The sequence below is a fragment of the Saccostrea echinata genome, unplaced genomic scaffold, assembly GCF_033153115.1.
Source record: "Saccostrea echinata isolate AGI-Se365-2 ecotype Australia unplaced genomic scaffold, CSIRO_AGI_Sech_v1 ptg000056l, whole genome shotgun sequence".
NCBI classification, from domain to species: Eukaryota; Metazoa; Mollusca; class Bivalvia; order Ostreida; family Ostreidae; genus Saccostrea; species Saccostrea echinata.
This window is the reverse complement of record NW_026889805.1, coordinates 8,637,385-8,756,161: the sequence shown is the minus strand read 5'-3', so window position 1 is coordinate 8,756,161 and position 118,777 is coordinate 8,637,385. Positions and strand designations below refer to the sequence as shown.

The 118,777-nt window shown below is 34.1% G+C and overlaps 8 protein-coding genes across 10 annotated transcripts; 4 read left to right on the top strand and 4 right to left on the bottom strand.

Moving 5' to 3' along the window:
* Window positions 1-6,242: 6,242 nt before the first annotated feature.
* On the bottom strand, window positions 6,243-7,526 carry LOC133173114 (temptin-like). Its single transcript, XM_061308045.1, has 3 exons — window positions 7,087-7,526; window positions 6,537-6,750; window positions 6,243-6,401 (listed from the first exon to the last, which is right to left on the bottom strand). Exons 1-3 carry the CDS (start codon window positions 7,261-7,263, stop codon window positions 6,340-6,342), a joined length of 453 nt encoding a protein of 150 aa, XP_061164029.1. The 5' UTR covers window positions 7,264-7,526; the 3' UTR covers window positions 6,243-6,339.
* Window positions 7,527-20,065: 12,539 nt separating this feature from the next.
* On the top strand, window positions 20,066-51,709 carry LOC133173326 (cubilin-like). Its single transcript, XM_061308317.1, has 16 exons — window positions 20,066-20,102; window positions 20,229-20,252; window positions 20,367-20,567; window positions 23,191-23,292; window positions 24,562-24,674; window positions 34,321-34,421; window positions 42,969-43,081; window positions 44,211-44,309; window positions 45,202-45,364; window positions 45,637-45,722; window positions 45,859-46,037; window positions 46,141-46,321; window positions 46,499-46,670; window positions 46,848-46,990; window positions 47,130-47,261; window positions 48,869-51,709. The coding sequence occupies exons 1-16, from the start codon at window positions 20,066-20,068 to the stop codon at window positions 49,012-49,014; spliced, it is 1,992 nt and encodes a 663-aa protein (XP_061164301.1). The 3' UTR covers window positions 49,015-51,709.
* Window positions 20,886-21,992, top strand: LOC133173468 (dynein heavy chain-like). Its single transcript, XM_061308453.1, has 4 exons — window positions 20,886-21,440; window positions 21,547-21,608; window positions 21,694-21,835; window positions 21,900-21,992. The coding sequence occupies exons 1-4, from the start codon at window positions 20,886-20,888 to the stop codon at window positions 21,990-21,992; spliced, it is 852 nt and encodes a 283-aa protein (XP_061164437.1).
* LOC133173429 (uncharacterized) lies at window positions 25,214-33,697 on the bottom strand. The gene is made up of 2 exons (XM_061308413.1): window positions 33,288-33,697; window positions 25,214-26,070 (listed from the first exon to the last, which is right to left on the bottom strand). Exons 1-2 carry the CDS (start codon window positions 33,436-33,438, stop codon window positions 25,682-25,684), a joined length of 540 nt encoding a protein of 179 aa, XP_061164397.1. The 5' UTR covers window positions 33,439-33,697; the 3' UTR covers window positions 25,214-25,681.
* Window positions 51,710-53,332: 1,623 nt separating the features above from the next.
* On the bottom strand, window positions 53,333-57,119 carry LOC133173323 (uncharacterized). Its single transcript, XM_061308312.1, has 8 exons — window positions 57,049-57,119; window positions 56,800-56,910; window positions 56,604-56,714; window positions 56,307-56,492; window positions 55,973-56,143; window positions 55,690-55,878; window positions 55,434-55,553; window positions 53,333-53,524 (listed from the first exon to the last, which is right to left on the bottom strand). The coding sequence occupies exons 1-8, from the start codon at window positions 57,091-57,093 to the stop codon at window positions 53,426-53,428; spliced, it is 1,032 nt and encodes a 343-aa protein (XP_061164296.1). The 5' UTR covers window positions 57,094-57,119; the 3' UTR covers window positions 53,333-53,425.
* Window positions 57,120-66,192: 9,073 nt separating this feature from the next.
* LOC133172938 (ATP-binding cassette sub-family C member 5-like) lies at window positions 66,193-89,736 on the top strand. Its single transcript, XM_061307792.1, has 31 exons — window positions 66,193-66,413; window positions 69,225-69,347; window positions 69,658-69,822; window positions 71,012-71,159; window positions 71,248-71,395; window positions 71,511-71,596; window positions 71,683-71,856; window positions 71,945-72,007; window positions 72,088-72,172; window positions 72,248-72,396; window positions 72,546-72,653; window positions 73,214-73,361; window positions 73,471-73,541; window positions 73,875-73,946; window positions 74,224-74,348; window positions 74,442-74,514; window positions 74,774-74,977; window positions 75,078-75,228; window positions 75,786-75,926; window positions 76,307-76,488; window positions 76,576-76,800; window positions 76,976-77,105; window positions 78,043-78,325; window positions 78,422-78,608; window positions 78,902-78,988; window positions 79,107-79,290; window positions 79,520-79,679; window positions 80,239-80,317; window positions 80,406-80,519; window positions 80,604-80,768; window positions 89,571-89,736. The coding sequence occupies exons 1-31, from the start codon at window positions 66,292-66,294 to the stop codon at window positions 89,667-89,669; spliced, it is 4,251 nt and encodes a 1,416-aa protein (XP_061163776.1). The 5' UTR covers window positions 66,193-66,291; the 3' UTR covers window positions 89,670-89,736.
* Window positions 89,737-90,520: 784 nt separating this feature from the next.
* On the top strand, window positions 90,521-93,107 carry LOC133173196 (E3 ubiquitin-protein ligase TRIM71-like). Its single transcript, XM_061308150.1, has 2 exons — window positions 90,521-90,638; window positions 90,796-93,107. The coding sequence occupies exon 2, from the start codon at window positions 90,852-90,854 to the stop codon at window positions 92,970-92,972; it is 2,121 nt and encodes a 706-aa protein (XP_061164134.1). The 5' UTR covers window positions 90,521-90,638; window positions 90,796-90,851; the 3' UTR covers window positions 92,973-93,107.
* A 6,614-nt stretch (window positions 93,108-99,721) lies between these two features.
* Window positions 99,722-111,741, bottom strand: LOC133173105 (uncharacterized). 3 transcript variants are annotated; one of them, XM_061308035.1, is made up of 6 exons: window positions 111,496-111,569; window positions 111,227-111,356; window positions 109,623-109,775; window positions 107,841-107,964; window positions 107,117-107,269; window positions 99,722-99,947 (listed from the first exon to the last, which is right to left on the bottom strand). In XM_061308035.1, the coding sequence occupies exons 2-6, from the start codon at window positions 111,337-111,339 to the stop codon at window positions 99,759-99,761; spliced, it is 732 nt and encodes a 243-aa protein (XP_061164019.1). In that variant the 5' UTR covers window positions 111,340-111,356; window positions 111,496-111,569; the 3' UTR covers window positions 99,722-99,758. The 3 variants fall into 3 exon arrangements, with proteins under 3 accessions (XP_061164019.1, XP_061164017.1, XP_061164018.1); XM_061308033.1 differs by having other exon boundaries at window positions 111,227-111,741; XM_061308034.1 differs by having other exon boundaries at window positions 107,191-107,269; window positions 111,227-111,741.
* Window positions 111,742-118,777: the final 7,036 nt, after the last annotated feature.

Below are 118,777 nucleotides of genomic sequence, written 5' to 3'. Positions count from 1 at the left end.
TCCGTTTTCAGTTGACCGGAAGTGATAAAAGAATTAGAAAGGCTACATATACGGTACCTATCCTGGATCCAAAACTTCATAAAATTCCTTACAAACAAAGATGTATATTGCTGGGTCCAGTAAATGTTCAACCAAGCGCCTATCCTTACTCCTCACCAAAATATTAACTGCTGTGAAGGAGAAACTTCAAAAGTATCGTTCTACAACATGTAAATCAAATGTGGATTCTAAAAAACTCCAAAGAACTTTTGGAAAGTTTAAAATCTCAAAACTTTTATTGCATCAAAACGAATGACTTTTCAAAGCTTTATACAACCATTCCTCTCTATAAATTATAGAAATTTTGTTTATTTCTTAAATCATAGACAACTGGTCACCTGAGTATATTAAACGATTTAAAGGATCCATAGAGCATAAAATAAACTGATGGATGAAGCTTTGTTGCCCAAAGCAAGAGAAATAGGATGATCAGGATCAACGAAATAATTAGTTTAGTATTTAGTAACAACTCATAAATGAATTTCTAATCTATCCCCCATTTATCATGATCACCATACAGACTATTAACGAGTTATTATTGAGAGGTTATGAAATGGGGTTTAAAGTAGTACAGAAGCACATTGGCCTTTCTTGGTCTTTGAAGAACAATTAATAAGACAAGTTTTTTCTGTCTCATGTTTATTTATCTATTATAAGTCTACCCGATCATTAAAACTATAAAAGTACTTTTTGTATTATACAATAAAAAATCTTGCATAATTCACATTCTATTAACCTTTCAAATAAATTATTTTTAGTGATTAATTATCAAAAGTGAATGGCAAAGGGGAATAACTTCTCTCAGTAGAATACAGATTAATAGAGCCCTGGTTAGGACCAGAACATTTGCCCAAATAGTCCAGATGTTCAAAAATCTGGTAAAAATACCTTTTTTGTTACTTTACTCTGTTTGTCTGCGATATGCCCAGGAACAGAGAAGATTTTCACAGAAATAATGCATTTTCACTACAGATTCAACACAGCCCTACCCTAACACCAGAACCCATGACCCAGGGTCATGAAATTCACAAATTGGGAAGCGGTACCATCATCATCATAACTATGCACTTAGTTGAAGATTTTCAAAGAATTAACGCATTTCCAATATATTATCAATAGAGCGCCCCCCCCCCCCCCCCGAAAAACAATAGAACCCCTGACCCTGGGATCACAAGTTTTAAAAATTTTGTAAGAAGCTCTCGCTCATCATTACAATGTACTTAGTTAGCCTGTATAAAACCTAGGAGCAGAGAAGAAGATTTTCAAAGAATTAATGCATTTTCACTATATAATCAATAGAAGCATCCTTGCTCATCATATCTATGTACTTAGTTAGACTTTTTAATGCCCAGGAGCAGAGAAGAAGATTTTCAAAGAATTAATGCATTTTCACTATATAATCAATAAACCTCCCTTTCACCAGAACCCCTAACCCAGGGGCCATGAAATTTACAATTTTGGAAGAGGCACCCTTGCTCATTATAACTAAGTACCTAGTTAGTCTGTTTGATACCCAGAAGCAGAGAAGATTTTCAAAGAATTAATGCATTTTCACTATATAATCAATAGAGCCCCGCCCTAACACCAGAACCCCTGACCCAGGAGCCATAAATTTCACAATTTTTGAAGAGGCAACCTTGCTCATTATAACCATTTACTTACTTAGTCTGTTTAATACCCAGGAGCAGAGAAGAAGATTTTGAAACAAATAATGCACTTTCACTGTATGATCTATATAGCCCTGCCTTAGCACCAGCACCCCTGAACCTGACCCACGGGCCATGAATTCACAATTTTGATGGTTTTAGCCCACCCCTCAGGCCCGGGGGGGGGGGGGGGCAGGGACCATGAAATTCACAAATTTTGTTCCCCTTCCCTCATATACACTGTATGCTAAAACTGGTTCAGCAGTTCCAGAGGAGAAGCTGGAAATGTTCAAAAGTTAATGGACGACGCACGACGACTGACGAAAACAGATAACAATAGGTCACCTGAGTGACTCGGGTGACCTAAAAATGGATCTTGTAAAGAACGAGGGCGAATTTGATTGGCATTCGGCAGGAATATGGGCGTACTTTAAAAGTGAATATGTATCAGATTCCTGTGAAATAGGAACGGGAAATATTTTCCAGATATTGTCTTTTAATTTGAAAAAAAAATATTGAAATATGACTATATGAGTCATTAGGTATAAAATTTTACATTTTAAAAAATGTCTATCTCTGGGTCTTCTCTCAATGATTTTAAAACATTATTTGTGTACATTTTAATTCAAAGAAACGAGCAAACATTTGTAAAAAAAAAAAAAATGGAAAGAAGACCCAGGGACCATACAAAATGAACTTTTTCCAAAAAAAAAAATATCATTGTGTAAATGCGGTGCTTCATTGACGTTTTTAAATCCATATTGTTTGTGTAGCGATAATAGCTCAGTAGTACATCAGTACAAAGCACTCAGGAATCGAGAACTTTTTGGTTTGATCCTCGCATGAAGCGTTAATTATTTTTTATACAATCCAGTCGTTTGTCACTTTGATTTTATATGCTGATCAATTAAAATTTTAAAATAGATAAATTTTTGTTAAGTTGCCGAGAGCGAGAGCAATTCTTCCAATCTACTGAAACTTTAATATACATGCAATTGCATTTATATATTACCTGTAATCTTATAGGTGTTTGTTACAAGGTATTTCAAAGTAAATGTAACTTTTTTTTTTAAGTGCGTAGCTTTCTAAAAGCTGTCCAGCTGTGGTCAGCCGACCAAATCGTGGATATTTAAACTATAAAGGTTTCGTACGCAAGATTCATGCAGATTACATGCCAAATACGCCCATCTTCTTTTCGTCAAAAACTTCTACAAGAGAAGAAAACTCTTGTGACTTTCAACCCAACATTTAGATACATCGACGAAGTTTTATCAAGTTTACTTTTATTTAAATCTTGACTCGAATTATCCCAGTGATTGATTCTGTTGTTTTACGTCCCTTTCGAGAATTTTTCACTCAAATACGACAATTCCACAAACTCTACGGTCGTTATAATGACCTTGTCTGTACAAATAACCTATTGTTGGGTCGTATTTTATCTGACATGTTTCATACCAATTGTAGGGTCATTGTTTTTATACTTAAACTGACTAAGGAATGATCAATAGATAGGGCTCACGACGGTTTGGACTGGTCGACAGGGGATGCTTACTCCTCCTAGACACCTGATCCCCTACTGTATTTATGAGATTGATCGGGGGGGGGGGGGGGGGGAGGAGGAGGAGGGTTCAGGATTTGGACAAACTTGAATTTACACTACCTGAGGATGCTTCTATGTAAATATGGCTAATCATTGGCTTTGCTTTTCTTGATAAGAAAATTTTTAAAGATATTTTTTTCCGACATATTCCTATGTATTCCTTTGACTGCCTATTGTAGCCCTGGAGGTCATGATTTGAACAAACTCGAATCTACACTACCTGAGGATACTTCCATAATATTAGGATTAACCATGGTTTTGCTGTTCTTGAGAAGATGATTTTTAACGATTTTCCCTATGTTTAACTTGGTTGCCTATTGTGGCCCCGCCCTAACCCCCGGGGCCATGATTTGTACAAACTTCAATCTACACTACATAATGAAGCTTTCATATACTAGTACGTTTCATCTTTCCTGGTGGTTCTTGAGAAGAAGATTTTTAAAATGCCATTAATTTTTCACTAATTCTAATATCTTATTATCTCCCCTTGAATGAGGTGTGGCCCTTCATTTGAATAAATTGAATTCCCTTTATTCGAGTATGTTTTGTGACAAGTTTGGTTGGAGTTGACCCAGTGGTTCTTGAGAAGAAGTCGAAATTGTAAAAAGTTTACAGACAACAGAAGGACGCCGGACACCCTTTGATCAGAAAAGCTCATAAAGCACATGTATACCTTTTATGAAGTACATGTAAATAATATACTATATGAATAAAGTACTTAAATATAGCATTGTTTGCAGCGCATTTTAACTTTCTGTAACTGTATAATTATTGCAATAGAAATAAATGAATTGTTTCGATAATTAAAGCTTTATTTCAAATAATTGAAAGTTCAACTCTTTGAAATAATGGCCTAAAACAATTTGTAACAATATACAAGACATTGACTTTGACCCTTTCTCCTCAGAATCAATTTGGACCATGTTTTCATTATAGACGATATTGAAGTTAATCTGTTATTATCGGCCGCAGGAGCGGCCGATGTATTCGTGGTTGTGTTTGAAAATGAAACGTTATAATTTTTAAATAGTTCTATACAACAGGTATAGCTTTTTCAAAAAGCTTTGCCGTCTTGAGCAACAACTTTTTACAGTAAACTGACATACAGCTATCAGGCCGTATTATTCTAGAGTACTGTAGTTACTAGTAGTACACGGCTCTATATATCCTCAAAAGCTTTTTTACAGACATTAGCTTTACCATATAAACAAAGGGAAAAAAGAATAAACACAAATTTCAATGTTTGCATGCAAAAAAAAAAAAAATAAAAAAATAAAAATAACAAAACAAAACAAAACAAAAAAAATTCTGTTAACCATGCAAATATAGAAAAATTAAATAATAGTTGCTATTGGATGTATTCGAAATTTGAAGTTTATCTGTTGAGATCATTCTTAATTACCTGCACAAAAAAAAGAAGAAAAAAAAAGGAGTCTTAATGTGCTTATGCAAATTGTTTATCAAATCTGAGGTCAACATGCAACATATCACCATGATCATTTTAAAATGCCGTATCTTAATTTAATATCAATTTAAAATATTTAAAAATGATAGTAATGATATGTCACCATGACCTAAAAGTTTCCATGTCAAAGGCCAGGGGTTGTGTCAACTCCAATGACAGTTTTAAAGACATTGTATTTTGTTTGGATTCAAAGATAATAAATAGAAGACATTTTAAATCTTTGTTACTGATTTGTAAACTATACGATTTACAAACTTAAGTCATTAAAAGGTTTTATTAAGAGCTTTTATATTTTAGCTTTAATATAGAGATAAATATTTAACATTTGTTCATCCTACAATAATTTTGTAAACTATATCAACTTTGTAAAACTTCGTTCTCATAAGTTCTGTGAATTTGACGTGATATCCCTGTCTCGTGCATTATAAAAGTTCCTTTCTGTCCAACATTCCTAGAATTAGATAATGAGATCTTCCTTTTTGATTAAGTTTGCTAAATTAGGTATGTATTTAAGAGATGTATATAAAAACAAACTACAAGATAATTAACAGACTTCTTCACAGGGCATTTGTTAGGGAAATAAAAGTTTTAGTGTCTTGGAAACAGTTAACAGAGGGACACTGCAACGCATCAAGTAACGAATAACACGAGAAACATAGGTAATTTTGTTTTATGTCCGACACACGATTACAACAAAGGCTACACTTAGCCACCTGTCTCTTTATTGGTTCGACCAAGTCGAACTTTTTTGTACGATTTTGGAAGTCGATATTAGAACCACTTTTTGATATCTTTGATTCTGTAACAAAAATCAAAACAGACGTTTCAGTTAGAACACTACAATTTTTATTAGCAGAAATTCAAAAGTCACATGATTAAAATGATAGTTTCATCAATCAAATCAGCATGTTTGTATCATGAAAATGACTCCATGGAAAACATAAATAATCTGTCATGCATATTGTTTTACTTCTTTATTTTAGCAAAGACTCTATAATACGTGTCTGTGGTTTACCTCATTTACAGGAAAAGTGAAAAATGCACGTGGAAAGGAGAGCAATTAATGCGTCAGAAAACAAAAGAAACATTAGCCGGAAAGTCGTCACCCTTGTCGTATTCCAGTGGGGGTGTAATCAACATTTATAATTATTATTAGGCCTAAGAATATCAATTATTTTTTGTAACGATAATCACGACACACGGATACAATAAAAATACCATGTATATACCTATTTGGCACATTTAGTCGCTAATGTACAGAATGACTTTTACATACACGTATTACATTCTGGCGAGCATTAAATGCCAGCGACTGTCCCGTCTATATCAGTGACAATTCACAAGCTTTTCCTATAAATAATATTCTATTTGTTCTCAAAACAAAGGTAAAGAAAACACTCGGTAGGCTGTCGTCACTTTAGATAGATAATCATTCGGTTATCTATTGGATTTTATGCACCAATTCATTTAACATCAAATATTAAATAACTACTAACACGGTACCCTGTTTTATATATACATGCATGTACAACCATTACATAAAGGATCAGTCTGTTCTTTCTCCTCCTAAACCACGTGGTAATAACACGTTAACATCCACAATTAGGAGGGGGTTGACACGTAGAAAATTGTCCTCTTTGATCACAGATACCTGTAAGATGATAATAGGTTCGGTTTAAATGAATAAAACTAAACCAAAATATACCTGTTTTATATATAAGTATCCTAATTGATTAATATGTATGTCATGTCAATGGGTTACTGCATAGATTGAACATGACCGCACCTGGATGACTGGAGGGGTTTCTAAGAATTCCTCTCAATCGAAGGAAGGAGAGGACTCGAGGATTCATGTTATACTGGGAGAGAAAGCTACAGAGAGTCTGGAGGGTGTATCTGTTGGTGACCAGACCCAGTTCCTGACCATTCCGAACACCGTCCCCGTCAGAATCGGCCAGACACAGCTGTTCAGTAAACATATGACCACTGCTGGCAAAGTCCTAACAGAAGAAAATATCGTGTACACTCGTACGATGGGAAAAAAATAATTAATGAAAATAACTTCATAGAATTTAATTTTTTTTTTAAATTGAAGGTATCGTTATTTTTAAACTGTGTAATTTATTTTTTTTTTCAGAAATGAAATGTTTATGTGATTGCACTTCTTTCTAAGAAGCTCGATTTCTGCTAAAATTAGTGATCTTCATACCTAGATACTGCATTTTTAGTTGCTCACTTACAATTGAATTATTTTTGGTATATAATTTATTGAATATAAACTATAGCACTCAAAGAAGACGAATTCAAAATACAAAGCATATAAACAATTCACTTACTCTTCCAAAGCCATTAAGCTGTGTTGAAGATGAACTCATATGTCCAACCCGACCCCACATACTTCCCGGGCAACATGGGTTGGGTACCGCGTGTCCATTCAAAATACGATCCCTATATTGTGGTAATGCGTTGGCCACTGTTACAAGTAGAAATCCAAAAACAGCTGTTAGTATCATGTTGTCTGATGAGAACCTTAGGGTAGAATAACGCTTAGCTGAAGGGACAGCTTACTAAAAATACTGCCAAATTCGCAGGCGCTGATTCGTCCGTGTAAATTGGTGACGATTTCCCTACCTTACCTGGTTATGCGCAACCTCGCCTGTCATCAGAAGGTAATGGACGTCATCTGGTAATCAACAAAACTCCCCGTTTTTTGGTAAATGAGGCTTTGGCCAAAATAAATGCATGTAATAATTTCTAGCAGAGTATACATATGGCATTGTGGATATAAATTGCACATTTGTCGTATCAATTATATGTATTAGTTCATAAAAATGTAGTTTGTTATTGTTTTTTTTTTCTTCGAAAAAATCTTATTCGTAGATTAAATTAAAAAGACATTGATTAGAAAAAAATATAGATACTGATTTTTACATCATGGTGTTTCAGTTTTATTTTCCTTGTAACATACCAGATTAATGTGGTGACTTTATCTATTACATGTATGTACATGTTGAACAATCAAAAATGGTGAAGTCTGTAACATCAATAAACTGTTAAAAAACTGTTACAAAGACTAACTATTAATTACATGTATGTAGTTATGCTTGTGAGATCAATAAATGTATATGTGCAGAAATATGAATAAACAATCAAATAATATATATATATTTCATTATACTCAAGTATTACCATAAATTGCTAACGCTTCAAAACTACATGATATAAAGATATGCAAACACATGCCGTAAGTACAGGAGTTACGAAGGAATCGTTATGTCGCATCAAGATTACATTAGGTCTAGGTTAGTAATATAATATCATGACGTAACATATATACATGTAATTGATCTTAAACTTATTGAACTCTGAACTCTTATACTAAATGTAACTATTGAAGACTTTGAATTATAAAAAGAAATTCACTAATATATATAGTGATATATATATATATATATATATATATATATATATATATATATATATATATATATATATATATATATATATATATATATATATATATATATATATAGATAGATAGATAGATAGATAGATAGATAGATATATATATATATATATATATATATATATATATATATATATATATATATATATATATATATATATATATATATATATATATATATATATATATTGTACATATGTACATCTTTCTGATTGGCAGAGTTCCAACATTGTAGAAAAAAATACTACGTTATATTCATTCACATGACCTTCCAGGTGAATATAAGAATTTGTTATACCTTTAAAAATTGTTTCCTATATAATTCTTTGCTAAAAAAAAAAGTGCGTTTAAAAAAAAAGAGCGTTTTGTCAACCCCTCGAACCAAACTGTTTGCCTTCGGCCTAACGGCCTCAGGCAAACAGTTTGGTTCTTGGGTCCGACAAAACGCATGTTGCCCTCGAACCCAGTCAATAAATGTATATTATTTTTTCTACATTGGAGTAAAAGTAGATTGAGAGAAGCAGTTATGAAAAGTTATTTCATCTGCACCGACTTTCATTCTGCAGTCCCTCGAGTTTAATTTAATGAATATATTGTATTCCTCCGGTGGCTAAATCATCGTATTGACCTCAAAAACACCAATTTAGCGCTTTGCGTACCTCGGATCATTCTTCGAATGGACTCTAATAAACACGTGACGATAACTGCGGGAAAAATTCTACAATTATATAACGCATTCATGAGTAATGTCCAAAAAATGTCACTTGACTGTAAAACAGTATGTGAACTGTTCGACTTTCTTGTTTTTCGAAAATGAACTATAGTCATCTGTATGGAGCGGAAGTATGGGGTTACGTGTGCTTCGTTCTGATTTGCTGGGACAAAAAATCAATATCTTCCTTGTTTGTTTGTTTATTTATTTATTTATTTTTTGTTTTTTACAAAATAATATGAAATAAAATATAGGCACATATTAATTATGTTGTTCTACAATATGATTAGTACGATGTTTCTTGAAAACAGGAGCATGCACGTGCTCTGCAAATTCATTGGATGGAAATTTAAATGACCATAACTTTCTTAATTTTCATTAAAACGACAAAATTTGGAATATAGATAAGTACAATATTTTCCTACATAATAAAATTATCAAAACTGAATGCAAGGGCATTTATACGTGTGTGCTGAATTCTGATTGGCTAATTGTTTAATGACCCTAACTTTCTCTCAATCCGAATGAAAGAGTTTAAAAACACTAAGGTTTATATTATTATACACTATGAGAAAATATATGTGAGATATCTAAAGACTAATTTTAATCCTCTCTCTGGAATCTTATCGGCTTAAGTTGTAATTGGCTATAACTTTTTTTTTTTACTTTTCAATGAAAAGTTTTGTGTATTGTATAATTTTCCATTTGTATTTTATAAATTTCCATTTGTATTGTATAATTTTACAACACAAATAGAAAAGTATACAATAAAAATGGAAAACTTTACAATACAAATGGAATATTATACAATTCAAATTGAAAATATACAGTACAAATGAAAAATTGTACAATACAAATAAAAATTATACAATTCAAATTAAAATTATACAATACAAACGGAAATTTATACAATACAAATGGAAAATTATAGAATACAAATAAAAAAAAAACAATACAATTGAAAAATTACTGAATACAAATAAAAATTTTACAATGCAAATGAAAAATTATAGAATACAAATGGAAAAGATCGAATCTTGCAACGTTTGACTTGCCATACCTTTGTTCTCTAGGAATACCATTCCATCTCCCAGTTTCAATAGGCAGTTTAAATTTTTTTGATCTAAATCTGCATAGCAAAGTTGAAAATTGCAAGATAACAAGATATTTTTCTGGTTCAGGTATTTCTTTAAATTCGATAATTAATAGTCTTAGATGAATTATAACCATTACTTTTCCAGTTTTGAATAGTTTGGTCTGTAAGTAAATTTATCCATCGTTCGATAAAAATAGAGTTTTGCCCAAAAAGTTATCATTCTCACATTAATATTAACGATAAGTGGAAATTGACTTAGTTCCCAGTAAATCATAAAGTTGGTGTCTCTGAGTATCTGGTTTAATATTGTTTCGGTACAATAAAACAGTTATTTTATATATATAAAAATCATAATTTTTGTCTTATCAATATTGACTTTTAACTGTCATTTTATACAATACCGTATTCGTAAAAACAATTCAACATATATTGAAATGACTCAGGGTTTTCAGCAAATGTGATAATGTAGCATTGTCGTCAGCATATAACAGAGCAAAAAGTATATACATGAAGTTCATTCTCAATCATTTCAGATAGTTTCTCCAGGCCAGTTATACTATTGATGAGGAATGATTCTTATTCATTTTGATAGAGAACAGAATAGGGGATAAATTCTCACCCTGTCTTACACCAAGTTGACAAGAAAAGGCTTAGAACACCATTTACTTTTTAATTCTGCCTTGATATACATTTTTTGATAATTTTTTCTAACATTTTCCATTCATATTTCATGCAGTGCGTCTATCATTTCCCATGCGACCATTTAAAATAAAAAGATCTGCATGTTTGCAAAAATCAAGTAAAAGTTTGCCGAAATTATTCATAACTAGATCTTTAGATGTTCTCTGAAGTGGAATATGTAGTAATTCTAATACATACAAACTTTCAGGTATAAAATCTGAATAAATGTCACAGTTTGTTGTGTAATCTAGGTCTATCCCAGTTCTTGCATTAAAATCACCAATTAGACAAACGTATACTTATTAGAAAAACGAACATATTTCTCTCTCTCTCTCATCGAATGCATCACGAGATACTTATTTAGAATTTTTTGGTGGTATGTAGATAGCATCTAAAAGCAATTTTTCATTCATTTTGTTATTAAGTATGAATTTTAACCACAAGTATTTACTGGAGAAATCAATAATTTATAATAAATTAACGAATGTTCTTTTTACAAAAACAATACCACCTGATTTAAGCGAGATAACTCGCAACGATAAAGAATAAAGAAAGTTTAGATTAATACTGGTCTTTTCATTCTCAGAAGGCTCTCTGAAAATCTTTCTCCATCAAGAAACACCATGGATGAACCATTTAGCACACACGCTTTGCTTTTGCATAAGAGTAAAGAGATTTAGCATCTGCTCCTGACTAGCTGCAAATATGCTTATAAAATAGGAATAATTATTGCATATACGTAAGTACGTTTATACAGCAAGATATATGCTGACATGGGTATTATATACGTGATGGATATTTAAGGATAGAGAATTAGGTCCTATTAGGGATGGAAATCCTTAAGTCCGGCAGAAAAGTCTTGTAAATGAACGAAAATGTATATTTTGTCCATCAAACGAAATAGAAGACGGATTTCATTTTGTTTCAATCTGTAATTTTTATACTAAGTTAAGAAAAAAATATATTAATTTTTTTTTCGTAAGACTTTGTATGTTAAAACTTATTGAACTGCTTAAGGAGGCTGGGGGGTCAACAAATTAACCATCAGATATAACTTAATTTTTAGGTATGATATCTTAAGCTGTCAACTTTCATTTGGCAAAGAAAAATTTCATAAATTTTAGTTTTAAAATTTGATCATTTTTGTATATCTTTATATGGAACTCTTGTTCTAAAGGAGATCAATATAGTCTGAAAATGGCCACAACCCCAAGCCTTCTTAATTCATGTTTTAGGAAAAGAGAAAACTTTACCTTTAAACAAGATTAACAATATTCCTGTATGAGTTTTTTTAAATTATTTTTTTAAATTTATTAATTTATTTTTTTGTTATAAAGCAACTCTCCAAAACCTGTTGATCAATGTTAAGAAGTATTTTTAATACTTTTATGGTAATGTACCGTATATAGCGGCTATCTTTAGCAGGTGTAAAATTTGGCGTTTTGCTTGGTCAAAGGTATGCCAGTAATTTTGGCGGATTTTTTTTTTGGCGGCCACAGGTCCGCTTTGTAAAAAAAAAAAAAAAAGAGGAAGTTCATCTAAATGATTTTTCAGTACTTTTCATAAACGTTTGAATACCGATTAAGCAAGAGTTTGAGTAAAAACCAACACAACATGAAAGATACATTGTTTAACAAAAGACTGATCAAAGTTATTTTTCTTGTATTCAGTACTTAGACCTATAAGGGTGCAAATTCAGCGATTATAATTTTAGCGGGTTGCTTAAAAACCGCTTAAATAAGCCAAAGTTAGCACCCCGCCAAAAATTCCCGCTATACTGTATGTTATTTATACGCCAATAAAGATACTACTGCTAGTAATTGTAGAATCCTAAAAATTATTTTCTTTCTCTGATCACTCTCGACATTAAGTTTACTCCAACTATTTATATAGTGACACTTAAGGGTTTATCTACAACTAGTCCACCGTTTCATCGGAAAAAAGTGTAATATCAAATAATATTTGTGTAAACGTCTCTGTGTGGTCTCAAGATAAAGTTATACTACTTTCAATTTTTTTTTCTGTTGAATATGGGAAGTATCCTATACAAGAGAAATGAATGTAAATTCTCATTTGATGAAAATTACGAGGAATGTTCTTAATTGAATCTATCTTGGAACAACATAAGTCAATTTGGCAGAAACGAATTCTCGACTGTTACTAAGCAATGCAGCAACATACCGATATTATAAAACTAAGGTAGAAAGGAAATATATATAGACTTTATAAGTAAATAAATCTATTAACTAATCGTTACTTTATTGGAAGGAAATAAATTTTGCATGTGTATATAAATATTTGTCTATAATGGGAGAAAAACAGCCCGAGAATATTTTTTTAAAGTAAATTAATTATTTTTTTCTCAAGGACGAAAAATGATATTCAGGAAGTCCTTTTTAATAATAATAATAATAAAATAATAATAATTTTATAGGGCTTCCATGTGAATTTTCCTGCTGAAATTTTTATCAAAAAAAATTATGAATTATAAAGTAATTTGCGTTTTGAAAAATTGTTGAAATTATTTGAATTCCTTGTCACATTCATTATGGTTCTAATGGAATTAACAATATCTTATCTTTTCAGCACCTCTTGATACATTTCATGGTATAAATATTGATATTGTATGTGGTGCTGAAAACACATTTTAAATGTCAGTTTTGTGTCCTTTTACAGTGAAGGAAATGTGAACAGTTTTCCTTCTTTTTTTCTACATGGAAAAAAATATCACAAGTTTCATTAGGTAGCAGAAAGTGAAACCTTTAATCCCTGATATTAATTATGAAATGTCTCTATCCTTAATGATGGATGATCTTGTCCTATTACGTGCGCACCTGCAGTCTGATACTGATGGCACATCGTATATAGGTGGCGGAATCTATCGAGGTTTGCATATCGACTCCACATTGAAACTACCTACTCGTATATTACATTTACGAAAATATTTAATTCCCTTCATAAATTTTACCTTTCCGCAAAATGAACCCTACTATGCAGAATGTTTTCCGTTACCTGTGCATACTTGTGTATGAGATTTTTTTAAAATCCCGATCCCAACTCAATGGAAATTATTTACTTAGTAAGTTTTATCGATATAAAAATTCAACCCAGTTATATGACTGCATGTCGAAGATATCATAGCGGAAATCGTGGCCATAACTAGGGCCAAAGCAAGGGATCTGGAGGCTTCCTTGAGGCCCCCAGTGGGTAAAGGGCGAAGCCCCTGTAAACTCCTGAAGTTTAGGTGTTTTAAGATAGCAATTGTCTGACGATACGTTCGTCGAATATCTGATTTTGTATCTCTTTGAAACATACCAAAAATATTTAAAGTTATTATTGTCTTGTGAATTCTAAACTATTTTCAAAATGTCTTCAAAAATATAAAGACCAAAAATTAAAAATTGTGATATCAGCAATTCAAGTGATATCCAATAGCAATATACATGTAAAGGAAATACCATCCTCGAGTAACTTGCGTAAATGCCTGGTAATGTATACCTCAGTTTTTGTTGTGAGGAAACTTGATGAAGTAAGAATATTTCAATCACGAGTTCTTAGGGGGGGGGGGGGGTTATATATTAATATACATGTACTGCAAAACATAATTCACCCTGAAATACTGTTTTACAGATTTGCTGCAAGCATTTTCCATATAGCTTTATATTATCTGCTCGTAGTTTGAAATCAGGAACCTGATTTTCCTGAGCGATTATCAAAACCCTTAATTCCGTACAAAACAAGAAACCTATCATCATTTTCTCGAATGTTTATGATCAAGATTTGTGCCTCGATCGTCTTGTGCGTTAACAAGTTTACAATTCTCTGCTTGGAGAAGAATATTTAGATGCCTATTATAGCCAAGGAACTGACGAAGAACAACTGAAACAATGAATTCAAATCGCAGTCAGCTTGCTTTGATATGAAGACGCGTTCAGTTGCAGCCTAACAACTTGACTCTAAAGCGTTCAATACAGTCTGAGGCCTGTTCAACAGAGCGAGCGCTCGCGAACATTTCTTTTGAAGGGATAAGAAATTTTGGCGAGCGCTCGCGAACGTTCGCTCTGTTGAACAGGCCTCAGACTGATGAGTAGTTTTGGAGACAGCGTATCGACCTCAGCCGTCCACCTGGTTTCTGTGATGTTTGGCATACATTGCTGGCACTTCAAACAATACAACTTTGCATTTTATGTCCCCGTAATCAGAGATTCGGGGGCATGTAGTTTTTGCTCTGTCCGTCCGTCTGTTTGTCTGTCTGTTTGTCCGCAGAAACTTTAATCTTGCCCATAACTTTTGATTGGTTGGAGGTAGGAATTTCACATTTCACATGTGTATTTCTTGTGACAAGACCTTCTTGGGTACCTTGACATTGGAGTTTGACCCACTTTTGCAAATTTTTATCAAACTCTAACCTTGGCTAAATATTTAGTGCTAGGGCTGTTAAATTTCACGAGTGTATTCCTAGTGACAAAAAGTTTCCTTAGGTACCAACAATTATGACCTATTGATTTTGAACTTAGCGATTGACCTTCTTTCGAAAATCTTTAACCTTGATCATAAATTTTGAATGGTTGGTGCTATGGCTTTCATATTTCAAAGATATATTGTATTCCTTGTGACTTATTTCCCAGTTTACTTATTTTATTAAATTTATTTTGCGTATGCATATTTATAATAAGACTGTAGGATTTTTTTTTTTTGGGGGGGGGGGGGGAGTACATAGATCATGTCCGTCCGAAATCGATCACTATACCAATTTCGATCAATCCAGCATGCCAAAGAGATTTTAATTGTATTCTAACACGGGGATCGATTGGGAAAATAAAGAAATAGACAAATTCTGAGTTTTTATATTTAAAAAAATCGTCTTCTTAAAAATGATATTGAAAAATAACACTATGGTTAAAGCTTTATTTAAGAAATAATTCCAGTGTCGAAGGTATTGTTGGATAATATACCCCAATAGTTGAGTTTTTGTCGGGAAATAAATACCGAAACCATGATTAGTGATATCAATGTGCAAAACATTATCAAGCTTTGTAGATTCAAGTTTTGACCCCCGTAATTGTGACCCATGGGCCTCTATCATACTTCCATAGGGATATAATTTACACATCTTAGATAGAATCAACTGATCCACATGAAAATGGTTCATGAAAATATGCATAAGGGAGTTTATTGAAAATAATTTAACCAAATGCAGATATTGCGACGTCGTATGGGCGTTTTGTGTTTTGACGGCAAGCGGTAAAGCTAGTAATCCCCACTCTCTCGTATTAATTTTTTTCGTCGATATTTCAGGCACATAAACTATGTTGAACTAAATTCACAAAATTACAAATTATCCAAAAAAATTACGAATTGATGGAATCTATGGACTAAATTGAGCATTTCGATGTAACGGTATCCCTCTTAGATTTCTGCATTTATAATTTAGAATTAGATTTTACCGTTTTTGGACAGATAACCATGATAACATTCATATGGCAAATCTCTGATGATTCCGTCACCCTCATCAAACAATCTGCCGAGGTGTGCCAAGTAAGATAACATTATCATACGTAGCATTGTTTATATATATATATATATATATATATATATATATATATATATATATATATATATATATATATATATATATATATATATAGGATGGAATCATCTTTGTAAACAAAACGTACTACGGAAGACTTGCAATCGCATCACTCACATGCAAAATTTACTTTATACCGGTAAGTGACTTATTTCATAAAGTTTTCAGAATAATGTCCGATTTACGTTAACTCACTTTTTAAAATATCCTTGGAGTCGTATTACCAGTAAAAAGCTTGCAACATAAAAGTCTGCATAGACTGAAGATTCATTGATGTTAACTTACGCAATCGTGATTTGGAAATGGAGACCAAGTCAATTTTATTTTGAGTTTAATGCAAACGATGACGGAATTTGTCAAAATCTGAAATAAAACTGACTGTCGAAATATGGGCACACAAGGATACATAATATTGTTGATATAATTGTGCATATATATGTGAATATATTTCAACGTAGATAATGTGTCTGGCAAGTTTGAAGCGATTCTGTTCGAATATTAATAGTGAACCGAGAGAGTCGGGAGTCGGCAGTACTAGGTTTACCGCCTGCCCTCTTTGACTCCGAAAGCGAAAACAGGATTCAACAGTACGTTGAGGTACTGCATGAAAGAAATTTTTTGCTTAATAGTCATTGTCATACCAGGCATTATGTATTGTCTTGTTCATTATTCTCGATTTATATGATTTATGTTCGAGGTCAGTCCACAAAGTGATGTTGTAAGTAAGCGAGAGAGACTTAAACGCGAGGGGACCGTCCGAAATATCTGATTTTCCAGGCTTGTTGATATTTGACGTACCAGTCATCGTATAAAAATATGACCAATTAAGAATTGTTTATATCGCTTACAAATTTACCGTTGTAATGTCTTAACTATAAATTTAAAGATCGATGTCAACTCTAAGACTTAACATACAAAATGGTTTTGTAAATATTTACCGATATATATATGCAGTTACAGTTTTTTGATATGAACATAATGTAATGTTGAAAAACGTATTCCCCTGCAAATCTTAATGTTGCTTCATTTATTTACAAATTTCAGGATGAAATTTTCAGCCGTAAAGGCTATTCCGACTAGATTGTAATAAATGTTAAAAAAGTTTTTTATCCTATATAAAAAGAAATCAAACCACTTCTCGCAAAGAAATGCATGGATCTTCTTTCTTACAGAATTATAGCATGTCACTAAAAATAGAATAACTTCTGTAACGATTTTGTTTTAAATATCACGCACAGAATGCAGATATCAAAAAAGAACTGAAACACTTATCTGAAAGTGACCACGGAACCTAATATCATCGATTCTAGTTGCGAGTCAGCTATTTAAGATGATTACATTTTCGACATAACAAAATGAATTAGACAAAAATAGTTGTCTCTCTTAAAAAATTAACTTCCGTAACGGTAATTAAGGAAAGTTTTTGCATTAAAGGTATAAAGATTTTTATTATTTTGGGAGCGAAATGCTTCATACTTTTATTTAATATCCTAAAACAAACTTTTTAACTGTTGCCGAGAATTTTAACTTTATTTATCGCTGGGAATTAACTTCCGTAACGATATTTTTCCCGAAATTTTAATTTAATTAATTTCGGATTCATTCGAGACTTCATGAATCATACTTTAGCGTTCTATACTGAACATCAGATATGAAAAAAAATTGGTCAAAATCAGATTTATTTAAAAAATAATAAGACTTGTTCAAGCATTAACTTCCGTAACATTACCTTAAAATCAATGGTATATTAAAAATTGTTGTAAAAAGTTAACGATACTAGATTTGTGGACAATTCTTTTTTTTCATGTTCACTGATATGTCCTTTAGAGAATTATGATGTTCATTTTGCTATTTGAAACAATTATTTTTTTTCATGTTTTATACCCTGAATTGTAGCAGGAAAACAATTGCATAAAAGCCTGGAAAACTTCAGATATTTGGGACTATGTGAGGGGTTGCTTTGGCATATCGTATATACTCAGGGGTGATCATGTCTTTTACTCATCACCTATGGGCAAACTTGCCCACGGTTGATAAGTAAAAGACGAGATCACCCATGGGTATCTGACGATGGCTTCAGCAGGACAAATATATACAGAGTATGCTATATTGTAGTGTAACAGTGCGTCTGACCAAACGTGGATTTGACTACTAACAAGAATTTCTTGCCCAAGTCTGGCATTCCTCCAACATCAGAAGCTGTCATTTATTGTAATAAAATCAAATCAAATAAGGATGTATTTTGTATATTATTCGTCGCAATCATGTTTTCTAGCATATTTCTCAGCTAGCCAGATCTCCTTGATCGGAATTTAAAGGTTTAAGAGGGTATAGACAATTTCCATCATTTCATGTTTACCTTCAAGGTCCTAGAATGACATTTAACGGAAAACTTACTTTTGATTTTCATGGAACAAACAAATGTACTGTGAAATATATTTATTTGTACCCCAATAGGACTTTTAGAATGTTTCCATGCATTTTTATTTATTCTGTTGGTAAAATGATTTTAAGAACTTCCCAATTGGCTTATAAAAATAATACTAACTTATAAAAAGTCTTAAATACAGTGGCAGATATATGGGGGAAGGCTGTTGCCACCCCTCCCCCCTCCCAAAAAAAAATTTTGAAGAAAAAAAGAAAGGGAAAGAAAGAAGAATTTAGAATACTTAAGTTTTTGATATGTAATGAAGAAAGTCTTGATAAAACTTATCCTCTAATACTTGTTTTGTCTACTTTCATTTTGAGTCTTTGTTGTCATTCAATTAAGATTTTTACATCTCCCCCCCCCCCCCCCCAATCTTGAATACTTGGATCTGCCTCGGGACTGTGTGCCTTGCAAAAATATGTGTGTCATCAAAAGTACACATGCCGAGAATGTAAGTAGAAATTTATGGGAGGTCAAATATTTTATATCATCTATAAAAGAAGATTATAATCTATAAAAGAAAATTATTTTAAAAAAACACAGGTGTGTAAATTTTCTCAGCATATTTTAGCATGACCCCAATGTGGATGTTGGAATGCCAATTTTTATGCCCTGCCTTGAATATGGTCAGGGCATATATAATATTTGTCATGTTGGTCTTCTGCCTTTAACTCTGTCCTTTTGTCCTTCCATCACACTTGCATTTAGCTCAGTTTCAAAGAAACTATTCAAGATATTATTGCTGATTGATAATACATATTGGTGAGATTTTTTTTACCTTAACCTTTCCTTTAACCTTGAACTCACTTTTCTTAAATGTGTTTAGCTCAGTTTCAAAGAAATTCAGATTTCAGATATTTTTATCAAACTACATATGCTAATACATTTTGGTGAAAGCTATTTATAAGCATCAATGTTTTTTGACCTTGACCTTTCCTTTGAGCTTGATCTCACCTTTCTGAAATTTGTATTTAGCTCAGTTTTTAAGACACTTGCAAGAAATTTGTATCGAACATTATATGCTGATAGATATTGATTTAGTTCTGCTCATTATTTTCTAATGTGACAGGTAATGATTTAAACTAGGTTGAGATATTTTCAGTACGACCATGAAACATGACCTAAACCTTGACCTTAACCTTGAAATTGAAGAATTTTCATGACTTTCTGTCTCAGTTTATTTTAATAAGTGGACGATTTAGGATTGATCACAAGAATGATGATTTTATTCTATTGATATGATTAAATTGTACATATATATTCAAACTTGACGTGATATCTACCTGGTCTATACAAATAAGTTCCTTTAAAATACTGAGCCAAATATTTTTTTTTCCAGAGCATGAAAGAGAAACCCATATTGTTTGTGTCTCTGTTAGGTAAGACAATGGCATCTTAACTATTCTAATTAACATTTTCATATGTTCAATCACCAGTATCTGGTCTAAGTAGCTATGTTTAACTCCAGTTGCAGTCATGTTCATTCCACTGATTTTTTTTTTCAGTGGGTCTTCTCCAGTCAGTGTCAGGTTTGTGAAATTTAGATATTTTAGGTAGAAAGTAAAAATGAGAATTTGACAACTTGGAAAAAAATGTAACTTTTGAAATTTGTTATTATACCTCTACAAATTGATCTTTTAAAGGTTGTAACAAGACTGTGAACCTGACAAATGAAGCAATAGTCACAACTCTAAATGAGAGCTGTTCTTGGACAATCAAATCCCCAAACTTGACGACCATTGTCCTGAAAGTGACCACTCTTCACCTCACTGATCCCAGAGATAGTGTACTGGTTCTGAGTGAAGCAGCACTCCTAGCATCTTATACAATATTGGATAAAAGTGGTAAGAACACTCAAATAAACAAATGTAACAAATGCCACTCATAGCATCTTACAAAGTATTGAATAAAAGTGGTAAGAATATGTACTCTGTGTCCTACACAATGTTGAGTAAAATAAGTAAAATCAGAACTCATCGCATCCAACATAAGAGTGTGTATAAGTGTCAAGAACAGCACTCATAGCATCCTACACAGTAATCCTCGCATCCTACACACTACTTATAGCATCCTACACAGTATTCCTCGCATCCTACACAGCACTCCTCACATCCTACACAGCACTCCTCACATCCTACACAGTACTCATCGCATCCTACACAATGGTTGGTATAAGTGTCAAGAACAGCACTCATAGCATCCTACACAGTACTCATCACATCCTAAATACCGGTAGTACTCATCCAATCTTACACATAGTGGGAAAAAGTGGTGAGAACAACACACAAAGCATCCTTAACAGCCCTCATCACATCCTACACAGTACTCATCACATCCTACACAGTACTCATAGCATCCTACACAGCACTCCATCTTACACAGTGCTCATCACATCCTACACAGCACATATCACATCTTACACAGTACTCCTTACATCCTACACAGTACTCCTCACATCCCACACAGTACTCCTCACATCCTACACAGTACTCCTCACATCCTACACAGCACTCCTCACATCCAACACAGCACTTCTAACATCCTACACAGTACTCATCCCATCCTACATAGTACTCCTCACATCCTACACAGTACTCATCACATCCTACACAACACTTATCACATCCAACACAGTACTCCTCACATCCTACACAGCACTCCTCACATCCTACACAGCACTCCTCACATCCTACACAGCACTCCTCACATCCTACACAGTACTCATCCCATCCTACATAGTACTCCTCACATCCTACACAGTACTCATCACATCCTACACAACACTTATCACATCCTATACAGTACTCCTAGCATCCTATACAGCACTCATCACATCCTACACAGTACTCATCGCATCCTACACAGTACTCATTACATCCTACACAGTACTCCTAGCATCCTATACAGCACTCATCACATCCTACACAGTACTCATCACATCCTACACAGTACTCATCCCATCCTACACAGCACTCATCCCATCCTACACAGTAGTCATCACATCCTACACAGCACTCCTTACATCCTACACAGTACTCATCACATCCTACACAATACTCATCACATCCTACACAGCACTCATAGCATCCTACACAGCACTCCATCTTACACAGTGCTCATCACATCCTACACAGCACATATCACATCTTACACAGTACTCCTTACATCCTACACAGTACTCCTCACATCCCACACAGTACTCCTCACATCCTACACAGTACTCCTCACATCCTACACAGCACTCCTCACATCCAACACAGCACTCCTAACATCCTACACAGTACTCATCCCATCCTACATAGTACTCCTCACATCCTACACAGTACTCATCACATCCTACACAACACTTAACACATCCTACACAGTACTCCTCACATCCTACACAGCACTCCTCACATCCTACACAGCACTCCTCACATCCTACACAGTACTCCTCCCATCCTACATAGTACTCCTCACATCCTACACAGTACTCATCACATCCTACACAACACTTATCACATCCTACACAGTACTCCTAGCATCCTATACAGCACTCATCACATCCTACACAGTACTCATCGCATCCTACACAGTACTCATTACATCCTACACAGTACTCCTAGCATCTTATACAGCACTCATCACATCCTACACAGTACTCATCACATCCTACACAGTACTCATCCCATCCTACACAGCACTCATCCCATCCTACACAGTAGTCATCACATCCTACACAGCACTCCTTACATCCTACACAGTACTCATCACATCCTACACAGTACTCATCACATCCTACACAGCACTCATCCCATCCTACACAGTAGTCATCACATCCTACACAGTACTCCTTACATCCTACACAGCACTCATAGCATCCTACACAGCACTCATTGCAACCTAAACAGTACTCCTAGCATCATACTCAATAGTGGGGGTAAAAACACTCAGATAAACAAATATAACAAACAAGTGGCACTTATTATATCTTACACAATACTGGATAAAAATGGTAAGAATACACACACTGCATCCTACAGAATATTGGATAAAAGTGTTTGGAATAATTACTCACTGTGTTGTACACAACTCGTATTTATATATATAAGTGGTAAGAAAGTGGTAAGAACAGCACTCATATTTTCATTGGATAAATATGGTAAGAATACTCAAGGTATAGGATGTCTGAGTGAAAAAGCACTTATTGCATCCTGTACAGTGTTTGATAAAAGTGGTAAGAATACTCAGATAAACGTGTCAGTAGGAAATCATTGCTGAAGAAAGGAAAGAAGCAGATACTTTCACTTTGAAACTTTATAATCTACCAGAATTTGTGTTGCAGATGTTGTCATTTAGTATCAAATTTAGTCCAGAGATTTTATGATATTTCAGTTATTTGGTTTTTGTATGTTTAATTGATTAGTGAATACATGTATGGAGAATTTTAGTAACGGTTAAATATTAATCTTTCTGCTCTGTTGTTAGGAGATTTTTTGGTGAGCAGTGGGAACAGCCTTGACATAGAGACGACCTACAACCCTGAGGGTAAATCACCAAGGAATGTCACAGTGACCTTAATGCCCCAAGGTCAGTTTAATGAAAATGTGCTCATAAAGACAATTTTTATTTATGCACAACTTTTACCCCAAATGTAAATTTATGCAGCAGTTTTTAACTCACGTCGACTTAATCAAGATGAGTTTATATGCTATAACATCAGCATCGACATTAACATCGGTGTCCCCGTTAAGATTTTAGGAGTAAGTCCATTCCCAAGTAATCTAAGCCCTACCTAAACCAAACTTTTAATACCTACATTTTCCGGATGAGTGACCAGATTAAAGTTTTTGGAACAAGCCCATTCCAAAATATCTAAGAGCTCTATGGTGACCAAGCATGCATTGATGATGCACACTTACATGTTTCAAATGCTGGATCTAACTTACATTTTTCAGTTGAGTAACCAGATAAGAAGTTTTTGGAGCAACACCAATCCCTATAAAATTTAAAGCTATATGGTGACAAAACTCTGGTTGATGCATCTAAGGATATTCACTACCAGACATGCTTCAAATGCTGGATCTGACCCACATTTTTCAAATGGTGGAATAGGTTAAAGTTTTTGGAGCAAGTCCATTCTCAATAAACCTTTAGCCCTATTGTGATCAAACTTGCTTGCATGATGCATCCCTATAGGGATGCACACTACCAGACTTGCTTCGGTTGTTAGATCTGATAATTTTCAGGATGATTGAATTGTTAAAATTTTTGAAGCAGGTCCATTCCCAAGTATTGATAAGTCCAACCTAGACCAAATCCGCATGGATGATTCATCCATGATGATGCATGCACATTTACCGGTATTTACCAGAACATTCATTTGGTGCAAGACTTCGCCTTACTTCTTGATAACATTTGTCAAGATCAGCTTCTTAATTTTTGATTATCTATATGTGGTTGCTCTCCCCCAAAAAGTAGAGGAGGATTCCTTACATGTAAATTCTCATCAATGGTGTTGCAGTTTCTGTGCGAGTATTTGAAGCTGGTCCTTTACCAAGTACGTTTGTACCAAACTTGGCCTGATTTCCATGTTTTCATCTTTGTTTTTTTGTTTTTTGTTTTATGTAAATTTTTTATTGTGTAACACTTACTACAGAGAAACAAACATATTTTTTAGGGTCAAAAAATCAAAGGTCAATGTGAGATAGAATATCTCCTTACTTTCATATATTGCTAAAATATGTAAGTACAATTTATGGTAAGTGAGTAAGATGTAGTTTCAAACTATATACATTTAACTGTTCCAGAATTGTAAATGTTTGACTATGTAGTGCAGGCCACCGTATTTACTTGTAGGGAGTGGAGGAAGATTCATTGGTAGTGGGGAGGTGAAGTTAAATGCCTCGACTCTCCCCCACAATGACTCTAGTCTGGTCTACTTCCAGCTTCTGGCCTCCTCTGGACAACAAGTATGTCTGACAACAAACACATTGATCAATCATGGTGTTATAATTTATTTCACCTCAGCAGATAAATAATACAGACAATTTATTATTACATTTATCAGCTAGTACAAGTAAAATGCATGAGCAAATTTTTATGTACTTATCATATATAAATCCATAAATAGAACATTTAAAAGCATCACCAGTAACTTTCTCATATATACATGCACCTATAATAGTTTGGTATCTTCATTTTAATGCCTTAAGCAAGAAATATATAGAATATATATTTTGATAACAATAAATATAGTAGGTATGGTATTCATAAAATCCTACAGAACAAGCACTAATTACATCTACAATAGCACTAAAGCTAGAAGTAATGCTTGGCAACCATTGGTTGATTTTGTGCATAATACATTTAAAGGTTTTTACCTTTTGAAAGCACAGTACATGTTCATACACACACACACACTAACAAAATTTTTTTTTTTTTATAATTATTAGAAAGTGAAGTGAGATTTGAGAGAGACTTCATATGAATTTGATGTACAGTGGAAATGTTTGTCATAAAAAAATGTTCTTATGATAAAAATGAGCGTAAATACTATAAAAAGTTCATGAAAATCTTGCTAAGGGGATGATTAAACAGAGTGCTACTTTTAAGCATACATATACAATGTGTTGGTGGCACTTCAGTCACTCTACTGTTATTATGGGAATTGGTATCACATCACAGATGTCAAACAGAGATTATCACAGAGCCATCACCAGCACCACTTTACAATATTGAGAGCTATGAGGTTTCCTGCATTCACTGGTACCTCTTTACAATATGGAGAGCTATGAAGTTTCCTGTATTCATCAGTACGTCTTTACAATATGGAGAGCGACAAGGTGTCCAGCATTCACCGGTACCTCTTTACAATATGAAGAGCTACAAGGTATCCAGCATTCACCGGTACATCTTTACAATATGGAGAGTGACAAGGTATCCTGCTTTCACCGGTACCTCTTTACAGTATGGAGAACTACGAGGTTTCCTGCATTTCTTCCTCTGCCCCACTGATATGAAGATCCTGGATCCCCTCAGACGACTCCTCCAACATCATGTCCTCCCCAAAATGACTGCCATCACTGTCCGAGGTGTCCCCCTCCTCATTCTCCATGAAGATTCCTATGCTCTGTGATGTAACGTCAGCGAGGATTAAGATGGTCATCACTTCCTCGGAGTTGTATGTCTGGAAGATGAAGTTGATGAGAAGTTGGATGTCTGTCCATTTCCTGAGTCGGTATTCATCGTACATGTCACGAATCCACTCCACCATACCGGTGCGCACGTACCAGTGCTGCTTCAGCTGTGGACGTACGGAACCACTCAGGAGAGAGAGTCGATGTTCAAGGTCATGAAGCTTGGAATCTGAAAAATGTAAACCTTTTCTTAAAATTCTTATAATTCACTTGAGAGTATATATTGCTTTAAAGATTCAATAAGCTGAAAATGGTATAGTCTTACATTACAGGGAAGTCAACACATTGGCTTAGCTATTGGAGATATGAATAAGATTACAAATAGAGGATTGTCCATAAAGATTGTGGACAATGACGTTTTTGTCAAAATGAATGGCTCTAAATATACTTATAAGTTATTGTATACCAGAATATTTCTTATGAAAATCCAAGTCTGAATAGTTTGGTTTTTATTGTTTGTACTTTGTAAGGTTGCAGATAGTGTGCACAGCCCAGGGTTAAAATGCCACTTACTTTGAAATAAAGTTTTCTGATTAAAATGATTATTTTCTTTATACCAGGTAATACAAGTTAAAGCTTAATAAAAATTAAATGTGTCACAAATAAAATGGCTATCACCATTTTCTGATATCTTAAGTATTGTTTACTATACAGGCAGTGAAAATATTAAGAAATTACCGCAAGAAATATGTTTCAAAAACTGACAGAAAAAAAAGCGACGTCGGCCATCCAAACAGTAACCGCGTCGAATCATAAAATTATGTTTAAATATTATTGAAACAATGTCAGAGACAAAATATTTATTCAAACTACTCGAAATTATTGGAATATATTTAGTTCATTTTATTTTAGATTGGTATATTAGATTTTTCAGCTGTGTGTTCTATTTCGGAGATGCTACAAGAAATGGAAAACCACATTTATTTAATGAAAATAGGATATATCCCTCTTCATGATGTTATAAATCTAGTGCAACGTTGGACCAGGGCTGTGCAGCCTGTGTATACAACCTGTTTATATTGATGATGCTTGTAAATTATCATGTATAGTTTGAATTTTAAAAATTATATCAATTATGATCTCTACATAAATTTTATTATACACACTAAGCAGTGTGGTATAATAAAGAAAAAATAGCACATGTCCTGATAAAACTTCAAAATCCATATTTTTGGCGTTATCATGAAATTTTACATCAGACTGGGCCATGCATCTTGCATATACAAAGTATTTATACACCTATAAAATTTGTAAAGTATTGTGTATCGTTTTAATTTTTTTATATTTACTAAATCATGGTCTATATTAAAATATTTTGAGATCTGAAACTTAATGTACATTTATGCATGTATAGATATACTTTGGCATACCGGTACATGTTTTTCTAATTTGTCTGTTGAGATTTTTATAACGTGAAACATGAATGTATAAATTGCAGTCGGTGTCTCTGTTTAAATATTAAGTTGATTTGTGACTTAAATTCAGTTTGACTTTAGTTAGGAAATAAAACATGGTTAAGACCGCGGAACATTAACTGGCAAAATTGGAAATATGCAGCTTACGTCATTTTCATCAGTTACAGTCAAAACCTTTTAATGATAGACAATGAAATGGGCGGGTACAATTTGACACGGACGTCTGCGAAAACATTGGATTGAAATTGCAATTCGAAATTCATTTTCAATCCACCTCAGCTACGCTAGAACGCACGGTGTTACTGATTGGCACAGAAGACAAATAATTTGAAATATATATAAATCAGAATTTTCTATCCCATGTTTTTAAAGAAATATAAAGGGACAAATATTTGATTTCTGTTTGGTATATGTGTGTTGGGTAGTTGGGGGTTTGGAGGGGGGGGGGCTGAACGATCTTGGAAATGAATAATTAAGAACGTTTTATTTTAGTTTGGACAACCCCTTCCTGTTTTTGTTTGTCAAACATTTTTCAGGGAAGAAAAAACTAAAAAATAAAAGCTCTTGTCATCCTAGAAATTAATGTATTCTTCATGTGAAGGCATGATCTGACTCAACAATTTTTGACACCCCCCCCCCCCCCCCCCCACCTTTTCTAGAATCTAGAATCCCCTGAAAAAATAATCTCTGTATTCTAGGACTTGACGTGTCCTTAAAATTATAGGCTAAAAAACTCATATAAATATGAATTTCAAACAATATGTATTTGGGAATTGAATTTTTTTGTCTTTTGAATCATACATTCACACTTAAGGTTTGAAAACAGCTCAGATGGATTGAAATTGAATTTCAAATTTTTTTCAGTGAAGAAGAAAATAAATAATGTTTTTTTCATCCTACAAATATTTAACATATTCTTTCATGTGAGACATAACCATAAATAATCTGATTCGACAAAATTTGCCAGCCCCCCCCCCCCCCCCCCCCCAACGTCTAGAATCAAATGGTCTTCCCCTAAAAGAATATACATATAGCTATATCTTCTATAACTTTTGTTTGTCCTCAAAATAGAAAATTGTTTTACATTAATTTCAAACTATACGCATTTGGGAACTGAAATTATTTGTCGTTTCGATCATACATTATAACTTTGCGAAAAATAGCTCAGGTGGATTGAAAATGAATTTCGAATTGCAATTTCAATCCAATGTTTTCGCAGAAGTCCGTGTCAAATTGTACCCGCCCATTTCATTGTATATCATCAAGTGTTTGACTGCGACAGATGGAAATGACGTAAGCTGCATATTTCCAATTTTGCCAGTTAATGTTCCGCAGTCTTAAAATAAGTGCTTGTGAAACTAAACATCTTAAATAACGTACAACAATCACATTTTCACACTTACCGGTATATTAACTAATTTTTATTGTAAAAGCTACAAGTTTACACTTACATGTAGATGCTACTCTACCAGTTGTAGGAATGTGTAGAAAACTTGTCATCTTAGTACTAAAACTGATGACATAATATGTGAGGAATTTAAGGAATTCCCCTACTAGATGTATAGCTTACACATATGAAATCTCAACCTCTCTATTATATGATATACATTTGCCAGTGCAGACCTTAATTATTAAGAAAATTATGGGATTTGTCAATCCTTGTATATTTGTAAATAAATGTTTACTTAGAACATATTCAATTTTATAAAAAATTATTTTAAATATATGCATGTATGCAATCATATACAATTTTTAAAAAATACATTAGAAACAGGCTTTTCAGTGCATATATTGATGCAAAAAATGAGGAAATAAGTCATTAAAATCATACTATGTTTTTGAAGTATTTTTTTCTTGGATCTTTATTATAGGATATATGGTTTTATTATATGATTGAATAATTCCTATCTCTCTGATTGGCTGAGATCCAACAATGTAGAAAAAATACTATGTTATATTCACCTGCACCTGACCTTTCATGTATAATTTGGGATGGGGGTGGTTGTGGGGGAAGGGGGTTGGGTGCAAGAGAGCCTCCCCCCCCCCAAACAATTCTTTTTTTCTGAATGTAAATTTTTACTATTAATTTAGACTAAAAATATTCATTGAAATACTCCCCCCCCCCCCCCCCACTAATGGACCTTAATCCCCCACCCTAACTCTTAAAAAAAATTTGTTAAAAGAATTCTCTTTTTGTGGGGGCTAATTTAGACTAAAAATATTCATTGAAATACTCCCCCCCCCCCACTAATGGACCTTAATCCCCCACCCTAACTCTTAAACAAAATTTGTTAAAAGAATTCTCTTTTTGTGGGGGCTAATCAAAAAAAAAAATTTCAGCTGTTATTTTTTCCTAATAATGCTTCCCCTTTCAAAATCTATTCTATAAAAGAGCCTGTCATTATTTCTATTTTGTATAGCAACTAAAGTAGATTTAAAAAATTCCAATTTAATAGGACTGATAATGTTTATTTAACCCCACTTCTCTCATTAGCTCACCTCGACGAAGTCGAGATGAGCTTATGCTATACCCATGGCGTAAGCGTCAGCATCCCAGTTAAAGTTTTAGGAGCAGGTCCATTACCAAGTAACCATAAGCCCTACTTGGACCAAACTTGCATGGATGATGCATCTACCGATGGTCACTACCAGACTTGCTTCGTTTGCTGGATCTGACCTTTATTTTTCAGATGAGTGACCAGGTTAAACTTTAACCAAATTAATATGGATGGTGTATCTACTGATGGAGACTTCCAGACAAGCTTTGGATGCTGAGTCTTACTAACGTTTTCCTAATGAGTGACCAGGATAAAGTTTTTGACTAGCTCTAAAATTTTATGGCCTGTTATGATTAAACTTGCATGGATGATGAACCATAGGATGGACACTTCCAGACTTGCTCCAGATGTTTGATGTTTGAACTGACAGACATTTTTCTTGATAATTGAATAGGTTAAAGTTTTTGAACAGGTCCATTCTCAAGTAACTACATGTCCCAAACTTGCATGGATATTGATGCACTCATGCACTCACTTACTAGAAAAAAAAAAGAAGTGATATTTGCCTTAATTACTAATAGACAACATTCGTCGAGGTGAGCTTTGTAATCTTTGATTACCTATGTTTGCATTTAGCTAGGACTTCAGCAAATGTAAACAAATAAGATGGCATAAACTGCTTAAATGAGTTTCATATGATAAAACATATTTCAGTCAATACAATGATTTAGCCACCTTCAAGGTACAATATTCACTTTAGGCTCTGTGAATATTGCACTCCTCAGGTGGCTAAATCATCGTATTGACCTCAAAAACAGCAATAATTGTATATAATTAATTAATTCATAAATTTCTAGGATATTTTTGTAATACATATGTACATTGATTCTGTCCATGATAACCAAACAACCATCAAATGTCAGTAAACTTTACTATCTCTTACATGAATATGTTTCTTGTTTGTACTATTCGTGTACATCTGTTGAGTTTCTACATGCTTCTTAAGTAGTATGATAAATTATATATCTTAAAAAAAAGGGTTAGTTTGAATTCCTTGAAATTTTTTATGGATCCACTGAACCCTGTACAAACTCTCTTTGTTCATTTGTTGATTAAGTATTTTCACATTTATTTGTTATATATACACACTTGTAATTCACTATGATGCTATAACATATGGCAAAATGTTTATGAAATTCCATGTCGCTTAATATCAGCCCTAGGGATTTAGCTTGTAGGCTGATAGTATCTCTTGTTAATATAAGATGACAGGCAGATTTTTTTCATGTAATATTTCTTATCACAGATTAACTTACATTTAACAGGTTTTATGAACTTGGATGTGAAGTGTGAAAAGTTGACAGGCTTTAGTAACAATTCATCTCTTCTCAAAATTTAATTTCAGTATACATATCCTTAGTTATAAACTAAAACAACACATATGACTGACTGATGTTATTTTTAATGTATTGGGGCCTTTGCCAATATTACTGTGATTTGTGCTAGTGAAAAAATGAGTTATTTTGAAAGAAAACTTGTTTTTCATGATGATTACTTATTTTTATCCCTCTTCCAGGAAATGGTCGGTGCATGCTTATACATTAATTTGTAGTGCTGCATTACCCTTTCTGTCCACCATTCTGTCATTTCATCATAGTTAGTTTTCCAGACTTTTTTTTGGCAGATGATTTTCCCATTTTCACAAAACTTATTGGTCCTTGACTTTGAACATTTCAAATTTTTCACTTTTTTAAGGACTTTTTTTCGTTGTGCTTGTAGATAATGATATGATGTTAGGTCTGTGTCTTAATTTATATTGATGACTTAACTCAAGTTTGAGTTTCAGTTTCATTGACACATTTTCCCAAACGTTATTGCATGCCCATAAATTTTGAAAACTTATAATTTTTCATTGTTTTTGGACCTTTTTCAATAAATGTGTTGGTAATTGATCACCATTTACATGCAGCTGAAGTTTGTTGTTGTATTGAAAATTCATTCAAGAAAACAAAGGCAGCAATATGATATTTTAGTTTTTGTCTTATTTCCCTTTTCTAGTATTTTCAATTCCTTGGACTTTCAATTCCTTGGACTTTCAAATACATGTTTTTAAAAATTGCTTGTCAGCGGGGGCATTTATGTCACACTGAAACATCTAGTTTGTTATTGACCTTAGGAGTGGCATTATCTATTTATGGTTGTGTTGGGAAATTAGGCATTTTTTTTTTAATTGTTTGATAGAATAATTCCTTATTGTGATAGATATTATTAATATATGATTATAGTTTTTACAAGAACTACTCCCCAGACTGGTAATATGTAAGGTATATATATGGAAGTGGAGGTTTATTACAGAACAACCCCCCCCCCCCCCATAAATTAAGATAAGTTAATGGTAGAACCAGTAAATTTTGTTTTTGCTACAGCTTCAAATGACACAATGACAGCTGTTTTCTGACACTTTGCATTTAATTATATTGTGGTATGTCATTGGTATCATCACATGACATCATCACATATACATGCATGTATCCATGCAGGGTATCAGCACTTGAATAATGTGTGGCTCATTTAATGCTTTGTATCTATATATATTCTTGTCTATATATATAAATCACAGTTTTCAAAATATATGTACTATGATTTTTGATCCCATGTGACCTTGAAGTTTAACCTACTTTTCAAAAATTTTAACATAATTGCAAGGAGAGAATTAAGATAAAACATTCATATTTCACCTGTGCATACCTGTGACAGATCGTTTCCCAACAATATGCTATGATTTTTGACACATTGACCTTGAAGTTTGATCTAGTTTCAAAATTTTTTTAACATATTGGTGATAGCTTTTAAATGAGAGAAGTATTTGACAAATGCATTACCTGTGACAAGAAGTTTTCAAATGTGCTATGATATTTGACCTTGTGATCTTGACCTTCAAGTTTGACTTAATTTTCAAAATTTTTAGCATTGCTTCTAACTTTTGAAGGGGAGAAGATAGGGCATTCATATTTGACATATGCTTTACATTTGACAAGACAGTTTCATATGTACTGTGGTTTTTGATGTTCTGATCTTGTCCTTAAAGTTTAACTTACAGACTTTTTTTTCAATTTTTTGGACATTTTTTGAGCATTTATTTAATTAATCATGCAATGCATTATGAAAACAAGACTCTTTTCAATTTCATTTTTTTACTCCCAAAATTAAAAATAGATCTAATGTCAAGAAGCTCTGAAGAGGTATGTTGAATATTCATTATATAGATGCATGAGATTGCCCATTTGTTAAAAAGAAAATCAAAAGCACTAGACAAAATGAAAAAATTGTGTTCGTGCATGGATGGAGTCTCTTGTTTTCTTAAAAATGGTTATTTGTGAAAATATTCTTTGGTGAAATACACCAGTAAGCATTACTGTCATAACACACTCTGCATTTATTAAGATAAAAAAATCTGACAGGTAAGGGCTTACCTAACAGGTACATCTGCTGGACAGCTCTATCATGACTCATTATCTGTTGGTGAAGTTTCTCAGCAACACTCCATAACTCCTTGTTGTCCATCTCTGAGACCTTACTGTGGGCTATAACACCAGGGTCCCCTTTTCCTACTCTAGTTCCCATGCTGTCCTGCTGTTTTAGCAATTAATAACTGATTTCATTTGCTCTACATTAACCCAGCATGGGCTTTGAAGTTTGTTAATTGGGAATCTTCAGATTCTCACTTCAAACAGTACCTAAGTGATTGGTGTAACAGGTAATTGTGTATAATGAAGACACTCCACCTGCTGGGTCATAGGGCCCTGTGCTGGCCAGGTAATTAGGTCATAATTACCTGGATTAATCTTGTCACCTCTGGGAAGTGGACCACCTGCTTGGGGCCCCATTGTTTATCTACCTGTTGAGTAGGCAATTATTGAATGGCTTTATCTGTTAATCTATTTTAATTGTTAATTTTTCTGATCTTATCAGTTTTGTCTCCCAGCTGACATATTTTACAATGATAATTGAATTTTGTGAAAATAATTACAATTTTGACTTTCAATTTAATGGTAGCACATGATCTTATCAGCATGAATATTAAATTCAGCTCTATAAAATCATTACTGCATACCTTCAGGTTCACTTCCTAATTCATTAAAGTATGTAGTACTTGTGTATATAGAATTATTATTACTAACACTTGCCCATAAAAAATAATTTCTCAATTTGAAGAAATAATTTCATATAATTTGAAAACTATATGTTATCTTAAAGAATTATTAAGATGAATATCAGAAAGCAATGCTCTGAATGACAGAGGTATATTAGTATACAGTAATTCAAAGAAAAAAAGAAACTTACTTGATAAAAGGCTAGATCTTCATTTAAATATTTAATCATTCTTCACATAAGAATTCTTAATTTGCATCAGATTTTGGCTCTCTGCTTCTTTTTCATGTAATTCACAAGAAAACATATCACCGTAATATTTTAAGTTGTTCAATACTTGTTTTATTTTTGTAGGTCCAGATCTTACTAAACAATAGCAACTTTTATCCTACCACCACAATAACCTTCTATGATGGCATACAACCAGTCTCTCAGAATCTTTTATTGAAACAACGGTATGTGCTTCATCATACTTTCTGATAGGGTGTGAGGTTATTTTGAACAATGTAAAGTACAGGAGTGGCTATATAGCATTTGCATTCTTTTCTTCAAAATTCAGATTAAACTACTTACGATACAGTACCATATTTAATTAATGATTAAAGCAAGGTTTTTGTGTCACCTGCAAAGCTTAGCAGATGCATATAAGGGTCATTTGTCCTGTATCTATCTGTCCATGCATTCATCAATCCTTATAGGCATGGGAGCTATAGGAGTCAAATAGACTAACTCTTTTCAAATCATATCTTAGTGAAATTTTTATGCCCCGCCATGAATATGGACAGGGCATATAGTGTTTGTCATGTCCGTCTTCCGTCCTTCTGTCCTTCCGTCTGTCCTTCCGTCACACTTTGCGTTTAGCTCTCTTCAAAGCTCAGTTTCAAAGAAACTATCCAAGTTTTTTTTATCAAACTTCATATGCTGATAGATATTGATGAGAGCTATGCAACTGCATCAACATTTTTTGACCTTGACCTTTCATTTGACCTTGACCTCACTTTTCTTAAATTAGTGTTTAGCTCAATTTTAAAGATACCATTCAAGATAGTGTAATCAAACTTCATATGTTGATACATACTGATGTAAGCTATTCAACTGCATCAACATTTTTTGACCTTGACCTCACTTTTCTTAAATGAGTGTTTAGCTCAGTTTTAAAGATACCATTCAAGATAGTGTTATCAAACTTCATATGTTGATACATACTGATGTAAGCTATTCAACTGCATCAACATTTTTGACCTTGACCTTTCTTTTGACCTTGACATCACTTTTCTTAAATTAGTGTTTAGCTCATTTTTAAAGATACCATTCAAAATAGTGTTATCAAACTTCATATGTTGATACATACTGATGTAAGCTATTCAACTGCATCAACATTTTTTGACCTTGACCTTTCTTTTGACCTTGACGTAATTTTTCTTAAATTAGTGTTTAGCTCATTTTTAAAGATACCATTCAAGATAGTGTTATCAAACTTCATATGCTGATACATACTGATGAGAGCTATTCAACTGCATTAATATTTTTTGACCTTGACCTTTCCTTTGACCTTGACCTCACTTTTCTTAAATTAGTGTTTTAACAGGGTTCTCACACCCATTTTTGGTACTGGGGCCGGGGCCAATGGAATTGGGAAAAAGCGTTATTTTTATAAAAATTGGGAAATTTTTACCAATCATAATTTTAACTCTTTAAACAAGAAAAATCAAATAATCACAGAATAATCATAGAAACTGAAAACAAATCATCTTAATTATTCAAGGTAGATCTTAATTAGACATGTAATTGACTGTTCAGATGTTTAGAACTTTAAAATAAAATGTTTGTCTTTAGATGTCCTGAAATGCTCTAGGGCTCTGGTCAGAACTTCTTTGGATGTCCTGAAATGCTCTAGGGCAGGGATTCAGTAACCACTAATTCAGAATGAGATTTTGTTAATTGTAGAGCGGCAGCCTGTTGTTTAAACAAAGTGTCTATTTTCTTACATTTGTTAGTTGTCTTCGTAGAATCTTTTTTCTATAGTATTCACATTATGCGACATGTTTGTGAATAAACAAGTCGTACCTAAGAGAATTCGTAATTTACTATAGTCGACTTTCGCTTTCATATTAAACTGGTTCCAGCATATATACGAACTACCAGTTTACATGAATAAACAAGTCGTACCTAAGAGAATTCGTAATTTACTATAGTCGACTTTCGCTTTCATATTAAACTGGTTCCAGCATATATACGAACTACCAGTTTACAACACGGAAGTGTTTCCTTCATATCTTCACAGTGCTTTCACGACTGTCAAAAATATGCTTTCTATTTTTTTTACAGTAATAAATTTTAAGCAATCATACATTGGGAATTTTTACACTCAAATTTGGGAAAAAAGGTGCCTTTTTCACGTTGGGAACGGGGCCGAATATCGGCCCCAATTAAAGAGAATCGAGAGCCCTGGTTTAGCTCAGTTTTAAAGAAACCATTCATAATATTTTTATCAAACTTCATATGCTTATACATACTGATGTAAGCTATTCAACTGCATCAACAATTTTTGACCTTGACCTTTCTTTTGACCTTGACCTCATTTTTCTTAAATTAGTGTTTAGCTCATGTTTGGGAGTTGATTTTATCAACTCCTCATAGTCAGAGCGCCAGAGGCGCATCAATACATACAAATGACAAACAGCCGCCAAGGGGGTATCCTCGATTAAATGCAGGATGTTGTGAAAATGGGAGAAAGGTTGAAATTAGAGTTTTAACCTACAAATTGAGCAGGGTGTAAAGATTTAAAAATGCAATGTATAATCTCAGTAAACTGCAGGCCTAAATATTTATATAAGAAAATAGATTTACAGATATTGCGAATAAGAAAATAGTACATATATTCTAATTTTAAGATAGGAAACTCGCTCCTAAAATAGCTTAGATACGTCATCAGTTTGTAGGGAAAGGCTGAAGGTATCCTCGTGATTATAACAATTCATAAACACCATGCTTCGACAATATGATTCCCATAATAACGGGATTAATAATCAGACATACGTTTAAATGCATGTCAGTATACACAGAGAACACGAAATCAGATTGATATATACCCTATAATGTTTATGTACATATGCGAGAAAGACTGATTATCACAGCGGGCATTATGTGCCTCCAGTATCTCTAACGTGTAAAGTTCTAAAGCCGCAGATAAGATCTCCAAACTGCAGCAGACGTGACCTACTTGACAAAATTAATTTAGCAGCCTTTTACTTCTGTGCCTGGAATGATAATTATTGATAGTATACACAGGATTAATTTTTATTAGGTGTGTAATTGAGATGGCTTGTTTAATATTTTTATTTTTGCAGGAATATTAATGCTGTGCATGTAATTGTCTCAACAATTAGTTCACTGTTGATAGAACGGAATTTTTCGGAGTGGATCCAGAATTTTGCTAATTTGGGGCACATTGAGTATTTTTGGAGTGGAGTGGGGTGTTGAAATAGCCCATTTCCTTCTAAAACAAAACTGTGTGATTTGTATACATTTGTGAACAAAGACCAGATATGTTGCTTTGTGGTTTTATATACCTGTAATGAATTATTTCATCTCGCTGCAATCTAGTTAGATTCCAGCGAAAAGTAGAAAAAAAATAAAAAATAAAAATGATACATTTAAAAATGAATTATGCCACGCAATAAGGTTTAATTTATAAACAAACGAAATTTATTTATATGTAAATACACTGTTATGTCATATAGTGTATCTAAATACAAATACCTAATTAATTAATTAATTTTAAAAAAAGGAAGAAAAAATTAATAGTTTCAATAAATTCAGACATTAAAACCACTGTTCACTTTTTTGATCATTCAATTAACCCTATTTTAATCATTGTATGCATATGAAAGAATCTGGGGGGATAAGACGAGCCATGTGCCCATGCCCATTTTTCGGCTATGCAAGAACATTTATTGGAAAAAATCTCTCAATTGTTCGAATTTACTTAAGCATTTTAATGTTTACCGTAGTTTTCAAAATGATATTTATATTCTAAACAAGCCAAACAGTTGACTTTCATTTACTGTCACAAATGTCTAACATGGGTAAGGACTTCTATTAATTAATCTGCATATTGAGTGTTTACACTTATTGTGGAGATATTATAAAAATGTTAACATCGTATATAATGATAATGGTGATCTAGAAGCGCTTTTATTTAAAATAAATAAAAACGGGAATAAAAGTATTCAAATATCTATTATAATTTTTATCCGGCATTTTAAATAATTTACTGTAAATAAGTTCATTACTACATGTATATATTTTATTACCAGTGAAAAATATGATATTCCTATAGACATTTTTTATAAAGTAAAACAAAAAAAAAAACAACAACAACCAAAAAAAAAAAAAAAAAAAAAAAAAAAAAAATCAAAAAATCAGAGCTTGACTCGAACACTTTCCTCAATAAACATCTCTTTAAAGAGCTCCTCGCTAACCACTAGACCACGGAGTCGCACTTACATGTCTATTTAAATAGCATACAGTTCTCTATATTTAGCAAGCGTTTTCGGACTTAGAATTTTTTAAGACCACGGTGAAAATTTAAGTAAGTTAACTTAATTTTTTATGTAGAGTGGGTCTTCATACCGAATTTTTGCAAGTGTAAAAAGCAACATCTTTCCATTGCCTTTCATTAATCGTTCTCAAAAAAATGGTACGATGACCCACTCTATTTAAAAAATGTAGTTATATCATCCAATTTATGTCAGTTTCTGTGAAAATTGAGCGTTATGCCATTTTGTTGTGTTAATCAGAATCATTTTCGCTGTTACAGTATTCAGGTTTTGTCAAATTTATATGCAAATGGTAATAAGCATTACAATAATTCAACAAAAAGTGAAATTTTTGTAAAATGAATTTATTGATTTTTTATCGATCGTTATGTAGGCATATGGCTCGGCTTATCCCCCCAGTTTCTTTGGGTTAATTTTAATCCGTTTACTAAAAAAAAAAAAATAGCATCCCTGGCGGTGCAATAAACAGGATGTTATCCAAATCATTCTGTGATAAACTGAAATTTTGCAAATTAATACTTGGTGTGCATAGATATGCAACTAATTTTGTTGTAATATCTGAATTTGGTAGATTTCCCCTACACTTCGACATTGTAAGATCAAATGAAGATAAGCTATTGGTATAGACTTGAAAATCTGGTAAGTCTTTTCCACCTTTACAAGAGTGAAGATGTATATTGTGAATCCAAGTCACTATGAAAAAGGTGAAGATAACAGACAGTGATTGATCTAAAAAAAAATCTATAAAACAATACAAATCTGGAAAGAGGGCATAAATTTGAGAAGAATCTCTATCTCCGGTATACATTAATTTTCTCATCACCAATATAGATGGTATTTGTCGTGATTTAACTTTGGTCAGAGTACATCACATCACATCACATACATCACATGGCTAAATGTTGTACACCTTATTCATGAATTAATGACAACGTGACGTTGCCGATGAATATTCATTACATTTGTGATATTTTTAAAAAATAAATAAATAAATTATCAATCTTTTTATAATGAAACATAAGTAATTATTTGATCGTATCCCTCATCCTATGACAGTAATGAAGTTCAATATATAGGTAAAAAAAAAATAACAAAAAAACATGCAATTTCCCCACTGGGAGTGTTGTTCAGTTTTTCTGATTCTGTCTAAAACGGGATCTTCAGTTAAAAAAAAACAAAAACAACATCTGATTACATGTATCTTAGAAACTGAAATTGCAAGTTTGACAACTTCAAGCAAGATGAGGATGAAATCAGAAAATGACAAATATTTATAAATTTGCTTGATAAAGACCTTGTAAGCTCTTTCATCACATTTTTTCTACATGAATATCATTGTAATGCAGCTTCGCTTTAGATTTTCAAACTCGAAAGAAACTTTCAACTTTTCATCATTTTGTAAACGAAAGATTGCATTCCGATACAGGACAAAATAAAAGATAGAATCAAATGAGGCAGAAGTTATTCCGAATTGATATTTTTTAATCTATGCTTTTTTTTTCTTTTATAATGCATTGAACAAAAATTCGCCATATTGAAAACAATATGGCGCCTATGCAAATTAGCAAAACATATACCATTTCTCTATATGTAAATTCAAACATACACTTAAAAATCATTTATTCAAAGAATATATATAATTTATATATATATATATATATATATATATATATATATATATATATATATATAGGAGCGGAATCAACAACTTGGATCACATTCTGACGAAAAAAAAGTCGCTCTGGCACTTTGAAACAATTTTTGGTAAGGAAAATACCTTAAATTACTGAAAAATTTTGAGCAATGAAGAAGTCTTACACGTTTTTACATATCATTCAAAAGTTATGGTCAAATCAAAACAAGCCCTACTTTTTTGACTCCGTAGAATCGTTACATTTTTTTTAGTCTTTTGATACTCGCATACCAAATTAAGAAGCAATAATGTTGTACATAATTTAAAAAGTTGTAAACAAGGTTAAAAACATAAAATTTTATTTGAAAATATCGTTCTTAAAATCAACTCCCATCAGTACCTTCAGTACTTTGATTAAAGATACCATTCAAGATGGTGTTATTAAACTTCATATGCTGATACATACTGATGAGAACTATTCAACTGCATCAACATTTTTTTGACCTTGACCTTTCCTTTGACTTTGACCTCACTTTTCTTAAATTAGTGTCAAACTTCATATGCTGGTACATGTACATACTGATGTAAACTATTCAACTGCATCAATATTTTTTCACCTTGGCCTTTTCCTTGATCTTGACCTTACTTTTCTCAATTTTTGTTAAAATGTTGCATTACTAATATACCCTCGGCAGAGCATTCATGTCCTATGGACATATTTCTAGTTTAAAATGATACTATACATCACAGTAAGATTCAAACAAGAAAATATTTGAATGGTTTATTCAAGTTAAAAAAAAATGGAACAACTTTTCCTCATCGGTCCCCAGGCGATATACCATGTATGAGATTGCCTAAGCAATAAAAAAATGAAGTTTTTGGCATTTTTGGAAATAGTTTAAAACTTCAATTTTAAATGAAGTTTTAAACCTTGTCCTTTTAAAATATTCAATAAATATTGTATCATTGTTTATTCATTGAAGAACTGACAAAAATAATTGTCAACAAAGCCTGTGTGACTTAGTGCCGTTTCTTTCTTACTTAGCCATTCAAGATTTTTTCATGTAAACAAACCATAGAGATGTTGTTGAAGTTGAAAGATCTTGCAAAAAGAAAAAAATTAAATGCAACTGAGTTTATTAAGTCTAAAAGAACAAGACACTAACCCTAATCTCTCGGGTGGTATGCGAGGACTAACCCAAATGTCCCAGGCGGATACTAGACTAACCCTAATCAATGAATTAGTATGCTAGGACTAACCCTAATCTCTCGGATGGGTGTGAGACTAAACCTAAGCAGTCAAATACTTGTGCAAGGACAAACCCAAATCTCTCGGGTGCAAGACTATAACCGTAATCAGTCAAGTAGTGTGCAGGACTAATCCTTATCAATTGAGTGAAGTAAATCATGTGATAGTGCAATGAGCGTGCGGATCTTGTGGATCTGGGGACTGGTAAAGTATTAAAGTCTATAACCCCAAAAATTCACCACACTATTTCATATTAGAGGAAAATGTTATATTGATTTAAATATTGAATTGATATTTTTCTTCTGTATAAATTACACACTCATACATTATATATTGCACCCATAAGTATTGAAAAATCCATATAGTTTTTACTATATGTTTAGAATGGTTGAAAAACAGTGTATATTTTTATAAAAAAGTTGAGTCAGTGAATTTCTCAAGTACCACCTCTAATTATGGGTATATTTTTAGCTCACTTGAGCTAAAAGGGGTTAGTTTGGAACCACTTATAAATTTAAACTTTTCAATAATGAGCTGATTTCTGTGTTTCTTAAGCCAAATTGCTCAGATGAGAGATGTGTCCCATGGGCCTCTTATTATACCCCCCCCCCCCCCGGGACAATACAACTTTTTCTATATTGATACATATCACGATATTTGAGCCGCAATACAATATGTTGAATTGGTTAAAAAATCTTCTATTGTATTGAAATGAAGAAAAACATTTCTTCACAAATAAAAATAATTTTTTCAAAGAAGTTGTATATCTTTTGTAAAACAAAATTATTTTAAACAAGTGATGTTATTTATCATGAATTTCATAGATATATTTAATTAGCATATTTATTGTATATATTAAACCCAAAATGTTAAGTAAACAAAAAAAAACATATAAGTCAAATTGTTTTTGAAGTATTTCGATATTTCTTCATACGTATCGATATGTGTATCGCCCTCACACAGAATCGATATTATCGATATCTAGATATATCATCCCGGCCCTAGTGTATAGTGATGGGGGTGTCTGTCCTTCTGTCTGTCCGTTACACTTTGAGGTACCCATCTCTTAGTCTTATCTTCAACTCCCCTCTTATACCACTGAATAAAATTTAATGAGACTTTCACAGAATCTTTGTTATATAGTGCCATTGTGACCTCCTGTTTTACTTCTTTAGATTAGATTAGACACATATTTCGGGTTTCCAATAGCAAACCATAGATACTGCCATTCTTTCTATAATATTGAGGAGTACCCATCTCTTATCCACAACTCCTCCTATACCACTGAATAAAATTTAATGATACTTTCACAGAATCTTTATTACATAATACCACACCACTGTGACCTCCTATTTTACTTTTTGATCTGACACTTATATCGGATCTCCCATAGCAAAACATAGACTTTGCCATTATAATCATATGGGAGGCGGAGGGTATCATTTTGTGAGCTCAGTGCTCACAGTACTTCTAATTTATGCAGGATTGAATAGAGTGTCTCCAAAAAATGTAAATCTTTGATGAAGATAATGAATTGACCATGCACATCTATTTGTAGAACAACTGACCAGTTTTTCCCAGTGACCTCCAGAACAGGGTCTTTGCTGATTGTTGCTGAAAATTTCCAAAACCAGGAGTTTTTCTCTGGATTTTTTAATAGTGTGCCATCTGGTATGTAAATTATCTGATGTTGGAATGACTGAAAAGTTTAATTCATGTTTTCAGTGCATGCCTCCATCTGTTTCTGAAAAAGGATTTTAATTAGCTGACTTGACATTTTAGTAATGCATTTTTTTAAAAAAAAAAAAAAAAAAAAAAGCAGGCTCCATTCTTACATTAAAAAAAAAAAGCCTTCATTGTCATTTTATGTTAGATTAATCTATCAAGGAGTATTTACATGGTATATATATCTGTGATGGGCTCTGGCCTGTCACAGCTTATTCCATCTGTGGAATGCGACAAAGAAAACCATTTGCTTGCACATGAAGAGATCATGAGCTTCTTTATTTGCTCTGCAGGTTTTTGTAATTATTATGGCCCCCTTGCTGATTTTGAGGTCAGAAAGGTCAGGGTCAAACTATTGTAGACATAGGAAAATATTGTTCACTCAATATCTTAATAACAGTTTTGCTTTACAGACATCAAACTTGACATTCTGGTACACTGAGAACTACATGTAGCTGACCTCTTTTATGGGTCAATGGGTCAAACTACTTTTGTTGTAAGAAGATACATTATACAATCAATATCTTGAGAACCCTTTGGTTGACAGAAATGAACTTTAAATACAGGTACTCCTTAAAAAGTTGATTTATAACCCTTATCAAATTTTGAGGTCACAAGGTCAAATGGAATATATTGTCTGCTCAACATCTTGAGAACGATTTTCTTGAAAGACATCAACATTTGTACACTGGTAGCCTCTAGTAAGTAATGATATTGAGGTCTGATAGAGATCAAACTGTTATTTGTCCATGATTAGTTAATATCTATTTTTTTTTCACTATCATTACAGACAATTAAAGTTGATCCTTTTTATTATTGCCACAAGGGGGATGGGTATAAATGTTTTTTTTTTAATCTTGTTTCATGTCATTATAAACCTGTCGAAATTGTGAAAGAATTTTTCAGTACATTACTAAAAAGGTTGAGAAGGTAAATATACATATCCAAGTTTCTTAATTAAAAGGAAAGGTCATACTTTCTTTAAAGGCCTTAAACCACATTTTTACTGTAAAATAAGATTTCATACATCCTAATTAATATCAGTTTGTAGGAACAAAATTTTCTTTTTTCTCAGGATGTGATGAGATTTTAACGTCCCCTACATCTGGTTTCCAGCTACTGAGAAGAAACATAGACACACAATGTTCTTTAGTGGCAATTCCTCGAAACACAGGTAAGATAACCTTTTATGCCTACGTTACCAGCAACATAAATATCAGAGATTCGCAACTCCACCATTATCATGTTTGTTTACTAAAATATGTGACCGTCCTGGTATTACCCTAACAATTACTCTTTATTGGATTTGTATTTCTACCTAAAGTTAGATCAATATTAATTCTGTTATTTATGGGTGTGTGATTTGTAAAGTTTTATTGAGTTTTAAAAAGCAAAATTAAAGAGGTCAGTGACCGATAGTCGGCAAAATGGTGGCGATATGGCCGATCACAAGTCACCTATTGCAATTTCAGATTTGTCCTTTGTTATTGTTTTAGATAAAGAAACTTACAAAAATACAACATCCTGAATAATTTAACATAAATTAAAAATTTTTACTCTGTTATCCCTGATAATTTTAGAGTTTTATGTGATATAAATTGCACAATATTCGAAAAAAGTAAACAATAGGGAACACGAGATCACGTGAGACTTTGAACAGTTGCGAATCTGTTATTTATGTCTCTGACATAACCAATGATACAGAGTTATTTTTTGTTTGTTAGTTGTCTAACGTCCCTCTTGAGTATTTTTTACTCATATGGAGACACCACCACTTGCCGGTGGAGAGCTGCAAATTTTGACCTAAACTTGGCTCTCAGGGCCATGGAAATAAAGACTGACAAGATTATTCTTGTACCCCTCAGCCCCCCCCCCCCCCTAATTTTTTTTTAAAACATAAGGAATATTTATTCTGATAAAACATCTAGATGTAAATGACAAAAACCTAAGGGACAGATGTTCAGAGTTTTTCTTCATTGAATAAGAAAATGTCTGACAAACACTTCATTATTTTAACCTAAATTTGAGTTAACTGTATGTGTTTCATCTAAGTATGTTTTTCTTAGTAGGAATTACTGCCTTTAGAATTCAAGGACTGAACTTGTGCAAGAATGAGACAGTAACAATCTATGAGGGTCAAAGCAAATATGACAAAAGGATAGCGACCCTCACCAATCAGAGTGCCCAAGTTTCCCCACTGTTCTATGTCAGGTCTAACAAAGGGTTTAGGTAAGTATTCCACTGTTCTATACGTCAGATCTAACAAAGGATTTACGCAAGTTATTCCACTGTTATATAGGATTGTGAACATTCTATTCATTAACTTGATTTTACATGGGTCAGTTTGGGATAGTTATATTTTTTAAGTTATTTTTTTAAGTTACAATGTTAAAATCACTTTGCCTCCAAACTTCTCACACTCTTGACATTCACTCCAAATATCTGGAATTACATGTAGTAATTGATGAAGTAGTTTCAATAGATGATTAATTTATTTATAGAATGGACGTAGACTCCATTTATGCTGAATGTAGAAATGAATCTGTGGAACCTGTTACCTTGGCTGGGATGTATACTGCAGAATCAGGTCTGAGTGATCTTAAAAATCAGGACTGTATATAAAAATTAGTAATACAGCATGAAAAATGTAAACATCACAATATCAAATATTTCATCCTAGTGTAAGGAAAAATATGTGAATGACAGATAATTGAATGTTTTAGATTGTGGATGGGCCCTGACATCCTCGGATGGGATGATATCCAGTCCGGAGTATCCTAACTTCTATCCCCTCAATTCTAACTGCCGTTGGAGTCTTCCAGTTCCTGAGAATGGATCAACTTTAGTTTATATTGCCATGGATACAGCAAACTTAACTTCTGATCATTCTTTGAGTATTCAGGTTTGAAATGACTTAAAATTATGCTTATTTTTAATAACAATTGTTCTAGTTTGGTGAGTACCTTCTCTTATCTAAGTGTTGAAGGTGATTGATTGTATACTAGGATGGTACAGGCCAGGCATTGTGGGAGTTTAGTGGCAGTGTTTTACCTGTGACAGATGCAATCATCTCCTTAAATAAATCCGAGTCAGAACTGGCAAGTCTGGTGTTTGACAGCTCGTCAGCTTCAGGGCAAGGGGTCGGAAATGTTAGTACAGGATTCACTGCAAACTATATGTTACTCAGTAAGTATTTAGAATACCAGTCATTAAAGGAGTATCTGAAATTTATTGGTGTATTTTTAAAGAGATAAATTTCTTTTGACATGCGTATACATGTACATACTAGCATGTATACTTTAATTGCAAAGATTATAGTGTGTTATATTTTCATGAATTACGTATTCATTCATCATCTTGCAGAATGTGGAGGATACCTGAATTCATCCAATGGAAGTTTTGCCATTCCTGAGGGGATCCCCAAGGGGGAATCCTGTATTTGGATCATCAGTCTTCCTAAATCAGGGGTCGACAACAGCACAAATATTATCAAGTTCAGTTTATCAGTCCCCAAAATGACTTCAAACTCGAGCATGCAAGTACATCAGTTTTTTTTTGTGAAAATCAGCAAAAATTTTTGAATTGATAATAAAAAAAATAGAAACTTTTTAAATTTGTGAAAGTTATCATTGATTATTCTCAACTAAAATTCTCTAGCTAGACAGTTCTATCAACTATCAGAGATGTAATAGTCTATTTTTTTTTTAAATAGAAAAGTGTTAGATGGAGGAACATCAAAGTCTAAAGCATTTCCTTTCAACTCTAAGTCCTCCCAGAGTTATCTGAGTCGCACTAATGCATTGTGGGTGGAAATGGTAGCTCCAGCCAAGCTCACACTTTCCTACAACACACACAGTAAGACAGATAACTGGAGAATAACTTACACCTCTTCACATCAGTGATAAATTTTGACAACTTTTTTTTCATGAAATTTCATCTTGAAATTGTGGTACAGTAAGGATGGGTTTGATATAGATTCACTCATTTCCTCTAGGCTGTTCAACAAAAGACCAGTGTAGAAATGGAGTGTGTCTTCACCCGGAGTGGAGATGTGATGGCGTAGATGATTGTGGGGATATGACTGATGAACAGAATTGTTCTTCCCCTTCTCCTTCCACACAGGGATGTAAGCATCAGCAGTGTCACAAAGCTTATCCACATCCTCAAAAAGCTTATCCACATCCTCACAAAGCTAATGCTCATCATCATAAAACTTATCCACATCATCATAAAACTAATTCACATCCTCACAAAGCTTATCTACATCCTCACAAAGCTAATCCACATCCTCACAAAGCTCATCCATATCATAAAGCTAATCCACATCCTCACAAAGCTAATCCTTATCATCATAAAGCTTATCCATATCCTCACAAAGCTTATCCACATCATCACAAAGCTGATCCACATCATCATAAAGCTAATCCACATCCTCACAAAGCTAATCCACATCCTCACAAAGCTAATCCATAACATCACAAGGCCCATCCAAATTATTACAAAACTAACCAATATTGTAACAAACCTAAACCACATCATCACACTGGCTTAATATCCATAATGCCACAAAGCTAATCTATATTGTCACAGAGCTAATCCACATAATCAGGAAGGTAATCCAAATTGTTGCAAAGCTAAACCACATTGTCATAAATCTAATCCACAATATCACAAAGCTAATTCACCTCATTATAAAGCTATTCCACACCATATCAAAGCTAATCCATGTGGTCACTAAGGTTATCCACATCACCACAAAACTAATCTGTATCATTACAAAGCTAAACCTCATTGTTACAAACCTAAACCAGATCACTACTTTGGCTTATCCATATTGTCACAGAGCTAATTCACTTTGTCAGAAGCCAATTTTATAATTACAATGCTAATCTACAATAACCAATGCTAATCTAAATCACAACAAAGCTCATCATCACCATTCACAAGTTAATCCACATAATGACTTCTTGTATATGATGTTGAGGTAATGGCTATTGGTAGCTGTTTTGATTTCATATATTATGTACCTGTACAGTGATGTCTTTTGTTAGAGTACTCAAGTGCTTTGTTGTTAACATTTGAATCTGGGATCAGGAGATACCGTATAATGGGTATTTTCTGTGGTTACCTGTATTTTTGTGGAATTTTGCAGATCGATGAATTCGTAAAAATTACAATTGCAAAATATTCAAAAATATTAATTCTGAAATTTAACAAGTACATCACCATTTATTCCCAATCATGATAAGTGGTATATACATCAGTCAGTCTGATTTAATGCTTTTTCATAACTGCTTAGTGTACATGTATACATGTATTATAAAAATTATGTATATTTAGGTATGAAATAAAGTGATTTGAAAATAATTCATGTACAGATACTTGTTTAGTCCTAATGCACTGTGGAAAAAAAGTCAACATGTCATTGAACTAAAAATACATAAATCATGCAGTGTTCTGCCAAATCCTATGTATCTGGTAGTCCACTCCCATGAATAAATTTTGTGGTACTGCAACCAAAGAAAAATTAATTTGCTACCTTTTGGGGATCAAAACACAAAAATTTCCTTCCACAGAAAATACCTTTTATCTGGTATAATTATAGTTTGCAAAATTTTTGTTAGAAGATGTAGGTATAGAAATGCAAATATATGTAGGTCATTGCACCTTCATGAGCATTTGACCTGTAAGTAGAGGAATGCTTTGTTTGTAAGATTTATGTATTTGTTTCAGTGAAGACGTACATTGTGGTAATTATCGCTCTGATGTGCCTGGCCTTTGGGGTGGTTCTAACAATATTGATTCCAGCTGTGTACAAGCGGTGCCGTTACCCCAACTACCGTCACCTCCAGGACCTCATGGAGCCCTCAGTTACATAAACACCAGTAGGTGGACCTCCAAAATGGGTTGTACTGTATCTACCTACACATTCCAGCACCGAACCTAATTTTTCATATACATGTATTGTAGATACTTTATAGTCATTTTGATGCAGTTTTTCCATTCTTTTCTATTCATGTATATATATATATATAAAGCTTGGAGGTAGAAGGAAATTGCATATTCTTCAATATGTAATAATGCTCATATTATTTGTGCCATCTTAAATTCATTTTGTAAATATTTCTTGTTGAGAAGAGATTCAGCCCTGCATTGAATGACTGCAGACACCAGTATTAGGTTCCTGTTTGTGAGAAGGAAATTCAGTGGTGGAAGATCAGTTTTCAACAAACTTAAAAACAATGTATCAATGTTACAGGCAAAATGAGTTTACTATTTGTTATTTAAGTTTTTTTTTTTGTTGTATTATGATTTACAACTGAATTATGCAAGATCTGCAAGATCTAGTCATACTTTTTAAAATCTGATATATATTAAGCATTATATACAGTAGTTTTGATCTGAAATTACTTATGCATATGTCAAATGATCTGCCAAGGCATGATATTTCATTGAAGATTTTTAACTCCCTCTTAAACAGATCTTAAAATAGTTTGTACTAAGTAATAACTGCAATAAATGTTTCATGTATGTTTTGGAAAATTTACAAATGTCATCAATCAATATTTTGATGTTTATTTCATATTGGTACATATAAGTGTAAGTTCATTAATTTCTGCATAAAAATACTCAACACTTTGGAGATTACAAAAATTAATTGTGTTATTTCTAAAGAAGCACTGAGGAATAAAATACTTAGAAAGCTTGCAGAATAAAGATAATACCTGTATATATATCATAATTTTATCTTTGAAGTAGAATGTTATAGGTTTTGTATAGTGTTGCTAATTTCGTGATATTTCATAAAAAGAAAAAAAATCACTTAGCTTTTTAAGTGTTGTCAAAATACTTTTTTTTTAATTTTTGAAAGATGTACATTCAAGTTAAAGTATTTATAAGTTTGACCTTAAATGGCTTAATCATTTTTTCTTTATATGTTCTTTCTTTAGTTTAAAAGCTACAGAGATTTTTTTTTTGCTGAGGGAAGGTGGGACGGGGGACACAAAAATGAAAAATAATTAGGAACCTTTAAAAAAATTTTATGTATACAGTCAAACCTGGTTATCTCAAACTCCATGGGACCAAGAAAAAACTTAGAGATATCCGATGATTTAAGATATCGAAGGTAAAATACATAAAGTATAAGTAGTTGGGACTTCAAAATCACTTAGACATATCCATGGTATTCGAGATACCACTGTTTGAGATACCAAAGTTCAACTGTAGTTGCTTTATGCATATTTTTAAGCATTTTTTTTTTGGCTGTATAGTTTATTCATGATGGCAGGATGAAATGATGATGTTATTTCTCTAGTCATGTTTCAGTGTTAGCCAAGCTGCAATGTACAAGAGATTGAAATCAAAATATACAGTATGTTGGTTATTTTGACTTCCTAAATGATTTACGAAAGTTGAAATGTTTCAAAATACTAGTGGATATTTTTGTAAGGACTGAATATTTTTGTAAGAAAAAAAGATAAGAGAGTTAAGTTGTATAAATTTTAGAATGATATTGTTTATGAATATTGTTTTGGTTACAATTTGTTGAACAATTTTTGACAGATTTTATAAATTAAGGCATAGAAATGTTAACTTACTTGCAAAAGCATCTTCTAACAATTGATGTGGAAGCATTTGAATTCTTTTGCCCATTGTCTAATGTACATTTAGCAATTTACCGTGGAAGCATTTGAATTTTTATGCTCAGTGGAAGCATATGAATTCCTATGCAGAATGTTTCAATGTAGATTTTTTGCTCCTTTCTGGATACATGATGTATAATTTTTAAGATGACCTCTAAAGGTTTTGAGGTCAAAAGGTCAGAAATTCAAGTAATGCAGATATTGGATTCCAGATGATAATTAGTTTTCTGTAAGTTTTTGCTATGAAACTCATGAATTTCTCTAACTGTCCAAAAGCTGAAAGCTCAAGGTCGATCTTTTTTTCTTTCTATTCTGCATTTTTAGAGGTCTTCCTTTCTGTTCTTTTTACCTGAAGCAGGGGACACAAATTCCCTGAATTATCTTTTGACCATCATTTACTTGTTTTCATTAGTAATTAAGATTTTTAATTTTTTTTCCCCATTGTTCTGTTGTTAGTCTTCATATAATCTACCCCTAGGTATAAATAAATCCAGTCTATTCACTTTTGTTATCCACGCATGACTGCATCTATCTATATGTGTAAATTTATATTATCGCATAATTTTATGAATTTCAGAGTTGTTTGTATGTGATTTCAGATCGTTATCCTTTTCTGTTACTTGCAGAATGTAGATGTTCAAACTTTTTATTCATAAACAGTGCTTCAGTGTAATCTGTTCTACAAATTTTCTCTCTTTTAATTTGGTTTATTTATTTATTTTTTTAATTTTTTTTTGGCTGTTGTTGGATATTTCATTGGGGTGGTGGGTGAAAATGTTCATTAATAATTGTGTTAAAAACAGAAAAAAAAACAGAACCAGAAGTCTCTAATGAGACTGTAGCTCTACTGGTTTGTACTTATAACAAAGGAAAAGTAGTAACACTTGGACTTGAAACTTTGGAACAGCAATAAATAGAATAATGATCCTTGGTTTAGTCTCTTTTTGTGGCAAGCTTTATTGCAATCAGTCTAAAACTGTAGAGGGGGTAACCTTTTTGAGAGAATTTTACAGAAAGATCTATTTTTAGTAACCATAGAAACATCATTCATCACTTACCCAAAATAAAAAAAAAAACAATAAAGAGAATTATGTATCTCAGTGTAACCTACTTGTGTTTCAAGTTGTATTGAAATCAGACCAAAACTGTAGGAGGAGTATAGTGTTTTGAAATATTTCAGAGAATTTCTATTTTAAGTAACCACGACAACACAATTCAACTACCGGTAAATAAAAAAAAAAAAAATCGATACACAGAATTATGTATCTTAGTGTAGTTTACTTGTGTGTCAGGTCATACTGAAATCGGACCAAAACTAGGAGGAGTAGCGTTTTTAAAGTATTATATAGGATATCAGCACCGGGATATACTCTTCGCATTCCTTACACCTGACTGCTTTATTGTCACGGGTATCGGCGTGGAATGGCGACCGTGTTCGTGCTGGTTATCTTGCTTTACCTTTGTTTACATTTTATTGCAGTTACGTGTATTTACAAGTATTTGTTTGTATACTGCACTGACCTGTGCAACTGTTGTAAGTTTCTTTGGTATCTTTCTCTAATGCATTAGAATAGGTACACAGTACAGTTATATTTTGTCGCTACCGAGTGCTGTATAGCATACGTCCTTCTACACCGGTGACGATTGATTGAACAGCGACCAAGTCAGTGGCTTTATATAGGGGCCCTCAGATATAGCGAGAATCCAATCGAATATGGCGGACACACTCCTTTTACGAATCATAATCAGCTTTAATGAAAGAGATAGGCGAACAAGGCGAGTGAAATGCATTATAGTGCATCAAACATGAAGGTGAAAAATTATAAGTCTCGATTATAACAAAGTTTAACTTTTCTGCGATATTTCATCTAATATTAAAGTATACTATATGTAAAATCTCCACAATTTGCAAAATTCTCACAAAAATTGAAATTATTTGCCTATGAAATACCATACAGCACTAAAGAGGGCAAAAAGGATCATTCTCTAATACTATAATACAATTTTTCGATATGAGTGGGTCTTCTCTCCATTTTTTTTTTGAAAGTTTTGTTCTTAAATGTACATTTTTGGTTAACAAAAACATGGAGTAAAGACCCGTTCCTACATTCATATCTTTCCGAGAAAGTCCATTTAGTCAAGGGTCGTATCACAAACATGATTTAAATGCCGCCATTCATCAAGAGTTGTGTAGCGTAGTGGTTAGCGTGTTGGTCTCAAAGGAAAAATGATACTAAAGATTTTTTTTTTACCAATGCTCGAACCCCGCGAGTATCACATTATTTTTTAATGACAGAAAATTTTTTGCCGAGAAAATTTTCCTCAGAAAAGTTTTGTTTATCATAATTTCATAAATTTCAATAATGAGAACTTTACTCTAAATACTAAATTCACAAATTGAATGCGTTATATATCTGAAGCTATAGGCGCATTCTGCACGCCTTTTTCACCCATCTCCTTGGTATTTATTATTTACACAGGTAGATGAAGATTGAAGTACAGACAATTGCAAAGATATCTAAAACATTCATAACCCAGTAATAAAATCCAGACCTCAAGTGCATTTCAATTTAATAATTAAAACTTTTTTTTCATTACAGAAACTTTTACAATATCCGTGCTATATGCATTTGGTTACACAAAACATTTAGTGATAAGGAGCACTAAAAATGCGACAATTTTTAGAAAGTATTTTATCGATGTCCTTTGTGTATGGAACATGATCCTCCTTGACAGCAAAATAGCCCTAGATGTAATATAAAATAAAATAATCAGTAATATATCTACTACATGTAAAAACAGGTAACTTCATTAAAATGTTTTCTGTAATTGATTGAGTTTGTTAAATCTAAATTCAGGCCCGAAGCAACGGTTTCAAAAGGGGGGACCTCCCGGAAAAATTTGACTAGCAAATTAAAAAAATATATATAAAAAAACAAGCATTCTGAGAGAATTATTGCTTCCATACTAGGCACTTCTGGAAAATATCTAAACCCAGGTGCATTATGGCAACATGTCCTCTATCATCACTAAAAATTTCAGCGCTCTAGCTTAAGCCGTTTTGAGTTCGATCGCAGACAAGTAGGTCCTCTAAATTTTGATAAAAGGGCAATAAATGTCCCCTACCGGCAAGTGTAATCTGGTTCCCGTTAAAAATTTAGATTGCCATAATTCCGTCAAAAATCAATGAAGTGGAATGAAATGCAAACTTTATCTGTAACTCATCAAGGTAGAGACACATATCAAAAATCAGCTCAATATCTGCAAGCGTTTAGAAAAAAAATTGCGGAAAACCCAGAAAAATTGAAAAGGTCGTTATTCCGTCAAAAATCATTGAAGCAGAACGAAATGCAAACTTGATCTGTAACTCTTCAAGATACACTCACATACTAAAAATCAACTCAATATCTGCAAGCATTAAGAAAAAAAGTGCGGAAAACCAAGTGGGACAGACAGACAGAGGGACAGACAGAAGGACTGACAGACTCAGAGGAAACCTATAGTCCCCTCCGGTTTCACCGGTAGGGAACTAATAAAAAATAACTAGAAATATATCCATAGGACATGAAAGCCCCGCCGAGGGTATATTAGTAATGCAATATTTTAACACAAATTGAGAAAAGTGAGATCAAGGTCAAAGGAAAGGTCAAGGTCAAAACATGTTGATGCAGTTGAATAGTTCTCATCAGTATGTATCAGCATTTGATGTTTGATAACACTATCTTGAATGGTATCTTTAAAACTGAGCTAAACACTAATTTAAGAAAAGTGAGGTCAAGGTCAAAAGAAAGGTCAAGGTCAAAAAATGTTGATGCAGTTGAATAGCTTACATCAGTATGTATCAACATATGAAGTTTGATTACACTATCTTGAATGGTATCTTTAAAACTGAGCTAAACACTAATTTAAGAAAATATTAATGCAGTTGAATAGCTTACATCAGTATGTATCAGTATATGAAGTTTGACACTAATTTAAGAAAAGTGAGGTCAAGGTCAAAAGAAAGGTCAAGGTCAAAAAAAGTTGATGCAGTTACATAGCTCTCATCAATATCTATCAGCATATGAAGTTTGATAAAAATATCTTGGATAGTTTCTTTGAAACTGAGCTTTGAACAGAGCTAAACGCAAAGTGTGACGGAAGGACAGACGGAAGGACGGAAGACGGACATGACAAACACTATATGCCCCGGCCATATTCATGGCGGGGCATAAAAACTGTCCAAAGGGGGGGGGGCAGCTTCTCAAAAATAATCAGACAAACTAAAAAAAAAACTTAATTGTCCAAATCCTGGAATTTACCAGTGCTCGACCTTACAGCAACATAAATTGGGCAGTCAAACAGCATCTAAGTGAAAATTTACAACTGTAGATTCCTTATTTTTCGCGAGTACTTATTATTGCAAACTGGCTCTTTAATGTCAAATCGCGAGAACAATAATTTGCAAGTGGACGGTTGATCAAGGGATTTTACATTGATTTCAGCACCATAAAAATAAAAGCGAGTAATTTTATTTCGCGAGTGGTACTTCTCGTGTAATTACGCGATAATTAATCCCTCGCGTATATTTAGGAATCTACAGTATAACAAAATGCTATACTCAGAAGAAAGCCCCCCCCCCTCCTGTTCTACGTGCCTGTAAAGTCATGACCTACTTTTTTGATGTCACGTGAACCATTAGACCGTGATTTCTTCTGTTTGTTACTCAGTGGCTGAGGCATTGGGGTTAATCGATTCCTCTCTCCCTGGATGACGACATATTTTGTATTTTTTGACTAGATTTGAGAAAGAAACACTTTAGTGAGACATTCACTGAACAATTTATAAGATGCACATTTCGAGATGAGTTCTTTACTTTTTTTAAATTGACACTTGTGAGTATAACGTGTGAATTCCATATAGCACAGTTACCTGGGAACTGTCACTGGAGGAGGAATCGCTAACTGGACTGCATCCCATCAGAGAGGGGGGATCTGCCTGCTTATATCCCCCCAGACTTATTTTGTTAGAGCCGGATCTCACATGGAAATCAAAAACTTCGCTGTTTTCATCATCACTTACACAAACTGGAATGTCTCTTCTCCAGTTGAAGGTGTCATTCTGTCAAAAGAAAAAAAATTTAACTCACACATTGTCTATGGGAAACCTAGGAAACATACATGGAAGGGAAATTTCGATTTATTACTAAAAGTACATTATAGTGTTCTTTGAAATGATCAGCGTCTTCGATAGACTTGACAACTAGAGTCGGCGCCATATGCAGTGTATCTAGTTTATCAACAGCCTCTTTCACGTAGATAACTTTGTGGAGACAGTGGCCCAGAGATGGATAAAATCCTTTGGAAGGTTCCTCTGGACTGGCATCCTACTCGGACATAAATGGAAGATTACCCGTCAGATGTAGAGCTTTCATTGAATATGTTCATAATATGAAAATAATTTTGGAAAGTTTTTTTTTTACAAGAATTTACAATTTTGCTTAATCTGAAGTTCTTATTTATAAAATATTCTTCATGCTGGACGCCTACCTTTCCATGTTTTCCTCGTTCCTTCTTTGTTTTTTCCTTGCCTGGCATTTTTGTTAGATCAGAGTCTTTGAAGCTGGGAGTTTGATCTTTAAGATTCTCTAGAGAATCGTCCACATGACTCTTGTTTAGAAAATTCATCCCATTTTCTCTTTGTGTACAAATGTCAGAATCCAATGTCAACGATCTCTATTGAAAAAGTTTAAAAATTTCATTGTCAAGTAAATATACAGTATCTAGAAAAAACAAATTCTAATGAAGACATTGGTAACTTGAGATAAAAATTTATCAAAACTGAACCTTTGATGTGTTGACAGGTGCTTTCTCGGGGGTCAGAAGAAATTTGTTCACTCGATCAAGGACAGCAATGTCTTCTTTACCTTCGACGTCCCCAAGACCAGTGAGGCTAACCTGTAATATGAAAATTGCCAGGTTCAATGAAGATACTGGCGTATTATATAATTGATATGTCACATAGTTAAAAGGGGGATCTTACCTTAACAATTTCTCTCCTCCTGTTGAGTAAAAGATCCAAGTTATCATCTTCCTCCGGCTCTTCTAGTAACCTTAAGTTCAAGGGCTCTGGCTTTAAAGGTTTTGAATTTTTCTGTGTGATTAAAATGATAATTATAATTACAGCAAATTTGAAATTCAGGATATCTTGATCATATAGATAAAACAAACTTGAAGTTTATTGATATTTTAAATATAATTTTTACAAACAATGTAATGGATTTGAACATACCTTCAAAAATCGGCTTCCCATTCGATTTGATCCCTCAGATGGCATTTTATCTGTTGTGATTCATTAAGTAAATTATGACGTCGTGTTTTTATGACGTCATTTGATTTTGATCGATACTTTAAATTGTGACGTTGTACAGAATATGTTTGTAAGTTTCCAAATAAGGGTGGTTGGGAGGGGGGGGGGGGATAGTCAAAATAAGAAGACATACAAACTTCATGGATTTTCAGGCTGTATATATGAGTTGAAAATTGGTCAAAATACTTGTTTTTGTGGACTACAGATATTTTGAAGCAAATTAATAAAATGAGCAAATTTTATAGGGAGGGCAGATACAACGAATTTACCAAGCTATTATTTGAAGGGAAAAAAAAACCGAAATCCGACCTCGCTTTAAACAAAACTGACTTAAGAACTGCGAACGACAGTATTGTTCTGCAATCCATTTTCAAAAGTTAACATACATGTATTTAAATGATTTTTTTTTTATTTATATAGATATTTACACATGTACAGTACCTGGTCATAAGTGAGTCATATTATTTTTTAAACTACCGTGTATATATTTAATTGAAAAAAAGCGTTTTTCTAAAATATTACAGTGATATTTGTTGTTCATTTTAATGACCAAAACACTATAAAATGTGAAATTATTTGCAGTTTCTTCACAAAATTTCACAATAATTTTATCTATTGGCATTGTGGTGAAATTACATGTCAAATACGAAATAAAAAAAATTACAACTCTATTTTGTTAAGAGATCAAAGTAATTCTGAGGTTAGAAATTTTCATCTTGAAGATTTCATAAATTATACTCGGTGATTGGTGTATCATTTTGTTTGGCATTTTAAGACAGGAAAATCTGATGAATTCTGCATGATTCAGTAAAAAATCATGGAAATTGAGGTAAAATTGACATCACAATAAGTTTTTTTTTTTTTTTTATAATAATTGATTTTTCAATGAAACATATATTGTAAAAATGCAATTATGACTCACTTATGGCATAGTTTTAAAATGACATTTGAGGTAAACTGTTCTATACAACTTTGATCCTATCTTTAACAGACTTCCTATAATGAATCCACCATCTATTATGATCGACTAAATGAAGCAGTGATACATCTTTTTGACGGTTGACCCTCGAAAGCTTATCACCGCGAAATTCGAAGATCCGCCCGGCAATATTTTGATCGATCAAACGCATGAAAATATTCACATCGTGTAAAAAATTTAATGTGAATGTTGAAAATTACAAATATTTTATAAACTAAATTATACATGCACATAGTTTTCTTTTTCTTTTCTTTTTTTTTTTTTTTTTGGAAATATTTTATTCTGTTTGAATGAAATATGGAGATAACGAACAGTATCCAAGCTCAAATTCTATTAAAACATTACAAAATCGGGAGCAGTGAAAAAGTGAACCTCCAAAAACAGAGGTGGGATCAGGTGCCATGGAGGAGTGAGTTCATTTCCATGATCGGTAAATAACGGAAAAATCCGTCGACAATAATTGCCTAACAATTAGTATGAAAACCGTCAGTCAGCGTATGACTTAATGATAGGTTGTATTTGCTGACATTGTCGTTGTATTGACCATAGAACTCGAAATGATGACTTTAAACGAGTCTGTTGATATTCTTGTTTCATCAACTTGTTTGTCAAAACCTCGTTTTAAAAATTGTTCATAAGTAGAGCATGCTCTTGCGTATCGAATCAACTGAGAGATATATACATCCCATATGCAGGTGATAAGGGTATATTGCTGCATAAGTAATTAAGGGAAGTTGACGATTTAACATTTATCATAAAGCTTTGTTGTTAGATTACCATTATAACGTCTTTTTCTAGTAAATATGTGTCAGACTCTGTGGTATCTTTTATTTCAAGCTCACTGGGATATATCTTGTCGACTTATGAATGGAAATAACTATTGTTAATTGATAATACGTCGTCGATATATCTAAATGTCGAATTCAAGTTCGGACGCAATGACTTAATTTGATCTTGAGTCGGACAGTCAAGAAGATGGGTGAAAGCCTATAGTGTGAGAAACATGGTGAAAAATTAAATCTCAATTATATCAAAATTTTCCTTGATATTTCATCTAACATTTAAATATACTTTATGTAAAATCTCCACAATTTGTAACATAAAGCCCAAGGGCCTTAACGGTCACCTGAGTAAAATACAACAATTTAGAGGATCAATATAAACGGATAAATGAAGCTTTGTTGCCTAAAAGCAAGAAAAATAGTTTGATTAGCATCAACAAAATAATTGATCTAGTATCTAATCTGTCCCCCATTTATCACAATTTCTATGCAGACTATTAAACTGTTTATTTTTTTAACCCTATATTATTACTTTTCACATTGGCCTCTCTTGGCCTTTGAAGAACATTTAAAAAAAAGATAAGATATTCTTGTCTCAATTTTATTCATCTATTACTTCCAAGTCTACCTGATCATTAAAACTATGAAAGTACTTTTTTGTATTATACAATACATATTCTTGCATAATTCTCGTATTCTATTAATCATTCAAATACATTATTTACAGTGATTAATTATCAAAGGTGAATGGCAAAGGGGAATAACTTTGCTCAGCAGAATACACGTTAAGTGAGCCCTGGCCAGGACCAGAACACTTGACTAAATGGTCCTGGTGTTCAAAATTCTGGTAAAAATACCCTTGCATATCAAAACTTTTACTCTGTTTGCCTCAAATATGCCCAGAAGCATAGAAGATTTTCAAAGAAATGCATTTTCACTATATTATTAAATAAATAAAGCCCCATCCTTACACCAGAACATCTGACCCAGGGGCCACGAACTCACAATTCTGGAAGAAGCACCCTTGCTCATCATAACTATGTACTTAGTTACTTTATTAAATACCCAGGAGCAGAGAAGAAGTTTTTCACAGAATTAATGCATTTTCACTATATAATCAATAGAGCCCTGCCCTAACACCAGAACCCCTGACCCTTGGGCCATGAAATTCAAAATTTTGGAAGAGGCACTCTTGCTCTTCATAACTATGTACTTAGTTAGTATATTTAATCCCCAGGAACAGAGAAGAAGATTTCCAAAGAAATAATGCACTTTCACTATATGATCTATATAGCCCCACCCTAGCACCAGAACCCCTGATCCTGGGGCCATGAATTTCACAATTTTGGTAGAAGGTTCAATGCTTATTACAATCATGCCAACAGTTTGACTGCTTGATGTCCAGGAGTAAAGAAAAAGATTTTTAAATATTGCATTAATTTTGGTGGTTTTAGCCCCACCCCTCAGGCCCCAGGGTGGCAGGGACCATGAAATTCATAATTTTTGTTCCCCTTCACTCATAGATGCTATATGTCGAATTTTGTTGAAATTGGTTAAGCGATTTCAGAGAAGAAGCTAAAAATATTCAAATGTTAACGCACGACGAGGGACGAAAACGGATAGCAATAGGTCACCCGAGTGACTCAGTAGACCTAAAACTCTAACAAAGATTGAAATTATTTGCTAATGAAATATTATACACACACTGAAGAGGGCAAAAAGAGTGATTTTCTCATACTATAACACTATTTTTCGATATGAGTGGCTCTTCGCTCCATTTTTTGGAAGGTTAATCCTCAAAGTTTGCATAAAAATACACATTTTATGGTTACCAATTAAAAATATGGAGCAAAGATTCGCTACACCTTAAAAATATACTTTTATGACATAACATTCGCATCTTTTCGAGAAATTACTTGAAGTCCATTAAGTCAAGTGTCATATCACAAAATGATTTAAATGCCACTATTCATCAGGACTTGTGTAGTCTAGTGGTTAGCGTTCTAGTCTCGAAAGAAAATGATACTCAGGGTTTTTATTGCTAGGGTTCGAATCCCACGAATACCACATTATTTTTATGCCCCTGTATCGAAGATTCGGGGGTATATAGTTTTTGTCCTGTCTGTCTGTCTGTTTGTCCGCAAAAACTTTAAAATTGCCCATAACTTTTGATTAGTTGGAGCTATGGCTTTCATATTTCACATGTGTATTCCTTGTTTGGGTACCACCATATTTGACCTTGGAGTTTGACCCAGTTTTGCAAAATTTTACCCAACTTTAACCTTGGCCATAACTTTTGAACAATTGGTTCTAGGGCTTTCATACTTCATATATGTAATCCTTGTGGCAAGACCTCCCTTTGGATACCAACCACTTTGACCCTTTGACCTTGACCTTGGAGTTTGACCTACTTTTGAAAAACTTTAACCTTGGCCATAACTTTTGAATGTTTTGTGCTAGGGCTTTCATACTTCGCATATGTAATTCTTGTGACAAGACCTTCCTTTGGATACCAACCATTTTGACCCTTTGACCTTGACCTAGGAGTTTGACTTACTATTGAAAAACATTAACCTTGGTCATAACTTTTGAATAGTTGGTGCTAGGACTTTCATACTTCACATATGTAATCCTTGTGACAAGACCTTCCTTTGGATACCAACCACTTTGACCCTTTGACCTTAACTAGGAGTTTGACCTACTTTCAAAACATTTTATCCTTGGCCATAACTTTTGAATGGTTGGTGCTAGGGTTTTCATACTTCACATATGTAATTCTTGTGATAAGACCTTACTTTGGATACCAACCACTTTGAACCTTTGACCTTGATCCAGGAGATTGACCTACTTTCGAGAACTTTTACCTTGGCCATAATTTTTGAATAGTTGGTGCTAGGGCTTTCATACATCACGCATGTTATTCTTGTGACAAGACCTTAATTTGGATACCAACCACTTTGACCCTTTGACCTTGAACTTGGAGTTTGACCTACTTTTGAAAAACTTTAATCTTGGTCATACCTTTTAAACATTTTGTGCTACGGCTTTCATACTTCACATTTGCATTCCTTGGGACAAGACTTTCCTTTGGATACCAACAATTTTGGCATTGACCTTGACTTTGGAGTTTGACATACTTTTAAAAAACTTTACCTTGGCCATAACATGTGAACGTTTCGTTCTAGGGCTTTCACATTTCACAAACATGTGTATCACTTTTGACAAGACCTTCCCTTGGGCCCTATTTGACCTTGACCATGATGTTTTACTTACTTTTCAAAAACTTTAACCTTCGCCATAAATTTTGAACAGTTGGAGCTAGTGCTTTCAAATTTCACAGGTATATTCCTCGAGACAAGACCTTTCTATGATTACCAACATTTTTTATCTCTTGACCTGGAGTTTGACTTGCATTTGAGAAACCTTAACCTTCGCCATAAGCTGCCATACGGGGTCATCAGTGTTTCGCAAACACATCTTGTTTAATAAAAGAATAAATTTTGCTAAGAAAATTTTTCTCAAAAAAGTTATGTTTATCATAATTTCATAAATTTCAATAATGCGAAATTTACTGAATACTGAATTCACAAATTGAACATGATGTTTAATATCTGAAACTATAGGCTTTCTGCACGCTATGTTCGCCCATCTCATTTTAGTAATTTGTTGCTAAGTCGGACACTGTCCGAAGTTTATATGAATCTTATCACATAGATAATTGTTTGGAAAATTTTATGTAATAAGTCAAATATTTAAAACTCTTTAAGATAAATCACAAATTCAATTTTTAAATTAGTACTGAGTACTTAAAAATAAATGAAATTAATTCAAGGACAAAAAAGGAAGGAATGGGCTTAATCAATGAATGGAAGATGTATAAAGTGTTTAATATAATTCAAATTAAAAATTAAAGTGATTTTGATTAAAGTGAGTTATTGATTCTAACGAAAGGAAAATATCCCAAACCTCTCAGAGATGAAAAAACGTGATTATTTGAAATATCTTTGTTGTTTGCTTGCCCCGAGGGGAAGGGAGAGCTCCAAAGATGCTGATGTTTCATTACTGTAAATGGGAACCAAATAATCCGATAGACGAATGTACTGTAGCTGACTCTGAGTGCAGAAGAGTGACCAACAGCTTCAGAGATTTCGGTCAAACTATATAAACTACGATATCACATTGACTGCACTAAAAAGACAAGCTGTAGTCGAACTAAAAGCACGACTTGCTGCATATTATTATTATTATCAGTATTTATTTTCAAGTCTTCACAGAGCAGAAAACAGTAAATATTTCCAAGATGAGCAAGGGCAGATTATTTATTTTCTCTTTTAAAAAAGTGACAAACAAGAAAAAAGATGGGGAAACTGTCAAAACACGTTGTGGGTACCACAAGTCAAAGTCAGATTATTTATTGTCTTCCCAGTGGAGAACATATTGTTTATTTCCATTGTCTGACAGCATACCCCCCTAAAAATCAAACTAGGGGCACTTTAAAGTTTGTACGGAAAATACATAAAAGGAATAAGGGGCAAGGATGAGGGGATCTAGTCCTCTCTCCTAGATTCTGGTCTTTATTGTCCAAATTTTTTTCTAGCTACCATTTTTTCTTGCAGCACCCTCCGACCTAGCCCACTTTGAAAAACGAGGTTACGTGCCTGATAAAATTTCATACATCTTCATTGAACAAGTGCACGTCAGCATGTGTATGCAGTAAGTTCATTAGTCCCTAATTTTATGAGTGTCCGACTCAATTTCAAATGTACGAAGCCTATTAAGATCAATCAATGGAATTTTTTTAAAAAGGCAATTTGACGCCTTTCCAAAAGGCGTATTAACGCGAAAAAAAAAAGCGTTATTACGCTTTTCCAAAGGCGTTATTACGCCTTTACAAAATGCATTATTACGAAAAGGCGTAATAACACCTTTTAGAAATGCGTAATAACGCCTTTTGGAAAAGGGCGTATTAATGCCTTTTAAAAAGGCGAAATAACGCCTTTTGGAAAAAAGCAAAATTACGCCTTTTGAGAAGGCGTAATAACAACTTTTAGAAGGGCGTAATAACGCCTTTTGGAAAGGTAAAAAAAGCGCCTTTTTAAAAGGCAAATTAACGCTTTTTGAAAAGGCGTAATAACATCCTTTTAAAAGGCGTAATAACGCATTTTTTACGCGTTATTAGGCCTTTATTGGCGTTATGACGCCTTTCCACTTTGCGTTATCACATATTTTTGCGTAAAAACGGCTTTTGAAAAGGCATTATTAAGCTTTTTAAGTTTTTCATGCATAGATTGATCCTAGTAGGTTTTGTACCCTCGAGTTTAGGCAGTTGAGTTTTTTTTTTCGGGGGAGGGGGGAGGGGGAGTGTTTCTCGTTTACTTGTCAATATTTTGGAAACCTGCCCCCCCCCCCCCTCCTCTCTTGTAAAAAGGACGGGCCTGTCAGAGACATAATGTTGGCTATTCAAAAGGCGTAATAACGCCTTTTTGAAAGGCGTTATAACGCATTTGGAAAGGCGTAATAACGCATTTTGGAAAGGCATAATAACGTTATTTGGAAAGGCATAATAGCGCCTTTTGGAAAGGCATAATAACGTTATTCGGAAAGGCATAATAGCGCCTTTTGGAAAGACGTAATAATGCCTTTTAGAAAGGCGTAATAACACCTTTTGAAAAACTGTCATAACGCCTTTTTTCGCGTTAATACACCTTTTTTCGCGTTATTACGCCTTTTCAAAAGGCGTTATTGAGCCTTTCGAAAGGCGTTATAACGCGCCTTTCAATTTTTTTCTCTCCTTAGATTGATCCTAATAGGTTTTCGTAAACAACAACTACAATAACAAAGTGAAATTGCTTAAATATGTCATGCTTACCTTTACCCGGGATGGGCTGATCCGGAAGAAGGGAACCCCCCACCCCCCGCAAAAAAATCCACCTTTGACCTGTCGTTCTGGTCAGAACCCCAAAGAGTACTCAGTACTCGGTATATGTGTGTCACAGACAGGAAAGTTCAGTTTATGAATGAATATTGTCTGAAAATGGGATTGGTGTGACTTCCTCAATATGTTCAAATAGCTAGCAGGTTAGCTTTATCAAAAAGCGATAAATTTTACGACTACATTCCCTTCTTGAATATGACGTTAAGTCGCGACGCAAAGATGGTGTCCCTTTTCCCCCGTTTTTCCTTTGAAAGTTACAACCAAGTTAATTTTAGCCTGAATTATCATAACCTCGTAAGATCTATGAATTCCATAGTATATAAATTTCTGGTTTCCATCACATATTTCTGCAATTTTTTTCAGTTTCATTTTTGAAATAAAATTATGAATTATCAATTTTACGATATAAGTTTGACTTTTTTAAAATCCACCTATCATTTTTGAAATTCCTACAGCAATGTTGCATAAAATAAATATTGTAAACTGAAGTATCCCCACCCAACCCCGACTACACATGTAATCAACCGCAACTCCCACCGAAATACAATTTTGTCTTGTTAAAGGGAAAAACTTTCCTTGTTTGACATATGATACCTAAGTCGCCAAGGACTCCCTTTCCCGAAAAAAGCCTCTTTCGTCTTCCCCATTTCTTCTGTATTTGCTTGTCATTCAGACACCCCCTCCTTCCTTGACCCCGCTGTTCTGATTATAAAAACCAGCAAGTCAGACACTAGAATACTCAGTGCATGTGACACTGACGGGAAATGTGTCTCAGATACTTCAGTTCATGAATGAACATGTCTGAAATGGGATTGGATTGGTGTAGGAGAAATGTGTGACTTCCTCAATCTATAGTTAAATATGTTCACTTTAGATATCAAGTACTATATGATTCAAAAGTACACACTCAATATGTCTGCAAATCTCCTGGACTGAGAAAGCAATGTAAAATTAGTTGGTAATTTGTTGAGGAGAAAAACTCCGATAAAATAATTCCCACTTTTTCAGGCAAAGATTGCGAGCATTATATAAAACGGTTTCACTATACAACATACAAGATGAGAAACTATAAATAAAAAAAAATTAATATGATAAATACTCTACTACTGTTACATAACTTCCATAAAGATCGAAGACAAGAAAAACTCAAATCTGGATATTTAAGAAGCATATCGCTGTAAATGTTTGAAATATACGCTATTTTGGGATGCTTTCCTGGTTTGTTAGCATATCTTTATTCATCACCACGATTCTCTCAGGTTGACGATATAGAACTACCTCTTAGATTAATGCAAGGTCTCATACAGCAGTATTGCATCAACTACGGGTTTTCCAGTCATATTGGTAGGATATACACGTCGATGTGAATCAAGTTTATAAAAGTATAGTTGTAACACTGGACTCTTAATTTCCTCATCGCTCTGGAAAACACAAATATAAATTTAACGTCAAGACTTAACAACGAAAACATGGCAAACAGGCGTCTCTCTTCACAGCCCCAGCTCCGGCGCTACAGTATCTACCCGGATCGACAGGTTCACTTCAACGAGGGTCTAGAAGTGGACGATTTTACAGATCCCAGCTGGCAGCAGTAAGTTTAGACAGTAGGTAACAGACAGACAAACGGGTCAGGAACAGCAAGTCAAGTTTGGGACTGTCACTATATTCCCATAGACAGTAAGCGTAAACAATATATATACCGATATCAGACAGACGGACAGATGAACCCCATTTAAAATGCTAAGACACCCAAATAGTTATTTTTTATTCTGATATATATATATATATATATATATATATATATATATATATATATATATATATATATATATATATATATATATATATATATATATATTTTTTGCACGAGGTAAAATTTAGTTCCATATCGGTCGGACGACATATGTTCCAGCACAAGAAGTAAAAATACTGACATATCCTAAATATATACCAAAATAACTGTGACTTTTAGCTAAAGAGATTTCGTTTTATCCTCAAGTAGTTAGAGGTAACACAATGCACAAAGACTATTTTTGTATATTTAGATGCATATACACAAATATATTTCAATGTAAACTTTGTATCCCTTAAGCGGCTCCGCCCTCAACCTAGGTAAAACTTAATCTAAGCTAAGCATAAATGAATATACCCACAAATCAGTAAGGAAATTTTAGCTTTGTTATTTCAGTTTTTTTAAGGGGGATTTCTTAAGTAAGAATTTAAACTGCTATTATTGGTCTACCCTGACTGTAAAAGTTATGATTTGAAATGTCTCTAACATATATACGTGCTCGTAGATAAGTTTCACTAATTGTACTCTATATAATTGATACAAATTTGTTCTGGAAGTTCTTCTTTGGAAATATGTGGATTCCTATCTTCAATTTGGGCAAAGAAAGCTTTAACATCATTTGGCTGCAGCTGTCCTCTTGCTGATCTTGTAAAAAGGCCAGTGGCTTATTTTGGATGGTTTTTGGGTAATATATTCTGCTACTTTCTGCTTTGCTATTAACCATCCCTGGTGATTTACCCTTTTTCTTTCATCAGACGTATGGCCATGCTTGTTCTTTTGCATAAGAACAGCCTCGGCATCAGTTTTGATACAAGCTTTGCAGTCGTAAGAGCAGTCTCGGCATGAGTTTGGATACAAGCTTTATAGTCATAAGAACGGTCTCGGCATCAGTTTGGATACCAGCTTTGCAGTCATAAGAACGGTCTCGGCATGAGTTTGGATACAAGCTTTATAGTCATAAGAAAGGCCTCGGCATCAGTTTGGATACAAGCTTTGCAGTCATAGGAACGGCCTCGGCATCAGTTTGGATACGAGCTTTGCAGTCTTTCACAGCATCCCCAAGAAACAATACCTGGTATCAGATTGTAGTAATCCCTTAACTCTGTTTCAAAATTCGTCACATTTTTTCTCAATTTGTTTCCACCTCTATAACTTCCATACGTTTCAATGTTTCAATTACAAATGAACATGTACATGCACTTTGTGAGTATATTTCTAACGTTTGACGTTTCCTCCGTTAAATTTATAAGTCAGTATGTCTGATGGTAATTGTTCAGTGTTTGCTGATTTTACATTGATTATTTAAAAAAGTTTTTAAGTTACCTTCTGATACTTTTGTTGGGCTGGGGGTGGTGATGGGGGTGGCTTTTTTTTTCAAGGAAATGATTTACTTCTCTTTTCACATACAATGGTTATATAAGAAATGTGATCAAGTTTCTCAGCTTTTCCATCATCCAAACTGATATTACTTCCAATATCTCATATCCTGGGAATTTTGATAAGCATTCATTACACCATTTTATATCCTGGCCAATTTGGAGTATTTTTCAGCATAAGAAAAAAACCAGAAGTTTCTGACGAGACTGTAGCTCTACTGGTTGTACTTATAAAGGAAGATAAAAGTAGCACTTGGACTTGAAACTTTGCAACAGCAATAAATAGAATAATGATCCTTGGTTTATTTTCTTTTTGTGGCAAGATTTATTGCTCTCAGACTTAAACTGTAGAAGGAGTAGCCTTTCAAAAGAATTTTACAGAATTTCGATTTAAGTAACCATGGCAACATCATTCAACAAAAATAAAAAAATCAATAACATCAATTATGTAACTCAGTGTAGTCTACTTGTATGCCACGTTATACTGAAATCAGACAAAAAGTGTAGGAGGAGTAGCGTTTTGAAAGTATTTCAAGAAAATTCCTATTTTTGGTAACCATGGCAACATTGTTCATCTAATTCCAAAACTGGTACAGAGAATTATGTATCTTAGTGTAGTCTACTTGTGTGCTAAATTATACACATGTACTAAAATCAGACCAAAGGTGTAGGAGGAGTAGCATTTTGAAGGTATTTCAAATAAATTTCTGTTTTTAGTAACCATGGGCAACACCGTTCATGGAAATCAAAAATCGATTCAAAGAATTATGTATCTTAGTGTAGTTTACCTGTTTGCCAAGTTAAACTGAAATCGGATTAAAACTGTAGGAGGAGTAGCATTTTGAAAGTATTTCACAGAAATTTCTATTTTTAGTAACCATGTCAACACCGTTCATTGAAACCAAAAACCGATACACAGAATTAGGTATCTTAGTGTAGTCTACTTATGTGCCAAGTTATATTGATATCAGACCAAAACTCTAGGAGGAGTAGCGTTTTGAAAAATTGTTTACAGACGGACAGACAGACGGACGGACACCTTACTATCGCATAAGCTCTTCTGGTCTCTGACCAGTAGAGCTAAAAATAAAGACCCATTCCCTACAATTTACGGGTGATCACATACCCGGTTATATATTTTATATTACATTAAATCAAAGAGTAGTTTATCCGATATTGCAGTTACTACCAAGTCACAATGTATCCTACCATTTACTTAACATTCTGTTTCTAGGTCAGAAGATAGCCTGAACAGTCCTACATACTCCTACACAGACTTCAGTATTAGTCCCGAACCATACCAGAGAAAGTATTCCACAGCCCTCAAAGTACTGAAGCCATTCCGACCCCGGTCCAAGTAAGTTACTGAAAAAAATTTCAAAATTAGCTGAATGTTTTATAAATTATAAGTAGATTCTGTTTGTTTGTTCAGCATGACATTTAAGGCAAAAATAAGTAAAAATAATGAATTCTTAGATTGCTTAGATTTCTGTCAATTTACTCTGAATTTAAAGAAAACCAAAGTGTAGCCTTCTGCCATTACAATTTTAAGCACTTACTAGTATATCAATCCGTATTTTAAATAATGCTTTTTGTGGGTCCACAACATACCCAATGTAAATTCAACAATTTCACTTTCTTAACGATATCACCGTCTTTTGATACAGAGATGGTAAAATACCCGTAAATAAAGCGGGATTTTTCTCCTATGTATTTATGACATGGATCTCGCCACTGATCTGGAAGATCTTCCGTCATCGGCAAGAGGCGCTGAAGGAAGAGGACATCTGGGCATGCTCGACTCTGGAGAACGCTAACCTTAATACAGAGAGGTCTGTACTAATATATGTTCAGTGCTTGACAGAATGGAGGTGTAATACTAGAACATTTAGATTAGGCGTTAATTTTAATGCAAGGTAACTCTGGTAATTAGTCCCCTACCGGTGAAACCAGAGGGGACTATAGGTTTCCTTTGAGTCTGTCCGTCCGTCTGTCTGTCTGTCTGTCCCTCTGTCTGTCTGTCAGTCTGTCCCACTTGGTTTTCCGCACTTTTTCCTTAAACGCTTGCAGATATTGAGCTGATTTTTGGTATGTCAGTGTATCTTGATGAGTTACAGATCAAGTTTGCATTTCGTTCCGCTTCATTGATTTTTGACGGAATTACGGCCTTTTCAATTTTTAAGGGTTTTCCGCAATTTTCTTCTAAACGCTTGTAGATATTGAGCTGATTTTTGGTATGTGGCTTTACCTTGATTAGTTATAGATCAAGTTTGCATTTCGTCCCACTTCATTAATTTTTGACGGAATTATGGCATTTAAAATTCTTAACGGGAACCAGTTTAAACTTGCCGGTAGGGGACTATTATTGCTAATGCAATACTCTCAGAATGCTTGTTTATCTAGTATTTGCTTAACTGTATAGGTATACCCAAATGTTTGATCAATTTGTATGTCTGCCTTTCTGCCACAAAATCTAATTCTGATGTTGATTCATGAGCCATTGATTTCAATAGTTTTAATCTTGATACGTAATAGTCCATGACCTGTAGGTCATAATTTTGATTCAAAGTCAAGATCACTGAAGAATGAGACAGACATGGTATGTAGGATATAACTCTGTAGCCCTTCATTGGAAAAGAAATCAAAATTTAAAGTATATTGTTGCTGATGACCTACAGGTGTGACCAGAATTTAAATCAAAGTCAATTCTTAAAGTCCAAGCTCAATGGGACATGAACTATTGACATGTCCAGGTCATAACTCTGTGACCTTTAATTAGATTCACTTCAAAAGTGAGTAATTTGTTGTTAATGTCTGAAAGTTGCTCAGTAACTTGACACAGTGTCATACATCAGAAGTATTAGTCACTGGGAAATGAAGTAGTGAAATTACATATATATCTGATCCATAATTTTTTAATCCTTGAATGAAACAAAATCAAAGTTGAGTATTTAGGGGCTAAGTCTTGCAAACAAATCAGTTCAAAATAGAAACTGAGAAATACTTGTCTTATAACTCCAGACTCACTAGAATATGGAAGGAAGAGGTAGAGAAAAGAGGTCCGGAGAAAGCTTCATTTTTAAGAGTTTGGCTGAAGTTTGCCTGGACTCGCATCATGGTCACTTTAGTCATAATTGCCTTAAATGCTGTCTCAACCTTTCTGGAATCGGTACGATATTTTATGAAACACGTATTTTAATTATGTTATCGTAAGTAACTGTCAACATATGCTACCTCTTACACTTCCTTACTTACAGGGATATTTGCTGAATCTTATCGTCCAATATTTAGAGTCCGAGGAGACGGACCTCTGGTATGGGGTAGGATTGGTAGCTAGTATGGCTGCTTGTCAAATCATCAGGGCGACGTCGTTTTGTGTTATTATCATATTTGGTGTCCAAACAGGTAACTGAATTTAAAATTGAATTGTTTCTCTTTGCGCGGCAATTTTAAAAATCAATGTAAATATAATAGACATTGAATATGAATACTGATCGTCTGTTTCATGTTATTTTTATAGGTGTGCGTTTCAGAGCTGGTTTGCTGGGATTAGCTTTTGATAAAATGTTGAGGTTGAAATCTGTACGAGGCAAGCAACTATCCGAGGTAAAGCATCTCAAGTCTTTTTAAGAAAGTGGGGGAGCTAGGGATGTCTGATTGAGGTATTGAAATATTTCCACTTTTGTCTACAGCTGATCACTATTTTTGGTGCTGATGCTTACCGCGTATTCCTTAACAACGTGACCTTTGCATACTTGTTGGCTCTACCTATATATGTAGTCATAGGCGCCATCTACACATATTACTTGTTGGGACCCTGGAGTTTCACTGCCATGGGAATATTTATCTTCTGTTATGTTGTTCAGGTTAGGGTTTTACGTTATCTTCTCAATTTCAAATGATTTTACACACTTGATTCTTCTGTGTTTTCTTTATTTTATATCCATTTCATAGGCTAGACTGACCACAGTTGTTGCAAAATTGCGAGCGAAAACTTTAAAGTTTACGGACAAGAGGGTAAGTAGAAAATAAGAAATTGGAATTCTATTCAAATCAGTTTGAATGGCAATATCATATCTTATTTTCATTTCATTTAGGTTCGAAAAATGACGGAGTTGATCAACAGTATGAAACTGATAAAAATGTATGCATGGGAAAAGCCATTTAAAGCGGCCATTCAAGGTATTTTTATTTCCATCTCCTTCAAATGTGCCACTGTCCATAACGAAATGGCCATTCTTATTTTAAATTATTTAGAAATACGAAAAAGGGAAAAGAAGTACCTATTTCTGTCCTCCATTTTGAATTCTATCAGCACAGCAGTGATCCCAGTCACTCCGACGCTTGCTTCTGTTGCCACCATTGCTTCTTACAGAGCCGCAGGAAATGAACTTTCTGCTTCAACGGTATCTTTCAAAGATATAAAAAAAAATGTCTGTTTTACATGTCATTGCACTAATTTTATCGTTGTGTAAAAAATACATGCTAAGTATTTCTTTAAAAGAAGGAAAAACTTGTATATTTCCATCTAAATTATCAAACAAAATATTTTCAGGCTTTTTCTGTTGTTGGAACCCTGAGCTTTTTACGCGTGATTGTGGCTTTTATACCTTTTGCTACAAGGACACTTGGAGAATCTAAAGTCAGCTTTGCAAGGATGAAGGTTGGAAAAAGAATAATAAAATAAAAGAAATAGTACTGTGAATCCTGTCTAATCCGATATGCAATAGGACACAAAGTTTTTGTTGTCACAATAGAAAGGATGTCGGATTGCACAGTGAAAAATCCACTCTCTACCATCGGCTCATACATTCACCTCTGTCGTTGACTCGCGTATATCACAGTGATAAGCACGAAAAATAGTGCGTTTGTTTTAATTCATTATAATTAAATTCCTGCAATAATGTTTGTCTTTTAAGGTAGATATTTACTAAGTAGATCTAGAAATATTAGTTTAATTTGAAATGATCCTAGGAATATAATGTTTTTAACCTTATGTCAAAAATCTTGACGCTAGCCCATTGCAGAGGTGTCTGAGAGAGGAACGAACGACAACTCTGCATAGGAGATTGTGTAAAAACAGAAAACAGTAAATTGGGGATTTAACAAAGAATTCAATGAAACAGATTATACAGGTGTTGGATTAGACAGTTTTTATTTTATGTAGTAGTGTAAAATGTTAATGGTTGAGGATTTTATCAACTGATATTTGCTCCTTTTTAGCGCCATTTAAATGCAGAAGAGTACCAGGCACCCTCCGACAAATGCACAGATCCGTCTTTAGCTGTAGAAATTACAGACGCTACCTTCATATGGGATTCAACAGACACAAATGACGATGGCAAAAAGAAAACCAAGAAACAAAAGAAAGGTAAACGCAGGATTTGCTCTCAATGATTGAAATAGTGGTGAAATAGCTATCAGAGCGAAAATAATTTGCATATACATTGTACCCCTAATTGGAATATTTTGTTATGCAGAAAAAACACCTACAGCGAACCCACGCAGAGAAACTATCCATATACAGAATATGACTTTTAAAAGCATAAAGGTAAACAAATATTTCCTTTATGTACATATTACCGTATATCCGTTTTTTTCGCGATGATCTAATTTTCGCATTTTTTGCGATCATTTTTAATTCTCAAAAAATAAAACACGCAGAAATTATATCGAATATTGTGTGCCATAAAAACGTTACCTTTTTTTAATTTGTTTTTTTAAATGGCAAAAAATAACTTACGCAAAATAAAAACTGTACAAATCTACCCTTTTTTCGCAAAATTTGCAACACGCGAAAAAAACCGGATATACGGTAGTTGTTTTAGTTTGAAATTATCATGAATGTTTCTGGAAAGATTAGATAGATTTCCGCTTGCTTCAGGGCCAGTTAATTGGAATCTGTGGACCAGTGGGGTGTGGTAAATCTGCCTTTATTTCATCAATTATGGGAAGAGTGAGTATATTTTGGACAAAGGAGCAATGAAAAACCATTTGTTTGATTTTATCCGATTTTTAAAAAATCGCGTTCGGTATCAGATGAATTTCTTTGTCTCCGTATTTGCCTCAGTCGAGTATTCTTGACAATGACTCATCCATTTGTTAAAGAAAGTAATGCTACCATACTATGAATGTTTCCTTGTATAATTGCTTCAGCCTTCCCATCTTCTACATCTACTCTTGTCCTAACTTTAGATTCTTGTCCTAACTTTAGATTCTTGTCCTAACTTTAGATATCTATGGTCTCTGGACATCTAGCTGTCAATGGATCCGTTGCATACGCTGCTCAACAAGCCTGGATATTCAATGGTACCCTGCGAGATAACATACTGTTTGGAAAACCCTACGATCAAGAGAGGTGAGGAACAAAACTTCGGCTCTTTTGAATTGTAAAAAGTAAAATTGATCATCTGTATTTCCTGATTTTCATGTAAATATGTATGTTTGTTAGGTACCAAAATGTTTTATTTGTCTGTGGACTTCAACCAGACCTTCTGCTACTGCCAAATGGCGACGAAACAGAGGTATTGCTTTTATTTTTTAGTAATGTAACTGTTGAATTTCTGGTTATCATTATATAGCTAGTTGACGGAAATGTTTGGAATTAATAACTAGTATAGAAGTCAAGTACATTGATTTGAAATACCCTCTAAATATGAATAAAAAGGTTCTCACTTTTTGGTTTCTAACTCCAATACTGTTCTACAAGATGATTCTGATGTTCTTGTGATCTATGGACTTCCATTAATTTGTAAGGATTTGTCTTTTGTTATAATTACGTAGATAGGAGATAGAGGCACAAACCTCAGTGGAGGACAAAAACAGAGAGTTAGTCTTGCGCGCGCAGTCTACAGTGACAGCGACATCTACCTTCTTGATGATGTCTTGTCGGCTGTTGATGTACATGTGGGACGTCACCTTTTTCACAATTGTATCAAGAAATTTTTAAGCGGAAAAACTGTCATCTTTACAACACATCAGCTTCAAGTGAGTCTGACATAATGAATAAAAATTAATAACAGCTACACAAACCAAGCAGTTACTCTTTAGCTGTACAGTGGTTTTCATTACAATATTATCTTACCAGTATCTGAAACACTGCGACGAAATCTTGGTCATGCAGAATGGTGTGTTTGTGGAGCGAGGGAAACACGACTCCCTCATATCTTCTGCTGGATATTATGATTCAATGATGAAGCAATTCCACCAAGTAACAGATAACCCCTCACGAGCAGCCTGTAAGAATGGTTTTCATATACATTTAATACATTGCTATTTAATATGTTACTGTAATGCACATCACTGCTAGGAAAACATTGACGTAGAAGTGTAAATACATATACACCATCTCCATTTCTTAGTTAACGAATGGGAACATTAAAATCAACGTAAATTCTCCATTGCTGACATATAATAATAAGGAAACAAGGCGCATTAATAGGGATGATAAAGTTGGCTTGAACTCTATCAGGAAATCTTTTGCAAGGACAAGATAGGCTAAGACCCCTCTTTGGCTCCTAATGTTGGGTGTTTTTTCTAGAACGATACGATAGGTCATAATCAAAAACCCGTTGTCATACCTTTTATTTTAAGTGATAGGAAATAGAGGTCATAAAATATACGGGTTTCCGAATTTTCACAGTTTTATTCAAATTTCCATCAATTTTATTAAGGCACATTTTGTTTTAGAAAACAAAATTATATCTTTATATGCCATGTCTTAAATGCTAGTATATTGAAGAGTTGAAATGAATTCAAGATATTTCATAATAAACTTGAAAAATCCTTTTTTAAGCTGACAGCATCAAACAACAAGATAAAGATGATGAGGATCAAGGATCTACACCACAGAAAAAAGTAGAGAATGGTGTACAAAATGGAACTAGTGACAAGAAACCGGAAGTAGGAAAGCTCCACAAAGACACGTCAAACAAAGGTTTCATTTGCACACATGATATTAAATTTGTTATGCCTATTGTCATTCTTAAAGAAACTATGTGTTTGTCAATGAAGGCCACTTTTAAAAAATTGTTTGTTTGCCCTCTCCCGACCGACTGACAAAAATGGCCCTTTTATTACGTCCAGGAAATTAATATTTATTTTATTCAATTCATTCAGAAGTTTACTCATCCCATTTTTAACTATTTTAACTTCAAATTTACAAATGTTTTTGAGTAAAAATAATTCCCCCTACCTACCTACCAAACTTTTTATACTGAGTCGGGAGAGGGCAAGCAAACATATTTTCAAAGATGGCCTGAAATGAAAGTGTTTTTTTAATACAGAATTTCTAATTATTTTCTTATTGTTCTAAAGGAAAGTTGACACAGACAGAGGAAATGCAGGTAGGAGACATAACATGGGGAACATACTACTCCTACATCAGCGCCATGGGAGGGATTTGTGTGGCCATGTTTGTTGTCTCCTGGAGTACTCTCACTTCCGCTTCCGTAGTGTTCAGTGATTGGTGGCTAAGTATATGGATCAACACATTCTTTGTACGTCTCACTTTGCCTATTTTTCAATGAGATGTTGTCATCATATAAATAGGTATATTAAATCATGCAAGTTTGAATATATTTCAGACAAGCAGTGGCATTGATTCTTCGAACTCAACCACAGTCCAGAATGTCTCTTTGCAATTAAATTATACGGACCAGAAAATTACCAGTGAAAATCCAATTTTCAATACTACTATATCGGACGTTTCCGACTCGTCTTCGGGACTGGATTTTTATCTGACAGTATACGTATCATCCATGGGGCTTATCATCCTGATGATGATTGCTAAGGGGTTTATTGGAGCCACGGTAATTTTTGGCATATATCCAACAAATCTAAGCTGCTCCCAAGAATTCTTTTTTATACTAGACCCCACTCCAAGAATTCTGTTTTCACTTTTTATAACAATTAAAAAGGAACAAATTAGAATTAAAGTAATCCCAATATATGCTGTTAACGAACCTGCTGGATTCTTTTTTTCAGTATTATGTTCGAGCAGCTTGTAGACTGCATGACAAAGTTTTGACAAATGTGATGAAAGCTCCAATGCGATTCTTTGATGCAAATCCACCGGGAAGAATTCTGAATCGCTTCTCAAAGGACTTGGACGAAGGTATTTTTCTACACACAGTCGTCCAATGTCAATTAAGGAACTATAAAAAAAGCAAGAGGCCCAAGGGCCTTAGCTGTCACTTGAGTATAATACAATACTGTAAAAAAAATCCATAGAAGTATGAAGTAAAACAAACTGAAAAATAAAGATATGTTGTCCCTCCAAGAAACCCTCTCCCAGGGTCCACAAATTTTACAATTTTGGAAAAGGCACCCTAGTTCACCCTTGTATCCACAAAAGATATTTTAAAAATCATGCAATTTTCACTATTTAATCAATAGTGCCCCGCCCTAAAGCTAGAAATCCCTGACCCAGGGGGTATGAAATTCACAGTTTTAAAAGAGGCACTTTTGCTCATCATAACCAATGCACTAAGTTTATATGATAAATATACAGGGAAGAGGAGAAGATTTTTATAAAGAATTTATGCATTTTCCTTGTATAATTATTAGAGACCTGCCCTAACTCAGGAACCTTGATCCTGAGGCCATGAATTTCAAAGTTTTGGTAGAGGACTCAAAGCTAATTACATTCATGACAACAATTCAACTTCTTGATGTCCAGGAGTTAAGGATTTCCTTTAATTTTGATGGTTTTAGTCCCACGCCTCAGGTCCCAGGGGAACAGGGACCATGAAATTTACATTTCTCTTCCTCGTTACTTATAGACGCTATTTGCTAATATTTGTTGAAATTGGTTCAGTAGTTCTAGAGAAAAAGCTGACAATGTTCAAGTGTTAAAGGACCACGAACGACGACGGACGAAAACATAGCAATAAGTCATCTGAGTGACTCACGGTGCTCAAACGTTGTGGTTTAATGGAATCATTAAAATATAGGCTATTACGAGGTAAAGTTATACGATAAGGTGCTAGATAAATCTATCAATGACCATGAATATCTTCTTATTTTTCTCATTAACAAACTATTCGTTTTAGCTGACGTTTTCTTGCCACAGCTTCAGGACACATTATTCCAAGTCTCTACATCCATTGTGGTCTCTCTGGTCTCCGCTGTTGTTATTATGCCTTGGATCGGTATTGCGATTGTACCAGTAGCTATTTTCTTTTACATCTTCAAAATCGTTTCTTCTGTCTCAGTCCGTCAATTCAAACGTTTTGAAAACATAACCCGGTCGCCATTACTTAGTCACGTGAACACTTCAGCACAAGGTTTGAGCACCATCGTCTCCTTCCAACAACAAACAAATTGCATACAAAGGTATGTAGAGACTACTACATGTCGGTATTCTTCTACATCGTATCCATATTCTGGACATAAAAATAAAAGTTTATTTATTAATGAATCCAATTTCAGTATCCGAACTTTCACTGATGTCTCTACCGTGGCCACATTTTTAATGGATTCTGCGATGCGCTGGATTGGGTTGCGACTAGATCTCGCAGCATCGTGCATCACTCTTACCACAGCTTTATCGCTGATTCTCACCAAGGCATCCACTGACGCTGCACAGGCCGCCCTCGCACTAACACAATGTATTAAGGTACGATTATTTTCATGACCAAATATCATTATTCTCTTGCCATTAATGTTGACACCTTACCTTGTTTCAGAGTACTGTAGCATTTAGAACCTGCTGATCTATGGTCGGCATGCCCATGATATGTATGGGACATTTAATGATTTTCAGACTAAAGGTGAAAGTTCGTGTGTAGCTTGCCCATAATACGAAGAGAGTCTTTCTTTATGGTGTTTGTACACTTGGTTTTCTTCTATACTCGCAGCAGAATTTCTTCTAACCATATCTCAAGAATCCTGTGTCATATTTGTTCACAGGTTGTATCAGTTATGCAGTTCATGATTAGAGTTCTAAACGAGGTAGAAGCCAGATTTACATCAATTGAACGTCTTCACCAATATGAGGTGGTGTACATACATGTATATTTTCACGTAAATTCCTTCTTTTACTTCGTTTTAATCCCAATAAAGAATGTTTTAGATTTCTATGAAAAAAGTTGCATTTTATTATTCTACACCATAGAAGTTGGAATCGGAGAGTCAGACATTTACAGACACACCTGCCGAAACTTGGCCTAACGAGGGACGGATTATTTTCTCTAACGTTCAGATGAAATATCGCGATGACATGGACCCAGTTCTTAATGAAATTAGGTTCGATATTCATCCGCGTCAGAAAGTTGGAATTGTTGGTCGCACAGGAGCAGGTACAATTGTTTGCTTTCTGGTCAAAGTAATTAATGTGACCTTTAATGAAAATGTTTATGAGACCCAGTTCTTAATGAAATTAGGTTCGATATTCATCCGCGTCAGAAAGTTGGAATTGTTGGTCGCACAGGAGCAGGTACAATTGTTTGCTTTCTGGTCAAAGTAATTAATGTGACCTTTAATGAAAATGTTTATGATACATAAAGTCTCTTTGGTATGTTGTTTTAGGCAAATCATCGTTAGCAGCTGCATTATTTCGCTTAAACGAATTGTCCCGTGGTCACATATACATAGATGGTGTAGACATTGCCAATGTCTCTCTACATCTTCTTCGCTCCAAGCTTTCTACCATACCACAGGACCCGGTCCTATTCGCTGGTACCATGCGGTATGTAAATATAAATATAGAATAAAAATTGCTTATCCATTTTTAACTCTACTGGTCAGATACCAGAAGAGCTTATACGATAGTAAGGTGTCCGTCGTCTGTCCGTCTGTTTTCAAAATGCTACTCCTCCTACAATTTTGGTCTGATTTCAGTATAAATTGGCACACAGACACTTTAAGATACATAATTCTATTTAGTATTTATCAGTTTTTGATTTTGATGAATGGTGTTGTCATGGTTACTTAAAATAGAAATTTCTGTGAAATACTTTAAATTGCTACTCTTCCTACACTTTTGGTCTGATTTCAATATAACTTGGCACACAAGTAGACTACACCAGGATACATAATCCTTGTATCGTTTTTTTATTTGGAGACTAAACCAAGGATCATTATTCCATTTATTGTTGTTGCATAGTTTTAAGGCCAAGTGCTACTTTTCTCTTACTTTGTTATAAGTACAAACCAGTAGAGCTACAGTCTCATCAGAGACTTCTGGTTTTCCATTATGTTTACTCCCACGTGTTGAATTCATCAAAAATCAGTGGGTTTTTTTTCAGATATAATTTAGATCCCTTCGGCCAATACACCGATGAAGTTATGTGGGCGGCTTTGGAGGATGTCCATATGAAAGACAAGGTTTGTGTTTTCGCAGTTAAGGCTTTAAATATACAAAAATATTAGGAAAATAAAACTGTTTAACTCTGTAAATGTTTCTTTGATTTAGGTTAAACAATTTGATAACGAGTTGGATTATATGATAGAAGAAAACGGAGAGAATTTTTCAGTAGGAGAACGTCAGTTGATATGTTTAGCAAGGGCTATCTTACGGAGGAACAAGGTAAGAATTTGGACAGACAACGGACTTCAATGATGTTTAAACAGAAGGACATTTATAAAAAAAAAATACATATATGCCTTGTAGATTCTGCTCTTGGATGAGGCCACAGCGTCCATAGATACGGCAACAGACGCAAAAATCCAGCAGACGATAAGAGAGAGTTTCGCAGACTGCACGGTCCTCACCATCGCTCACCGCCTCAACACGGTCCTCCATTGTGATCTCATCATTATCATGGACGCCGGAAGGGTGAGTCATCACATCAGCACCTGGTTTCATATAAATAACCACGCATCTATACATGAAGACTACTTAGTTGTTCTATGCCGCTACTTTGATCAAATTTGTTCAACAAATTATCATTTCCTTTAAAAACTTATCCTTTAACAAATTCTACATTAAAATGCCAAAGATAAGTACACGGATCTCTCGATTTACTGGATAACTATCTTCTTCAACTTAATAACGTCAAATATATTTATATAAAGTGCCGTTGAAATGGAACACTACATTAACACAAACTCAAATAATTGAAGATTTATTTAATTATTTGAAATCATTAATATTTATTTATTTTATTAGGCCATTATTAGTCCCCTACCGGTGAAACCGGAGGGGACTATAGGTTTCCTCTGAGTCTGTCCGTCCGTCTGTCTGTCTGTCTGTCCGTCTCTCCATCTGTCTGTCTGTTTGTCCCTCTGTCAGTCTGTCCCACTTGGTTTTCCGCACTTTTTTCTTAAGCACTTGCAGATATTGAGCTGATTTTTGGTATGTGAGTGTATCTTGATGAGTTACAGATCAAGTTTGCATTTCGTTTCGCTTCGTTGATTTTTGACGGAATTACGGCCTTTTCAATTTTTAAGGGTTTTCTATGGAAGGGAATTACCGCCAAAAGTCTATTTATCTTGTTTTTATTCTTATTCTGCCTACTTCTTTATTCTTTATTATTATTGTAACTATATGTCACTTTATTGTTTTCATATTCGTCTTTATTACATTTCACTTTGAACTTTTTTATTCTTCATTTTGTCCTTACTTCTAATATTGCTTTATTTTTGTAAATACGTTCTTTTTTCTTTTAAATTGATACAGTTTCTTTAATAAGTAATTATGATCAATGTAAATTCAATCACGCAAACCATGAAGCGCATTCAAAGAAGACGAATACAATGAGTGAATTTAATGCGGCATTATAACGTTAAGCAACAGGGTGTTCGCTGCGAGTGTTGGTAAAATTAGGTACGCAAACCCGGGCCGAGGTTATTCGAGATTTTTCCAATTTTCTGCCTTAATACTTTATCAATCGAACCCAAATTTTCAAGTTATATTAGTTATAGGTTTTTTTGTATACGCGGTAAAATTTCCCCAAAATGCTCAATATTTTAGATTTTCTCGAAGATATTTGATTTCCACTTTGGTAAAATGGGAAGGCAGCATCAAGCTGACATTTTTAGTTGGCTTTTTTTTTTGACAAAAAGCTAATAAATTTATAAACCATTCTGATGTTAAACATTAACTTTTAACTATTTATAACCATTTCTTCTATCAAGTGTGCTTTTGTTGCTTTAAATACATGTAACACGTTTTAAGAAAATCTGGGTCATTAAAACCAATGAACCAATGAAGAAAACTCCAAAATAATTGTGTATTTTCTGTCACCTGAAAAATATAACTCTATTCAAGTTATTTGTTGGATGATTGAATTTCAGTTTTATTGAAATAAAAATATTAAATATTTTGATAATTACTAGTAACCCTTATAAATTGAGTTGTTTTTCAGGACCCCTTTATATTCTTCCACAGATCTGCCATTTCTTTATTTCAGGATAATAACTATTCATGCTCAGTCGCGTGATTCTGGGGATTGGGGCTAGTCTGGTTTCGGCCAACCCATAATGATCTGCAAAGTAGTGTGGAACGTCATGGGTAAGCGTGGCCAGAACCAGGCTAGACCGAGGCATACTAGAAACTTCCCCCGGTTTTTTTGAAAATATGTATTAATTTTTTGTATAGGAATAGCATTTTTCAAAAAAGAAATAAATATCTCTAGTAAGCACACAGTGTTTGACATCAGAATAACTCAAAAAACCATTTTGTCAATGTCTTGTTTGGCAAAAAATACGTAAATGTCGGCTTGGTATTGCCTACCCATCTTAGCAAATAGGAAATCAAAAATCGCCAAAAATAATCTAAAATATATATTGAGATTTTCAAAATATAAATACATGAATATAAATATTGGCAATTTTTACAGCGAATACAGATAAAACTTAGAGACGTAGCATTGTTTTTGAAAGGGGTAGTTAGAATAATCTAACTGTGTCTCGGGACAAGCCCTCACCACAGTTAGAATACGTCCCATATACTTGCAATGTAGCAAATCGGAGTGGATCCACTCCGAAATGATTTTGAAGAATACAAAAGGAGTTGCACTGAAAATAACTACCAAATTAATCATAACAAACCTTTTTGAGGTGGAATAATTATGTCTTTTAACCTAAAAAATAATCCATATAAATACGAAAATTCAACTTATTTTCTCAACTTTTTGTCATCTCCCTCGGGAGATGACACATTAAGTTTGAATCACCGGAAGTAAAGTCCTAGTGTAAGCTGCCATTGATAAGCTGGTGGTCTGGCAAAGGAACTGACGATGACACTATTTCTAAATATAGAGATGTAAACAAAATTGACCAAAGTCTGTCTATTATTATTAAACAAAATGGTGCATCTTAAAGTTAAAGTAAAACTACACCAGGGTTCATTAAGAGACATAGAGGTAGGATCACTTGGGTGGTGGTGGGTCTTCATTAACGGCTTATATATATACATAAACTTTGTATCTAGACTATTGCGTAAAACGGTCAGCGCGCGGGGATCAAAATACACAAAACATGGCATATTGAATGTATAAGCCAAGGCGTGGAACCAAGATTTACTGACGAAAGAAAACAGTGAAAAAATTTACTAGTAAATAACAATTACATTAAATGCATATATACAATGGCAAAAACTTTACTTTTATGTGCACTTTAGTCAATCGATAATTACTGCCGTATATATGAAAAATAAAACAGAACTTATTCAAAGAAAAAATAAATTTCGAAGAAAAGAAATTTTACCTATAAAAGCACAATTTAGGTAGAAACGTAAATGTCTCTGATTTAAGTAACTCAGTGCTGCAGTCATTTGAATAAAGATCATAAAGAATCATTATGAGTATTTTCTCGGATGTGTGCACTATATTCTTTTTTATTTAAATTTACCCCTGTAGAAAAGTTTTAGGAAAAGATACAGTTTCCTTTATCTGGCTCAGATTTTAAGAATTAATAAACAAAGCAACTGTTATCATTTTCTTTATGCAATTCTAATTTGCGTTTTTTGTCAATGAGAAAAGGTAAAAAAAAAAATCACTCCTCGTATTCTTGAAATAAAGCCAAAATTATAAAATGTGTGTCTCATGGAACAGCCTATAAAATCGATGTTGGTAGATTGGGGTTCTTTTCGGTGTGTAAATACTTAATTTTAAATGGTAACGTTTCAATTTTATTACCTTTCTATGCATGATTTTTTCCCAGGAGCGTATATACATGTACTTACATGTATATTATACATAATATAGCGTTAAAACATGAATCTGCATGGGCAGCAGAAGGGCATGATGCAGGAGTGTCTCAATTTTTTCCCTTCATATTCCCAGTGGCTCGATAATCAATCAAATCCCAGTGGCTCGATGGCCAAGTCACTTCAGAGGATACGATTAAGGAAAATAAGGAAATTCTTGGGAATTAATTCAGGTTCAGATTAATTTTAGTTGGCGCTTTAAAACTTCTTTGCTGCCGTAGAAGGCGGCTAAGAACTAAAGTCAAAGGAACGTTAAGTTTTTATCCATCTTCTTTCGGAACAATTGTTAAAGCTATCGATGGTGTATCTGAGCTATAAAATAAAAATACGAGATTGAGTGTAGCTTAACATGATATATGTTTTTTACGTTGAAATTAAATTTTTCACCGATTTTGAACTTGAATAACTTCATGTTTCCAGAGTTAGATTGATTAAAAAAAAAAAATTAAACTGTGTCTGTTAATTAAATGCGGAATCGGTAAATAAATCGGTTATTGTTTTTAATTTCTAATATCTTTGAAACGTGATTGATTTAAATTGTGTAATTTACAGGAAAGTCCTAATTTTATATAAAGTAATAAAACAAATAGATTTTTTTTTTTTACTTAGGTAGTCTGAACTTATAAAAAAACAAATACGCCATATATGACTTTAAATAATTCTTACGAATATTTCTCAGTGGTTAGAATTTTTTTGCAGACATTATACAAAATATATTTAAAATGAAAAAAGCATATTTACAACAGGTAAAATAATACAGACACGGAGCTTCAGGAGGGCCGCCCCCTTCCATTTTCCCCCCAAACATTGAAAAGGCGCACCCTTGTCCCCTCTTCCACCATTTGTTGTAGTATGGTACGTCAGATCACCCCATGAGAATGTATTATGATATAAAATATTTTTGTCGGAAAAGTTGTAATCCCTCCTTCCAAGAAATGAAAATGTTGAGTTTGGATAGCCCCTTTTTCTCCTTGTCAAAGATTGTTCAGATAAATCGTCGATTTTTTTTCTGTCCTCCACCCCCCCCCCCCATTTTTTCAAAAGCGATACTACTGCCTGTAATATAAGCTGAGAAAATAATATAACATTCCACTTTTTATTCTGTGACATTAATGAAGCCAAAGAGATGACATTTCAGGCTTTCTGGAAAGCCAAACTTGTTTTTCCTCGCTTCAAATTTAACGCCATGTTGACATTCGGAACTCTCTGGATTGTTCATAGAAAATGCACAGAGTTCGAGTTATCGCCCGTGTTCATTTTGCAACATTGCCAACAAACGGAACGAATTCTATCGTTAAACCGGGTCCGTAGGACAATATCATTTTAACGATAGAACGTTCTATCTATGAAAGAGGCAACCAGAGAAAAAAAATAACTTACCTAAAAATCTTGACAAGCAAAAAAAACAAACAAACAAATAAAACAAAACAAAACCGAACAAACTAACAAAAACCAAAAAAGAGGAAAATTCTTCAAACTCGAAAATTCTATTGGGGGGGGGGGGGGGGTCAAACTTCTTTCAGTACCAAAGTTTACTCATACATCACTATGTACATGGCCCTTATTTGACTAAACTGCGACAAGAAGTGGGAGAGGGCAACCAGACTTTCAGTGAACATTTTCAGTAGTAAAAAGTTATGGCTAGAAAAATGTTTGGTGGCCAGCCCCTCACCCCCCCCCCCCCCCGTGTCATATAGTGAGACTTCCCCCATAAGGAGTCTTCCCCCCGGAAGTCTGGCTATATAGCAAGACTTCCCCTCCGGGGGGGGGGGGGGGCAATGACTATATAGTGAGCCTTCCGCCCTAAACGGCCATAGTGAGACTTCCCCTTCCGTGTTTGGTTTGGATTTTATTTACATCGACGATGTGTATACATGTATTAATATTGCATATTTAGGTAATGATCTTATATATATATATATATATATATATATATATATATATATATATATATATATATATATATATATATATATATATATAAAGATGTATAGTTTCAATCAATATAAAAGTGCGCATTAAAAATTTACTGTGCACAGCAGATTATTGTATTGTTCCGAGACGATTCTTATAAAAAAAAAAGAGAGAAGACATATAATTAGTTTAACAGTAAATAGGTCATTACCCGTAGAAACGTGCAGTTTACCTATGTTTACCTGCATGGTTAAGATGTTTTAATTATAAAAATCACTATTAAAATGTTTTAATTATTTATTCATATATTTATTTATTCATTCATATAGGACGGAGAACTTTTATCCAAACACTGAAAACGTTAGTATAAAAACATTGTTTTACAATAAAAAAAAATTTGGAAACTAAATTAAAGGGGGAAGTTTCGCTATGAAGGGGGAAGACTGACTATACGAGGGGTTATCAAAAAGTTCGTGGACTAGCGTCATAAAATTAAAACCGCTTTAGTTACATCAATGAATTTTTACACATTTAGTTAGCATCATCTTTTCTATCTATGGAATAAACCATAAATCATAATTTTTACTTTTTAATAAAATGTTAGTGTTTTTGTAAGCAGAAGTATGTCCAGGCGGCGCAACCTCTAATATGACGTTTTTTTTCTACCTGAGTGTAACTGAGAAAAACTCTTTAAATATGAGTATTTGTCATCAAAAAAATTCGTTAATTCAGGCATGTGGTACGACACATTTGTTCAGTAAAATTTGCAATTTTTACCCCATTCTGTAATTTCTATGAAATTTTATCGTAAATTTTATATGGAGTGTCCAAACAATTATGGGCTTGAAAATAACGTCAAAAGGGGGGAGGGGTTTCTTTTCCAAACACTCTATAGAGTTTCGGTCCTGGAAAAACTGGTATTGACCTAAAAAATGTTTAAACTGGCTACAGAAAAATAAAATGCATCCAGAGTACTTGTTTTTTAATGCCCAAAAGATTCAGAGAGATGAAATATGCACAGTTAGTGTCGATTTGTAGTCAGGGTGTCAAAATTCAGTCACGTCGAAAAGTGACGTTGATCATGTGTGGTAGAAATTGAACTCCAACAAGCTTAAGTATTCTGGCATAATCAAGTGAGGATCTTTCCCCATATAAAGATCCATTTACAATATTATATGCATTGAAAACAGCTGCTCATGACATTGTAAATTCATATAAATAAGACGGGTTTAAGTCCTTACTTAACTCCAGGTAATCTCATCAAGATAAGTGTATGAGGTAGAGAGAGGGGACATTAAGAAACAATGACGTTATGCGGACGTCATGACACTAAACGGCGACAGCGCCGGGTGATCACATGAAGTCTTTTTAATTTTAGAATAATTTGGCAAATTATCAACTTATTAAGCTAAAATTTTCAACATTTCTTAAACTTTTGTTGTTTTATGTTCCGCATAAATTTTGTAAGCAAAGACTACATATCATTAATTATATCGCGTCAGTCCACGAACTTTTTGATAACCCCTCGTATAGTGAGATTTTCTCCCGGAAGACTGGCTATATAATGAGACTTTCCCCCGGAAGACTGGCTATATAGTGAGACTTCCCCTGGAGAAGTCTCACTATATAGCTAGTCTTCCGGGGGAAGTCTTACCATCTAGCCAGCTTTAAGGGGGAACGGCACCGGGTACATGCCTGAACCTATAACATACATCATTTGAAAATTTGGGTTCGATTGATATAAGGCAGAAAATTGAAAAATCACGAATAACCTCGGCCCGGGTTTGCGTACCTAATTTTACCAACACTAGCAGCGAACACCCTGCCAACTAGTTATAATGCCGCATTAAATTCACACTACTTGTATTCGTCTTCATTGAATGCGCTTCATGGTTTGCGTGACTGAATTTTCATTTGTAATAAAGATGATCATAATTACTTATTAAAGAAACTGTATCAAATTTAAAAAAAAAGAACGTATTTACAAAAATAAAGCAATATTAGAAGTAAGGACAAAATGAAGAATAAAAAAGTTCAAAGTGAAATGTAATAAAGACGAATATGAAAACAATAAAGTGACATATAGTTACAATAATAACAAAGAATAAAGAAGTAGGCAGAATAAGAATAAAAGCAAGATAAATAGACTTTTGGCGGTAATTCCCTTCCATAGTTTTCCGCAATTTTCTTCTAAACGCTTGTAGATATTGAACTGATTTTTGGTATGTGGCTTTACCTTGATTAGTTATAGATCAAGTTTGCATTTCGTCCCACTTCATTAATTTTTGACGGAATTATGGCATTTTCAATTCTTAATGGGAACCAGATTACACTTGCCGGTAGGGGACTAGTATTGCTAATGCAATACTCTCAGAATGCTTGTTTACACTGAATTGTCGACGGATTTTTCCGTTATTTCCCGATCATGACAAGGAGACACGGCGGGTGCTAACTCCTCCATGGCACCTGATCCCACCTCTGATGTTTTGGAGGTCCGTGTTTGCTCTGCTCCTATTTTGTAATGTTTAATGGACTTTTGAGCTTGAATAATGTTCGTTATCTCCATATATTTCATTCCATTATTGCTCTTTTCAATTGATGAGAGAAATAATGTGATGGAATTATTGCTTGCAAAAATTAATAAGACCTCGGGATAAATGATTTGTTGACCTCTTTTAGTTTAATTCAATGGAAGATTTTTTTTTATTTTACAACGATTTTGTTAGAGCGATTTATTCGCGCATCAATTCTTTTGATATCTTTAATTCATTGAAAAGAGCAACAATTCAATTACTAGTATCATCAAACGAATTGATGATATCGACAATTGAATCTCTGACTTGGAATATTTAAGCTTAGGGTGCCTAGCAAGCAGATATGTAAGTAGATTCAGAATTGAAGATATTATCGATTATTTGAAGAAATCTTTGCCTGAGTTGTGGAGCATACAATGAACTTATAATATCTTCAAATTGTTCAAGATAGCTTCAATTATTTGAGTTTATGTTAACTTGGTGCTCCATACGTTGACGCCACAAACCAGACAACGAGCGATGACGTTTGTATCCAAACAAGGCTGTTGCTTGACAGATAATAATTTCAGATCTTACAAATAAACAATTAGATTTCTGATTTTTATTTCAGAAGTTATGCTTAAATTTTGTTTTAAAATGTACATAAAATAACATTCAGCAAGCATAAGAACTTGCTGAATTCATCACCATTATAATGTCAAATCTGCAAATTGTCTACTCTTTATCAATGAATATACTATTATGACTATCTAGTATGAGGATGACAAACTATAGTATATAAATACTCAACAGCAACAATATACAACTGTCCACTTCAAAAATTTACTTGCTAAAGCCTTAATTCAATTTTGTTAGACAGCAATGTCAAAATTGACAAACATTTAATAACTATGTGCATACATTGGCTGTTGAATACTTATATTTCTCTTATTATGATTATCAGTGCACGACCAGTTAATTAAAGTTTTGCATTAATTAGGTAATGGAGATGGGTTCCCCACAGGATTTGTTGTCGGATCCAAACTCTTACTTCAACACAATGCTGTCAGCACAGACCGTCAAAACACCGTCACCTTGAGGTCATAGTGTTGTGGTTAAAATGATGACTCTTACTTTGTCATTAATAAAACATTGTCAAAAACCTGTTTTGAAATTTGTTGTTCTTGGTAAATGTAACATAAAATTGGTTAAGATTTTAATGGGTTCAGTTACATCATTGTAACTAGTTTTTGCACTGAATGACCATGTAAATGCATTTTAAGAGAGAGAAAAAAATGTTAGATCGATTTCTAAAAGATGAAATGTAAAATATGTGTATGACTTCTATTTGAAACTCGACAATTTAATAGGAGTAGGCCTTATTACAACATATCAACGTATGTCAAGTGAATGAAATTTTGAAGTGTGTCAGACCTATGGTCTACATTCAAAGGCAGTGGAAGTGGTTAATTAAATATTCCTACTAAATCTTTCTTTTCATAATTGTACTATTAATAAATATCAAATTAAGAAATGTATTTCTAGAATAATAATCTTATTTACACGTCGTTCGTGAATTTGAATATTAATTACTCTTAAACATATCGCCCCTAACCAGAAACCTTCCTTCCTCGTTACAACTGTCAAAGATCAATCGATGTTTGTGAAATTCCAGGTTTGATTTGGCGAAAAACTCCAGAATCATTCAAATCTATCAGTGTCAAATTATAAATGTAATTCTGGGAAATGTAAATGGAATTTTTAAGATCTTTTTACTGTCTGAAAATAACCTGGGACGTTACGCGCCGTAGTTTTCTGTATCATCGATAACAATCAGTTGTCTTGTTTATTTGTCATCATAGTAATGATCATTTATCACTTTCTAGAAGCGGATTCATTAAGATGCAAATGTATTCAGTGACGTATAAAATCTGCTTTAAAAGTACATAGATGATGGTATATTTATAAAAGTCAACACAATCCTAAAATTTTGTACAATGTGTTTATCGTCAAAAAGGATCACTCATATAAAAAAATTGATATTGGAATAGCTGCAAAAGATACAAAGGTTTGTCTGCTTTATTTTTTCACAATTTTTATTGTGACTGATCATTCAAAATGTTAAAATTTTAAACATCTCTAAACATGCATGAATTCGATGTTGATAGATGTTTTATCCAAGTGACAGATTGTTTTAACCATCCTACACTTTTTTCTATTCACAGAGACCACTGCAAATAAATTAAGTCAAACAAGCAGAACAATTTGTCATCACGCCACAATGGGTTTGTCGCGGAACAATTCAGTGACCGAAGACGGATTTACAGTCGAAGACAACGCTGCATTATGGTGTCACTCTGTCGATACCTCTGTTGGTGAAACACAGTCCTATCCCCCATCTCCAATCATGATGGAACTAGGGGCTCATTTTGAAGATTCGGAAATATTTAGAAAATGTGGAATCTGTTACGAAACCCCGATTGATGGACGTCTTTTGGATTGTTTTCATACCTTTTGTGAAACTTGTCTTGAAAGAGTCTGGTGTGACGCAACTGTTATAAGATGTTCTTTGTGTACAAGAAATACATCGATTCCCCATGAAGGTATCCATCGTCTACCAAAAAATCCATTCATAAGATCAGAGCCCGGTGCAGAGATACAGCTGACCATAGCTTGTGATTTGTGTGAGGATAGTCGTCAAGCAGAAGTTCATTGTCTCGACTGTGACCAAAACCTGTGTTCCTCTTGTCGTCTGATACATCTAAAATGTAATGCTTCAAAGGAACACACTGTCCAATCCTTTGAATCAGGCAACATACCATTGCCCGATGATTTACATAGACCAGCTTGCAAAAAAATCCCCAGTACCTGTGTTGATCATGACGAAGAATTGACCTATCATTGTAGGATGTGTGCCAAAGCGATATGTAAATTTTGTAGGAAAGAACCAGTGCACAGGGGTCATAGGACAAAGCCTCTTTCAGTTGCCATGGACACAAAGCGTAAAATTGTATCTCAAAAAATGGCATCAATCGAAAATGGCTATTTTGAAGTCTTAAGAAAGAAGTTGTATAATACAAGAAAGCATGCGGAAGCCCTCTCCAATAACATTAAAGATGTAATAAATAGCATCCTTGCCAGAGCTGAAGACCTAAAGCATGAAATCGATGTGGCGAGCGAAGCTCTCATTTCTGAAGTCTTAGAGAAGGAAAAAGAGGGACTTGAAAAGTGTTCCTCGTTAGAAACACTCATTGAGCAAGAGGTGTTGGGTATTGGAAGTGCTCTACAGTATATTTACAACATTTTGCAGTATGGTTCTCCTTTGGAGGTTTGTGACGCCTTGCCAACAATCAACAAGATTCTGGATGGCTACAGCGAAGGAGGACAAACCCCTCGCTTGGAGAAAACTGACATCACATTTGAACTTGGGGACCTGACACCCAAATCAATCAAACAAGGTTTCGGTAGTTTGGCAATGAGGAACAGAGGACGTTTATGGGCCAGGTCAATTTCAGTAGGTTTCGGAGGTTTACAAGATGTAAACATCAAAATGCAAACAGGATTCGACTTCCCAACTTCATCATTAGAAGAAGTTCAAGATGAGGAAGAATTACCAATACACGCTTTAACTGCATCTTCAACTCACCAAAATCAGGTCTGGACATGTGCTGGATGGAATTCCTCCACCATTGCTCTCCTCGACAACCAGGGTACACCCCAAACTTCTGTCCCAATTGGCCACAAAGTGGATGATATCACTGTCTCCACAGAAGATGAATTGTTTATCTCATGCTTCCACAAAAGAATGTTGGTCCGTTATAAAATTTCCACAGTCACCATGGAGACAGTCCATTTACCGTACTATCCACGTGGTCTCGCAGTCCGTGCTGATGGTGGTCTTCTGATATGTATGACAGATAGCTATAGTTCATGTGCATCGGACAACAGCAGAAGATTTGTGGCGAAATATACAAAAGACTTAAAATTAGACAGTGTGTACGAATTTGAAAACAATAAAAGACTTTTTACGAGACCGTATAGAGTTGCCGAAAACATCAATGGGGACATCTGTGTTACAGACAAAACATCCATGGGTTCTGGACGAGTTGTGGTTCTTGATCGTCATGGGAAGTTCAAATTTGCTTTCGAAGGTCCGTCAAACAACCAATGTAAAGGAAGCTTCTCGCCAGCTGGTATTACGTGTGATAGCTACGGACGAATCCTTGTTGCAGATTCAAACAACAACTGTGTCCATATCCTTGACCCAAATGGGAACTTTGGTGGGTTTCTTCTAAAACAAGGGGACACTTCAACGAGTCCGCATTCCATATGCATCGATAACCACAGTCAGTTCTGGGTTGGAGATGAAGAGGGCAACATTAAACTGTACGAGTATCTCTAAGAACGAAGAAGGACAAAAAAATTACAATTGAATATGACAGAATCGGCATGTATAGTATTTGCCAAAACTTGTAATATTTATCATTTGCTTTTTGTCTAATACATTAAAAATAAAATAAAATTTTTATAAGCCTTCAGAGTGTAAAAAATAATGTTCATTAAAATTTGGTAATTCTAGTATTTGGAAATGCTGAGTCAGAATTTTCGGTTTGACCATAAACAATTATAAAACAAGAGATCCAAGGGCCTTAATATAGTGACGGTAACCTGAGTATAATACAAGACTGTAATGGATCCATAGAGTGGCAATTTAATAATTGTACATGTTTAATAAAACATTTTATAAACTGAAAGATGAAACTATGTTACTCAAAAACAAGAAAAATAAGACGATCAGGGATCAACAAAATAGTAAGTCTGGCAATCAGAAACAACTCGGAGAAAAGATCTATTTTTATGTGCCAGTGCTAATGACAATGAAACACCGCATTTACACAATAGAGAGCAGATTGCATTGGCAAATACAGGTAAGTTTCTGATTGCCAAACTAACTAATTTGTTGATCCCTTATCATCCTCTTTCTCTTGTTTTAATATCCACAATTCCATGGATCCTTGTCAAGATTGTACTATACTCAGGTGATTGGTAAGGCCCTTGGGTCTTTTTGAAAGAATGCATTAATTTTTGTGGCTTTAGCCCAATCTCTTAATTCCCAGGGGGACGAAATTCAGTTTTTGTTCCTTTTTACCCACACATGCTATATGTCAAAATTGGAGTTCACTTTCTAAGGATTCTTCAAAATCACATTTCAGTCTTTAAAAATTTTAACATTCCAATCAACAAATACCTATACCTGTACCTATACTGGAGATTCCTAACATTACAAAGATACATTGCCGGATCCAGCAACTGTTCTAACAAACATTTTCTTTACTTCTTACAAAAATTTTAACTGCTATAGTTCTGCAGCTAGATATTAAAAGGATGCTGGAGTTCCTCATTGACAATCTATGTAGTCTCTGATGACCAGGTCTTCCAACAAGAGGCCCATGGGCCACATCGCTCACCTGAGCACATTGGCTAGGCAAAAGCATAAATCAGTTCAGTATTGAAAAGATTACCGGGGGGGGGGGGGGGGCTTGAATTTTAAACTACCTGATGATGCTTCCATGTCAATATAACAAACGGCTTTGTTGTACTTGACAAGTTTTTTTTTTTTTTTTTTTTAAATTTTCCTATATATTCCTTTGTAAAAATCTGATCCCCCATTGTGGCTTCTCCCTATCCCAGGGGTCATCACTTGAACAAATTTTAATCTACACTACCTGAAGATGCTTCCGTATCAATATGACTGCACTTAGCTTTTTCTGTTCTTGAGAAGAAATTTTTTTTCTATATGTTCTTATGTAAAACTTTCGATCCACCATTGTGGCCCCACCCTACCCCGGGGGATCAACATTTGAACAAAATTGAATCTACATTACCTGAGGATGCTTCCATATCAAAATGATTAAACATGATTTTTTTGTTCTTGAGAAGAAAATATTTTCCTCTATGTTCCTATGTTAAATTTTCGATCCCCCATTGTGGCCCGACCCTATCCCCGGGGGTCATCATTTTATCAAATTTGAATCTACACTACCTGAGGATGCTTCCACATCAGAATGACTAATTATGGCTTTGCAGTTCTTCTGAAGAAGATATTTTCCTATATATTTTTATTTAAGACTTTGATCCTCCATTAATGTCGCCCCACCCTACCCCAGAGAGTCATGATTTGAACAAAATTGAATCTTCACTACCTGAGAATGCTTCCACATAAATATGACCAATCAGGGCTTTGCTGTTCCTGAGTAGACAATTTTTAAAGATTTTTCCTATATATTTCTATGTAAAACTTTGATCCTCCATTGTGGCACCGCCCTACCCCTGGGGGTCATGATTTGAACAAACTTGTATCTTCACTGTCTTAGGATGCTTTCATATAAATATGATTAGTCAGGGCTTTGCTGTTCTTGAGAAGAAGATTTTGAACAAACTTGAATCTACACTACCTGAGGATGCTTCCATATAAATATGACTCATCATGGCTTTGCTGTTCTTGAGAAGAAGGTTTTTAAAGATTTTTCCTATATATTTCTATGTAAAACTTTGGTCCTTCATTGTGACCCCACCCTACCCCTGGGGTCATGATTTGAACAAACATGAATCTTCACTGCCCGAGGATGCTTCCATATAAATATGACTCATCATGGCTTTGCTGTTCTTGAAAAGATTTTTCCTTTATATTTCTATGTAAAACTTTGATCCTCCATTGTGGCACCGCCCTACCCCTGGGGGTCATGATTTGAACAAACTTGAATCTACACTACCTGAGGATGCTTCCATATAAATATGACTCATCATGGCCTTGCTGTTCTTGAAAAGAAGATTTTTAAAGATTTTTTCTATATAGTTCTATGTAAAACTTTGATCCTCCATTGTGGCCCCGCCCAACCGGGGGAGGGGGGGGGGGGTCATGATTTGAACAAACTTGAATCTACACTACCTGAGGATGTTTTTGCACGAGTTTCATCTTTCCTGGCCCTGTGCAGTGGTTCTTGAGAAGAAGATTTTTAAAAGATGCTATTAATTTTTCACTAATTCTTAATTATCTCCGCTTGGAAGAGGGCATGGCCCTTCATTTGAACAAACTCGAACCCCCTTCACCCAAGGATGCTTTGTGGAAAGTTTGGTTGAAATTGGTCCAGTGGTTCTCGAGAAGTCGAAAATGTGAAAAGTTAACAGACAGACGGACTACAGACAAAATGCGATCAGAAAAGCTCACTTGAGCTTTCAGCTCAGGTGAGCTAACAATCTGTTTGAATTTCGATGGCACTAATCGTGCTCCTTTATTAGCCGACCTGTTTTATATTCCTATGGAAGAATTTATTCGAAAATGTCTAGAAAAACACTGACTCTTGCTGTGGCCTTAGTTCGACATTCAGATAATTTTTATATCGACGACGTTTCATCAATTCACAATATTGGTTAGTTACTTCCAATCATATGTCAATTATATATCTCAGTGAACTCCAAATAAAAGACATCACAGAGTCTGCCATATCTGATTCATATTTTGATGAAAAAGTGTAAATTTATTGCGACGCACAAAAAATGCACTGTTTCTCGACTTATTTCTCTGTATATTTAAACTGCCATCTCTATATATTACAAACCGTGTATTCCTAACATATTTTTTTAATACTTCCACAAAAAATTTCCAAAAGTCGTTGTTAAAGCCCTCCTGGGCCTGAAATTGAGACCATCGAACATTTCGTCTACCTATACTTCCGTCTTGGGTGGCAAGACAATTCGGTCCAACGCACTTCGTACATGACTTTTACATACAGTTTTGTTTGTGGAAGTAGTAAAAGAAAAAACACATGGTTAGAAATAGTTTGATATATACGGAGAAATAAATCGAGAAACAGCGCACTTTTTTGTGCGCAATAAATATACACTTTTTTCAATGGGTGGCCATTAACTCTATGGTCGTCCATCCCAATTTTTTTTTCAGACCAGCGAGCTACAGATCTGCAGCTACTGACAAATAAGTTGATGTAACAGATTTCAACAACCTCGTTTGAAGTCGGCATTTCGTCAGCAAATGACATTGTTAGCAAATAAAACCTATCACAGGGTCGTATTTTAACATATTGTTATCCAATTGTTAGATATTTGTTTTATACTAAGTTTGACAACAGATTATTCCGTCTACCTGATCAATAGATAGGGCTCACGGTGGGTGTGATCAGTTGAAAGGGGATGCTTGCTCCTCCTAGGAACCTGATCCCACATCTGGAATTTCCAGGGGTCCATGTTTTATGCCTAGTTCACAGATCTGTATTGTTTGTAGTTTTTTTTTCTTTTTAGATTCATCCTGTTCGTTATCTTCACCTATTTCATTGAATTGATTCAGCGGCTCTAGAGAAGAAGCTAAAAATGTTCAAATGTTAACGATGGACGACGCACGACGACAGCCGAAAACAGATAGCAATAAGTCTTCTGAGTCACTCGGTTGACCTAAAAATTGCTGAAATACAAAAGAAGATTCGACTTTAAAAGGTTCAAGACAAACTACTGTTTGTATCTGCAAATATTATATTATCTTTTTCTCCCTCAGTACGTTCGTCCGAAAATAAATTTATTATACTCTTAAAACTGTATAAATAAAGAAGTATGAAAAGATAATAACATACATGTAAAATCATGTGTTTGGAATGCTGATCGACAGAACCTTAACTATAACACATTTTAAATTCAACATCGGAACTCATTACTTACGACCTTCAGTTATCATATAATAATAAAAAATATATATGTAATTTAATGATTTCAATTCCTAAACGGATTCTACGTTCTATGGGCGGCAAAGTGGCTTTTCAAGCACGCATTTGCAAATTATATCACCATGTCCAGTGACGTAAAAACCACAAAGATCCACCATACTATCCACACAAGAAGTGCCCATAACGAAAATAGTATTAAATATGTTGTTATCACATCAAACACAGGCCTCCAAAAACATCAGAGGTGTGATGAGGTGCCTTGGAGGAGTGAGCATCCCCTGTCGACCGGTCACACCCGCCGTGTGCTCCTTGTCATGAGTGGGGAAAATCCGTAGACAATTCAGTGTGCAAATAATGACCAAACAATAGTTTGAAAAACGTCAGTCAGCATTTGACTTAATGATAGTTTTTATTTGCTGACAAGGCCATTGTATCGACCATAAAACTTACGAAATGATGACTTTAAACGAGACTATTGATATCCTTGTTTCATCAACTTGTCAATTACTTGCCTCGTTTTAAAAATTGTTCATACGTAGAGCATGCTTTTGCGTCGAATCAACTGGGAGACAAAAACTCCATATGCGTGATAAGGGTATATTGCTACAAAAGTAAGGGAAGCTTACGATTGAAAAAAATTGAAGTCATCACGTTTATCATTAAGCTTTGTTGTTAGGTTGCCATTAAAGTCTTTTTCAAGTAAAATATCCAAATATGAAACACATGTCAGACTCAATGGTATCTTTTATTTCAAGCTCACTTGCTCCAATATCAATATTTAATATAACTTGGTACACAAGTAGACTACACTAATAGACATAACTTTATATATTGGTTTTTGATTTCAATGAACGGTGTTGCCACGGCTACATAATTAAGAAATTTCTGTGATATTCATTCAAAATGCTACTCCTCCTACAGTTTTGCTCCAATTTCAATATAATTTGGTACACAAGTAGACTCTACTAAGATACATAACTCTCTTTATCGGCTTTTGATTTAAATGAACGATGTAGCCGTGGTTACTAAAAATTTCTGTGAAATTCTTTCAAAACGCTACTCCTCCTAAAGTTTTGGTCTGATTTCAATATAACTTGGCACACAAGTCGACTACACAAGATACATATTTCTTGATATTGGTTTTCGATTTTGATGATCGGTGTTGTTATGGTTACTTAAAATAGACATTTCTGTGAAATTCTTTCAAAATGCTACTCCTCCAACAGTTTTGGTCTGATTTCAAAGTAACTTGGCAAATAAGACTGCACTAAGATATATTTCTGTTTATTGGCTTTTGATTTTGATGAAGTGTTGCCATGGTTATTAAATTGGAATTTCTATAAAATTCTTTTGAAAGGCTATTTCTCAAACAGTTTTAATCTGATTGCAATAAATTTTGTCACACAAAGAGACTAAACCAAGGATCATTATTCTTTTTATTGCTGTTGCAAAGTTTCAAGTCGAAAAGCTACTTTTCTCTACTTTTGTTATAAACATAAACTAGCAGAGCTACAGTCTCGTCAGAGACTTCTGGTTATATCACACATCTGAAAACAAGAAAAAAGATTTTGTTTCAGTGAAAACAAATTACAGGAGTAAATAGACCACAACGCTCACCTGAGTCACTATGACTTTGATGCATTTTCCTCCTATATATTCGGATGTAAAACTTTCATCTCCTATTGTGGCCCACCTATATCCTCATGAGCCATGATTTGAACAAATCTGAATCTAAACTACCTAAGGATGCTTCCATATCAATATGATATGCCTTTGATGTTCTTGAAAAGATTCTTAAAGATTTGTTCCCTTACATATACCTATTATGTAAAACTTTGATTCCCTATTGTGGCTCCACAATTTGAATCTATACTATGTACATAATGAAGCTTTCACATAAGTTTTTAACTTTTCTGCCCTGTGGTTCTTCAGAAGAATTTTTAAAGATGTTACTAAATTTTCACTAATTCTTAATTATATCCCTTAGAAAGACTTAGAGAGTGTGGTCCTTCCTTTGAACAATCTTCAATCCTCTTCACCCTAGGATGCTTCGGCTCAAGTGAGCTAAAAAGCATAATCCTTCTACCATTCTGTTAGTCCTCTCTGAGTATTCCCGTTGTCTGTGATCAAAATTTATCTCACACATTTTACAGGTACTCTCCAAACATGAAAAAATTCCTTTAGTATTAAAATTTGTTGACATCGTTTAAAGCAATTTTTGGAAATCAAGCAGTTACATGGCAACACAGGACCCTATAACGGCGATGCAGCCCAGGGTCCCTGCTCCTTTCGCAGTAAGTATATAACAGCTATATTACGTCTTATAAATTTATACGTTTATTAATATTTGTCAATTTTGCACTCGTTTCAAAATAAACCTTTTGGTAAAAATATGAGCATGAAATGATAACAAAAATACTTTTTGGTTCATTTTTTTTAATTTTAAATAATCTAAATCATTTGATAGATGTTTGTAAACCCAGCCAAAACAACATTTGAAGAATTGCATCTCTCTGCTCCTTTATTAGATAGTCGTATGGTTTAGTATGGTATATGGTACTGCTCGCACATATATCACTATGATCTTTATGGTTCAAAATCGAATGGAAATGCCCATCACTCATTTTAAGGAATGTAAAAATCAACTGAAATTAGAAACAAATAAGTCCAATTTATTAATATATCTACCTCTAAAGCTTTGAAAACGTTAGCAACTATTACTTCTGATCATGAACACACTCTTAATATGTATTGATGAAGATGAATTGATGAGTGCACTTCTAATGAGGTTTAGCAAGTATCACTTGAGCTTATTCTTTTGTTTAGTCTTGTCAGGATTGAGACAAGTCCTTAATCCTCCATTAATCACCGCACATTTTAACTGTGTTTTATCTGCAACGTTCTCTGGTATTGTCCGATTTTTTTACGATGTGTGGATTAAAAAAAAAAGATTTTTGGAGACTGTATTTTATGACATTGAAAAATAAATCAACACATAAAAAACACTGGTCGTGAGCCAAAGAACAGAGTCAGCGTTATTTTCTAAACGTTGATTCTATGATTAAAGGTAAGCAGATTAAAATTTTGGCAGGCTTGATAATTTATGTTTGCCTATCCATAGTCTCGTCCCTCTGTATACCTTATCTCTGCAGATGCATTCATGAACGCTTCACTGTGTGTGCAGTTGCTTAGGTGCATATTATTTTATCTTTTATCCTTTTTTTTTTATACATATCGTCACTTAAACATGGAATGAGTCTAACAGTACAATGTGAAACTTTTTTCTGCATTAGCCTGTTACAGAGTCTTTCGGGTATTATTCACTTGAAAAAAAAAAATAGTTGCATATGAAAAACTCCCGAAGTGTAGTAACCATACATGATTTTTTTATTGAATTGAATAACACATAAAAACCCATAATATTACGCATATGCCGTTATGGTACACAGTGCATATCCGGTTTGATCTTTGATCGTCTGCTTTGATCTAAAGGAGGGTTGGGAATGGTATGCGACATGAACTTAAAATTTTTATTGTTTTAATGACCATGGTGTTATGAACAACATTTGCTCCGTTGAAATATTCGAAGAAGCCAAAGGGCAAATGTTGTTCACAACACCATGTTCATTGAAAAACGTAGTTCATTTCTTTCTTGTAAGTTGTAATCAGGTGAATCTTTTTTAAAAAAAAAATCACTACCACCCTCAGAATAATGAAACTACGTCCTCCGGCATGATAGAACGTAGCAACACAGTCATTCTACAGAAACATGACCAATTAAGAATTTTTTATGTCGCTTACAAATTTACCGTAATATCTTACCAATAAATTTAAAGATCGATTTCAACTCTAAGATTTAATATACACACATGGTTTTGTAAATTTTTACCGATATATATGCAGGTAAAGTTTTGATATGAACACAATTTAATGTTGGAACACTATACCACTGCAAATCTTAACGTCGCTTCATTCATTTACAAATTTCAAGATGAAATTTTCAGCCGTATAAGCGTTCCGAGTAGATTGAAATAAATGTTTAAAAAAGAATTTTTCCTACATAAAAAGAAATCAAACCATTTCTCGAAAAAAATGTATGGATCTTTTTTCCCGGTCCTTCGGATTAGACCGTATAAACCGAGGTCCCGTGTCGCAGTAAGTGCGAAAAAGATCCCTCACTGCTCAATGGCCGTAAGTGCCGAGTAAAGGACAAAATTTGCAGCTCTCCACCGGCAAGTGGTGGCGTCTCCATATGAGTGAAAAATTCTCGAGACGGACGTTAAACAACATACAACAATCTTTCATACGAAATCATAGCATGTCGCTGAAAACAATTAACTTTCGTAACGATTTTGTTTTAAATTTCACGCACAGAATGCAGATTTCAAAAAAAAAAAAATAATAATAATAATAATAAACTTATCTGAAAGTAACCATGGAACCTAATATAATCGATTCTAGTTGCGGCTCAGCTACTTTAGACCATTATATTTTCGACATAACAAAATGAATTAGACAAAAACAGTTGTCTCTCTTAAAAAATTAACTTCCGTAATGGTAATTAAGGAAAGTTTTTGCATTAAAGGTATATATATTTTTTATTATTTTGGGAGCGAAATGCTTCAAACTTTTGTTTATCATCCTAAAACAAATGTTAATTCTAACTGTTGTCGAGAATTTTAACTTAAATTGCTGGAAAATAACTTCAGTAACGATTAACTTCCGTAACGATATTTTCCCCGAAATTTTAACTTAATATCGGATTCATGCGAAACTTCATGAATCATACTTTAGCGTCCTATACTGAACATCAGAAAACGAAAAAGTGGTCAAATTCAGCTTTATTTCAAAAATAAGACCTAATCGAGCATTAACTACCGTAACATTACCTTAAAATCAAAGGTATATTGAAATTGTTGTAAAAAGTTAGCGATACCAGATTTGTGGACAGTTCTTTTTTTTTCAAGATCACTGATACATCCTTTAGAGAATTATGATGTTCATTTTACTATTTGAAACAATAATATTTTTTTCATGTTTTATATCCTGAATTGGTCCTTTTATCATAGAATGACTGTTAAATACATACGAAAGAATGCAACCCCCCTCCCTCTTGGGGAGGATTTTTACAAATCTGACTAAGTGTACATCATAATAATGATAACAATTAAACTGCTAGATGCACATCAGTAAAGAGAATATTTAAATGTGTAATGCATTTCAATATAAGACCAACTTAGCCCCACACTGGTATATGAATTTTATATTTTTGGTAAAAGGTTAAGTACTCATTGTAATCATTTAATCAATATGACCACTATATGTCCTTTAAAAAAGAAGGCTTTCAAAGATGAAATGTAGTTTCAATATATGACCCACTCTGTAGGGCTGAAATAATACATCCCCTTTATGATGCGATATGAATTGCAATACTTGTGCCACAATAATGAAAATGGCTGCATTGTAAAACAATTGAAATATTTTCAATACAAAACATTCATAGGTGCAACAAATCACAAGGTTCAAGAAAAGACACAAGATGGCAATTCCTAAAATTACACAATGTATGTAATGATTTTATTATCTAAAACACAAAAACACTTGAAAGATTATACAAGTAATGGTTCTTATGATTAAAACAAATTAGATTTTAAGAGTTATTATTTTAATGATTTCTTTTAACATACATATAACAGGACAAAGTAAAGACTTACAAATTTACTATATGACATAAAGAACATAGGTGATCCAATTATTAGATAAATAAATCTAATGAACTGCCATTGGTTGACATGAGCGAAAGCATGGTAAGGTGGACTTTGGATGAGTCAGCCATACTACATACCTAAACTATTAAAATGATGTGCTATTAATACCACTGAAACATCTTAAGTTGTAATATGCAAGCAATTGAATAAATGATTCAAACATAGGTAATCAGAGATTACAGAGCTCACCTCAACGAATGTTGTCTTTAAGTAAGGCAAAGTCCAACACTAAACTAATAATCTAGGAGTGTGCATCCCTAGATGCAACATTTATGCAATTTTGGTCTGATAGGGCTTGCAGTTACTTGGTAATAGACTTATCTGAAAACTTAAAACTAGTCACTCATCCAGAAAATGTAAGTCAAATCCAGCATCCGAAGCAAGTTTTGAGATTGTTCATCCCTTGATGCATCATCCATGCAAGTTTGGTTCAGATAGGCCTTATAGTTACTTGGAAATGACATCTGCTCCAAAAACTTTAACCTGGTTACTCATCCGTAAAATATAGGTCAGATCCAGCATCCGAAGCAAGTCCAGTAGTGTGAATCCTTAGATGTATCATCCATGCAAGTTTGGTCAATATAGGGTTTATAGTTACTTGGAAATGACATCTGCTCCAAAAACTTTAACCTGGTCACTCATCTGGAAAATGTAAGTCAAATCCAGCATCCAAAGCAAGTCCAGTAGTGTGCATCGTTAGATGTATCATCCATGCAAGTTTAGTCAATATAGGGCTTATAGTTACTTGGAAATGACATCTGCTCCAAAAACTTTAACCTGGTCACTCATCCCAACAAGATGTGTTTGTGAAACACTGATGCCCCCGTATGGCAGCTTATGGTGAAGGTTAAAGTTTCTCAAATGCAAGTCAAAATCCAGGCCAAAAGATAAAATGTTAAATTTGAAAGCCCTATCTGCATCTGTTCAAAAGTTATGGCGAAGGTTAAAGTTTTTTAAAAGTAAGTAAAACATCAAGATCAAAGTTGTTGGTATCCAAAGGAAGGTCTTGTCACAAGGATTACATATGTAAAGTATGAAAGCCCTAGCACCAACCATTCAAAAGTTATGGCCAAGGTTAAAGTTTTTAAAAGTATGTCAAACTCCTATGTGAAGGTCAAAGGGTCAAAGTTGGTGGTATCCAAAGAAAGGTCTTGTAACAAGGATTACATATGTGAAGTATGAAAGCCCTAGCACCAACCATTCAAAAATTATGGCCAAGGTCAAAGTTTTTCAAAAGAAGTTCAAACTCCTATGTCAAGGTCAAAGGGTCAAAGTGGTTGGTATCCAAAGGAAAGTGATGTCACAAAGATTAAATATGTGAAGTATGAAAGCCCTAGCATCAACCATTCAAAAGTTATGGCCAAGGTTAAAGTTTTTCAAAAGTAGGTCAAACTCCTAGGCCAAGGTCAAAGGGTCAAAGAGGTTGATATCCAGAGGAAGGTCTTGTCACAAGGAATACACATGTGAAGTTTGAAACCCCAAGCACCAACTGTTCAAAAGTTATGGCCAAGGTTAAAGTCTCATAAAATTTTGCAAAAGTGGGTCAAACTCAAAGGTCAAAAGGTCAAAGTTGTTGGTATCCAAAGGAAGGCCTTGTCACAAAGAATACACATGTGAAGTTTGAAACCCCAAGCACCTACTGTTCAGAAGTTGTGGCCAAGGTTAAAGTCTCATAAAATTTTGCAAAAGTGGGTCAAACTACAAGGTCAAGGTCAAAAGGTCAAATATGATGGTACCGAAAGAAAGGTCTTGTCACAAGGAATACACATGTGTCATAGCTCCAACCAATCAAAAGTTATGGGCAAGGTTAAAGTTGACAACAGACAGACAGACAAACAGATAAACAGACAAACAAACAGACAGGACAAAAACAATATACCCCCAGGATCTTTCGATCCGGGGGCATAAAAATTTAGGTCAGATTCAGCATCCGAAGCAAGTCCAGTAGTGTGCATCCTTAGATGTATCATCCATGCAAGTTTAGTCAATATAGGGCTTATAGTTACTTGGAAATGAGATCTGCTCCAAAAATTTTAACCTGGTTACTCGTCCGGAAAATATAGTTCAGATCCAGCATCCGAAGCAAGTCCAGTAGTGTGCATTCTTAGATGTATCATCCATGCAAGTTTGGTCAATATAGGGTTTATAGATACTTGGAAATGACATCTGCTCCAAAAACTTTTACCTGGTCACTCATCCATAAAATATAGGTCAGATTCAGCATCCGAAGCAAGTCCAGTAGTGTGCATCCTTAGATGTATCATCCATGCAAGTTTGGTCAGTATAGGGCTTATAGTTACTTGGAAATGAGATCTGCTCCAAAAACCTTAACCTGGTCACTCATCCATAAAATATAGGTCAGATCCAGCATCCAAAGCAAGTCCAGTAGTGTGCATCCTTAGATGTATCATCAATGCAAGTTTGGTCAATATAGGGCTTATAGTTACTTGGAAATGAGATCTACTCCATAAACTTTAACCTAGTCACTCATCTGGAAAATGTAGGTCAGATCCAGCATCCGAAGCAAGTTCAGTAGTGTGCATCTTTAGATGTATCATCCATGCAAGTTTGGTCAATATAGGGCTTATAGTTACTTGGAAATGAGACCTGCTCCAAAAACTTTAACCTGCTCCAAAAACATTAACCTGGTCATTCTTTAGCTGAAATTGCAGCATCTGAAACCTTGACTGGTACAATAAAACACACTAGAAGCATCCTCCATGCATCTCTGACTAATATAGGCCATAGAAGTACTTGAAAAAGAAAACTGCTCCAAAAACCTTAACGTGGGACACCGACGCCGAGGGTATTACATAAGCTCCCCCAACTTCGTTGAAGTGAGCTAAAAAGGAGTGAAGGGTTTTAACAAGATCATTGTTTGGGTGTCAGGATACTACTGTTTTACAATGCAGCCATTTTCATTTCTTCCTTATGCATGAAAATACATGTATATTGAGGTCAAGCCTGATGTATTTAACCAAACTTGATTACAAGAAAACATACTGAAAATCGAGACAGTGAATCTCACATTGATTTGAGCTTTTGTATTGAACAGTATCAGTATTTGGGATCATTTCAGTCCTACCACTTCCCTTCTCTGTGCTCTGACCCATGGGCCAAGGGGCCATAAATTTCAAAATCTGATAGAAGGATAAGTACTTACACGTATTATAATCAGGGGAACAGTTTGGCTGCTAAATGTTCATGAGCCATGAAGATTAAATTATAAGACATAATACATTTTCAAAATATGACTAATTTAGGAAAACCTCACCCTGGAGCCTGGCCCTCAACTCAAGGGCCATGAATTTCACAATTTTGGTGGTGCAAGGTCATGATTTTAATATTTATCCACATTGTGAAGAATATCTTGAAAAATGGGTTCCCAGTTTTGATTGGCTTCCTTCTTGACTGATGATATGAAACACTTGAAAAATTTCAAATAAGATCACCACAAAAAGGTGCATTGACATTGAAAGCCACATGTACAAGTGAGGATCTGTATCATAAAATAAAACTTGCATGTTAATGTATTTATGCCTTGGAATAAAAAAAGAAGTACCGTATATACTCGCCTATAAGTCGGTCCGCCTATAAGTCGGTTGTATTTTTTGAGGTTATTTGGAGGGATTTGCCATTGATCCGCTTATAAGTCGGTACAACTTTTTGCAAGAATCAGTTGACAATTTCAAATCAATGCTGTAATGTTTTAACCTGGTTTTGATTAATATTTTTAGAAATGACGCCGATATTTAATTTTGAATCATAAGAAAAATATATAATGCACACTTAAAGAAAAAAATACAATTATTAAAATATGTAAATACTCGTATTTATATATAATCTTAGAATACATATTAAATGATGTAATATATCCAGACTTACTTCAGCGAAAATCATTGGAAATGTTTATAAAATGCTACATTTCGTCGTCTAGAAAAATACTAATCTTTTTATGACTCGCCTATAAGTCGGACATAGTGTTTGGACCAAATTTTAACTCCCAAAAAAACCGACTTATAGGCGAGTATATACGGTATGCAGACCTTTGTCCTAAAGCAAAGAATCCCAAAGACTGCTTCCTCAAACACTGAGTATTCATATTCAAGCAACATCTCACCAGCATGCTGCCCAACAGCATTAGCTGGAATGTCCTCTGTACTGTACAAATCCATATCGCATGGCATATTCAGCTTCTCCTGGAGATAAAAGTAGTTAATATAATGCTTCATACAGTCAAATTTCAATATCTGTAATGTGCAATTGTCAAATAAAAGGCCAATGAGTGTTGGCAGTCAACAGAGCACCACTTCATTTGTTAAACATAATCCAAACATGTAACCTTTATGTCACATGCAAGCTTTTCCATTTTTAATGAGACTGAGAAGTCAAAAGTTAAAAACATGTCTATATTAATGGCAAGGTTACACAAAATAGACACACAAAATCATGGATCCAGATACAGGCCACTTGTACATACGTTATATGCAAATAGATAAAAAGTTTAAAATGTAACAATGCTAAATCTTCTCAAGTATTGTTTAATCACAATTTCTTTTTGGATATTTCACTACATGTATTTGTTTCATTTGATTATTTTTCAGGTTCACTTTTGAATTGTTTTTATTTAACATCAAATGCATAGATATGTAAGAAGTATATCAATTAAAAAAATTATTTCTGAAAAATCAAAAACTTTCCAAATACTAGAAAAGACAGTGATATCATTGCCAGATATGATTGTGAATTTTGCTTCATGTAATAACATACCTCTATGACTGTGATGACTCCAAGAGTTAAGGGAAATTGTTCATAAGAAACAATACGAAGCTCTGGGATACTTGTTGTGGGAACTCCTCCCAGAACTTGATTTCTCTTGTTAGATTTCCCAGGTCTGTCAATACGAATTAACACTATGATGTGTGTGATGTACTGTTAAGTATGTATTTTTGTAGTACAATATACATGCATACTTTTCTTATGTCTTTGCTGTTAAAACAAAGATTTGTTACAAAACTTTATACAAGTGGGGAAAAAACTATAATCTTGATCCGACATTTTTTAATAAGTTACTGCATAAAAACTCTTAGATGTGTAGGGAGTTACTATCTACATGTACCATAAAACTTTTTTTTAATATTTGGTAACTTTTAACCATGCTCCATAGCGCAAGTTATGGCCCCGCTTACGGGATCGCCGATCTGTGCAGATTTATCACTGTATGGTAACCCAACAACAACCGCCAATATAAACATTATGCTTTTCAAATCAAATCAGTTCCCGTTCTCAGAAAATTCATGTTGATGATGCTGGGTTAAACTTTTCAAATATCAGAAATTTAGTTTTTCTCACGTCAGACAAGCTTTTAAGGAAAGCTAATACCTTTATGAGAGTGCACGTAACCTGTACACACAGGCCACATGCAACACACAATCAAGATAGTGACAACCTCTATTTATAGAAAGATGGAAAACTTCACTGCCTCACTAGTGTGCGTAGTAATACACATTTGTAAGTATGTCAAGCAGCCGACCTTGTTAGGTAAATGTTGCGATGTTTAACATGTTAAATTAAAATTAAAAAAAAAAATAAAAGGAAAAATAATCGAAGATTACAATAAATGAAGTGATAGTATTACAAATTGTAAGTTAAAAATATCGAACAAAATAATCTGGAGAATGTTGTTCCAATGAAAATAAATGTGCGAAATGTAATGCAATATCCTGAAACTATGAGGTAACACAGTGTTATACAGAGGTGAACAAAAACCTGCTTTTGTTTCAATATACACTTATTGACTAGGTTCGAGGGCACCATGCGTTTTGTCGGACCCAAGAACCAAACTGTTTGCCTGAGGCCATTAGTTTGGTTCGGGGGTCAACAAGATGCAGTCAATAAATGTTTTGTTATACCTTTTATTTTATTTGCATACATGTATCATGTACTTGTCACCATAATGTAAATTTCCTTTACCTGCACTGCGGTTAAACTCGGTCCCGCCCACAGTGTGACGTAGTGGTAGAATATCTCATCGACAGGTCCAATATCTCAATCAGAGGTCAAACATCGATTTTCAATGGACCACTTAATGATACATTGGAAATATCAGCCTTTTTGAAGTATAGATTTATATAGGATACAATTTTTATAACAGTTATTTCAGGTATGTTTCATGTAAAATGGTACTGGTCACTGCTCTATAAATGAGCCTGGCTCTCTGTACTTCTGAGTACTTTGATTTTAGTTTTAATGACCTGGTTTAAGCTGCAATTCACATTTTTCTACATGCACCAACTGGCAGTTTCTTAGTTCTAAGTCTCAAATCTACATGAACCCAAAATGACTATTAAGTCAATAAAAATGAAAATAATACCTGTCAAATAAAGAAAAATATCCAATTATCATGATGAAAAAATTAGGTGCATATCTTTATATGATGAATAATAGTTGTACGAACAGAAGGACAGACAGACAGACAGACATGCTGATTCCAATATACCCCCCAAACTTCTTTTGTGTGGGTATAACAAGTGATATAAAACATGAGCTTACTGTGGTGAAAGCATAAAAATAGTGATGAACTGTGACAGCAGAGTTGTAAAATCTGATTTATTCCACCCCTTATTGTCAGATCCATTTTCAAGGAAGTGCAGATAAGTCTTCAGGAAGTCATATGTATGGTAATAACATGTCTGCAATTGAAATCTGAAATCAAAAAAAGATTATCTTTTTAAAATTTCATCATTCCGTTCAATTAAATCACTGGTTTAACCAACTCTAAGACAAAAAGTCTACTGGTCTCAGTGCATTAAATTTTTTTTCATTGTGACTCTAAAGAAAATATCTAGGAATGGTGCTTTAGGATATGCACATCTCACAGTACAGTTGCACAAACAGTCTATAGACACTAAACATTCCTCCACAGATCTCAATGTAGATCAGCAATTCAACAAAATCATCATCATAAAATGGTCACTACACATAATAGAGTTTTTATTTTTATGCTTGTCAAAATTCCTGACGGCTGTGGTGCCCCACCTCCCTCCACCTCAGAGATTCCTTTCTATAGGCCAGGTTGTCTGTGCAGATCAGCATCACATGATGACACTGCAACATGTTCTTTAGCTGTCCTATTACACACCTAGCTATATGCTGTTAGTGATATATTCTGATTCAAACAAGCATACACTCATCAACTAATGATAAAAAATAACACACATTTAATTATTATTTTTTTCAAAGAGGTAGTCTCATAACAGTAAAGGCATGTGCAAACAGAGTAATGTGCATTAGCATGTTAGGAAAACTTGTTTGCATTCACCGTTGCAGTCATGAGACTTATACATCTTTTAATATTAATTAGAATAATAATTCAATGCTTTATATTTACATTTAATAACTCACTGCTATATCCGCAAATGTGATTTATTATAATTCCAAATCCCTGCATTATCCTTCAGTTAAGTTACAATTATATGAGAGAGGCATTTGAACAGTGCTACTTATACCCTTACGCTCGTCAATGTGAGCATGAATTTTAATTTTCACTTGTGAAATGTTGCTCTTGCAAGACATTCAGCGTTTGTGACATCAAAATAAAATTTATCACTTAACGTTAACCTTTGACCTCCCTGTCCATGTTATGGTGAATGCCGAAGCTTTCCACTCATTTCATAGGCAAAATATGTGTAGAATGTAAATTTAATATAATTTCCATGGATAAAAGTCTTCCATCATTGCCATACTCAGAATATAGTGAATTTTACACCATCACTGGTTCAATTTACCATGTTTATGCCACAGGAAAGGAGAAAATGTATGGCTGGACCGGGAATCAAACCCGGGACCCCTGCATCACTAGTCAAGTGCTCTACCGACTGAGCTACCCAGGCCGATATCCATGGCCCAAACCACTACATTCCTCCCTCCTTAAATTATCTTCGCCTTGGAAGACACAACCCAAGGTCTTATTTGCCCCTGGCAGGACTTTAACCTGCAAGTCCAGGGGTGGTCAACGGCACCAAATCTATAACAGTAAAGGAGAAAATGTATGGCTGGACTGGGAATCGAACCCGGGACCCCTCAGGTGCTCTACTGACTGAGCTACCCAGGCCGATATCCACAGCTCAAACTATTACATTTACAATGTAAGCTACCTTGATAAACCACTTTCTTTGGGAACTAATTCTCCTGTATAGCCATCGTCATCTTGATGTTCAGCGTCAATTGTCACTCTCCTTTCCCACAATGTTCTTCTGGCAGCTGACATCTCCTTTTTTACTGTTCCTTTAAAAAAATCTGGTTTATTTTCATCAATACTGAATGACACATTAACACAATTTTTCGTTAAGTCGATTAGCGTGTCCAGAAGATGTTTTGATTCATCTTTAAATGGAAGTGTTAACTTAGCAGGTGTTCCACTTACAAATTTGAGACCACTGCTGGACAACATAATTTTAAATTCGTCCAGTGGTGTTGGTTCCTCGTTATAAAACAGACCTAAGTGTTCCGCGGTATTCTTAGTCCAGTGAGAAACCATATCCATGATACATTGTTTGTTCTTTCTTTTTGTTTGATAACCATGACACGATGTGTACAAGTTTGAATCAGAATCTGATGAGCTTTTATCACAAGTGTAAATACCCGCCATCTTCCCGAATGTAAACAATTCTTACAGGCGGTATCCCAAAATTTTCGTTACATACAGTTTTCGATCTGGGCATATTTTTAAAAATCAGATGCTTCCATATATTCAAAATTTGACTAATCACGGCTGTATAGATAATGGTCTTGAAAAGCTTTTTAAAATATTTTTTTTCAGTATATTCTTATATAAAATTCTGATTGCCTACTGTGGCACCACTCGACCCAAGAGGGGGGGGGGGGTCAAGATTTAAACAAACTTCTTCATGAGGCTTAAGTTTTCTTGAGAAGTTTTTCCCAAAAAAAAAAAAAAAATTCCTATACATTCCTATGAAAAACTCTGATCCCCTACTGTGGCCCAACTCTACCCCCGGGGGTCATGATTTGAACAAACTTGTATCTACACCAACTGAGGATGATTCCACATTGATATGAATAATCATGGTTTCACTGTTCTTGAGAAAAATAATTCCTATATACATGTATTCCTATGTAAAAGTTTGATCGTCTATTGTGGCCCCACCTACCCTGGGAGTCACGATTTGAGGAAACTTGATTCTACACTATGTCAAGTGTCAGAAGCTTTCATAAAAGTTTCATCTTTTCGGGCCCTGGTGCAGTGCTTCTTGAGAAAAAGATTTTCAAAAGTGTAACAGGAAAGGAGAAAATGTATGACTGGACCGGGAATCGAACCCAGGACCCCTGTATCACTAGTCAGGTGCTCTATACCGACTAAGCTACCCAGGCCGAAATCCACGACCCAAACCATTACATTCTTCCCTCCTTATATTGTCTTCGCCCTCGAAGACACAACCCAAGTTCTTTTTTGCCCCTGGCAGGACTTTAACCTGCAAGTTCAGGGGTGGTCAACGGCACCAAATCTGTAACAGGATTTCAAGTAGAAAATGTATAACTGGACCGGGAATCGAACCTGGGACTCCTGCATCACTAGTCAGGTGCTCTACCGACTGATCGAGCTACCCAGGCCGATATGATCCACGGCCCAAGCCATTACAAAAGCATACCAATAGATTTTCACTAAATCTTTTTTTATCTCCCCTTGAAAAAGGCGTAATTCTTCAGTTGAAGAAACGTGACCCCCTTCACCCAAGGTTGCTTTGTGGCAAGTTTAGTTGAAATTGGCCTGACGGACGCCAACAATTACGAGGCTCACTTGAGATTGCCATACACTTGTCACCAAATCTTGGAGAGGCTTTGATGGGAATCGGAGAAAAAATTAAAATTAAAAGAAAAAAAGATTTAAAAAAAAAAAAAAAAAAGAGGGATGGTTTCAGCTGGGAATGGAGATTCGGGTGGTTATTAAGTATTATTTGTTTTATTGCAAAAATCTACAGTCATATTTTTTCTTTCTTTTTTTTTTTTTTTTTTTTTTAAAAAAACTAGAACAAAAGCACGCACACGAAATAAATTCCTTGTTTTGTTTGTTTGTTTTTTCTGAGAAGCACATTCCCCCTTACAACATATTTGCTATGTCCCCCTTTTTTGTGTATGAAACTGATTTTTTTTTTTGTTTTGCTTGACACCAAGATAATGGCAGCAAAATTTCATTTCTATTATGAATTCCGTCGAGGAGTATGCTAGACAATGGACTTCATATGAAGGGGAATACCTCGACACTATGAAGTTATAAAAATGTATTAAAGAATCGCAATGGAAAAGTAAAGGGCAAAATGCGAACTATCTATCCTTCCGTTTCCAGTATACCGGAGGTAAAGACTACATGGAGTATGTCATGATTCCACTTGACAAAGCTTGTAAAATAGTTTTGTTTGTAAGGCTCATTATACAACTGTATTTTAAAAGAACGTGGTGTTTTTTATGCCCCCGTATCAAAGATTAGTTTTTGTCCTGTCCGTCCGTCTGTCTGTTTGTCCGCAAAAACTTTAACATTGCCCATAACTTTTGATTAGTTGGAGCTATGGCTTTCATATTTCACACGTGTATTCCTTGTAATATGTCCTTTCTTTGGGTACCATCATATTTAAAATTTTGACCTTGACCTTGGAGTTTGACCCAGTTTTGCAAAATTCTACCGAACTTTAACACTGCCCATAACTTTTGAACAATTGATGCTAGGGCTTTCATACTTCACATGTGTAATCATTGCGACAAGACCTACCTTTGGATACCAAAAGCTTTGACCCTTTGACCTTGACCTAGGAGTTTGACCTACTTTTGAAAAACTTTAACCTTGGCCATAACTTTTGAACGGTTGGTGCTTTGGCTTTCATACTTCAAATATATAATCTTTGTGACATGATCTTCCTTTGAATACTAACAACTTTGATCCTTTGACCTTGACCTAGGAGTTTGACCTACTTTTGAAAAACTTTTACCTTGGCCATAACTTTTGAACGGTTGGTGCTAGGGCTTTCAAACGTCACATAAGTAATCTATACGACAAGACCTTCCTCTGGATACCAATAACTTTGATCCTTTGACCTTGACCTAGGATTTTGACCTACGTTTGAAAAACTTTAACCTTGGCCATAATTTTAGAAAGGTTGGTGCTAGGGCTTTCATATTTCACATGTGTATTTTTGTGAGAAGGCCTTTCCTTGGGCATCATTAATTCTAAACATTTGACCTTGACCTTGATGTTTGACTTACTTTTGAAAAACTTTAACCTTTTCCATATCTATTCAATCGTTGCTGCTAGGGCTATATATTTCAAAATTTCACAGGTATATTCATTGAGACAAGACCATACTTTGGGTACCAACATATTTGATTTGAATTAATTGAGAAAGTTTAACCTTTGCTATAAGTTGCCATACGAGGGCATCAGTGTTTCATATACACATCTTGTTAATCTATATCTGATAATCAATCATAAAGTTTCCTTCCAAAACATGAAATTCCCCAAAATCACGTTTCAGTTTAAAATACTTTCCATATTCAAGCCAATGGAAGTGATTTTGATTTACCATACCTATGCTGGATTATAAAACCAGTGGTGGATCCAGGATTCTTGAAAAGGGGGTCCCGCGACCAGTTGCGGATCGGGTGGGGGCCCAGGGGGCATACCAAAAATTAATTTATTAAATCTGATGTATATTTTTTGACACAAAAGTGGGGGGGGGGTAGCCCCCTACCCCCTCTAAATCCTCCAGTGAAAATTTACAAGAAAAATCCTTACAAACATATACATGTATTACAGAGTACAGTATTTGTTTAACCAAGCCTTTATCCTCCCAACCAATTATTCAAATCATTAACTGTTGTGAAGGAGAAACTTAAAAGGTGCTGTGCTACAACATATTCAGAAGTGGTTGAAATCAAATGTTGATTCTCAAAAAATCTTATAAACTTTTGGAAAATTTACATTTCAAAACTTTTCAAAAATCAAAAGCATCAAAATATATTACTTTTCAGCGCTTTATACAACCATTCCTCGCTGAAAATTTAAGAGCAGAACCCAGGATGCAGTTAAGCATCTAGTTCAAGATGACTTTCTTTTCAAATTAATTTATGAACAATAGTTAAAGAATTTTAGAGTTAAGAAAGAGAGTGATCTTTTCATCTGTAGAAGACTTACTGGAAAGTTTTTTCCATCAAGAAACACCATAGATGAACCATTTAGCATACAATATTTGATTTTGCATACCTATATGATTAAACAGATTTACACCTGCCCCTGACTTGGTGCAGATATGTTTACAGGTATATTTTCATGTCTCTGTTATCGAAGATTCGGGAGCATATAGTATTTTGGTCTGTTCGTCTGTCTATCTGTTCGTTAATCTGAGCTGTTTGTCTGTTAATCTGTTTGCCTGTCTATCCACAAGAACTTTAACTTTGACCATAACTTTTGAATAGTTGGTATTAGAATAGTTAGAATTCAAAAATTAAGTTGGCTAATAAATGGACATTTAAAATTTAATTAGTATCCATGGTAATTTTAACAGATTGTATTCTGACACGTCATTCTAAGACGAAAGTGTGTGTGGGAGGGGGCTCTTTGTTTTGACTTTGTGTTGTCATTGTCCGTGTTGTCAATAACTAGTAAATTATTTACAACACCAGTCAGACTTACAATAATTGCACTTTTGCAAGGTTTGTATTGAATGAAGTATCAATCAAGTGAAACGAAAAACATGCCTCTTAGTGCCCAGCATATCGTTCTCGATCGCTTCTTATTGATGACTACACACATGGAACATTAATTAAATTTCTGAATTAATATACTTAGATTAAATCTGTTTCTTTTATTTATTGACAAAAGGATATATACACAAAAGCAGATTTGAGACACACTATGCTAGGGAACAATACAATGCGGCATTTCATGCACATACATCGACTCTCGAATGAATATTAAACACAGGCGCAATAAGTATACATTCCAACTTAAGGAGGCTGGGGGGTCAACAAATTAACCATCAGATATAACTTAATTTTTTAGATATGATATCTTAAGCTGTCAACTATCATTTGGCAAACAAAAATTTCATACATTTTAAAATTTGATCATTTTTGTATATCTTTATATGGAGCTCTTCTTCTAAAGGAGATCAATATAGCCTGAAAATGGCCACAACCACCCAGCCCTCTTAAGCTTTAGTTCCAAGAATGGTTCCAGGAATATGAAAGTTGGAGGAATCTCGGAATAACGTCAATGTTGCTTCCGTACAGTAAGTCGTGATTCTGAACTTTAAAAGGAGTTCTGAAGCGTGCAATCCATGTACTGCTTCCTCGTAAATATGAGAATATCAAATTTCACCATTGAAACAAAGGCTTAAATAACAGATAAATTTATAATGACCTTGAACCAAATGCCGTTTGATTTGGGTTCAGAGGATTATTTTAGCATGAATATTAGTTCCGTATTAGTAGAAAATCTGGAGAACTCTATTTCGGTTTTAAAAAAAATTCTTAAATTTTCTCTTTCCATGCTTACAGTACACTGTCGGAGCTAGGAATATATTGCTGTATACATGTATAAAGAGACAATATAAACATACAGTATGATGTAAATAGGAGGAGGGGGTCTTAAGTTGACCGACCCCAAAACCTTTTTACGATGCACTCATTTTAGCTGCTATTATATAATCATTCATAATCAACAGTCTTGTATCATATTGTAAATTTTGAATTTACTAGCTGTAGGTGGAGGTAAATGCAAAATTTACAACACAATAACTAGTTATCATTTTGTGATTTAGCATTTACCTCCACCTAGTAAATTCAAAATTTACATGATACTTGAATGTATTTTAGATGCTTTTTCAAGTTAAATATTAATTTTAATCTGTGACAGAAAATTATATATCAACATTTTATAAAAGGCCTTACTACTTTAGTATCAACTTTAAGATATTTTGCATAACTGTGAGGTAAATCAGAGTTTGAAATAAAGATTTACAAAGTCTTTGCATTTTCTTGGAGCGGTCTCCTTGCGATAAATACTGTTTCTTATTCATACTAACGAGATTCGCTTTCCAAAAATATGATTATACAATTAAAGAATCCCAACAATCTGGTGTCCTACAATGGTAACCACACATCTTTATATTTATATGAAAAATATGGATGATTTGGATAAGGGATCGATAATTACGATGTGTTGAAAAATAATTTGATATGCAGATATTTTTTTTGCAAATAGCGTGCATATATACATTGCACATTACAGTCATTCAATTAAGAATTTTTTATGTCGCTTACAAATTTACCGTTGTAATATTTTAACTATTAATTTAAAGATCGATTTCAACTCTAAGACTTAACATACACACGTGGTTTTATAAATATTGACCGATATGTATGCAGTTAAAGTTTTGATATGAACATAATGTACTGTTGAAAAATGTATTCCACTGCAAATCTTAATGTCGCTTCATTTATTTACAAAAATCAAGATGAAACTTTCAGCCTTAAAATCGTTCCGAATAGATTGCAATGAATGTTTTAAAAAGTTTTTTATCCTTTATAAAAAGAAATCAAACCACTTCTCGCACAGAAATGCATGGATCTTCTTTTATGCAAAATCATAACATGTCGCTAAAAATCGATTAACTTCCGTAACGATTTTGTTTTAAATTTCATGCACAGAATGCAGATTTCAAAAAGAACAAGAACTTGTCTGAAAGTGACCATGGAACCTAATATCGTCGATTTTAGTTGCGACTCAGCTACTTTAGACAATTACATTTTCGACAAAATGAATTAGACAAAAAACAGTTGTCTCTCTTAAAAAATTAACTTCCGTAACGGTAAATCATGAAAGTTTTTGCATTAAAGGTAAAAAAATTTTCATTATTTTGGGAGCGAAATGCTTCATACTTTTGTTTTATATCCTAAAACAAACTTTAATTTTAACTATTGCCGAGAATTTTAACTTTTATTGCTGGGAAATAACTTCCGTAACAATATTTTTCACTGATATGTCCTTTAGTGAATTATGATATTCATTTTGCTATTTGAAACACTTATTTTTTTCATGTTTTATACCTAGAATTGGTTCATTTATCGTAGAATGACTGATTAGCTTTTATTTTATCTAGGAGACCAATAGAGAACATGTATTTTCTTTGGAATAATTTGTTCTGGACGCATCTTTGAAATCTTAAGAATTATTGTTCGTGATTTGATTTTTTTTTCATTTTTAGCCATTGCAGTGACTATAAGTGATTTTGTAATTTATAAACTCTATAGCTTTTCTCTATTGGGGCTGCTTTTCCTTTTGGGTTATAAAGGGAGTCGCATGTTAGATCTTTTGCTGGGAATGTCCAGTACCCATGCATGCTCGATGAGTACAGTGTGACAGTGAGTTCTACTGTTTCATTTTGGTACATACACAGAGCTTAGGGATCCGCAAGTTAACTTTCTACCCGGAAAGTGTGGTATTGGATCAAAACTGCCCCGGAAGACCCCCTACTCTTAGTGTCCACATCTCAGCTCCAGGGATTTTTCATTTGTTTTGCTTTATAACTTATTTTTCTTTAACACATTTAATATGCTCAATATGATAATTAAACAAGTAAAAAATAATGGTGATATAATGGTAACGTATATTAATGTTTTGTAAAAAAAAAAAAAAA

What these genes read in the sequence shown, in the direction of transcription:
- LOC133173326 (XM_061308317.1), top strand. Translation starts at nt 20,066, where the DNA reads ATGAAAGAGAAACCCATATTGTTTGTGTCTCTGTTAG. An exon ending in TCTTCTCCAGTCAGTGTCAG is followed by an intron (nt 20,253 to 20,366) that starts GTTTGTGAAATT and finishes GATCTTTTAAAG; the next exon opens with GTTGTAACAAGACTGTGAAC. An exon ending in TGGCCTCCTCTGGACAACAA is followed by an intron (nt 24,675 to 34,320) that starts GTATGTCTGACA and finishes TTATTTTTGTAG; the next exon opens with GTCCAGATCTTACTAAACAA.
- LOC133173323 (XM_061308312.1), bottom strand. Translation starts at nt 57,093, where the DNA reads ATGCCATCTGAGGGATCAAATCGAATGGGAAGCCGATTTTTGAAG. An exon ending in TGGGAAGCCGATTTTTGAAG is followed by an intron (nt 56,911 to 57,048) that starts GTATGTTCAAAT and finishes TTAATCACACAG; the next exon opens with AAAAATTCAAAACCTTTAAA. An exon ending in AACGAGGAAAACATGGAAAG is followed by an intron (nt 56,144 to 56,306) that starts GTAGGCGTCCAG and finishes ATGTCCGAGTAG; the next exon opens with GATGCCAGTCCAGAGGAACC.
- LOC133172938 (XM_061307792.1), top strand. Translation starts at nt 66,292, where the DNA reads ATGGCAAACAGGCGTCTCTCTTCACAGCCCCAGCTCCGGCGCTACAGT. An exon ending in ATGAACTTTCTGCTTCAACG is followed by an intron (nt 72,397 to 72,545) that starts GTATCTTTCAAA and finishes AAATATTTTCAG; the next exon opens with GCTTTTTCTGTTGTTGGAAC. An exon ending in TGACTTTTAAAAGCATAAAG is followed by an intron (nt 73,542 to 73,874) that starts GTAAACAAATAT and finishes CGCTTGCTTCAG; the next exon opens with GGCCAGTTAATTGGAATCTG.
- LOC133173105 (XM_061308033.1), bottom strand. Translation starts at nt 111,720, where the DNA reads ATGGCGGGTATTTACACTTGTGATAAAAGCTCATCAGATTCTGATTCA. An exon ending in ATTTTTATGCTTTCACCACA is followed by an intron (nt 107,965 to 109,622) that starts GTAAGCTCATGT and finishes TCGTATTGACAG; the next exon opens with ACCTGGGAAATCTAACAAGA. An exon ending in GAGTCATCACAGTCATAGAG is followed by an intron (nt 107,270 to 107,840) that starts GTATGTTATTAC and finishes TTTTATCTCCAG; the next exon opens with GAGAAGCTGAATATGCCATG.
- LOC133173196 (XM_061308150.1), top strand. Translation starts at nt 90,852, where the DNA reads ATGGGTTTGTCGCGGAACAATTCAGTGACCGAAGACGGATTTACAGTC.
- LOC133173468 (XM_061308453.1), top strand. Translation starts at nt 20,886, where the DNA reads ATGGTTGGTATAAGTGTCAAGAACAGCACTCATAGCATCCTACACAGT. An exon ending in CACTCCTCACATCCTACACA is followed by an intron (nt 21,441 to 21,546) that starts GTACTCATCCCA and finishes CATCCTATACAG; the next exon opens with CACTCATCACATCCTACACA. An exon ending in ACAGCACTCCATCTTACACA is followed by an intron (nt 21,836 to 21,899) that starts GTGCTCATCACA and finishes CATCCTACACAG; the next exon opens with TACTCCTCACATCCCACACA.
- LOC133173429 (XM_061308413.1), bottom strand. Translation starts at nt 33,438, where the DNA reads ATGGGAACTAGAGTAGGAAAAGGGGACCCTGGTGTTATAGCCCACAGT. An exon ending in CCAGCAGATGTACCTGTTAG is followed by an intron (nt 26,071 to 33,287) that starts GTAAGCCCTTAC and finishes TACATTTTTCAG; the next exon opens with ATTCCAAGCTTCATGACCTT.
- LOC133173114 (XM_061308045.1), bottom strand. Translation starts at nt 7,263, where the DNA reads ATGATACTAACAGCTGTTTTTGGATTTCTACTTGTAACAGTGGCCAAC. An exon ending in AGCTTAATGGCTTTGGAAGA is followed by an intron (nt 6,751 to 7,086) that starts GTAAGTGAATTG and finishes TTCTTCTGTTAG; the next exon opens with GACTTTGCCAGCAGTGGTCA. An exon ending in AAACCCCTCCAGTCATCCAG is followed by an intron (nt 6,402 to 6,536) that starts GTGCGGTCATGT and finishes ATCATCTTACAG; the next exon opens with GTATCTGTGATCAAAGAGGA.